This window comes from Diabrotica virgifera, chromosome 5 (assembly GCF_917563875.1).
Source record: "Diabrotica virgifera virgifera chromosome 5, PGI_DIABVI_V3a".
Classification (NCBI taxonomy): Eukaryota; Metazoa; Arthropoda; class Insecta; order Coleoptera; family Chrysomelidae; genus Diabrotica; species Diabrotica virgifera.
The window spans coordinates 56937178-57063854 of NC_065447.1; the positions used below are offsets into that span (position 1 = coordinate 56937178).

General features: G+C 33.5%; 1 protein-coding gene across 1 annotated transcript; it reads right to left on the bottom strand.

Moving 5' to 3' along the window:
* Window positions 1-1500: 1500 nt before the first annotated feature.
* Window positions 1501-120234, bottom strand: LOC114339025 (probable serine/threonine-protein kinase DDB_G0270146). Its single transcript, XM_028289654.2, has 8 exons — window positions 120035-120234; window positions 75387-76022; window positions 68941-69032; window positions 61098-61187; window positions 39037-39293; window positions 19501-19701; window positions 8013-8182; window positions 1501-1666 (listed from the first exon to the last, which is right to left on the bottom strand). Exons 2-8 carry the CDS (start codon window positions 75980-75982, stop codon window positions 1561-1563), a joined length of 1512 nt encoding a protein of 503 aa, XP_028145455.2. The 5' UTR covers window positions 75983-76022; window positions 120035-120234; the 3' UTR covers window positions 1501-1560.
* Window positions 120235-126677: the final 6443 nt, after the last annotated feature.

Sequence of the window (126677 nt, forward strand, 5' to 3'; positions counted from 1 at the left end):
ACAATCCTTTCAACAATAAAAATGTATGTAATATAATATTTGAGAGATAATGTGTCTAGACTCTCTGTGTCGTGTACTTATGTGTGTAATTTGAACACGAGATTAAAAATGACTCATAGTACACGCCGCAGAAACAACAGCCAGCTGTCTGTAGTATCTATTCCTTTTTATTTCAAACTGTCAGCATGGTTTAGGAAAGACTATTTAAAAAATTCTTTTATAAACAATGGTCTTTAGTATTGTGTGTCTGGTATTGTTCTGCTTACGTTTGGGTTTGGTGTTTTTTTTAGTAATTTTAATGAGTAGGTAATACTGTGCATATTTATAAATATATTTCATGTTATTTCAATTCTAACGGAGTTTATCTGTAAGTATACCGTATTTTATTAATTTTTACCATATTCTCCGGCTATCTCGTATTTTCGATAACCCGGATCGGTCGTGGTCCCGATTAATCCGAGTTATCGAGGTTCCACTGTATTATTCTAATCCCACATACCAAATTTCATGAGAAAATTCGCACTTTTAGTTTTTTCATTATTTGTAGTCAGGATCCTAAAAGTGCAGAGGAGGCTGCTGGCCGATCAGCCGCCCTTGCCCAATCTCCGGGCAGCGTGTGCGTTAAGCGATAATGCAGCTCTAAGGAGACCGGGTCTCCTTAAACACTGCTGGGCTGCGCGGAGCATTTGCAAGTGAGATATTCCGGCCAGCAGCCTCCGCTCCAATTTTAGGATCCTGACTACAAAATAATGAAAAAACTAGAAGTGCGAATTTTGTGATGAAATTTGGTATGTGGAGTTAAAACATTATTTGGAACAACTTGTTCAAATAACTTTTTCAGATATCTCTAACACGAAGCAAAAGAGCAAAGTAAACAAAACAGTGTAGCAGGTGTAAAAAATTTATGGGGAGGCTAAGCCTCCCTTGCCTCCTCTGACCAGCCGCCACTGCCTTCCACATTAATTTCAAGAGGTTTTGGGGCCAGTTAGAGATAGTGCAAACACTCCTGACCATGGAGCTGCGCGAAGGCGGAGTCCAAATTCACGGAAAGGCAGAAAGGTTCTATTGTAGCTACAGTGCGTTTCGCATGGAAGTGGGGACTAAACCAAATTTCGTCTACTGCGCCGTGGTCACGAGTGTTTTCACTATCTCTAACGAGTTTTAAGGAAGTTTTAACCTGAAGGAATAAGTTGAAGGTTTTTCTGGTAACGTTGTCACGTCGTGTCAAGTGAGTTAGCAGTTTGTGCGGATCCAGCATTTTAAGAGAGAGGGGGGGGGGGCGATTGGCTAAATTTATATAAAAATTAATGAATGTTTTTATAATCTTTATATATAATTAAAAAAAAATTAAATCACTTGGTTTGAGAGGAGGGCCGATCGTCCGCCACTGGGTCGTCTTGTGCATACGTGATAGTGATAATCTAAAATTAGTTTTCCAGTTAATCACCTTCACCTTACCCAATGTGTTGCTTCCGGTGAAATTAAAAAAAAAACTACAGATTAATACTATAAAAGCTTTATTGTAGTAGTATTAGTATGTGTGATATAATAAAAAGTGGTTTAAATTTCCATATTTTGAAGAAGTGCTTTTAATTGAGCAAAATCGTTCCTGGATCCTGGATTCTCGGCGAGCATAAAGTTATTTACAAATAACTCCAACCTTTCCCTAAAATATATAAAAAATATTATTACTTATAATTACACAAGAGCTCTAAAATTATCGATTTGTTTCCCGAGTGACACTCCGACAGAGGGCCGTAACTACGATGTTGGGGGCCCCGAGGCAAACGTGATCTACCAGGGGTCCTACCGGGGAGTTTGGGGTTTACCCCCCAGCGGAATGGGGGGCCCGGAAAAATGTTTGATATTTAACCCCTTGAAAACTCATTTTAATGCATTCCATGACTGAAGTTTCTTGTACCTACATATTGCTATTTTAGTTAACCTACACAAAAAATTTTGAAAACACCTTATTTTAAGCTAAATAATTTTGCAAGTACCATCAATATAACATCTTTTCTGTTTTCATAAAAAATATACTATGTATAATGTTAATTACATTGTTCGAATACAATTTGGTTCCTTTCACGTACCAAGATGTAGTCTGGGGTAAATTGGTTAAGACAAAGTAGCTGGGACCGGGGACCCCTATTCCGGCTGCATTATAGTTTTTATTTCGCCAACAGTAACAATTTATATCTTTACGAAAGGTTTCGGGGGCTCCAGCTTATTCCAGGCCTCCTCTTCTAATGACATTTTAGGTTTTATTACGCCGAAATAACTAATTTTCGAAGTAATAATTTAAATTTTTTATGTTAAGGTCTAGGGGACCCCTGCTTATCCTAGTTATCCTCCTCAACTTTATGTTGAGGTCTAGGGTACCACTGTAAGGTCTTTTTAAAATTGTGTCATTTGAAAATATTTCGTTGGAATCGGCTTTTAATACTAGAAGCACCAGAGCGGTCATTTTGACTGCTTTCTATTTTTGACACTCTGTTTTACTCATTCGTAGTTATTTTAGAAACTTGATAATTTATGACTTTTCCTAGATCTATTTGAAGATTATAATTTCTCTTTTACAGCTACTTAGCGGAATCACTTTTTAAGATATGCTAATGTCTACCTAGAAGCACCAGAGCAGTCATTTTGACTGCTTTCTCTTTTTGACTCTCTGTATTACTCATTCATACTTATTTTACAAAATTTATAATTTGGGACCCTAACATTTATTTGAGGATTATAATTTCTCTTTTACAGGTACTTTTACAGTATAATTACATTTTGAATATAGTTGATGTCTACCTAGAAAAGTGGGGTAGTAATGACAAGGTATTCTACTTTTTGTTCTACTTTTCTGGAACATTTTTACTTATTTTATGTATAAAATATACGTAAAGTATATTCTTTGCAAGTGTGTGCTCAATATGAATTTTGATTTTTCATTGGGATCTTTCTCTTTTCTGCTGTTATCACGTCTCGTCGATATTTGACTGAGCCTGAGCAATATCTATTGGAGTGGTTACAGAATTTGTCAGATAATGAATGTGAAGTAGAGTTATGTGATGAAAATGTATCCAATAATGAAGATGACGAGTATGCGCCTGATAAAGTTGATCAAGGACATTCATCGGGTAGCGATTCTGAAGATGAAGTTGAGATTGAGGAGATGCTCACTACTTCTGCTTCAACTTCGAATGCAGACTCCAATACCTCTTCAGGAATAATTACCCACCGGGTAAGAGGAATTCGCGGAAGCAGTTTAGAGAATTCCTCCATCGACACCATAGGATGAGAGTTACTTTACAATAGCGCTAGTACACCAGATTAGCAACTATATTATATTAGTAGCTTTACTAGCTTCTATTTATGTATTCACTTAGGAATATAATATTTTTGAGCATATTCTTCTTTTTGATGTGCCTGTCCGTGACAAATGTTGGCGACCATCATGGTAATTTTTACCTTATCCGCAGGATCTTCTTCTTCCTGGGCCCCGTTTTCCAAATATTTTTCCTCGCAGGATGGCTTGTAGGAGGGCATATCTGGATTCATTTCACATACTGTGTCCGAAGTATTGTAACTTTCGAGATTTGATGGTGGTCAGTACCTCTCGGTTCTTCTACATTCTTCTGAGGACCTCCTCATTTGTGATTCGGTCAGTCCACGTGATTTTAAGTATTCTCCAATATAGCCACATTTGGAATGCTTCCAATTTTCTGCACATATCTTTGTTCAAGGTCCACGATTCAACACCACAAAAAACAACAGCGAAGACGTAGCAGGTGAAAGTGAAAAACATGTGAAATTTTAGGTCTGGATCCCGCATATGAAAAAAAAGTTGATTAATAGCAAGCTGAAAATTTGTTAATAGCTTAAGGGTGTCTAGTCGGATAAACTTTGATATATGGGAATACTGAAACAGGGGCAGTTTTAATTGTGGAACAGGTTAAAAATTTGGAACGGCACACCACGAAAACGGCACATTTATTTTGTCCGACAGAATAGACTTAAACTCTCCTAACAGAGATTAAACTCTCATGCAAAAATCAGACTGCTATTTATCACCTGTCATAATTCCTGTCATTTGACATATTCTACATGTTCCACTCATTAAAACGCCCATTTGGTGATAAATAGCAGTCTGATTTTTGCATGAGAGTTTAATCTCTGTTCGGAGAGTTTAAGTCTGTTGTGTCGGACAAAATAAATGTGCCGTTTTCGTGGTCTGACCGTTCCAAATTTTTAACCTGTTCCACAATTAAAACTGCCCCTGTTCCAGTGTTCCCATATATCAAAGTTTATCCGACTAGACACCCTTAAGCTATTAACAAATTTTCAGCTTGCTATTAATCAACTTTTTTTTCATACGCGGGATTCAGACCTATTGTCATATACATGTAAGCTTTGTGGTGACACTGACATTGGCAATTTGTCATTATTTTCATATAAATGAATTGGCTTTAATTTTAAATGTTTTTAGAAATTCAACAGACGATTTAAGTTTTTATAATAATTGTAAAGCATGAACATTTATTTGTCGATTCTTTGTTTCTAGGTTAGTATTTTATCAGTTGATATTAGTTATGTGAAAATTAAATAAACTTGGTTTTAGACGAGAATCACATTGTGTTTTGCTTTGAGGAAAATCCAAAATCTTATAAATCGACAAATCGTATACATGTGCAAGAAATCAAATTATATATAGACAAGGCGAAAACGGCGGGTTCGAAGGGAAACATATTCCCATGAGATTTTTTTGCATAATCACATTCGTGAGACATCCCAGAATAAGGTTCAAGAAGTCGCCCACGTGAAAAGTGGGCCAATTTTTTTATAACAATTTTTTTTTAATCAAATTGCAAGAATCAATATTTTTGGCCCGAACAATTTTTTCTTTAATTTTTTGGACCATTCTGGACAAAAAAGGTTTCTTATAATTTTTCTCTAAAGTTGATCGTTTTCGACTTATCAATTTAAAATTGAAAAAAACGAAAAATGGCGATTTTCAAGGCTTAATAACTCGGTTAAAAGTTATTATTATGAAAGTCAATATATGACTAAATCAAAGTTTAAAGCCCCCCCTACAAGATCCTGAAGAAATTTTTGTCATTATTTTATTACTAAGCTGTTATTTTTAAATAATAATAATAGGCGCCATGCACGTGTGCGGCAGCTGTAAATGCTGAGTGCGAGAGAGAAGCCATTCCAGCAGTCCAATTGTGCATCTTACTCGCACTCACATTTACAGCCGGGCCAATACGATCTAACCGCTCATTGTTATTAATTAAAAATAACAGCTTAGTAGTAAATTAATGACACAGATTTCTTCAGGATCATGTAGCGGCGACTTTAAACTTTGATTTATTCACTTTTTGACTTTCATAATAATAATTTTTAACCGAGTTATTAAGTCTTAAAAATGGCCATTATCGCGTTTTTCAAATTTTAAATTGCTTATAACTCGAAAAAGATCAACTTTAGAGAAAAATTATAAGAGACCTTTTTTGTCCAGAATGGTCCAAAAAACCTAAAAAAAATAGTCCGGGCCAAAAATATTGATTTCTGCAATTGGATTAAAAAAAATTGTTAAAAAAAATTGGCCAACTATTCACGTGGGCGACTTCTTGAACCTTATTCTGGGATGTCTCACTAATGTGATTATGCAAAAATATCTCATGGGAATATTTTTCCCAACGAACCCGCCGTTTCCGCCTTGTCTAATACCTAGATAATGGAGAAATTACGATTTGAATTTAAATGAAAGGCTAAATCAGACGATTGTTAACAAAATAAGATGCAAAATGAATGAATCAAAAGGAAAGACAAATTGGTCGAAAATAGCAGAAGAATGCAGAAAGAGATATAACGAAACAAACCATTATGTAACAGGATTTTCTGCTAAATATTTGCTATCTGGTGAGTCTACAGACTTGTTGCCCCATGAACTAAAAGAAAAACATGTATTAACAAACAGTTTGGAAGAAGACAGGAAAATAGCACTCCAGAGGTCAATAAAATCACACGAATATAATAAATCCCTATTTGATAAGAACAGGTTGCAGTATGATTTTAAAAAAGGAGATAAGGTATTTGTTGATTATGGAAACAAATTAAATAAAAAGAAAATGGATGAAATTAGAATTGGTCCCTTTGAAATAGAAGAAAAAAATATCGGATTCAGTTTTTAAAATAAATACCGGTCGTGGAACAAGATAAATTGGATTGTATCATGTCACAAAGCTCATTCCCATGCTCACTGACTTTTAATTTTTGCGACTAAATTTTACGAAGAAAATTTGCACTTCTAAGGGGGGTGATCTAAGCTTTGTGGTGACACGGACATTGGCAATTTGTCATTATTTTCATATAAATGAATTGGCTTTAATTTTAAAAGTTTTTAGAAATTCAACAGACGATTTAAGTTTTTATAATAATTGTAAAGCATGAACATTTATTTGTCGATTCTTTGTTTTTAGGTTAGTATTTTATCAGTTGATATTAGTTATGTGAAAATTAAATAAACTTTGTATTTAGACGAGAATCACATTGTATTTTGCTTTGAGGAAAATCCAAAATCTTATAAATCGACAAATCGTATACATGTGCAAGAATTAAAATTGTATACCTAGACAATGGAGAAATTACGATTTGAATTTAAATAAAAGGCTAAATCAGACGATTGTTAACAAAATAAGATGCAAAATGAATGAATCAAAAGGAAAGACAAATTGGTCGAAAATAGCAGAAAATGTAGAAATAGGTATAACGAAACAAACCATTCTGTAACAGGATTTTCTCCTAAATATTTGCTATCTGGTGAGTCTACAGACTTGTTGTCCCATGAACTAAAAGAAAAACATGTATTAACAAACAGTTTGGAAGAAGACAGGAAAATAGCACTCCAAAGGTCAAGAAAATCACACGAATATAATAAATCCCTATTTGATAAGAACAGGTTGCAGTATGATTTTAAAAAAGGAGATAAGGTATTTGTTGACTATGGAAACAAATTAAATAAAAAGAAAATGGATGAAATTAGAATTGGTCCCTTTGAAATAGAAGAAAAAATATCGGATTCAGTTTTTAAAATAAATAGCGGTCGTGGAACAAGATCAATTGGATTGTATCATGTCACAAAGCTCATTCCCATGCTCACTGACTTTTAATTTTTGCGACTAAATTTTACGAAGAAAATTTGCACTTCGAAGGGGGGTGATGTAAACTTTGTGGTGACACTAACATTGGCAATTTGTCATTATTTTCATATAAATGAATTGGCTTCAATTTTAAAAGTTTTTAGAAATTCAACAGACGATTTAAGTTTTTATAATAATTGTAAAGCATGAACATTTATTTGTCGATTCTTTGTTTTTAGGTTAGTATTTTATCAGTTGATATTAGTTATGTGAAAATTGAATAAACTTTGTTTTTAGACGAGAATCACATTGTGTTTTGCTTTGAGGAAAATCCAAAATCTTATATACACATGTAAATAAAATTTGTGGTGGTCTTGTACAAGCCAAATTGAAAAATTTTGCTACTGCATAAATTGTGCTTAAATAATTAAATAATTTATTTAAATTAATTAAATATGTCTTTTATTATTATGTAGTTATTAACTTAGTATAGGTTTTTATCAAGTAAAAAAAATTCAAAAACGGCTGGCAATAGAAAATTCTAATACCCGTCATTTTGACCGCTGCGGTGCTTCTAGGTATGCAAAAATGCTGGTGCTTCTAGTGTTAAAATACATATTTTTATTTCCCTCGTTAAAATCTTTGCACGGCCAACCAAACGGGACCCCAGCGGGGCCCACCTTGACCGGGGGCCCCGGGGCACTGCCCCGGTTGCCCCAATGGTAGTTACGGCCCTGCCGACAGTGTTGATTTCCCGACCCGAAGGGGAAGGAACTTATATTTTTATGTCAAATTGTCACGAGGACAATAAATATAAATCGGTAACTTTAAGAGGTGGAGTGTAATTCAGTAAGTCTATTTCATGACTGTTCTTACGTGATGTCGTCATCTCGACATAAGCGATATGTCTCTCTCCGATTGATCAATATAATTTTAAAATAACATCCCATAATCCAAACATCAGTTTGGTATGTGTATGTGAATCTTTCCGTTCCACGCCATTCCGGAGCCTCAAACAAAGGATGGTCACGTCTGACACTCGACACCTAAAAATAAATTTAAAAAAATGGTAGATATGTTACAGTTCAAGTTGATTCTCAGTTAGAGTTGACTTTTCCTAGTTAGAGTCAACTCCAACTGAAACGAGCAGTAAAAGTTGATTTGAAAAATTTAATCAACTTTATCAACTTTTACTAGTTGAAGTTGACTCTTCCTAACTCTTGTTAGTAAAAGTAGATTATACAATTTATACGAGTATAATCCCTACCTTACTACTTATTAGTCCAGACTGTAACGTCGCCCCCGTTAGGTAAATTATTCTGATTCGATTTTTTTGCACAAACTTACTCAAACAAATACATCCTTATAACAAATACACAGTGCCAGGCGGTACCGCGGTCGAAAAATTGTTTAACCAATTTTTGTTAACCAAATTCACAAAAATAATTCTGATCTACTCTACCTCATATTATTATGTATAAGTTTTTATTGTGTGAAAATTGTAAATATAGATAGCAGTACATAAAGGGTTTAAAGTGTGTATGAAGTAATAATGTATTTTAAATGGGATTTACTTTTTCGCACTGTTTTTTAGCACACTTTCATATAATCAAATATCCTTAACTTTCGCCTTGTCATGGTGATGACATGTGAGCAATAAATTACAAAAAAAGTTTTGTGGTTTGACAGAAACTTGAATTTTTAAATGTCAAAGTTCTAAAAAATTGTAAAATAGGAATGTATTTCAGTGACGAAGAGTTGCAGTTTTTTTATTTCTTTTTTGGTAGATAAAATATTGTATCAAACTGTGCGTGAAGTACTTTTTGCGCACTTACGCGATGTATAGCACTCAGGCCGCTCGTGCTCTAAACATCGCGTGCGTGCGCAAAAAGAATGCTTCACGAACTGTTTTATAAATAACTAAGTATTTCACTCCGGACAAATTTTTTTAGATTATTTTGGTCATTCGGAGCAAAAAAGGTCTCTTGTCATTTTTCTCTAAAATTGATAGTTTTCGAGTTATACGCGATTTAAAATTTGAAAAATGCGAAATGACCATTTTAAGGCTTAATAACTCGATTAAAAAATATTATTATGAAAGTCAGAAAGTCACCTAATCAAAGTTTAAAGCCCCCCTACAAGATCCTGAAGAAATTTTTGTCATTTTATTACTAAGCGTTATTTTTAATTATCAACAATGAGCGCTAAAAGCGTATTGAGGCGGCCGTCAATGTGAGTGCGAGAAAGATCCTCAATTCCGACCGTCCAATGGTGCATCTCAGTCGCACTCACATTGACAGCCGCCTCAATACGCTCCTAGCGCTCATTGTTAATAATTAAAAATAACAGCTTAGTAATACAATAATGACAAATATTTCTTCAGTACCTTGTAGGGGGGTCGTTAAAATTTGATTTGGTGACTTTCTGACTTTCATAATAATAATTTTTAACTCAGTTATTAAGCCTTGAAAATGGTAATTTTCGCATTTTTCAAATTTTAAATCGCGTATAACTCGAGAACAATAAATTTTACAGAAAAATCACAAAAGACCTTTTTTGCTCCGAATGACCCAAATTAAAGATGTAAAAAAAATGTCCGCAGTGAATTTTTTTTGTGAATTTGTTTAAAAAAATTGTTTATTTTCGATTACGGTACCACCTCACATCCTGTAGATTCGTTATAAGGACCTCTTTTTGAGTAAGTTTGTGCAAAAAAATCGAACTGGAATAATTTACCTAACGGGGGCGACGATACAGCCTGGACTATAAATACATATCACGATTTGAACATAATATACAGTAACATTTAACTTCTAGAATCGGTTGTTCGTGTGAATCAACTTTTACTAAATGGCATTGGGAAGAGTATACTTTAACTAGTTGAAGTCTACTTTTACTAGTAAATGTTGAATAAAAATCTTCATTTTATATTTATAATCAACTTTTACTAAAACCAGCCGTTTGAGTCGACTCGAACTAGGAAAAGTCAACTCCAACTGGATAATCAACTTGAACTGTAACAGATACATATTACAGACAGATAAGGAAAAATTTTATGGTGGGTATTACAAAATTAGCGAGATAGACTAATAGAGATACTAGCGTTATTTTATTAGACAAACATCAAAATCATATATTATTATTTATCTGCCTAGTAGGCGAGCGGCAGCAAACCCTAAAATTATGTTATAATGACCACGGAAATCAACTTTCAAGTTGATGATCAATTTTGGTCACTCTTTATGTTTTCGAGGTCGCTGAATCCGAATATAAAGTTTATTTTTATCTAAAATTGGTCGAACATGTTCAAAAATCAAATGTTATGAAAAAATGCGAAAAATCAATTTAGATGATTTTTCAACTTTTAACTCGCTCTATATTTATTTGCTGTAAATATTTCCTTTCGAAAATTATATTGTATTATCTTTGAAGTATTTAGATAACAATGAGATTTTTTCGAGTTATTTAAACAAATTAAAAGCAGTTGTTAATTTTTAAACATTTTGTCATCAGATTTCGTTAGTTTCATGTTTACTTAAAAAAGTTGGGTGACAAAACATTAGTTTATAATTTTAGCCAATACAGCATTAAAGCATAAGCCATGAAGAAGTTTTCTGGAAAATTTCAAGTCAAAATATGCAGTAGGAAAAAAGTTATATGAGTTTATAGACGAGTGGCACTCCCCCAAAAAACGCTTATTACTCGAGATACTGACCGCCAGTCAGGTGTGGTAAATGGTTAATTTTAGTCATACTTTATGTTTCTGATAGAGCTGACAACGAAAATGAGGCTTATTTTGAATTTTAGGTGGGGGAACATTGTCAAAATCGCAATTTTACCCTAAAAATAAAAAAAAGACGAATTCACGTTTTTCTTAAAATTAAAAGTTGCACTATGTTTTTTTCTATAAAACATTTTGTTCTTTTTACTCTATATTTTAACATAAACTTGATCAAAAAGCTAAATTTCAAATTTTCTCACTCAAATTTTTACGATTAAACTTTGTAATTCAGGAATCTTCACGTTTTACTAAAAAATTCATAACTTTTATTAAAATAAGACTGAAAGATTGAAGCAGGTCCCATTGTCTTCAGAAAGGTGAGAAATATATACCTTAAAAATTTCAGAGAAAAATATTAAAATGGAACAGAGTGAGTTTAAACGCAAAAAAACATAATTTCATTTTTTTAGGGTAAAATTGCGATTTTGACAATGTTTCCCCACATGAAATTCAAAATAAAGCTTATTTTCATTTTTAGCACCATCAAAAACATGCAGTTTGACCAAAATTAGACATTCGCCACATCGTGGTCAGTACCTCGAGAAATAAGCGTTTTTTTTTTGGGGAGTGCCACTCGTCTATAAAGTCACACAACTTGTTCCCTACTGCATATTTTGACTTGAAATTTTCCAAAAAACTTCTTCAAGCATGGAAAACCACAGAAAGCACATATTATAGCTCCCTCAGAAACTTCAAGCCCGTTACCAGAGTATTTTAAAGCGAAAAAGAGAAATCAATTTATTGGCTTACTATAATATATGTAGATATAATATAGATACACCATACCAGGAAGGATCTGTTTTTAGGTGGATGTGAGAGGTGGCATTCGGATTTTTGCGGATAAAGATATGTGATAACTTCGTTAATAATAATTGACTTATGCTCCTTCGCAAATATGTCCGGAACATTAATAAAAAAAATAAAATATTTAAAGATTTCAAATGGTTTTTTTTCTATTTTCTTTGCTTATAACTTTAAAACGATTCATTTTGGAACAAAGTCGTATAGGAATAAAACAAAGATAATTAAATTTTCTATCAGATACGATTGGGGTTAAAAATGCTTGAATTTATCATCCTTGCTGCAAAATAGCAATCAATATAAAACAAGGGGGCAAAACAAGCCAGTCCTTATTCAATGTTTTTCCATCACTTAGGTTACACTTGGAACCTTCCTAATTCTCTTAGAAAATTTTTGTAATGTGCTAAAACCGTCCACCAAATTTCATTAAAATTTACTTACTAGATTTTGCATAATAATTTTGCAATCTAAACTTTTTTTTAAAAATTAAATTTTTTTTAAATATTGGACAACAAAAACTAAAATAGAACATACAAAGATTTGTCAATTTTTTTACATATAAAGAAGCACTCCACCTATCTAATGCACTTTACAGAATTGAAATCGGATTATTTAAGCAGCTTCAGCAATGTTTTAAAGGTATAAACAATTTTTTGGCTTATAAACAAATTAGTGCTGTGGCCAGGAGGGGATGCTACGGGCTCCTTTATTTAGATGGACTTACCCAAGTTTTTTTATGTATTTTGACCCGTAGAACATGAATTTTTTGGGTAACAGTTGATCCGGTTGTCGATAAGATTGTTATAAACAAAGAACTTAAGGAATTACATAACATCGATTTTCGCAAAACAACACATTTTTTTGTATTTCTTGGGTAATTCTAAGCAAAAAATGTTCTTACAAGTTTTTTTGCAGGATGCATAGTTTTCGAGATAAACGCGCTGGAACTTAAAAAAAATCGAAAAATTGCAATTTTTGAACGCGAATAACTTTTGATTAAAAAATAAGATAGCAATTCTGCTGACAGCATTTGAAAATTTAAGTCAAATAATACCGGTTTTAATTATTTGCATTGCTAAAAATTAATTTTTTTATTATTAAACAAAGCTATTTTTCTATAAGCCAAAGAATTGTTTATAATTTTAAAACATTGCTGAGGCCCCTTAAATAATCCGATTTTAATTCTGTAAAGTGTATTAGATAGATAGAGCACCTCTTTATATTTATGTAAAAAAATTAGCCAACTTCTAAATAGTCTACTTTTTGTTCAGAAAGATTTTAAAAAATTTGAACCATTTGAAACCATCAAAAGATGGCAAATTTATTATGCAAAATCTATTAGTTCGATTTTAATGAAATTTGTTAGACCATTTAAGTAAGTTATAAGAATTTTCTAAGCGAATTACTAAGGTTCTAAGTGCCACCAAAGTGGTTAAGAAACATTGAATAACAACAGGAGTATTTTGCCCCCTTATTTTGTATTTATTGCTATATTGCAGAAAAAGTAATACCCTAAGACATTTTTGACCAGTCTTATGTCATACAAAATTCAATTATAAAAAAAAAATATCTTTATTTTATTTCTGTACGACTTTGTTCCAAAACGAATCGTTTTAAAATTATTAAGCAAAGAAAGCAGAAAAAAATAGATGTTTTTCGAAATTTTTAAATATTTTAATTTTTTTATTAATGTTCCGGGCATATTTGAAAAGGAGCATAAGTCAATTATTATTACTGAAGGTGTCACCTAACTTTATCTGCAAAAATCCGAATGCCACCTCTCACATCCAAAATAGACGTTTTTTTACAGATTAGTCCTGGTCTATACCGCTTAGGTACTTCATTGTTAGAATTTAAACAAGATACAATTAGAGCACACCAAACTAAATATAGACAAGTTAAAGACAGAAGAAATGGCACAGAAATTAAAAAAAGACATCAATAATAATCTAGAAAGATGTTCAGCTGGACTAAAAGATAACAGCGGCAGCGTAGAACATCAGGAGCAGATTTTTAAAACAACGGCTATGGAGCCAAGTAAAAATAAAATTTTAAAAATAATAAAAGGATATTCTAGACAAACAACAAGATTCGATATACCAGAAGCAAATGGTCAGGACAGAGAAGATAGACATATTCATCACTATCAGTCATCGCTTGACAGATTTCATGTCCTTTACCGGATTATTGTTATTGGTGTTATTGTATATTAACCGAAGAAAGGAAACAAATTTATTACTGACTCATTGCTTTCCTTATCGCTAGATTCAGACTTCATTTAAAAAAGATACAAATAAAGCACACCTGCACAAAAGACTAATTACAGTCAGAAGAAATATCAAAGTAACTAAAACACGACATAGTCTAGGCGCCAGAGGGGTCACCGTGTCCTTTTCAATTCTGATGGACAAACTCAACGGTTTCTTATGGATTTTTGGCTGCTGATTACGAATTTCGAGGGTGGATTTCGATCCGAGTGGTCAAAAAATTGTTATAAACAATTTAATTGTTTATAAATTGTTTATAAGGCTCTAGCTTATAAACTAAAAGATATAAAAATTAATGTTTCAAATAAAATTTATTCGTTAATAAAAAACGAAGAAATAAACGTTTATCAAACTTAAATCCAATAGTTATAGTATTTTTCGAAGCTTTTTCTATCGTTACTCAGCTTCTACGAATGCAAATGAGCCTTAAAAGGTTTTATTTTAAAGCTTCATTAATAAACTTCCAATAAAAATTTGTTAAATTACTTTGTCTTAATTTGTTTTAAAATTATACACGTTTGAAGTTATAATTTTCTTAAAAATGTTACATTAATTTGTTTATAACGGTTTCAAGCAAAGTTAAGCTATAAACATTTATACTTTAATTAACAATAATGATATAAGAACTCGAAAGGAACAATTTGAGCTTTTGAAAATGTTCGTACGTTTCTTTTTGGCCAAGATATCGATATTTTAATGGCGCGCTATGAGGCGCAAGATCGGCTCACAGTCAAGTATTTTTCGACGCTTTATCGATCGTTACTAGGCTTCTACGCATGCAAATGAGCCAATATGTGATATCCATATAAAAATGGATCGAGTTTTTTTTACAGCATCATCATTGCATATAAAACGAGTATTTATATTGTGGCGGCATACACACAATTGACGTGTCTTGATGATGTTGCAAAACAACTAGATCCACTTTATATGGATATCATGTAGATAATAAGACTCTGAAGCCCCAGAAAGTTTTAGTTTTACTGCTTACAAGAACAGACTAAGGCTAAGGCTCCACGGGCAACAAATTTACGCTAGCAGTAGCCGTAAAACGAACTTAAAGTTCCGCGGAACGGAATAGGAATAGCCGAACTGAACCGACCACAGGACTTGTGCGTAGTCGGTTCAGTTCGGCTATTCCTATTCCGTTCCGCGGAACCTTAAGTTCACTTTACGGCTACTGCTAGCGTAAATTTGTCGCCCGTGGAGCCTTAGCCTTAGTACCACCATGTAACTTTAAAAATTGCTCTAATAGTCTGGGCTGATTATCGGAGATTAGGCAATTTTTGGGAAATGTTATTTACCAGCAATTTTATTGCTGGAATCGAAGCTTATGATTATATATATTAATAATATAGGTATACAAAGTCCGCAGATAGTGTGCTACTTTTTTTATTAACAAAATGGCGCCCCCAAATCGTGTTTTTTTCAATTTTTGCTCCATAACTCCGAACACTTTAACTTTACACCAAAAACACCCGAATAAAAATTCACCGAAATTGAATTCTGCATAAAGACATGTTTTTCCCGATCTGCTTCGATGAAAATTTTCCTCGGAAAATTGGAGTTTTCCCAAAAAAATCTTTAAATTTCAAATAAAGTTTTAGAGAAGTAATTATCTACCAATAATTAAATAACTCGGTGACATAAAAGCTTTCTTGGTTTAAATTATAGTTCCAGAAGCCGGTGAAAATTAAACGAGTATTTTAGCAACAATTTATTTGTTAATTAATAATTTACGGTCGCAATAATAACCAAAATATTTATGATACACTGATCAAACTTTGAAATTTTTTAAAGATGAGATGCCTATTTAATATTTTGTTGACAAAATATAAATTTTTAATTTTTTTGAATAATCTTTAAATGTTTTAAATAAAATAGTTGTAATTAACGTTTCTCAGAAAGTTTTTATTATATTCTAATTTTAAAAAATAGGTAAAATGTGTATTTCAAAGGTCTTGAAAATGAATGCTTTAAAACTTTGTTCCAACCATTTGCAAAAAAGTTATGAAACAACAAAATAAACATACGATTACTACGTTGTTTATAATTTTTTTTAATTCTTTTAAAGGCTAAAAGTGAGTTTAAAGTACAAGCTAATTACTTACAAAAAATGTCGATTATTAGTTTAATGGTTATATTTAAATTAAAGATTATAAATATTTTTTTTTGTAATTTACACGCGCGAAAGTAGACTAATACAGTATCGTAGCTATGTATTATGGGCCATTCCACGAACACACGCCTGTTTTGGATTACGTCGACAACGAATATTTTATTGTGCAACATAAGAAGTACGAAAGTAAATGGCGCTAATAATTATTCCAATAAACAACAATGTAATTTGCAATTTACTTTCTTTCTGGTTATTTTGCACAGTAAAATATTCGTTGTCGAAGTAATCCAAAACAGGCGAATGTTCGTGGAATAGGGTATATGTATTATACCCGTCCACATACACAACTCGCGCGAGTTTAAAGGGTGTCAGTCGCTTCGAGTGAACATCTCCGGCTCTGTATCAAGCCTACTTTGGCGCTAAAAATTACAAAAAAAAACATTTTTAATCTTCGATTAAAATATAACCATTGAACTTATGTTTGATATTTTTTAAGAGTAATTAGTTTGTACCATAAACTCACTTTTAAGCTTTGAAACAATTAAAACAAATTATAAATAATGGAGTAATCGTATGTTTAGTTTTCTCTTTCATAACTTTTTTGCAAATGGTTGGAAATTTTTTTAAAGCATTCATTTTCAAGACCTTTGAAATACACATTTTAAGTATTTTTTAAAATTATAATATAATAAACAATTTCTGAGAAATGTTAATTTGTTTATAATTATTTTTTTAAACATTTAAAGATTATGCAAAAAAATTAAAAATTAATATTTTGTCGACAAGATATTAAATAGGCATCACATCTTTATAATCTTTCTAAGTTTGAACAATGTCTCATGATTATTTTGGTTGTTATTGCGACTGTAAATTGTTAATTAACAATTGAATTGTTGCTAAAATATTCGTTTAATTTTCACCGGCTTCTGCAGTTATAATCTATACAAAGAAAGCTTTTATTTCACCAACTTATTTATTTATTGATATATTATTACTTGCCCAAAAAATTTATTGAAAATTCGAGATTTTGTTGGAAAGACCCACATTTTCCGAGGAAAATTTTTGTCGAAGCAAATCGGGAAAAACATGCCCCTATGTAGGATTACATTGGGTGAATTTTTATTTGAGTGTTTTTGGTGTAAAGTTAAAATCTTCGGAGTTATAGGCCAATAATTGAAAAAAACACGATTTGGGGGCGCCATTTTGTTAATAAAAAAAGTAGCACACTATCTGCGGACTTTGCATACCTATGTTATTAATATATAGGATTATAATATTTGATTCCAGCAATAAAATTGCTGATAAATAACCTTTCTTTGTAGTTTGCTAATTAGACCAGCGTATTATAACTATTTTTTTTTAATTTAAAGAGTATGCAAAAAAACGAAAAATTTATATTTTGTCAATAAAATATTAAATAAGCATCTCATCTTTATAATCTTTATAAGTTTGATGAATGTATCATGATTATTTTGGTTATTATTGCGATCGTAAATTGTTAATTAACAATTGAATTGTTGCTAAAATATTGGTTTAATGTTCACCGGCTTCTGGAATTACAATCTATACCAAGAAAGCTTTGATGTTACTAAGTTATTTAATTATTTATTAATAATTACTTACCTAAAACTTTATTTGAAAATTAGAGATTTTGTTGGGAAAACCCGCATTTTTCGAGGAAAATTTTCGTCGAAGCAAATCGGAAAAACACATCTCTATGTAGAATTTAATTGCGGTGAATTTTTATTTGGGTGTTTTTGTTGTAAAGTTGAAATCTTCGGAGTTATAGAGCAATAATTGAAAAAAATACGATTTGTCGGCGCCATTTTGTTTATAAAAAAAGTAGCACACTATCTGCGGACTTTGCATACCTATATTATTAATATATAGGGTCTTATAATTCGATTCCAGCAATAAAATTGCTGGTAAATAACTTTGCCATGAATTTTGCTAATTAGCCCAGAGTATAAGAACTTATGCAAATGTAAAAAAGCTGAGATTACCTGTATATCTCGATGCAGATGCGTGAAAGATAATGTTTGTAAAAATAGTTTTAAATAATATTAACTTACTTTTTAGTTGTATTTCTGAAATATTAGTTTTTAATGCGTTTCTTCTCATTTAGTACAAAAAATAGAAGACAAAGTAAATAGAATGAAATGTGATATGAGGTACAGTATGATGATTTAATTATAAGAATTATATGATAAAATTTTATTAGGATCTTCAAAAATGAAAAATGGAGGTAACGTATATATACATAGAAATTATAATTTGCATCGAGAAGTTAGCACTTGAACCTTTACGCGGTGAGCCGATCTTGCGCCTCACATCGCGTTATTAAAATATCGATATCTTGGCCAAAAATAAACTTATGAACATTTTTGTTAGCTCAAAACATTCCTTTTGAGTTTTTCTATCATTATTGTTAATAAAAGTATAAACATTTATAGCTCAAATTTGCTTGAAACCCTTATAAACAAATTAATGTACAACTTTTTAAAGAAAATTACAACTTCAAACGGGTATATCTTTCAAACAAATAAAGACAAAGTAATTTAACAAACTTTGTTTCGAAGCCTATTAATGAAGCTTTAAAATGAGACCTTCTAAGGCTCATTTTCATGCGTAGAAGCCGAGTTACGATCGATAAAGCTTCGAAAAATACTTATTTTGCAATCTGCAATTTGCATTGTGGACTAATTTTACAATATCTTGAGTTCTAATTATTGGATTTAAGTTTAGTAAACGTTTTTTTCTTCGTTTTTTATTAACGAGCAAATTGTTTTTGAAACATTATTTTTTATCTCTTTTAGTTTATGAGTCAGAGCCTTATAAACAATTTATAAATAATTAAATTGTTTATAACAATTTTTTGACCACTCAGATCGAAATCCACCCTCAAAATTCGTAATCAGCAGCCAAAAATCCATAAGAAACCGTTGAGTTTTTTCATCAGAATTGAAAATGACACGGTGACCTCTATTTGGCCCTAGACTAACATCAATGATGATCTAGAAGAGAGATATTCACCTAATAGCTAGACTAAATAGGCAAGGCAATGAAACAATAAAACGACCAAGTCTGAATCTGAATGAAACTTATTGCATTCGATTCATAACAGCCTTAGGAAACTTTGTGAACCAAAGTGATGGTAACAAATTGAAAATATTCGGGGGTGTTTTTTGTGCTCATTGAATACGAATCATGACGGCGATGATGTACGAGATACTTGGTGCCCTGGATGGGCCTCGATTCCTGGAGTTTTAGGGGTCGCTATCGTTAATCGGTATTAGTACAAGTGCAACATAAACAAATAAAAGAAATATGTGCCAAAATAAAACGAATCCGTAATAAATATGTAATGCTAAAATAGGTCAATCAAAAATTACCTACCAACGACTGAAATTTTCCATTGGAATTGCCCACATAAACAGCTTTACCAAATCCTCCTATTTTATATTCATTTTTATCGTTGCAAAGAAAATGCATCAGTTCTAAATCTCTATGTAAAATTTTTTGAGAATGAACATACTCCATACCTGTTGTTAGATCGATTAATATTTTTTTCAAGTTTTTTTTACTTAAATCAACAACCTGGAAATAAAAAAGAATAATTATTATAACCTACCGTTATACTCAGTATACAGTATGGTGCAAATGTCTGGAATAAATTCGATATTTCGTAAACTGTCAACTTTAAGGAAAAATCCCGAAACAGGTCGATTTTTTTAAATGAGACTAGGGGTCGTGGATAGCTCATTTGAAAGGATATTCAATTCTGTATCCAGTAATATAAATATTAAAATAATTGTTTATACAGTGTATTTAATTCAAAATACATTTTACTAATGTCAGAAAACAAAAAAAAAATGTTTATTTGACAAATAAGTAGGTATTGTTTTCGCTTAAATTCAATGTTCAAACCAGCTCCCGCCAACCACATGCCTCTTGGAAGTTTAATTATAATTTAAGCGAAAAGCAATGCTTATTTGTCAAATAAACATTTTTTTCTATTTTCTGACAGCAGTAAAATGTACTTTGAATGAAATAAATTACATATATTCTTCTTTTTTTACCAATTAATTTAATTTAAAAAATTTTTGGACACTGTGTATAAACAATTGTTAATATTATCTATATTACTGAATACTGAATTGAATACCCTTTTAAATGAGCTATCACACGACCCCTAGTCTTATTCAAAAAAAATCATCCATTACGTCATCACGTCCATATGGATGACGTCACTTGTATGAAATATATGCCAAAATATCGCAATTTAAACATAAAAATCGACGTGTTTCGGGATTTTTCTTAAAAGTCGCCGGTTTACGAAATATCGAATTTATTCCAGACATTTGCAATATACTGTATGGCTTAGATTATACATGGTTATAGATATTATGGTGATATATTGCTTAGGTTAGATTCTTAGATGATATATGGTGATATATTCGAGTGATATGGCCTTTGCAGAGACTAGTCGAGTGATATGGCCACACAGGGCCGTAACTACGATGTTGGGGCCCCGGGGCAAACGTGATCTGGGGGCCCCTCCAGCGTAATAAGGGGGGGGCGGAAAAATTCTGCTATTTAACCCCTTGGAAACTCATTTTAATGCATTTCATGACTGAAGTTTCTTGTACGTACATATTGCTATTTTAGTTGACCAACACAAAAAATTTTGAAATCACCTTATATTAAGTTAAATAATTTTGCAAGTACCATCTTATTATCTGTTTTATGCAAGTAGGTACATTGTTCGGCTACAATGTGGTTCCTTTCACGTACCAATATGTGGCCTGGGGTAAATTGACAATAAAGACAAAAAAGACAATATAGCTGGGACGGGGGACCATATTCCGGTTGCATTTTAGTTTTTATTTTGCCAAAATGACTAATTTTCTCAGTAACAATTTATATATTTACGAAAGGTCTCCGGGGCCTCAGCTTAGCCTAGGCCTTCTCTTCCAATGGCATTTTAGGTTTTATTACGCCAAAATAACTAATTTCCTAGGTAATAATTTAAACTTTTATGTTATGGTCTCAGGGGACCCAGCTTAGCCCCCTCCATTTTATGTTGAGCTCTAGGGTGCATCTGTAAGGTCTTTTTAAAATTGTGTCATTTAAAACTATTTCGTTGGGATCGGCTTTTAAAATACATATTTTTATTTTCCTCCTTAAAATCTATGCACGGCCAACCAAAGGAGGGCCCCCTTGGCCAAGGGTCCCGGGGCACCGCCACGGTTACCCCAATGGTAGTTATGGCCCTGGCCCCAATTGCCTATCTAGTTAGATATATCAAGGCAAATAGATTAAGATGGACAGGGCGTGTGATACGCACTAACAACAATCGCCTTATAAACAATAACGTGTTATTGACCAGAAAGACCAGATGGGAGGAGGTCTGTAGGACGGCGCAGAAAAAGGTAGAAAGATTCAGTCAGAGAAGATCTGGAGAAAATGGGAGACAATGTAAAATAGTGGCACAAAACCGAAAAATATGGAAGGCAATAGTAAACGCGGCAAAGGCTCACGGAGAGTTATAATGCAATTAACGATGATGATGATATACTTAGCGAGATAAGCATAAATAATAATTGCTTAATGTGTACGAGTTTTGTCAGTTCTCCTATGAGACCCAGCTCCCTACGAGTAAGCGATTTCTTCTGAGAATTCGTACTAGTAGAACCAAAAAATCCGCAGGAATATCTACCATGATGCAAAAACTGACACCTGGCCGTAGATATAGGTACAATGCACAGAGACGAAAATGTTCGGGCACCTTTAATGCTGGACATCGCGCAAGACAGTATGTAGGACGTTAGTTTCAGAATGTTTATAGTCCAGAAAGCCACTGCGCATCCGCTAGGAAAATATTCTAATTCGGATTTTTTGCACAATCTTACTCAAAAAGGACTCATTTTAACAAATTTGCATGTTGCCAGGACCAAACGGTGGTCAAAAATTTTTTAAATATTTTTTTTTTGTTTTTTTCCTAAAATTATTTTTTTTGCATGGAAAAAAGTTTTTTTATGTTTTTTGGATCATTCCAAACAGAAAAGGTCTTTAGTGACTTTTCTCTAAAAATGATAGTTTTTGACATATAAGCGATTAAAAATTGAAAAATTGCGAAATCGGCCATTTTTAACCCTCAAAAACTAGGTGAAAAACTGAAAATTTGAATATTACCTAGGTAGGTAGATATTCTTTAAACATCGATTGATGAAATCCCGAAGAGTTTTTTGCACTACAATATTCAAAACTCCTTTGTTTTTTAATTGCTAATCAAGCCTGCGCGACACTATTTTCCACCGACAGTATGGTGCAAATGAAAGGAATAAATTCGGTATTTCGTAAACCGGCGACTTTAATGAAAAATCTCGAAACAGGTCGATTTTTATTTTTAAGTTATGATATTATGGCATATATGGTATACTAGTGACGTCATCCGTCTGGGCGTGATGACGTAATCGATGATTTTTTTAAATGAGAATAGGGATCGTGTGGTAGCTCATTTGAAAGGTTCTTCAATTCTCTATTCAATAATGTAAACATTTACATAATTATTTATACAGTGTGTCCTTCTACTTCTTTTTTTGTCAAATAATTTAATTTAATAAAAAATTTTTGGACACCCTGTATTAATAATTATGTAAGTGTTTATATTACTGAATAGAGAATTGAATAACCTTTCAAATGAGCTAGCACATGACCCATATTCTCATTTAAAAAAATCATCGATTACGTCATCACGTCCAGATGAATGACGTCACTAGCATACCATATATGCCACAATATCATAACTTAAAAATAAAAATCGACCGGTTTCGGGATTTTTCCTTAAAGTCGCCGGTTTACGAAATAACGAATTTATTCCTTTCATTTGCACTATACTGTCGGTGGAAAATAGTGTCGCGCACGCTTGATTAGCAATTAAAAAACAAAGGAGTTTTGAATATTGTATTGCAAAAAACTCTTCGGGATTTCATCAATCGATGTTTAAAGAATATCTACCTATCTTGGCAACATTCAAATTTTCAGTTTTTCACCTAGGTTTTGAGGGTTAAAAACGGCCGATTTCGCAATTTTTCAATTTTTAATCGCTTATATGTCAAAAACCATACTTTTTAGAGAAAAGTCACTAAAGAGCTTTTCTGTTTGGAATGATCCAAAAAACATAAAAAAACTTTTTTCCATGCAAAAAAAATAATTTTAGGAAAAAAACAAAAAAAAACGTTTAAAAAATTTTTGACCAACTTTTGGTCCTGGCAACATGCAAATTTGTTAAAAGGAGCCCTTTTTGAGTAAGATTGTGCAAAAAATCCGAATTAGAATATTTTTCCTAGCGGATGCGCAGTGGCTTTCTGGACTATTAGAGATTCACTCTCACACAATAACAGCTCAATAAGCATAAAAGCGAGCCAAACAACACCAAGAGTTCCACACATTGATGGTGCTGCGATGGCATACTATTCGATCCTTAGGTAACCAACTTAATCTAATCTAATATTATAGACCACTCATCAGCGGTAAAAAACTGTACAACCGTGGAATTTTGAGAATCACCACCGATTTAATGAAAATTTGGATTTAGGCTCGGTTGATCCTCTTCTTCAAAATCTACCCTATGTCGAACCGGGCTATTGCGTGGGGCGAAAACAACCCCATCTAGGGATGAGCATTTTTTAATCAAAATAACTATGAAAGTAGATATATTTACCAATTCTGAGTAAATTTTGTTCTACAAAATTTTTTTGTAAAGTTGATATTTTCTAAGTTATTAGCGATTGAAACTAAATCAGTTTTTCATAAATAACTTACCAAAATTTAATTTTATATAAAAAATCATTAAGGGCAAAATTATAGCTAATAAAAAAACAAATAGATTTTCGTCAGAAAGACCTATATAAAAGCAACAGGGACTGAGTTATTGCTCTTTATTTTCGAAGAAAGTCGAAATGGAGAACTTTGAATCTCAAACTTTCAAATGAGCTACGATGAGTTTTTTGCATAAGAACCGACTGACTCATGACAAAAACAAAGTCGCTCCCTGCTTTTTTTTTGCTTGAAATGTAACAATTAAACCTTTGTCATTACAATCCTAATAGAAATGAATAGCTTCCCACTTGAAATTAACTTTACTCAGGTATAATTGATAGGATCCATGTGATTTGACAGGTTTGGAATGCTTAGTTTAGAAAAAATAGTTGATTAAATCGAAAATGACATTTTTAAAATTTTTAAAAAAAGTGGAGTTTTCTTAAATAAATCTAAAAGTATACATAATATGGAAAAATGTTTCAAATCTTAATTGTAGAATTCTTTTAACGAAAATTTTGATTTTTTTTTTAAATAAGAAATGATGGTTTTGCTTGTTTTCGATTCAGAGAGATGCACACCCGGCATCCGTCACATTCCGTTTTCACTCGTCTAGGAAAACGGAATGTGATCGTTTCCTTTTCGTTTTCTATATTCGTCGTCTGCCGTCTTATTAATTGAAAAAGTCACAGATTAAGGATGTACCAGAAAGAACTTTCAACACGAATAGTCTCAGATTTAAATAACTATTTACCATTTTTGGTGGATTCTGCATCTGAGACTCTTCAATTTGTTAAGAGATGTCGCTGTAAGGCTGTTTTCGCCTGAAACCTGCTCCTAGCCCTGCCTGGCCGGTACATACGGAGTGCGAGAATAAACCGGTTGGTTGTGTATGTTAGGACAACTAATAATGCTCGTTATTCAATATTTTTTATGACTTTTTAAATTTATGTTCTGCAAATAACTAAATCTACGACATATTATTTTCTTGTTTTTTAAATACGCAGGTATATTAGGATTTATTCAGTTAATGGTTTTCAAAACAAGCCTGCAACGAATGCATTTGTTTTTATTCCATAATATAATACAGAATCATTATTTTCTTTAAGCCGGTTTTTCAAATAAAATTTGCTACCGTCTATTATAAGAAGTCGTATTTTTTAGCGATTGTCTAGTTATTACGCGCATTTTTTATTTATGATTTAAAAAGTACATATTCGGTTTTAATGCTTCAAATTAATATAGTCGGGTTTAATGCTTCAAATTAATATAGTCGGTTTTAATGCTTCAAATTAATAAAGAATTGATTATTTTATTTGATCTCGTTAATGTTTTTAACTAAATTTACTACTAGTAACTTACATTTGTTTTATCGTTTAAGAATACATATTATGTGGTCTTATTTTTTTTTTTTTTATTGAAAATTTACCGCATCCACCAAGAGGTGATTAGCGGGAATACAGTGTAGGAGTACAGTTCCAATAACTTACAATCTATAATATAATTAATTCTATGAGTTTTAAATAATTATCGATATTATTATCTATAATTACAGTATGTATCTTAAATTAAGAATACAGTGTAGGTATAACTTCCAGTAATTTAGATTCTATAATATAGCCCTATACATTTTAAATAGTTTGCGATATTGTCATAGTAACCATCTGTGCCTAAAAGTTTGTTGATGTTGTTAGGAATATTGAATCTAATTCGTTCATTTGCAAAAAGTGGACAGTCAATTAAAAAATGTTTTACATTATTTATTTCGTCACAAATTTCACATTTAGGGGGATCGTCTCTTGTAAACAGGTGAGAGTGCGTGTATCTTGTGTGACCTATACGCAGACGTGTGATAACAGTTTGAAGTTTTCGGGTTCGTATTCTCGATAACCGCGGGTAAACATTATCCTTGATTGTTCTTAAAGATGTCTGTGAATATTTCCATTCTTGGTTCCATTTACACGTGATTAGATTTCTAAAGTACGATTTTATGTCACTCGCGAGATTTCGACACTCCGTTACCTCTGTTTCGACACTTTCCGACACTTTACGGGCGCACTGATCTGCTGCTTCGTTTCCATCGATACCAATATGAGATGGGATCCATATGAAGGTAATGCGTCTGGAATTTTCTTGAGCCTCTTCTAGTTCAGATTTTACCATTTTCTCTAGGGGGTTTTTAGGATACACATGATTTAAAGTTTGTAAAGCACCGAGTGAATCACTTAGGATCAAGCATTTTGGTATTTTGTTTTTGTTGACATGTTCAAGGGCTTTGAGTATTGCATAAAGTTCAGCAGAAAAATACTGAAATATTTGGGAAGTCTAAAATGATATTGGTTGTTAGGGGTTACATATGCAGCACCTACTCCTGTATTACATTTTGATGCATCTGTGTATATATTGTAGCAATTATCTCCATGTTTGGCTATGATTGAATTAAGGTTATTTTTAAAAACAGCTGGATTTGTTGAGTGCTTACTAAATGCAGTAAGATTATAATTTATTTGGGGGGTATCAGTTTTCCAAGGAGGGGGATGGTCCAAATTTATTAGGAATATATCTGGAAAGTTTGCTTCTAAATATCTTAGATAAAATCGAATTCTCTCATAGAAAGGTTTGTGTGAAATATGTCTATTTTGAGACGTATATTTATTATTGAATGTATTATCAAAAAGAGGTCTGTTTGGATTTGAAGCTATAGAAGTTGCATGAGTTAATGTTAAATAAATGCGACGGTGGAATAAAGAAGGTTCTCCGGTTTCACTATACAAACTCTCTACCGGCGTCGATCTAAATGCTCCCGAGGAAAGTCTTAATGCTGCGTTGTGTATACTATCTAAGGGTTTTAGTGTTGTTTCGGACGCAGATATGTACGCAATGGAGCCATAGTCTATTTTAGATCTAATTAAGGCTTTATATAGGCTAATTAGGGTATCATAATCAGAGCCCCAGTCCCTGTTAGATAATGTTCTTAATAAATTTAATCTTTTATTGCAAGATGCGACTAGTTGATTTATATGTTTTTTCCAGGTCAGTTTTTGATCCAACCACATTCCCATAAATTTTACGTCTGTTTTAAACATGTTAGTTGAGTTATAAAATTTCAGTATTGGTGTGCTGAAAGCGTGTTTATTGGTGAATACCATGCCCACTGTTTTGGAAACCGAAAATTTAAATCCCGTGCCATGGGACCATTCTTCTAGTTGGTGTAGAAAATTTTGTAATGATTTCGACATTAGAGAGGGGTTTTTGCCTTTGATGTAAACTACTAAATCATCTGCATAAATGCGAGCTTTCAGAGGTTTTTGCAAATTTTTAATTATATCATTTATAGCGATTAAGAATAGTGTTGGGCTAATTATTGATCCTTGAGGAGTCCCATTTTCTTCAATATATTCTTCTGAATATGAATTTTGAACCCTTACTCGAAATGTTCTGTACCGCAAAAAGTTTTTAATAAATTCTAGACAATTACCTCGGATATTCCATGAGTGCAGTCTTTTCAAAATATTATACCTCCAGCACGTGTTGAATGCTTTCTTTAAATCAAAAAATATTGCTAAACAATGTTGTCGAACTGCTAGAGTTTCCTGAATATCGCTTTCTAAGTCTAGAATATTATCTATGCCTGATCGGTTTTGTCTAAAACCATTTTGTTCAGGTATCAGTAGATTTGACTTTTCAAGTGTCCATGTGAGCCGTGCATTGACAATTTTTTCTAGTAATTTTCCCATAGAGCATGTCAAGCTTATGGGCCTGTAGGACTCGGGAGCTAGACGGGGACTTTGAGGTTTAAGAAATGGAAGCACAATAGCCTTAGTCCAAATTGTGGGGTACTGGCGTTGCTGCCATATGATGTTGAATATCTGTAGCATTACGATTATGGCTGAATTTGGAAGCTGTTTCAGAAAAATAGATGGTATATCATCTGGGCCAGGACTAGAATCCTTCAAATTTATAAGTGAGTCATTTAGTTCATGAAATGTTAGCGGGAGATTTAGAGGATTGTGGCTAATTTCGTATGGAAATGTATTATAATTTTCGAGTTGTATTTTGTTTTCAAGAAAAGTGGGGTCGAAGATTTCATTGGAAGATATTTTTTTATAATTCAGTGCCAATATATTGGAAATTTCTGTTGGTGATGTAATGATTTGGTTATTTACTTTCAGGCTGGATATTGAGGGTGATTGGTGGAAACCGGAAATTTTGCGTATTTTTTTCCAAACTTCACTTATTGGCGTAGAAATGTTTATATTGGAAACATATTTCATCCAACTGGCTTTTTTGGCCTGTTTAATTAATAGTTGAGTTTTGGACTTAAGTCTTTTGTACTCTATTTTGTTCTCTATATTTTTATGTTTTTTGTACCTGTTGAAAGCTTTTTTACTTGCCCGGATTGCTTCGCTACAGTCACGATTCCACCATGGTACGGGTAAATGCTTTTTTGGCGTTTTAGTTTTACCTATAAACTGTTCTGCACTTTGTAAAATGATATTATTGAAGTCATCTAGAGTATTATTGACGTTACTTTTTACAATAAAGTTCTGCATAGCTTTATCGATGTGGTTTTTAAATTCTGTCCAGTTTGCCGACTCTGTTTTCCATTTGGGTAGAAACTCATAAGGCGATTGTTGCCTAGAGAGATTTCTTATAAGAATGGGATGATGGTCGCTACTATATGTGTGTGATAAGACTTCCCATAAGAGTTGAGGTGACAACGCTGGGTCACAAAGACTTAGGTCAATTGCGGATGAATCTCCAGTCTGAATATTAAAACGTATAGGAGTCCCATCATTGAGTAAGTTAAGCTGTAAGTCAGACATTAACTTTTCCAGTAATTTACCTCTGGTATCAGTACGTACAGACCCCCAAATGCTATTGTGAGCATTGAAGTCACCAAGTATAATACGAGGAGTTGGAATTTGTTCGATAAGGTTATTTATATCGTCAAAAGTTAATATTGTACTTGATGGTAGGTAAATGTTACAAATGTAGAGTGTAGAGGGTGCTGAAAGTTTTATTACTACTGCTTCGAGGTTGGTTTTTACAGGAAATAGGCTTGCTACGTGTGATTTTTTTACCAAAGTGGCAACCCCACCAGAAGAATAATTACTATTACTTTTTCTGTCATTTCTAAAACAATTGAACTGCTTAGAATTGTAACTTGTGTTTGGACTAAGGTTAGTTTCTTGTAGGCAAATTATTTCTGGACAGTATTCTGATTGGATGATTTGAAGCATGGGTAAACGATGGAACAGTCCATCAATATTCCACTGTAATATAGAGTTGAAAATTAGGCATCGGAGGAAGATAATTCACTGTCAGTGATATCTTTACCTAGATAGTGATTCAATTTATTTTTAAGTCGGGTGAAGCGATGTTTCGTAGCTTTGTCTGATAGGTATGGGTAAGATATGGTTAATAGGTTTATTAAACCGGGGAGATCGGTTGGGTATTCCTGGATAATTTCTATAGGTGAATTGTTACCTTGGGTATTTTCAATTAGCATCATTAGCTGATCATAGTTTAATGGAAGTGTTGTGGAATTTTTATTCATGAAAAATTTAAGTGCGTCAGGAGTAGGTGCTGTGCGTTTAGGTTTTTTGGGCTTTTGGATGTTGGTTTGACGTGGTGTTTGAGGGAGAGCAAACGTTGGATTATTAGTATTCAGATTTTCGATGGGAGGGGATAACGTTTCGTCTATACTTCTTTTCACAGATGTACTGGATGATTCTCCTATGATTCCGAGTGAAGCTTGTTGATCCATTACTTCAGAGGTTTTTTCACATGGATTTTTAGTGGGAATGTTCTCTTCGGTGGGAATTATTTTGCTCGCTTCAGAAGTTGGCAGTAGGGTTTGGGGAGTAGAAGAAATTGAAGAAGGTTTTTGAATATTTATGTTGTTTGGATCACCGTCTTCAGCTTGATGTGACTGGGAACCATTATCGGTGGCGGAGTGGGAGATTAGCGTTGAAGTAGGGTTCTGTGAAGTTGAGTTTTGGGCTTGAGTGGGGGATAGTGTATTGTTGGTGTTTGGGCATTTGCTTGATATATGGCCTGTTTGCTTACATGCGTAGCATGTAAGATTATCTTGAGCTATGAAAATTCTGTAGGTGACGCTTTCGTAATTTATTAAAATAGAATCTGGAATCATGATACTATGTGGGCTGACAAATACTTGTCTTCTGAAGCTTTTTATGTGGTTGTATTCAGGTAAAGAAGCACCGATTCTTAAAAAGGTTATGGGGGAGACGAGGTTTAGGCCCATTTCTTTCAATTCTCGGATGAGAACATCGTGAGGGATGGTCGGGCAGACACTGGATAATACTAATCTTTCTGCTGGGGTTATAAGTGGTCTAGCTCGTACGGTTTCTCCTTGTACTTGTATAGAACCATATTTCTCCATAAAGTTATCTACGGTGAGTTTGCTACTTAGGTACATACATATTCTGTTATTGGATAAACGAGAAGAAAATAAAATATTTTTTGGATTTATTAAGGTGCCTAACGGAATCAAGTAATCTTGAATGGGGGCATTATTTATTGCACTAAATATTATTCCCTGTTCTTTCGTTGGAAAAAAATTCTGCTGAGAAGCTGCTGAGCTGTAAGATTTACTAATTGGAGAGACGTTCTGTATAGTAACATCGGCAGACATATCCATTAATTATTTTTACGCAGTCACATAAAAGTAATACCTCTCTGTGCCAGCAAAAAACAATACTGGTTGTTGTTTACTATTGATAAATTTTGGATTATTTCCGGTACATATAACCATATGAAAAACCAATTAAACCAGTTTAGGATGCGATTTTAGGTTTGACTAATATTATAATGTTAAAACTTACAGTCTTAAATGCTGTTGGTTCACTTTGATTTAAATTAACACTCATGTGGTCTTATTGTTTAGAATAATAGTGAATTTATTACTTTCATTTTAAGCGATTGCTTACATATTGAGTTGTATTTTTTATATCTACTACTGATCGGAAACTGTCTGCTACGTTTCTGGTCAATTTTCTACAATTTACAACAGATTTGTATTAAGCGATTGCTTACATATTGAGTTGTATTTATTTCTGTGCTAATGTATATCTACTACTGATCGGAAACTGTTTGTCTGCTACGTTTCTGGTCAATTTTCTACAATTTACAAAAGATTTCTATCTATTTCTATCTACTCGAATCTTGTATTGTACAACTGTGAAATTTATATCAGGTTTGTCTATTATTTGTGATTACTTATATATACTTCTAATTTGGTTGGTTCTGCTTGGGATCAATCATGTCCTTAACTAATTTACAAAATAAGCGAGGCCGTTGCAAGGCGCAATTAACTCGCATTGAAAAGTTTCTTCATGAACTGACTGGCTCTGAAGAAACATATTTACTAAATGTCAAGCTAAAAAATATTTTAAGTCATTATGATACGTATCAACAAATTCAATTAGAAATTGCTTCTTTATCTAACACTGAGGAAGATAGTGCTTCTTCGGAATGTCCAGCCGAGAGTAAAGTCGCTGACCGTTTTGAAACTTGTATTGCAAACCTTCAACTACTTATCGAAAATAAGAATAAAAAATCTGTTGCTGACACTAATGCATCAGACGCTGTCTCTAATGTGGTATTACCTAGGATAAATATAAAGCCTTTCTGTGGTTTAGCCCATGAGTGGCCCAGTTTCATAGACCTCTATACAGCCTTAGTTCTTAACAACAATAAGCTGCAATCGGACGGCGAAAAATTCTATTTTCTGAAAGGTCTATTGCGTGGACCTCCTTTGGAGATGATTGACTCCTTAAGCGTAACTAATCAAAATTTACAAATTGCTTTAAACATCCTTAAAAATGCATATGATGATAAATATAAATTACTCTATTCTCTGTATCAAACCTTGATGGAACAGAAAACCGTTTCGAAAAGCACTCCAGCAGAATTGCGCGAATTTCAAATATCTACTCGCAAAACTTTTGACTTGATTAATAACTTAAATTTAGACCCAAAAGTAAATTTTGAATCTTTAATAATATTTTTAATGGAACAGAAACTTGATTTCAATTCTCGCCGGGCTTTCGAAAGTGAAAGAAAGCCGGAAGATATTCCTACTGCAGAATATTTCTTCGACTTCTTGCAGAAGCGTCATTCTATGTTAGACAATCTAAATCTATTTGAACCAAATAATAAAGCTAAAACAAATCCAAAACAAAATGACTCCAGTAGAAATAAAGTCACACTTGCATCTACTGTACATTCGTCAAATAATTTTAATCCAAGTCATTCCAGGTCTGGAGCTAACAAACCAGGCTGTCTTCACTGTGCTAACTCTTCTCATTCAATTTATGGTTGTTCCAAATTTCTCTCGCTGTCACCTCAAGATAGGTATCAGTTTGTTAAGCAAAAGAAACTGTGTGGTAACTGTCTAAATAGTAATCATAATACCGCAGATTGCAAGTCACTGCGCAGGTGCGTTACGTGTGATAAGTCCCATCATAGCTATCTTCATTTTGATTCTCAAGGTCGATTGCCCAATAACTCAAGTAATCGAAATGATTCTAGAAGTTCCTCCTTTGCTGGTGCAAATAGGTCTCCATCTAATATAAATAATGGTTCTCAAAATCCACGTAATCAATCTAATTTTGTAAATACTGGTGCTCCTGAAGCAGATCAGTTTCTAGACTCTCCAGAGTCCATGATGTCACAATCACAAACTACATTGACTGCAACGTCAGTCAAAACTAACATTGTACTGCTACCCACGGCATTGGTGAAGGCCCATGCTTCTAATGGTAGGTCCATAATTGGACGAGCTCTGCTGGACTCAGCAAGTCAAATGAGCATTATTAATCGTTCCTTTGCTCAAAAATTTAATTTATGTTTCAAAAAACAAAATGCAAATATTTCCGGCTTAGGTAGTAATAATTGTACCTATAGCGGAGAAGTGGTAGATATTACCTTCAATTCTCAAATAGATCCTCATCTTATCTTTAATTTATCTTTTACGGTTATAGACAAAATAACCAATAACTTACCGCAATTTTCTATCTCTCCTTCTAACTTTAAAATTCCGGCACACGTGAAAATTGAGCTTGCCGATCCTTTATTTTTTGAATCCGGCCAAATAGATATTCTCATTGGCTGTGATTTATATCATTATTTACTTAAGTCGACCGTGATTCATACGGGTCCCAATTTGCCGTCTTTCATAGACACTCATCTCGAATACGTTATAGCAGGTCCTGTACCCCGTAAAAATGTTAATACTTCTAGTGAAAAGAGTTAATCTTCTACTTTTCTAACTGTATATAATGATCAATGTAATCAACAGTTGGAGCTTTACCGTACTATGGAAAAAGTTTGGGAGCTAGAAGAAATCCCTGATTGTAACACAAAGCATTCCAATGACGAATATGTGGAAACATATTTCAAGATACAACTGTTATCCTTCCTTCCGGGCGATATCAAGTAGATATGCCTTTCATTTCAAATCAAACTAAAAAATTAGGCCGGTCTTTTGGTATGGCCACTCAAAGATTCTCTTCTCTTGAGAAAAGGTTTAAAAATTATATAAAGCTCTTTGCAGAGTATCAAAGTGTAATTTCAGAATATCTTACACTCGGACACGCTAAAGTCATTCCTTTGTCTTTTTATCATAGTGTATCTAACGAATTTAAATATTTCATACCCCACAGGTCGGTAATACGAGAAGGAAGTGTGTCCACTAAACTCCGGGTCGTATTCGATTTCTCGGCTAAAACCGATTCTGGTGTGTCCCTTAATGACTTAACTTCAAAGGGATATCAAGTTCAGGACAACCTTTTTGACATTCTGTGTCGATTCAGATGCTACAAATATGTTATTTGTGCTGATATCAAGATGATGTATCGATTTATAGACATCAACCCAAAACATAGACATTTGCAAAATATTCTGTGGAGAGATACTCCAGATGAACCTTTCAAGTTTATTCAATTATCCTCTTTAAGTTTCGGGCAAAACTGTGCCCCCTTTCTAGCCACTCGTGTCTTAAAAGACATCGCTTTAAATAATCCTGAGTTTCCCAAAGCACAGCATGCTATCCTTCATCAAACCTACATGGATGATATTCTGACAGGAACTAATGACAAAAATGAATTAGAGATTTTTTATTACGAATTAAATGCTATGTTAGGAAAGCATGGTTTCCAACTTCATAAATGGCAATCTAACTCACAACAATTTTTAAAATCCGTCAATGAGTCTACTGATGCTCAGATGGAACGTACTTTTAATGATCCTTCAAACAAAATTCTGGGGCTGCAGTGGAATTCTACTCATGATCTTCTGCATATTAAAACTGGTAATTTCTTAAATGCATCCCCTCTAACAAAACGAAAAATATTAAGCATTATAGCTTCAACTTTCGATCCCCTTGGAATTGTGAATACTCTGACCGTCTTCGGTAAGTTATTAATGCAATCTGTGTGGAAGTCTCAAATAGGATGGGACGTTCCTATTTCGGATATATCTATAATTACTCAGTTTGAGAAATTTCTTACTTCATTGGCTGAAGTTAGTCAACTTCACGTACCTAGGCAATTGACTCAGTCCAAAGTTGTCTCGTCTTGCTCCCTCCACGGGGTTTGTGACGCTAGCCAAAAGGCCTACGGCGGTTGCATCTATTTAGTAGCTGTCTACTATGATGGCTCTAAATCGTCTATTTTGATTACTGCCAAATCGAGAGTTAACCCAATAAAAACTAAATTAACTATACCAAAATTAGAGCTGTGTGCAATGGAGCTGTTGTCTACATTAGCTCTTAGAATTTTTCAAATCCTTTCCATTTCTATTCAAATCCATTCTGTTCACTTATGGTCTGATTCCCAAGTGGCTCTCAGTTGGGTAAAATGATCCCCAGATGATTTTTCTCCTTTTGTTGCTCGTCGTGTGTTAACTATACACGAAAATAGTAAGGAATTTGCTTGGAGACATGTCAAATCACATTTAAACCCCGCCGATTTACTTTCTCGCGGAATATTTTCTTCTGACACCTGGCTTTCTTGGATAGAGGGCTCTCAATTTTTAATTGACCAAACAGAGTTTGACTCCTTAGATTCTTTCAAGCTTATTGACGACCTGCCCGAACGTAAGAAAGTCAATCTTGCTCTAGTCAACTCTGACTTAAATATTTGGGATAACGTATTTTCCCGCTTTTCAAACTTTAATACACTGCAGCGAGTTTTAGCTCAAATATTCCGATTCACAATGTTAGTTAGGAAAAAATCTAATAATCAAAGACACTTATCTGTGGAAAATCTCAGAATTGCCCATGATTTTATAATTAAACAAATCCAGCAGAAACACTTTGCTAAAGAAATACATTGTTTAAAGACAAACTCTCCCATTGTAAATAAACAACTACTCCCGTTGAATATTTTTATAGACAGTGATGGCTTACTTCGAGTAGGTGGCCGCCTGCAATTTTCTACCTTACCTTTTAATCAAAAATATCCCCTATTACTACCTCAGGATGATCACGTTGTCAATCTATTAATTATACGTGAACATCGTCGTCTAGGCCATAGCGGTGCTCAAAGTGTATTAGGCAATCTACGTCTTCAATACTGGCCGCTGAACGGTACTCGTCTTGTCAAAAGATTAATTAAATCTTGTGTAACCTGCTTTAGGTTCAATGCACAATTCGCATCCCAAATAATGGCCTCTTTACCCCTGGACCGAGTTCAAGAATCTCGTCCATTTGCCAAAGTAGGCTTAGACTTTGCTGGACCTATACTAATTAAGGCTTCCCGGTTAAAGAAAGCCCCCATTCAAAAGGCTTATATTTCTATATTTATATGCATGGTAACAAAAGCCATTCATATCGAATTAGTTAGCGATCTGTCTACAGAAGCTTTTATTGCCGCTCTGAAACGGTTCATTAGTCGTAGAGGTAACCCTCATACGATATATTCAGACAATGGATCCAATTTTATAGGCGCTCGTAACCAGTTGCGAGAACTTGCCTCCTTTCATAAATCCTCTGATAACATCGATAAAATTCAATCTTTTGTATCTGCTACTGAAATTGCTTGGAAGTTTATTCCACCCCGTTCGCCACACTGGGGCGGATTATGGGAAGCGGCTGTAAAAAGTGTCAAATCTCATCTCATTAAATCAATTGGTTCTACGGTTCTTACCTTTGAGGAACTCTCCACTGCTCTCAACCAAATTGAAGCTGTGTTGAATAGCAGACCATTATACCCACTCTCTAATGACCCTAACGACCTGACTTTTTTGACTCCAGGTCATTTTTTAATTGGAGGTCCCTTGACGGCTTATCCTGATCGTGATCTCTCGTCTATCCCAGAAAATAGGTTAACCTTCTGGAATCGTTGTACAAAAATAAAAGACGAATTCTGGAAAAGATGGAGCACCGACTATTTGCATAGACTGCAGCATAGACTTAAGTGGTGTAAACCATCTACTAATCTTCAAATTAATCAGCTTGTGTTAGTGAGAGCTGAAGACCGTCTACCCTTGAATTGGCCTCTTGCCAGAATCGTGGATTTAATAACTGGTAAGGATGGAAAAGTTCGCGCCGCTTGCGTAAAAACGCAGGATGGGTTGTATACTCGCAATATTATCAAACTTGCTCCTTTACCTTGTGAGCATTAGTTGTTTTAGTTTATTCATTCTCTTCCTGTTCTATTCTTCTTTCCTGACCTACTAAATACTTCTTGTCTTTGCTTAATTCTCCCCCCCCCCCCCCCCAGTATGTATAAATTTCCTATTTTTTACAGTGTACAAATATTTTCAATATTTCAACACATTATAACTATATTCGTCGTCTGCGGTCTTATTAATTGAAAAAGTCGCAGATTAAGGATGTACCAGAAAGAACTTTCAAGACGAATAGTCTCAGATTTAAATAACTATTTACCATTTTTGGTGGATTCTGCATCTGAGACTCTTCAATTTGATTTTTTTTTGTTTTTGAAGTTATACTTCTTTACGGGCGTAATGACGGTGAAATTTTATATGGGAAAACCTAGCGACCGGGCGCATGCGCATTATAACTTTGTTCTGATTGGATGTTCAAATGACATGACAAAAATTATCCAATATGGCAGCTGTGGCACAGCTGCGGGACTGTGTTTGGTTATAATGTATGCTTGTTGCGTTTTAAAATTTGTAGGAAGAGAAACAACAAACAAAAAGTTAGTTAATGGTTATACTGCCTTTTTAAATAGTTTTCATATTATATTTTTGGACTTATTTACATAGAAGAGATGATTGTTGCATGCCAATGTGAAAGCTCATCAAACTGTGCCTAGTATGAGTGCCGCAGATCTCGCTTATTCAAAGCTAAAGAATCTTTCACTGGTAAGTGTTTTATAAATAGTTGATCAAATTTTGTTATGATATTTGAACATAGCCACTTTGCACGACGCAAGTGATTGCGAAATGTATTAGTCGTTATACGGGCTCCGATACCTACCTTGAACCTACCAAAATACATAAGTAGTATGTAATACTTTTTTTTACATAATTTGATTACCATCAAAATTTATATCAATATTCACCTAATATATTGTCTTCTTACCCTATGTTTTGTTGTATTTTTTCAATTCTAAATCATTTCAATTCAAAATCAAAATAATTTGATTTACATAAGTTAAAAATGTCAAAAGGTTAATCTGTTTAGTTAGACGATCTTCGCACATAATGACAAGCTGCCTCTGTGGTGCAGTTTTAATGCGGGTGAATCCCAATACAACGCAAATACCAGCCGCGTGGTAAGTTGGTTCGAATCCCAATAGAAACTTTTATTTTTTTATTTTTTTTTATACATTTTATGATTGTAAGTATATTTATTATATAATTTTATTTTCAGAAAATACGTATTTAGTTAAAAATTTTTCCGACAATTAATGTTCAGAAATCATTTGTGGCATTTTTAATGTGTTTGTGTGTGTTTTATTTTTTTATTATTTTAATTTTTGGCACTGTTTTAATAAAAATGTTTGAGAAGTATTAAGTATAAATTAATTTAATATTTAAATAAAATATAAATAAAAAGTATATTAATTTCGTTTATAATCATATAATCATATAATAGAAGTATAACTTCTTAAGTGCGTACAAAGTACACACACATTCTTTTTTGTATAATGAATACTTATGTATATATAAGTTTATTTAAAAAAAATGTAATTTTTTTGTAAATTATAAAAATGCCATTTTCGATTTAATCAACTATTTTTTCTAAACTAAACATTCCAAACCGGTCAAATCACGGATCACGGTCATGGATCGTATCAATTATGCCTAAATAAAGTTAATTTCAAGTAGGAAACTATTAATTTCTATTAGGATTGTAATGACGAGGGATTAAATTGTTACATTTCTAAAAAAAAAGCAGGGAGCGACTTTATTTTTGTCAGAAGTCAGTCAGTTCTTATGCAAAAAAAAAACTTTTATTGGAGCTCATTTGATAGGTTTTGTAATGAACTTTAAAAAACGTTTCTTAAGTTTTCCCAAAAAATTGCACTACATTCAACTTATTTGAGATTGACTTCTCCATTTCGAGGTTCTTCGAAAATAACAACCCCTTGAAGAGCCATATCTCAGTCGTTATTGGGTTTACATAGTCCTTTCTCGCGAATGTTTTTATTTTTTTATTGGCTATAATTTTATTTTTAACGATTTTTTCTATAAAATTAAAATTTTGCAAGTTATTCATGAAAAACGGTTATAAAACGTGAGATTTTTCAATGAAAAATGCATAGTTTCAATCTTTAATAACTTGGAAAGGATCAAAAATTTATAGAACAAAATTTACTCCGAATTGGTCAATCTATTAACTTCCGTAGTTATTTTGATTGAAAAATTTTCATTTTCTAGATGGGGTTGTTTCACCCTCAGGGCAAGGACAAAGCACGCTTCGGCATAGGGTAGATTTTGACAAAAGTTATAAATATTTACTACCTACTTAAATTTAAATTTTCAAGGAAATCGACCTTGATTCTCAAAATTCCACGAGAAAATGGCTGTTGATTAAACTATAAATTTAGACAATGCTGAAGTCTCTGAAAAAAAAATAAAATAAATAGAAACTAACATACATACCCCCATCTTTAGGCCTCTAGCTAAATCAGAAAAGTTCATAAATTCTAAAATAATTCCTTTCTTATTACATACACCAGAGAAAAAAAAACCCAATGACTCTATTATGTTGGGATGCTTAAGTTTAGCCAGTACGGCAATTTCATTTATTATATATTCATGATGTATCGGATTAAGCTTCATAACTACTTCTCGTTTAACATTATTTTTGGACATTACTCCTCTCGCTATCCTTGATTCTCCAAACCAGTACTGTAATTCTAAAACATTTTCTTATATGTGTATGTGTATATTATTATTTTTATTATTACCTAAAATTTAAAGTTACATACTAAAAACTAAATTATGTAATGCATTTTTCTCATTTCACCACTTGTCAAATGCTCCATCCTTCTTTGGCTACTGTACCATACGTAACCACTTTTGGATGGTGCTAGAAAGGACACCAATGAATAAACTGTGTACGGCAACTAGATGGATGGTGGAGAACGAGACATGGGTTCGAAACTAGCTTTTGGAATGGGGAATGGGTCCAACAGAAGAAATCATCGGAGACAGGATAAAATATATTAGAATATAGAGAGAGAGAGAGAAATAGATAAAAAATAGATAGGGTAAAATAACCAAAGATAAGAAGATACGATAGAAAAAGGGCGCACCACTTGACTTTTTGGGGTAAAAAGTGGAAACTTAGGAACCTTAGAAAATGAAGAGAGGCAAGAAAAGACAATTAAGTCTTGAAAACACATATGAGAAAAGATATGAAAATATAATTATTGAGTAAATGTTGTCAACACACTACATAAATAAATTAAAAATATATTAAGGGGAATTAGTCCACTAAATTACCTATAAAACTTATATAGCCTGATTTTTCCTTCTGGTTGAAAATACAGTTAGCAAGCAGGGATTTTGGTTAAAATAGAGAAATAAAATTCATGAATAAAACAAAAACAATATATTCAACAACAATAAAAACAATTCAACAGAAGGTTGAATGCAAACAGGAAATAAAGAAACACTAAAATTTAACCTAAATATTGAATACACACACAAATAAAAAATTGCACCAACTTTTAGTGTAACAATATGATAAAAGAAATACCTTTACATATACAATATAAATATAGAAAATGCACAAAAAAGAGACTTAGAAAAAAGAGACTTAGAACAAAAACTGGAACAGTGGAGGCAAGCTCTGCAGGAAAAGGGTTTAAAACTTAGTAGGACAAAAACAGATTATTTGGAATGTTCATTTAAAGATGGAGTTACAACAAATAAAATGGTATTTTTGGATGGTGAACTGATTGTAAAAAGCAATGGTTTTAAGTACCTGAGATCAGTATTACAGAGTAATGGAGAAATAGATGGAGATGCATGTAGTAGAATTAGGGCTGGATGGATGAAGTGGAAAGAAGCGAGTGGTGTGTTGTGTGACAGAAAAATTCCAATTAAGCTGAAGATGTACGGAACTGAATATTGGGCAGTGAAAAAGAAACAGGAACAACGAATGCATGTGGCGGAAATGAGAATGCTAGATGGATGAGTGGAGTTACAAAGAAGGATAAAATTAGAAATGAGTACATTAGGAGAAGTCTAGGTGTGGCACCAATTAATGCCAAAATGAGAAAGCATAGGTTAAGATGGTTTGGGCATGTTCAACGTCGAGACGTTAATCACCCAAGACGAAGAATAGCTGAAGTGCAGATTCCTGGAAGGAGTAGGAGAGGAAGACCAAAAAAGACCTGGGGGGAGACGATAAGGCAGGACATGTTGGTAAAGGGGATCAACATTGATATGACCCAAGATAGAATTGTGTGGAGAAATGCAATTAGGGAAGCCGACCCCGCATAGGGATAAGGCAAAGAGAATGATGATATGAGATATGATGATGAATACAACATAGATATAGAAAATGCACCAAAAAATGATCAATAAAGACAGGCTGGTAATATTTAAAAAGTTCAATAAAGCAGATAAAAAATTTCCTCTTTAATGTATGGCTTATCTCGAGATAACGGGTATTGGAAATTTAATAATGTAGAGCAAAACACAAGTAACAAAAAATTTAAATTTAAACGAATAAAAATAGATTACAAAAATCTGTAGTACAAAAATTAAACCAAAAACCAATCCGTACTTGGTTTGAAAATAAATGTAATTGCACTGTTTGTACTTTATTAATGAATGTTCTTACTGAATGTTGAATGTTCGTAAATCAAAATAAATAGTGTAGTCAGCAACTGGCTTCAGTTCGCTTTAAATATAACCAGTTGTAATTATATACATAGTGCTTTGTAGAAAATGAGTTTCTGAACCGGTGCAGTTACAAATTAAAAAACATTTTTCCATCAAGAAAAAAAAATAATTTTAAAAGTTTTATACCGTAAATGTCCACGGACTATTCTAAATGTAAGTATTCACCACAAAAAATTTATTTTATATTTGGTAGTATTTAACAGCCGCTATATTTTACCGTCCTCGAATGAGGACGTTAGGCACAAATGTGTCCAATTCGCATATTGGCTTGGTTTCGGATCATTTCTACAATATTTTACGGCTACAAAACCTTCCAAAAATGGGAGCAAGCCTTGGAAGAAGTTAATAATGAGGAATATGAACAACTGGAGAATATTGATTTGTGTGTTTTGCCACCAAATTTTGATGAACTGACAGATACCGAAAAACTTGATGATTTTCTAGAATATCCAAGTTAAATGAAATTCCTGTAAATATAGAAACTTCTCTTAGTCTCATAATAAACCAGATAATAAAAGAACTTCTGATGAAGTTTTTGTGGACCATCCAAGTAATATGCTAATTTCTTAAAACCCAAGAGGGTAAAAACCGATTTTCAATCTACTACCACAACAGTAAATACTTATATCATTTGAAGTTGAAGAGGAGAAGAAAAACGTTAACGAAGCTCTGACGAAATTATCACCAAGTCAAATTTTTGAAAAATTACTGAAGAAATTATTACATTCATTTGTGACCAAGCAATTATTTTATACGCACAGCAAAAAAAATCTCTATTTTACAATATGTCCAAACGAAATTCAAACTTTTTTGCAATATTATATTATCTAATTGGTTATACAGTGAGCACGTAAAGGTTGGAATAAATTCATTTTCTCGAGAATGGATGATTTTGGAAAAAAATCCCGAAACAGGTCAATTTTTATTTTTAAATTACGACTTTTTGGCATATGTATCATACTAGTGACGTCACCCATCTGGGCGTGATAACGGCATCGATGATTTTTTTAAATGAGAATAGGGGTCGTGTGATAGCTCATTTGAAAGGTAATTCAATTCTCTATTCAGAAATATAAACATTAACATAATTATTATATACAAAAAAAATTTTTGGATTAAATTTATTGACATAAAAAGAAGAATGTATGTAATTTATTTTGTTCAAAATACATTTTACTACTCTCAGAAATCTGAAAAAAATGTTTATTTGAAAAATAATCATTGCTTTTCGCTTAAATTAAATGTTCAAACTGTCACGAGGCTGGTGGGTGACGGCTTTAATTTTGAATTTAAGCAAAAAACAATATTTATTTGCCAAATAAACATTTTTTCCTGTTTTCTGATAGCAGTAAAATGTATTTTGAATTAAATAAATTACCCACATTCTTCTTTTTATGTCAATAAATTTAATTCAAAAATTGTTTTTTGGACACCCTGTATAAATAATTATGTTAATATTTATATTACTGAATAGAGAATTGAATTACCTTTCAAGTGAGCTATCACACGACCCCTATTATTATTTAAAAAAATCATCGATGACGTCATCACGCCCACATGGGTGACGTCATTAGCCTGATATATATACCAGTAAGTCGTAATTTTAAAATAAAAATTGAAATGTTTTGGGATTATTTTCCAAAATCGTCCATTCTCGAGAAAATGAATTTATTCCAACCTTTACGTGCTCACTGAGATATCTGTATAACAGATTACCACGAGAAAGGTTATACTACTGGTCATTAGATGAGGACCTAGGAGTTTCCTGTGCTTATAACGTGATGAGCAGAGACAAGTACTTGGATTTAAAGAAAGTTTGGTCATCTAGCGGATAATGCCAAAATAGGTGATTTTAAAGATCGTATCTGAAACAAAAAATAAAACCACTACGGAAGGAACTGTATGAGAAAATTGAGTGCAAAAGTGTCCAGTAATGGAATCTAAGCTAATGAAGAAAATGGCAAGAGGTACATATGATTATAGATTCGACAAAACTAATGAAATTTTGTGTGCAAAATGGTATGACAATTGTGTTTGTTCTATGTTATCCAATTATGATATCACTGGACCACTAGGTCAAGTAAAACGGTAGTCCAAGTCCAAAGCATCAAAATCAAAAGAAAATGTAGTACAGCCAAAATTGTTTGCTTCCTACAATTCTTGAATGGGTGGAGCTGATGAGCATGATCAGTGCATATCATTATATCGAATAAGTATAAAAGGTAAGAAGTGGTTGTGGGTTTTATTTACGTACTTTCTTGATATGATCGTGACTAATGCCTTGAAACTTCATCAAATTTCTGCTGAAAATGTGGTGGATCAGTTAGAATTCCATCATCATATAGTACGTATTTATTTGAGAGATGCAGTCACTTCAAGAACACAAAGAAAAAGAAAAGCTGATTCCAGCACTGAAGTCACCCAAGGCTTTCATTTTCTGGGAAAACTGGAAAAACAGTTAAAGTGTTCTGTGTGTCATATGAAGGCAAGGTTAACATGCAAAAAGTGTGAAAAAACAATGTGTATGTGTAAAAATATTTTTAAAAATATCATACAAATACCTAACGTCCCCATTTGAGGACGCCAGTGTATTTCAAATTTTTTTTTTGTTTGATATAATGTAGATGCCCCCAGACATCACAATTTTGTATCGTTTACCATTTTTTCCCAGCTAGTTTCTTTTAGGCGTTAATGGGTTAAAAATATAAAGATCTTGTTGCTTTGTGCTCTAGTAAAGCTGTACCAGAGCAATATTGCAGTTTTATTTGAATCTTCCACACTCTCAACAACACAATATTCGGATGATGACTTTGAATAAAAGTTTGCTAGGGATTAATTTTGTTTTTTAAATAAAATAATATCAACGGTTTTATAATTTGTAAATGTTTATTTTGTAGTTAATAAATCTAATAGATAATATTTTATTTACTTCTTGTTAATATGTATGATTTGTGATTGTGAATGTTTAGACACTTTTTTGAGTAATAAAATAACGTTTTAAGTAAAATCAATAAAAAAACTAATAATAATCTCTTGATTTTGATATTTACTCATTAGTTACCATTTATATGCACCTAATCAAAGACACATACTTTGTTGAAATATCATTGTATACCACTTAAATGATATTCACCTAAAATTAAAAAAAAGTGGTATTGTAACTCGACCTAAATCAGGACCAGTAATATTAACAACAATGTGATACGTAAAAGCAAAAATCTGAGAAAAAGTTATAAAATATGGATTAAGAACATTACAAAAAATATAAAAGCTGTCGCAGTAAAAAAATAATCTCTTGTGGAAATTTCTTTAAATCGCTCTCCTTTAAACTTTAGAGGTGAGTTACAATGTTTTACATATCATGTAAATAATTATTATATATTATTATGTAGCCTATTTACTAACGCCAAGACTATAATGACTAAGAGGCAAAACTAAAAACAAAACTATGTGATCAGCATAACTCACGTGGTGCAGTATTTCTATGTCGACATTTAAGAGGCTACATCAGCCCGTCATCAATATTAATTCGAGAGATAGTGTAGCCGTACCGTTTTTCGAAAGTTTTTTGAACTTTTTGCAACGTGCATCGGCAGTACGGGACACAGCAGTACGGCAGAGGTGACTATTTATGTTGCAAAATCAGTTAGAAAATTCGACTTCTTGTTATGTATAGGTACATACCTAATCGATTTTAGTAGTTCCCATGTTACACAAAATCTAGGCGTGGGATCAAAAAGTTTATTTGCAGAAAGTGTATTTTTTTGTTCTTCTTAATGGCGGTACAGACTCATTCTCTTCTTCTTCTTCTTTCTTGTATGTAGGCTTTAAAGCCTGTTTCTTCTTCAATATTAGCCTCCTAAATTGTTTAAGTTATCGCATCATCTTTTTCTTGGTCTGCCAATACTTATTCGTCCATTTGGTGACTTATCTCGTGCTATTCGTACTATCCTATCCTCTGCCATTCTACTAATGTGTTCGTTCCACTCCTGTTTCCGTTTTGTCACCCATCCATTTATGTCTTCTATATTGCATGCTCTTCTTGTGTTTTCGCTTCTCTCCCTATCCGACAAACTTTTCCAACAGACTTTTCCCTGATATTCGTCGGAGTATTTTCATCTCTGTTGTTTCAAGTAGTCGTCTCGTTTTAGATGTGTCAGATCTTGTCTCCGTGTATGTCAATATAGGTCTAATTGCTGCTTTCTAGATTAATGCTTTTGTGTCTTGTCTTAGGTGTTTGTTCTTCCAGATTGTGTCATTAAGAGATCCCGCCGCTTTACTTGCTTTTAAGCTTTGTTGTCGTACTTCCTCTTTAACATCTCCGTAACTGGTTATATCTATTCCCAGATATCTAAACCTTGTTTCCTGCTTTATTATTTTCCCGTCAATTTCGATTTTACATCGTAGTGGGTATTTAGATGTTGTCATACATTTCGTTTTTTCTGCTGATATTATCATATTGTATTTCTTGGCTGTTGTATTGAAGATGTGTGTTAATCTTTGGAGATCGTCTTCTCTCTCGGCGATTATTGCGGCGTCGTCTGCATAACATAATATTTGGATTTCTTTATTCCCCATTCTGTAACCATGGCCTTTACGTATTGCTTCTATTATTTCGTCCATTATTATATTAAAGAGCAGTGGGCTTAATGAGTCACCTTGTCTGACTCCGCTTTGTACTGGTATAAACTGCGTTAGTTTTCCATTTATAAGACTAAGTTTTCACCCTAATGGCATATAACATATCCCACCAGAATGAAAACAATGGGAACCTTCTCTGGTTACACCTCCGAGGCTTCTACAATTTGCAAGCCATACGGATGCTGAGACTAAGGAAGATGAGGGAATTCTACAATTTACAATTCACGTCACATCTGCTCAGCGCGGTAAAGTTCCAACGAGACTGGTTCCCTTCATACTCCACACAGAGTAAATGTAAATCAAAAATGAATAACCATTTTCAATTTCGTTGCAAAACGAAAATACAGCCGAACCATATTCCAGTCCAATCAGAGAGTGCTGCAAGCACCTCTACCGGTTTCGAAACTTATTAGTCTCTCATCAGGAGGCACATATGCTGCTCTCCCTGATCCAACCAAAACAAACCCCAGCGTGCAGTCCCGAATTGCAACGAACGAAATGGCATAGATGCCCTAGCGGCAACTGCTAGCAAAAGACTAAGTTTTCACCCTAATGGCATATAACATATCCCACCAGAATGAAAACAATGGGAACCTTCTCTGGTTACACCTCCGAGGCTTCTACAATTTGCAAGCCATACGGATGCTGAGACTAAGGAAGATGAGGGAATTCTACAATTTACAATTCACGTCACATCTGCTCAGCGCGGTAAAGTTCCAACGAGACTGGTTCCCTTCATACTCCACACAGAGTAAATGTAAATCAAAAATGAATAACCATTTTCAATTTCGTTGCAAAACGAAAATACAGCCGAACCATATTCCAGTCCAATCAGAGAGTGCTGCAAGCACCTCTACCGGTTTCGAAACTTATTAGTCTCTCATCAGGAGGCACATATGTGGTTTTGGTTGGATCAGGGAGAGCAGCATATGTGCCTCCTGATGAGAGACTAATAAGTTTCGAAACCGGTAGAGGTGCTTGCAGCACTCTCTGATTGGACTGGAATATGGTTCGGCTGTATTTTCGTTTTGCAACGAAATTGAAAATGGTTATTCATTTTTGATTTACATTTACTCTGTGTGGAGTATGAAGGGAACCAGTCTCGTTGGAACTTTACCGCGCTGAGCAGATGTGACGTGAATTGTAAATTGTAGAATTCCCTCATCTTCCTTAGTCTCAGCATCCGTATGGCTTGCAAATTGTAGAAGCCTCGGAGGTGTAACCAGAGAAGGTTCCCATTGTTTTCATTCTGGTGGGATATGTTATATGCCATTAGGGTGAAAACTTAGTCTTTTGCTAGCAGTTGCCGCTAGGGCATCTATGCCATTTCGTTCGTTGCAATTCGGGACTGCACGCTGGGGTTTGTTTTGGTTGGATCAGGGAGAGCAGCATATGTGCCTCCTGATGAGAGACTAATAAGTTTCCAAACCGGTAGAGGTGCTTGCAGCACTCTCTGATTGGACTGGAATATGGTTCGGCTGTATTTTCGTTTTGCAACGAAATTGAAAATGGTTATTCATTTTTGTTTTCCATTTATCTTCGCCTGTATTCGATTATGAAAATAGATGTTTTCGATGGTTTGTATAATATTGATTGGTATGTTTCTTCTATACAGTAAATGTAAGACGTCTTCGACTTGGATGTGATCGAAAGCCTTTGTCAGGTCTATAAAACATAGATATGCTGGTTTATTGTACTCAATAGCCTTTTCTGTGATTTGTTACAAATAAGGCGTCTATGCAGGATCTTCCGGATCTGAATCCTTGTTCATCTGATAAAGTTGTTAGTTTTTTGATTTTGTTGGTTAGGACTTTTGTGGTTAGCTTAAGTGCGGTGTTCAGTAGATTTATCCCTCTATAATTGTTGGGGTCTTCTTTGTCTCCTTTCTTGAACATTGGTATCATTAAGCTGTTTCTCCATGTGTCTGGTATCTTGTAGTGCAATATTAGTTTTTGTATAAGTTTTGTCATCTCTAGGGTTATACGTATGTTCGTATTTTAGAAGCTCGTTGGTTATTCCGTCTGGTCCTGGTGACTTTCTGCTTTTGAGTGAATTTATGGCTATCTCTACTTCCTGAAAACTAATTTCTATTTCGTGTCTTAATTCAGGTAGGTTATTGTTTTGATTATTATTTTCCTTTCCTTTAAACAGTTACTTCAAGTATCTTTCCCATTCGTTTGCTGGTATGTTATTGTATTCCTTCAATTCTGCCATTTCTTTCCGTTGGTTTCTTATGAATCTCCATATTTTTTTTGTGCTCCGTAGTCGATTTCCATCCTTTTTGTAAACTGTTCCCAGTGTTCATTTTTTGTTCTTCTTACCAATTGCTTTGTTTCATTTCGTAGTCTTCTATAGGTGTCTCTGGATTCTGGAGTGTTTGATGTTTTATACTTCATGTAGGCCTCTGGCTTCTCTTTACATTTATCTTTTATTTCTTTTCTGAACCATGGTGTATTGTTGTTGTTTCTTTTGTTCATTATGACTTTTCGTTTTCCTAGAGCTTCTGTTGCTGCCTCTTCAATGTTGTTTTTAATTTTCTCCCAGCTCGCGTTTATATCTTCGATGTCGTCTATTTGTTTCAGCTGTATCTTCTGCGCTAGCCTCCTTTGGTACATTTCTCTTGTAGAATCGTTCCACAGTGATTCTGCATTGAAATTTTCGTCGGTGATTTCCTGTAGAAAATGTTTTGGTGTTATTTTCATTCTTATTTTTGCTAGGACTAGTTTGTGTTCACTCCCTGCGTCTGCTGAGTTTAAAGTTCGAATATCTAGAATCTGCTTTGGGTGGATTTTTCTATTAGTGACTATAAAATCAATCATAAATGTGTGCCCCCTGGAGTTTTCAAACGTATATTTATACTGAAGCTTATGGTCGAAAAATGTATTATTGATTCTCAGTTCGTTAAAAGCACAGAGATTAGCCATGAGTTCTCCATTTGCGTTGACATCGTTTTCATTGAATCTTTGTTTTACTCCTGGAACTATTTCATTTCCGATGCGTGCATTAAAATCACCCATAAGAATTAAGTGTTCTTCATGAGGTATGTCATCCATGAGGTATGTCATCCAGAACTGTTCGTAGAATGCCTCTCGTTCCTCCTTAGGTTTGCAATACTCGGGGCTATAGATAGATATAACATTTAATTTTTGGTAGTCCATTGTGATGTTCATAATGTATTATTCTTTCGGAGATGAAACGGCAGTTACTTATGTTGTCTTTAAATTTCTTATGGACAAGTATACCTACGCCTGCTCGTGCTCGTTCTTCTTTCTTCTTAGTTTCTTGGATTGTACAAATGTCTGTGTTTTTGTTTATCAGTTCTTCGATTATCTCTTGGTCTTTGTTGTTGAACGAAGTGATGTTCCATGTTGCTAATCTGATTGTGGGCTTCATTCAGACTCATTCTCCAATGCCATATTGTTGCCGTTTTTGGACGTCCTTGACATGAATCGTTTTCAAGACTTGTACGTTCTATAAGACCATGCTTCAGGAGCGTCATTTGAAATTTTGATAGGGGGGGGGGGCAAGCATTATATATACAATACATTATATATGCAAACCTAATACAAAATTGATCTATTTTTTGTAAATTTCAGTCATTTTCAGGGTCAGGGGGGCGCAAATGCCCCCCCGACCCTATCAAATGACGCCCCTGCCATGCTTTCTGCGTGGACTATTTTATGATCTCTAATCAACCAATCAACTAAAGTTTCTAGAAATTGAAAGTTAAGGACATAAAATATATCGTCGGTATACTGCGAAAACCAGGTAAATGACAAATTTTAAAATATTGAGTTAAGTATACCAAAATTCTCAGCTTTTTACGTTCTACATACAGGTAAAACTCAATAAATGATACAATTTACCATTCAGCAGATAATTTATATAGTCCAGAAAGCCACTGCGCATCCGCTAGGAAAAATATTCTAATTCGGATTTTTTGCACAATCTTACTCAAAAAGGACTCCTTTTAACAAATTTGCATGTTGCCAGGACCAAAAGGTGGTCAAAAATTTTTTAAACGTTTTTTTTTTGTTTTTTTCCTAAAATTATTTTTTTTGCATGGGAAAAAGTTTTTTTTAGATTTTTTGGATCATTCCAAACAGAAAAGGTCTTTAGTGACTTTTCTCTAAAAATGATAGTTTTTGACATATAAGCGATTAAAAATTGAAAAATTGCGAAATCGGCCATTTTTAACCCTCAAAAACTATGTGAAAAACTGAAAATTTTAATGTTGCCAAGGTAGGTAAATATTCTTTAAACATCGATTAATGAAATCCCGAAGAGTTTTTTGCAATACAATATTCAGAACTCCTTTGTTTTTTAATTGCTAATCAAGCGTGCGCGACACTATTTTCCACCGACAGTATGGTGCAAATGAAAGGAATAAATTCGTTATTTCGTAAACCGGCGACTTTAAGGAAAAATCCCGAAACAGGTCGATTTTTATTTTTAGGTTATGATATTGTGGCATATATGGTATACTAGCGACGTCATCCATCTGGGCGTGATGACGTTTTCGATGATTTTTTTAAATGAGAATAGAGGTGGTGTGCTAGCTCATTTGAAAGGTTATTCAATTCTCTATTCAGTAATATAAACATTTACATAATCATTTATACAGGGTGTCCAAAAATTTTTTATTAAATTAAATTATTTGACAAAAAAAGAAGTAGGACACCCTGTATAAATAATTATGTAAATGTTTGCATTACTGAATAGAGAATTGAAGAAACTTTCAAATGAGCTACCACACGACCCCTATTCTCATTTTAAAAAATCATCGATTACGTCATCACGCCCAGACGGATGACGTCACTAGTATACCATATATGCCACAATATCATAACTTAAAAATAAAAATCGACCTGTTTCAGCATTTTTCCTTAAAGTCGCCGGTTTACGAAATAACGAATTTATTCCTTTCATTTGCACCATACTGTCGGTGGAAAATAGTGTCGCGCACGCTTGATTAGCAATTAAAAAACAAAGGAGTTTTGAATATTGTATTGCAAAAAACTCTTCGGGATTTCATCAACCGATGTTTAAAGAATATCTACCTACCTTGGCAACATTAAAATTTTCAGTTTTTCACATAGTTTTTGAGGGTTAAAAATGGCCGATTTCGCAATTTTTCAATTTTTAATTGCTTATATGTCAAAAACTATCATTTTTAGAGAAAATCACTAAAGACCTTTTCTGTTTGGAATGATCCAAAAAACCTAAAAAAACTTTTTTCCATGCAAAAAAAATAATTTTAGGAAAAAAACAAAAAAAAACGTTTAAAAAATTTTTGACCACCTTTTGGTCCTGGCAACATGCAAATTTGTTAAAAGGAGTCCTTTTTGAGTAATATTGTGCAAAAAATCCGCATTAGAATATTTTTCCTAGCGGATGCGCAGTGGCTTTCTGGACTAATATAATAAACAAATAAGTTACACCTAACCAACTTTTCATTTTCAAATAAAACAATATATCGCTACTTACTTCCATAAAATCAAAGTTCTGTTGCATGTAAAACCAACTAAGCGCACATATATATTTGCCGGAAAACAATATATTTCTACTGCTGTATATCTACCATATTCAGTAAAAAGCTGATAAGTGTCTTTAATACAGTGTGATTTATTTTGATTTACAGGTAAAACTAGGTAAGTGATCGCACCTTGATCTTAAAGGCTATGCCCCCTCACCGATCAGCCCCGCTACTTATGTTTTCGATAAAGGATATAAAATTATGCACTCATGCAAATTTTTAGCTTCCCAGAGGTCCTAAAAAGTCTTAAATCGAGAAAAGAAGAATTTTTAGGTTTTATTTTTTTGTGAGCGCAATTTTACTTCAAAAATCTGAAAAAATTCAAGAGGTTATATCTTTCGAATAAAAAATAACCTAATTTTTTTCAGATTTTTGTACTGAAAAATGAGCCCAGGAAAAATTTTTTAAATTTTCAAAAAAATTTTAGGTTATGATAATATGATTTGACCAACTTTTAAATAGTATTTTTTTGAGTACTTTTTGCCGTTCTTTTAAATGGCAGAGGCGGAATTTTTAATATCTGAGCGGAAAGACCGAAAAAATCGAAACATCTCGGGACAGCCAATTTTAGGATTTAGGATCCTGACTATAACAGCTGAAAAGAAAACTAAAATTGTGAATTTTGTCATAAAATTTGATATGTGGGGTTATAATAATATTTGGAACAACTTTTCCAAATAACTTTTATCGATATCTGTAACGAGAAGCAAATCGAATCGCATATCGAAAATTCACCCCGTTTGTGGATTCGCAGTAGGCCGCGTTTAAAATTTAAAGTTCAGTTGACTATTTTAAAAATTGTGAACCATCACCCTGTATGACTGTGCAAAATTTTAAATCTGTATATATTTTTATGGCCGAAACATAGGGGTGTGTTCATCTTAAATGCGACACACTGTATCTTATCAATTTGATAATTTATTGCAACTAATATAGTCGTATTTTTTATAGATTCAAAATATACAATCAAAGTACTGACTAATTCGCTAATTTTATCATAAAAAGTTCAAATTCATTTTAGGATATATTAATAATGTGTATTAATAATTAATGTGTATTAATAATGTGTATATGTTACAGTTCAAGTTGATTCTCAGTTAGAGTTGACTCCAACTAGTTGGAGTCAACTCCAACTGAACCGAGCAGTAAAAGTTGATTTTAAAAATTGAAATTAACTTTTACTAGTTGGAGTTGACTCTTCCTGGATCGATTCAGTAAATGTTGATTATACGAGAATCTCAAGTGCATTTTTAATGAGTGTACGTTTCTTTGTTTTGACCGTTTCAACTACTTATTAGTATAGTCTGTAACGTCGCCCACGTTAGGTAAATTATTCTGAATCGATTTTTTGCACAAACTTACTCAAAGAAATATATAACAGTATAACAATCCTTATAACAAATACACAGGGTGTCATGCGGTACCGCGGCCGAAAAATTGTTTAACCGATTTCAGTAAAGTCAGTCAGTAAAGTGACACTTTATCGAACGAGTCTGATATTACGAGCAGAGGAACAGACCCGTTCGATAAAGAGTATTGAGGTGGTGCGTACAAAATTGTATCGTCAATCATAAAAAACATTAACACTTACTTACAACTTTGCGGAAATTTTTTTAATTTTAGACGAAATAAAAAATTCGTATGACAGTAATGACAGTAATCACAGATGACTTTTGCATGATGGCCGGTTTTGATGTTTAATCGATATTTTTATCAATATTGTATACCTACCTAATTACTAAATCTGTAAAGTTTTGATTTATTTTGTATGAATATAATTGCGAAACAGTACAGAATTTTAATTTTTGACATAAATTTTATCAATAATAAGATAAATTTTGTACAATATTTTTAATAATTAAAATAAATAAATTTTAATTTCACTCAAATAAATAATCGATTGCCTGCCATTGACCACTTACATTCAATCTCGGTTATTTTGATTAATTATCGCGGCAGGTAAAGTAACATTCTTCTTTCAATACAACAAAGTGTTACTTTACTGTCGAAAATGAGGGCAAATGAGTACAATAATGAATGATTTTAGTGACGTTTGGCGATAAACAAAGATTTTAAACAAATTCGCAAAAATACACACACCGGCAAAATTAGCCGAACACCTTAAAAATGGGACATGTTTGATGTCTCGAGTTTCCTAAACCACTGATCCGATTTGGATGATTCTTTTAGTATGTTATAGCCTTATTATTTAAGAATGTCGTTTTAATAATATTGTTGCTAGACAGGTAAATATCATTTTATACCGGGTGTACAAATCATGCTGTGTTTTTTCTTAAAGTTTGGAACACCCTGTGGAATATTCTAGCACATGTAAAATATTAAAATTAACACTCGATTGTAGATTTAGGCTTTCTTAACATTTTTCTTTTTGATTTATTTACTTATGTGTGATAATAAAAAAGTTATGTGCGTTAACAACTATCCATGTTTTTATAGAATAGAATAGAATAGAAATATGCTTTATTGTCACTGAAAATTATACAATTTTATGGACAAAGCTTAACATAGATTCACGAAAAAGATATACATAACAATAACAATAACAAATACAATTTTATAAAATTAGATAAATCGTCAATAAAAAAAATATATAAACAAGTTAAAAAAAAGTGAAGTAAAAAAACAATAAATCCTCATAGTAGGGGAGGAAAGTATACTAAATTTGCAGTTACTCGAGCTTTATGGGAGCCTATTGGATTGTGAAGAGTATGTGCTAAAATCGGAAAAAGGTTAAGTTAAATTTTCCATAAAGTGGGGGACTTTTCATTTTTTAATTTAATTTTCCATTTGAAACAATCATTTTTCTCCGATTATAGCGCTATCTATCCATAATTAGAAAAAATGTGTCGAATAAAAGTTGCTTATTTTTACGTGAAGAATCCAAATCTGCAATAAAAATTGGGGGCTCCTATTTGGGATTTTAAATTAAATCCCCCACCCCACCTCCGTGGGGGTTCGTGACACCCCACGGAGAGGGGAGGGGGTAAATTAAAAATTTTAAATACGAACCCTGCGATATTTCGCGAAATGAACATCAGATCGTAAAACTGCAAAATACACCTATTCAATATTTTTCAAAAATCTACCGAATGGCACCAAACACTATCCCGACGGAGGTGGGCTGGGGGGTTACTTTAAAATCTTAAATAGGAGACATCTGTATAAACTGCAAATTTAGCATACTTTCCTCCCCTACTATGAGGATTTATTGATAAAAAACATGGCTAGTTGTTAAAGCACATAACTTTTTTATTTTCCAACATAAGCAAATGAATCAAAAAAGAAAATGTTAAGAAAGCCTACAATCGAGTTTTAATTTTAAAATATTATATATACTAGAATATTCCACAGGGTGTACCGAACTTTAAGAAAAAAAGACAGTATGACTGTAACACCCGGTATAAAATGACATGTACCTGTCTAGCAACAATATTATTACACCGATATTCTTAACTAATAAGGGTATAACTTACTAAAAGAATCACTTAAATCGGACAACAGGTTTAGGAAATTCGAGACATCAAAACATGTCCCATTTTTAAGGTGTTCGGCTAATTTTGCCGGTGTGTGTAATTTTTTCACTTCGTACAATTTTTTTTTAGATCCGGTGGGCCTTTTTTTCTCTAAAATTGACTGTTGTCGAGTTATTAGCTACTTAAAATTTGAAAAACGCCAAAATAACCATTTTCGAGGTTAAATAACTCGGTTAAAGATAATTATTGTGAAAGTCGAGCGAGCGGCCGTGGAGTAACGGCATAATCGCTGGCCTCATACGCCAGTGCACGTGAGTTCGAGCCCCGCTAAAGACAAACCATTTTCATTTCCAATAATGACACGAGCCGTCTCACCGTGCCTCGGAGAGCACGTTAAGCCGTCGGTCCCCCTGGGCTAGTGTACATATACACTAGTTACTTGAAACAGGGTTAAAGATGTAATTGGCGCCGGAACTGTCCGAAAGGCAAAAATGCCATACGATATTATATATTATGAAAGTCAGAAACTAAAAAAATCAAAGATTAAAGCTACCTCTATAAGATCCTGAAGAAATTTTTGTCATTATTTCATTAATAAGAAATTATTTTTAATTATCAACAATGAGCGCTAACCGTGTATTGAGGGCGGCCGTCAATGTGAGTGCGAGTGAGATTCGCCATTGGACGGCTGGCATGGTGCATCTCTTTAGCACTCACCATTGACGGCAGCCTAATACGCACTTAGCGCTCATTGTTAATAATTAAAGATAAAGCTTAGTAATAAAATAGTGACAAAAATTTCTGCTGGATCTTGTAGAGGGGGCTATAAACTTTGATTTGTTCACTTTCTGACTTTCATAATAATGAATTTTAACCGAGTTATTAAGCCTTAAAAATGGCTATTTTCGCATTTTTCAAATTTTAAATCGCGTATAACTCGACAACAATCAATTTTAGCGAAAAATCACAAAATACCTTTTTTTGCTCAGAATAACCCAAATGATCTAAAACAGAATGATCGAAGTGAAAAAATTATTTTTGTGAATTTGTCTAAAAAGAATTGTTTAAACAATTTATCGATCAAGGTACTGTCTGGCACCCAGTAGATTTGTTATAAGGACCTCTTTTTGAGTAAGTTTGTGCAAAAAATTCGAATCGGAGTAATTTACCTAACGGGGGCGACGATACACCTAGACTAATTTGAACATATTCAGTAACATTTAATTTCTAGAATCGGCTGTTTGTGTGAATCAGAATCAACTTTTACTAAATGGCATTGGGAAGAGTATACTTTTCCTAGTTGGAGTCTACTTTTACTAGTAAAGGTTGAATATAAATCTTCATTTTATATTTATAGTCAACTTTTACTGAAACGAGCCGTTAGAGTTGACTCCAACTAGTTGGAGTCAACTCCAACTGGATAATCAACTTGAACTGTAACATATATACAATTATGTAATTATGTGTAATAATATAATATACAGAGAGAGTTTTATGTATGGAAACCCTCAATTATCTCCGAAATGGCTTGCACGATTTTTATGGATTGTGGTGGGTTGGGGTTTTCTAATGTGGCCCGCCGATATTATAGTAATACTTACATTGTTGTCAGATCTTCCGTTTTTCTGAAAATCTAATTAACTTTGTTATTTCAAATGGAACACCCTGTATATTTTTTGCATTTTGAAGTCCTTAAGAAATACTGATTATTTTCCATGTTTCATTCCCTATACCTAAAGGCCATAATTTCGGAGTTATTGCTACATTTATTTAAAAAAACTTTTTAAACAAATTATAAAAATCAATTTTTTTCGGCCTGCGTAGACATTATTTTACGTTTTTTGGACCATTGGGAACAGAAAAGTTCTCTTGTAATTTTTCTCTAAAGTTAATCGTTTTCGAGTTATAAATAATTTAAAACTGAAAAGAAATCGAATAATTACGATTTTCAAGGTTAAAGAACAAATCAAAAATATTATTTTTGAAACTGCCAAGTATAGAAATTCAAGCTAAAGCCTTACCTATTTTATCCAGTGGCGGCTGGTCAGAGGAGGCAAGGGAGGCTTAGCCTCCCCATAAATTTTTTACACACACTACACTGTTTTGTTTACTTTGTTATTTTGCTTCGCGTTAGAGATATCGCAAAAAGTTATTTGAACAAGTTGTTCCAAATAATATTCTAACCCCACATACCAAATTTCAGCACAAAATTCGCACTTTTAGTTTTTTCATTATTTGTAGTCGGGATCCTAAAATCGCAGAGGAGGCTGCTGGCCGGAAAATCTCACTTGCTAATGCTTTGCGTAGCCCAGCAGCGAGCGAAGGATGGTTTAAGGAGACCTGCATCGCTTAACGCACACGCTGCCCGGAGATCGGGCAAGTGAGATTTTACGGCCAGTAGCCTCCTCTGCGGATTTTAGGATCCTGACTACAAATAATGAAAAAACTAAAAGTGCGAATTTTGTGATGAAATTTGGTATGTGGAATTAGAATAATATTTGGAACAACTTGTTTAAATAACTTTTTCCGATATCTGTAATGCAAAGCAAAATATCGGTAATTTACCGTGTTTTTGGATTCGCAGAGTATAGTCCTGTCGCCAGGGGGGGTACAACGGCCTCCTTTATTCAGATGGACTTACCCAAGTTTTTTTCATGTATTTTGACCCGTAGAATACGAATTTTTTGGGTAACAGTTGATCCGGATGTCGATAATATTGTTATTGACCAAGAACTTGAGGAATTACATAACCGCGATCTCTCGCACAACAAAACATTTTTTGGTATTTTTTGGGTCATTCTAAGCAAAACATGTTTCTACAATTTTTTTCGTAGGATGCATAGTTTTAGAGATAAACGCGGTTGAACTTTCAAAAAATCAAAAAATTGCAATTTTTGAACCCGAATAACAGTCTGCTTACCGCATTTGAAAGTTTAAGTCAAATTATATCGGTTTTAATTATTTGCATTGCTAAAAATTTATTTTTTTATTGTTCAACAAAGCTATAAACACATAGTGTTTCCCGTGCCTTTACATGCGTTTTAACGCATGCTACGTGGAAATAGCCTCGATTGCACTAGTACCTATTCTACCTACTCGTTCGATTTTAAATGAGAAATCATAGAAAACATCACTCACGCACTAGGTGTTTGTAGCTTTGTTTAACAATAACACAATAAATTTTGAGCAATGCAAATAATCAAAACCGATATAATTTGACTTGAACTTTCAAAGGCGCTAAGCAGAATTGCTGTTTTATTTTTTAATCAAAAGTTATTCGGGTTTAAAAATTGCAGTTTTTCGATTTTTTGAAAGTTCAACCGCGTTTATCTCGAAAATTGAGCATCCTACGGGAAAACTTGTTAGAACATTTTTTACTTAGAATGACCCAAAACATACAAAAAAAATGTTTTGTTTTGCGAGAAATCTCTGTTATGTAATTCCTCAAGTTCTTGGTCAATAACAATCTTATCGACATCCGGATCAACTGTTACCCAAAAAATTCGTATTCTACGGGTCAAAATACATGAAAAAAACTTGGTTAAGTCCATCTGAATAAAGGAGGCCGTTGTACCCCCCCTGGCGACAGGACTAGTAAGCCGCTTTAAGAATTAAAAAAAAATTCAGTTGAGTACCTTAAACAATGTGAACCTTCAACCTGTATGGACTGCACAACTTCAAATCTGTATTTATTTTGATATCGATGGCTTAACTTGCAAATCGGCTAACTCCATTTTATCGGTAAGTAGTTTTAATGAAATAATATAACTTTTTGTGAGAAATATCATAGTTATAACATAATATGTTGAGGATGGAGTTGTCCATTATTAACGTAACTATTTACCATGTGAATTGAGGAGTTACCCAATATACCAATTCTGTGAATTTAAGAAGTTTTGTTGTGTTCCTGTAAAGTTTTAAAAAACGGAGTTAGCCGCTGTGCAAGTTAAGCCATCGATATGCATATTTACTTACTGAGATAGAATTGTTAACACATAAACGACACAAACTGGTAATACACTTTTACAATTATACTAACTATTTTTAAAATGATATGATATTATGAAATTATTAATTATGATGATATAAAATGTAAATAAAAAATGGTCAAAAAAATGGGGCCTTAAATTAGATTTTTTTGGATGATTTTTTTTGCTAGTGCAAATTTGTCTAGATATTTTACAGTTAGGTATAGCCTCCCCTATTGTAAACATCACGAGCCGCCACTGATTTTATCAGTTACCAATAAGTAATTTGAGCTTGTTTCATTATAAAATATTGTTTTTTAGTTGTTAATGCCCGATAATTTGTTAATGCCCGTCCTCTTATAAGCGCTTCATTAACATTTATCAAAAAGCAATGTTTTAGAATAAATCGTGCCAAAAAATTTTATAGCTAGCCCCTGGAAGAAGAGTTTGGGTACTCCGCAGTTTCAAAAATATTGTTTTTTATTTTTGTTTTTGAACCTTGAAAATCGTCATTATTCGATTTTTTTTAGTTTTAAATTGTTTATAACTCGAAAACGATTAACTTTAGAGAAAAGTTACAAAAGACCTTTTTTTGTTCCCAATGATCCAAAGAACGTAAAATAATGTCCACACGGGCCGAAAAAATTGATTTTTATAATTTCTTTAAATTTTTTTTTAAATAAATGTAGCAATAACTCACATGGCATTTAGGTATAGAGAATATAACATAAAAAATAATCAGTATATCTTAAGGACTTCGAAACGCAAAAAATATACAGGGTGTTCTATTTGAAATAAGAAAGTTCATTAGATTTCCAGAAAAACGGAAAATCTGACAACAATGTAATTATCACTGTAATATCGGCTGCATTAGAAAACCCCTACCCACCAAAACCTATGAAAAACGTGCAAGTCGTTTCCGAGATACTTGAGGGGTTTTATACATAAAACTCACTCTATTTATTATAATAATTAACAATCAATTTGAACTTTTTATGATAAAATTAGTGAATTAGTCAGTATTCTCATTGTATATTTTGAATCTATAAAAAATACGACTATATTAGTTATATAATTCGGTAATAAATTATCGAGTTGATAAGATACAGTGTGTCGCATTTAAGATGAAGACACCCCTATGTTTCGGCTATCAAAATATATACAGATTTGAAATTTTGCACAGTCATACAGGTTGATGGTTCACAATTTTTAAAATAGTCAACTGAACTTTAAATTTTAAACGCGGCCTACTGCGAATCCACAAACAGGGTGAATTTTCGATATGCGATTCTATTTGCTTCACGTTACAGATATCGATGTTATTTGGAAAAGTTGTTCCAAAAATTATTATAACCCCACATACCAAATTTTATGACAAAATTCACAATTTTATTTTTTTTCAGTTGTTGTAGTGTGGATCCTAAATCCTAAAATTGGCTGTCCCCAGATGCACCTGGAGACAGCCAAAAACGGTTTTTTTCGATTTTTTCGTTCTTTCCGCTCAGATATTAAAAATTCTGCCGCTGCCATTTAAAAGAACGGTAAAAAGTACACAAAAAATACTATTTAAAAGTTGGCCAAATCATATTATCATAACCTAAAAATTTTTTGAAAATTTCAAAAATTTTTCCTGGGCTCATTTTCATTACAAAAATCTCAAAAAAATTAGGTTGTTTTGTATTCAAAAGATACAACCTCTTGAATTTTTTCAGATTTTTTAAAGTAAAATTGCGCTCACAAAAAAATAAAACCTAAAAATTCTTCTTTTCTCGATTTAAGACGTTTTAGGACCTCAGGGAAGCTAAAAATTGCATAATTTTATATCCTTTATCGAAAACATAAGTAGCGGGGCTGATCGGTGAGGGGGCATTTTTGAGCATCTTATCCCGCTATAGCCTTTAGGTTTAATCAGCTAGGTCTCTTCACTTTTTCAAACTAATAATAAAATGTTATTTTTGATATATGCATCTTTCATTAGCATATCGAATATCAAACACAACTGGTCCGCCTAATTCAAAATAAAGCAATAAACTTTAAAAACGTTTTTTCTCGATTTCGGTATTTCTACATTTACCTGGTTTTCGCAGTATACCGACGATATGTAGTGTAAAAAATTTATAAAAATTTAATAAAACAATATAATATGTTTAAAAAAATAATATTTACCTTGATAGTTTCCTGTCCTTGGGCTCATATATAGATTACATTCTTTGTTATCCACTAAATATGAGGCTATTGGTATTAGTGACTCACAATCTAAAACAATAAATAAATCTGTAGGTAGTTATTAAACTCCTCGTCAAAAGTTAAGGATATAGAACAGCGTTTCCCAACCGGTGGGTCGCGGGCGGATTGCAGGTGGGTCGCGGCGTGGCTCTTATTGTATTATAACTGAATAACGTACATAATATATTATATTATGTACGTTATATTATATTATGTACGTTATATTATATTATGTACGTTATTCAGTTACAGTAAGAGCCACGCCGCGACCCACCTGCAATCCGCCCGCGACCCACCATCATTAATATCATCATGGGTGGGGGATGGGTCGCAAATATGAAAAAACATCAGAAGGTGGGTGTGGGTCGCCAGACATAAAAGGTTGGGAACCACTGATATAGAAAATTATGCTCGTTTTCATAGAATAGAATAGAATAGAATAGAAATATGCTTTATTGCCACTGAAAATTTTTACAATCTTATGGACAAAGCTTACATACAGTCAAAAGAAAAACATAATATAAATAACAAATAACAACTACAATTTACTAAAATTAGATAAATCGTCAATAATGTACAGTATAAAATATAAAAGCCAAGACAAAAACAATTTATTGCAAAATTTATATAAATTGCAAATTGAACATACAACAAATAAAATAAAATAGGTACAACATAAGGAACTGACAAATTTATGCTACTGCGTATGAAACCCAATTTTCTTAGTTATTCATTGAGAAAGTCTTATATTGAATAATATGGTCTTTTAGATAAATAGGCTTTTGTCATTTTACGGAACTTGGGGAAAGATGTTGCAGATTTAAGTTGTAACGGAAGATAATTGTACAGTTTCTTTGCGGAATATAATATAGATTTCTTTACTAACTCAGTGGATGGATTCGGTAAATAAATATCAAAGATTGAATTTCTGGTGGAGTAAAGATGATTGGGCCTTGATGGAAAGACATGAAGCTGTTTACGAATTAAACAAACCGTTTCTAGAATATATAAAGATGGAAGTGTTAAAATTTCGTGATCTCTGAAGTAACTTCTGCAATGTGTAGATCTTCTGAGGCCAAACACATATCTTATTGCCCTTTTTTGCAATCTAAAAATGACATCAAATTGAGCAGCTGTACTAGAACCCCAAAAAGGAAGACCATATCGAAGATGAGACTCGAAGAACGAAAAATATGTTATTTTAGAAGATGCTAAATTGAGTTCCCTTGAGACAGATCTTATTGCATAGCAAGCTGAGGCGAGTTTCTTACTTAACGTATCGATATGAAGGGACCATTTGAGGTTGCTGTCTAAAAAAATACCAAGAAATTTTACAGAATCATGGTACTGATCTGGCTGTTATTAAGAGGCAAAGGTTGAAGAGCTCCTTTATAGGATAATGCTACTGTTTTATTTACTTAAAAGAGAGTAAATTAGAGTCAGACCAGGTCTTTATCGTCAGTAGATCCGAAGTTATAGTTTCATGAAGAGATGCAATAGTTGAGTTGCTCCAAGTGATACTGGTATCATCAGCAAGAAGAAAAATTTTTTCATTGATTTTTAAATTAGTGATGTCATTTATAAAGATAAGGAACAGTAGAGGACCCAATACTGAACCTTGTGGTACTCCACATACAATGTTTTTGAGACTAGAGTCAGTATTATTTGCTCTAACTAGTTGTTGTTTCCTATTATTCAAGTAGGATTGGAACCAATTCAAAGAAATACCACGAATTCCATAGAAATTTAGTTTTGTAATCAAGATGTCGTGATTTACACAATCAAAAGCTTTGGCATAGTCGCAGAAAACAGTGGCAGTATAAAGATTATTGTTTAGTGCTTGGTAAACCTCATGCAGTACAGAAAACATGGCATCAGTGGTACATTTATTTGTTAAAAAGCCGAACTAATTTTGTGATAAAATGTTGTTATCAACGATAAAGGACATAAGTCGAGTTTTAATGAGTCTCTCAATAATTTTGGAGAGCACCGGTAGTAAGGCAATAGGTCTATAGTTGCAGGCATCAGATTCCAGATTTCATAGTTGATTTTTTCGTGAACAGATTAACGGATTCCGCTAAATTTTTTTTATTATTTTAGTTTTTTCTTTAGTATTTACACTTTACACAGTTGTGCAAAAGTTTACTCAAACTTCTTTTTTGTACTTATACGGGGTGGAAGAAAAGAAATGTGTTTCTTATGTTAAGTTTGAGACGCGCTGTAGGAAGGACGAGGTACAAATGTCAGTATTCATCAGAATCGTATTGTAGTATTATGTTTTGTGAACCATTTGTTTTTGAATGTCTCTGATATCTTTAGAAACAAATAATATAGACGGTTTTGTAATTAAATATACAGGGTGTAACAAAAATACAGGTCATAAATTTAATCACATATTCTAGGACCAAAAATAGTTCTAATGAACCTAACTTACCTTAGTACAAATATGCATATAAAAAAGTTACAGCCCTTTAAAGTTACAAAATGAAAATCGATTTTTTCCAATATATCGAAAACTATTAGATATTTTTTATTGAAAATGGACATGTGGTATTCTTATGGCAGTAGCATCTTAAGAAAAAATTATAGTGACATTTGGACACCCCATAAAAATTTTATGGGGGTTTTGTTCCTTTCAACCCCCCCAAACTTTTGTGTACGTTCCAAGTAAATTATTATGGTAGTACCATTAGTTAAACACAATGTTTTTAAAACTTTCTTGGCTCTTAGTACTTTTTCGAAAAGTCAGTTTTTATCAAGATATTTTGAATATTTGTCAAATCCACCACATATTTGTATATGGTTAAATACGATTATGGTGACTTGGTAATAATATGAAAATTTATGTATGATTTACATTTTTAGGTATATTTTGAACCATATTAAAAAAGAAGCCACATCTCGATAAAAGGTGCCTTCTCGAAAAAATACAAAGAGGCAAAAAAGTTTTAAAAACACTGTGTTTAACTAATGGCACTGCAATAATATTTTAATTGGAACGTACGCAAACATTTGGGGGTTTAAAAGAACAAAACCCCCATAAAATTTTTATGTAAACATATTAAAAAATAAGCCTTAAGTCGATAAAAACTGCCTTAACGAAAAAATACTAAGAGGCAAAAAAAGTTTTAAGAATATTGAATTTAACTAATGGTACCACAATAATAATTTAATTGAGACGTACACAAAAGTTTGGGGGGTTTAAGGGAACAAAACCCCATAAAATTTTTATGGGGTGCACAAATTTCACTATAGTTTTTCTTTAAGATGTTCCTGTCAAGAATGCCACATGTTCATTTTCAATAAAAAATCTCTAATGGCTTTCGATATATTCAAAAAAATCGATTTTCATTTTATAACTTCAAAGGGCTGTAACTTTTTTTATGTGCATATTTGTACTAAGGTAAGTTAGGTTCATTCGAACTATTTTTGGTCTCAGAATATGTGATTTCATTTATGACCTGTATTTTCGTTACACCCTGTATATGTGTTTTAACCGAAACAAAAGTTTGAGACACCTTGTAGGGAGCAGAAGGCACAAATATAGGTATACATCGATATTATGTTCTAGTCTAATATTATTTTGCGAATGTTTTATTTTTTTTAATTTCTCTGATTTTTAATAACAAAGAAACTACACGGTTTTATTCTTTAATATTGGAAAAAATTAGAAAAAATCATTTCTAATAGGTATAAAATTGTATTAAAATCCCTTTAAAGGGCTACATCACAACAAAACGTTTTCGATTTTATAAAAAATCATCATCAGTGTTAGATAAACTGGATGCTAGCTGAGCCACCAAAGAAAAATATTCTGTAATATGTTTTTTAACTGACGACAAGCGATACGTGAGGAGGCCATGTTTTAATATTCCACTAACATGACATTATTTCCTACATATAGTGCGAAAGGAACAGAGTGTTTAAAGAAAAAATCTGTGTAATGTACCTCTAGCTGTTTAAAGAGCCTCCACGTACACACCAAATTCGTACTTATTCTCAAGGAAATTCCATCCCAAAACATCACAGAGCCTCCATTAAACAATCTCGTCTCTGTTATGTTGCGCTGTGGATACGCTGGTCGACAAATAACTCTTATAGGTGTCGATAAGAATTGTTTACCTTATGTGCCTTTCTGTTTTTAAAGTTTTGCTAACTGTTAGTTTTATTGTTATTTTAGTTTTGTTTCCATTAAAACACATGTTAAAGAGTAAAACCACATCATCATCATCATCATTCTCTTTGCCTTATCCCTAAGCGGGGTCGGCTTCCCTAATTGCATTTCTCCACACAATTCTATCTTGGGTCATATCAATGTTAATCCCCTTTACCAACATGTCCTGCCTTATCGTCTCCCCCCAGGTCTTCTTTGGTCTTCCTCTCCTACTCCTTCTAGGAATCTGAACTTCAGCTATTCTTCGTATTGGGTGATTAACATCTCGACGTTGAACATGACCAAACCATCTTAACATATGCTCTCTCATTTTGGCATCAATTGGTGCCACACCTAGTCTTCCCCTAATATACTCATTTCTAACTTTACCCTTCTTTGTCACTCCACTCATCCATCTAAGCATTCTCATTTCCGCCACATGCATTCGTTGTTCCTCTTTCTTTTTCACTGCCCAACATTCAGTTCCGTACATCATAGCCGGTCTTATGGCTGTTTTATAGAATTTTCCCTTCAGTTTCATTGTAATTTTTCTGTCACACAACACACCACTCGCTTCTTTCCACTTCATCCATCCAGCCCTAATTCTACTGCATGTATCTCCATATATTTCTCCATTACTCTGTAATACCGATCCGAGGTACTTAAAACTATTGCTTTTTACAATCAGTTCACCATCCAAAGTTACCATTTTATTTGTAGTAACTCCATCTTTAAATGAACATTCCAAATACTCCGTTGTTGTCCTACTAAGTTTAAAACCTTTTTCCTCCAGAGCTTGCCTCCACTGTTCCAGTTTTTGTTCTAAGTCTCTTTCACTATTTCCTACTAACACGACATCATCAGCATACATTAAGCACCATGGAATGTTACTCTGTAGTTTCGCTGTTATCTGGTCCAAAACTAATGAGAATAAATACGGACTAAGCACAGAGCCTTGGTGCAATCCTACTTTTACATGAAATTTATCAGTCTGTCCCACAGACTTAAAAACCACATATCTTCTTAAAGAGTAAAACCAAATATCATCTTTATTTCTAAAGATATTAGGAACATTCAAAAAACAAAATGTTCACAAAACATAAGACTACTTCACTAGTATACATCGAAAACATACGTTTTCGTTGTATACTTTTTATCTCGTCCTGCCTACAGGGTGTCACAAACTTAACATAACAAAAACATTTCTTTTTTTCCACCCGGTATAAGTATAAAACATAAGTTTGAGTAAACTTCTACACAACAGTGTAAATACTAAAGAAAGATCTAAAATAATAAAAAAGAATTAGCGGAACCCATTAATCAATCTGTTCACGAAAAAATCAACTATGAAAATGAGCATAATTATCTATATCCCTATCTTTTGACGAGCAGTTTACTTTATACTCTTTAATTTTTTACTTCCTCGTAAGACATGTACATATTTATATATGTACAAATATTTTTTATAGGATGTAAACTACCAAATAAATAAATAAATGGTACTATCAGCACACATCGTTTTTATTCTGGTTATGAATAGGCTCACCATACGTCCCGGTTTGACCGGGACGGTCCCGGTTTGAGATCCCTGTCCCGGCGTCCCGGCCGGTTTGCATTAGCGTCCCGGTCAAACTTGAACAACACGGACACTCCAGCCATTGATCAAAAAATGCCATCTAAAGTGCTCGAAACACAACGCAAGTGCCATTGCAAGCTCATTTACCATAACATCCTTTTTCAAAAATGCCGAACCCGCAGAAAATGAACTTTCAATTGCTTCTAAAGAAGCTACTTTTGCATTCAGCAATACACTATATAAGTTTTAAAACATCTGATTGCCCCTTAAAATTAATATCGAAGCTGTTTGAGCCCAAATTCGGGTCTGCGCGTACAAAGTGCGAAGCGATCATCACAGGAGTGATCGCATCAATTGCAAGAGATGTACACAACGAGCTAAAAGAATGCAATTTTTTGAGCATTTCAACAGATAGGTTACATCAAACAGACATGATGTTAAATTGGCATCGATAGTTGTTAGGTACTTTGTACCTGACGGCTCGTCCACATAAGGGCGGTTTGCCAACTTCGACGTCGCGGTTTACCTGAAAAATCCAACCGCCGCGGTTCAACTGAGAGAGGTATATCTGTAAGGGCTTGTCCACATGAGGGCGGTTTGCCAACGTCGACTGCGCGGTTTACCTGTTTTACTTGATCTCACCCTAATGCCGCCTTTGAAGTTATCAAGGAAAACAGGGGGAAAACAGGTAAACCGCGCAGTCGACGTTGGCAAACCGTCCTCATATGGACACGTTACTAAAGAAGCCCTAAGGGCTTGTTCATATACCTACATAAAAGCGATTTGCCAACGTCGACTCCGCGATTTACCAGTTTAAACGCTGGTAAACTGGCGGTTGCATATTATGTACGATGTTGAGCGGTTGCATTTGTTTCTATGGGTGCGTTCGGACGACTATATCGGCTGGCTGTCAGTAGAAATCGGCTGAGTGGTTGCATCCAGCCGTGATAAGGAAAGCTTAGTAAATCTCTCAGCGGCTGACTTCCAGCGGTGACGTCTGACAGCTACTGCTGGCTCAGCTGTCCAGCCGCTGTGGTCGTCCGAACGCACCCTATGTTAAAACCCGCCGCGGTTGGTTTTTCAAGGTAAACCGCGACGTCAACGTTGGCAAACCGCCCTTATATGTACGAGGCCTAAAGTTACTAGATTTTCGATCTGTCGCCGGAGAAACGTCTAGACTAGAATCTTGGTCAATCACATCATGTCGATTGTCGACAATAAAAAACACGAAATAGAAGAGAAGGGAAGGTGGCTACTCTCTGTGGTGATAACTGTAAATACGAATTTCGGAGGGGTAAACAGGCGAGGCACCAACAACGTCTGTTCCAGACCCAGGGAAGGTCTCGGCATTGGTTGCAGCCTGGTTGCAGCGCACACATCGCTCACAATACAATCCAATATGCAGCTGATGGTCTTGCTGCCGAAATAGAGGCTATCGTTGTAAAAATATACAAATATTTTTGTATATATACCGTACGTGTTATAAACTTAAAGATATTTGTGAGACAGCTGACATCGAGTATAAAAAAATTGTGAAACTGGAAATACAAGATTTTTGTCTTTATTACCAGCTGTGGAAAAGATCCTGCTGCTAGACGAAGGCCTGAAATCTAATTTCCTTGCTCAAGTAAACTACCCTCTCGCATTGCAACAGTTTTTACAACAGAAATTGGACCATCAATGAATCATCACAATATTAAAATTATGCTATGATACGTTTGAGCGAAGAATGCTGAGATGTGAACAAGTAATAAATATCTTGTTCATAAAAAAGGAAGACCGAAATGAGCAAGAGAATTAAGCCCTTTGACCTAGTTTTGATTGAAGACAGATAAAATATTAAGGGGCATTCTTGGGGAAAATTGGCACGACAGACTCTCAAAGTGGTTGTAAATAAAGAGAAGTGAATGACGAAGAAGACTTCTGAAATTGGGGCAAGTCATGATAATGATGGAGCTCTATGTACCGTTGAATAGAAATTAATTTAAATCTAACAAATCACCAAAGTGTAGGTATATAGTAAATATTTTAGGTATCAAGAAGTAGGTACTTACCCATCAGAGCAGCTTTAATTTGCTTCATGTAATTTGCATTAGCACATTGATAATTATCGAGGAAGGACTCAAAAAGATCAATTTTGTTTTTGCTAAAAAAGTAATACATTCATATTTTTCGTGTTATGTACTTAAATAACATATTCATCACAAATTACAAAGACTAAATTATTAAAACTATAATTATTACATTTTAAAAGTCAAAACGGCAACAAGTGTATCTTATCAAAAACTGATGGTGTGTATCTATGTTTATAAAACATACACCTGTTGCCGTTTTTACTTATACATAGAAGTTTGTACGAGTACATGTATAGAAGTGTGTACGAGTCATAGTCTTTTCTATTTTAAAATAAAACAAGCTGCTATTTGAGTTGATTGTGATCGTGGGAAAATAATTAATATCTATAGTATTTTGTATTTCGAAGACCAAATCAAAATTCAAAAGTTTCACAGGAAGTGAAATCACGAAATATGAAATAGTTTTCAATCCTAATAGCATCATTATTAATATTTAAAAAATATTAAAATATTACTAAAAGATTTTTAAATTGAAAACTTATTGGTCCATTTTCTTGGTAACACCTCCATGGCTTCTAAAATTTGCAAGCCAGATGGATGCTGAAGCGAAGAAGACAAGAGGGAATTAAAAAAACTTACAATTCACGACCCCGTCTGTTCAGCTGGTAAATTCCAACAGAAAATGGACCTAAGTTACTCAAAAAAGTAATGACCAATATAAAAATAAAATAAAAATTCCATTTTTATTCAGTTGCAATGCGAAGGCAAAACAATCTTATTTTTCACTTAAAATACGGAGAGCAGTCCAGCCCTCTGAATCGACGATTTTCGACTCTTGTTGGAGTCTCATCGGAGAGAGCGTAGGCCTGCTGCCTGCTTACCTCAAGTGATCAATACCAAGAGTTTATCCCGCACACCGCAACTGAAGTGAATGGAGTAGGTGACTAGCGTCATCTGGCAATTGAAAGATGAAATAGTTTTCAATGCTAATAGCATCATTATTAATATTTAAAAAATATTAAAATATTACTAAAAGATTTTTAAATTGAAAACTTATTGGTCCATTTTCTTGGTAACACCTCCATGGCTTCTAAAATTTGCAAGCCAGAAAAAACTAACAATTCATTTTTGAATTCCCTCTTGTTTTCTTCGCTTCAGCATACATCTGGCTTGCAAATTTTAGAAGCCGTGGAGGTGTTACCAAGAAAATGGACCAATAAGTTTTCAATTTAAAAATCTTTTAGTAATATTTTAATATTTTTTAAATATGAATAATGATGCTATTAGCATTGAAAACTATTTCATCTTTCAATTGCCAGATGACGCTAGTCACCTACTCCATTCACTTCAGTTGCGGTGTGCGGGATAAACTCTTGGTATTGATCACTTGAGGTATGGAGAAGCAGGCAGCAGGCCTACTCTCTCTCTCCGATGAGACTCCAACAAGAGTCGAAAATCGTCGATTCAGAGGGCTGGACTGCTCTCCGTATTTTAAGTGAAAAATAAGATTGTTTTGCCTTCGCATTGCAACTGAATAAAAATGGAATTTTTATTTTATTTTTATTTTATTTTTATATTGGTCGTTACTTCTTTGAGTAAGTTAGGTCCATTTTCTGTTGGAATTTACCAGCTGAACAGACGGGGTCGTAAATTGTAAGTTTTTTGAATTCCCTCTTGTCTTCTTCGCTTCAGCATCCATCTGGCTTGCAAATTTTAGAAGCCATGGAGGTGTTACCAAGAAAATGGACCAATAAGTTTTCAATTTAAAAATCTTGTAGTAATATTTTAATATTTTTTAAATATTAATAATGATGCTGTTAGGATTGAAAACTATTTCATCTTTCAATTGCCAGATGACGCTAGTCACCTACTCCATTCACTTCAGTTGCGGTGTGCAGGATAAACTCTTGGTATTGATCACTTGAAGTATGGAGAAGCAGGCAGCAGGCCTACGCTCTCTCCGATGAGACTCCAACAAGAGTCGAAAATCGTCGATTCAGAGGGCTGGACTGCTCTCCGTATTTTAAGTGAAAAATAAGATTGTTTTGCCTTCGCATTGCAACTGAATAAAAATGGAATTTTTATTTTATTTTTATATTGGTCGTTACTTCTTTGAGTAACTTTAGGTCCATTTTCTGTTGGAATTTACCGGCTGAACAGACGGGGTCGTAAATTGTAAGTTTTTTGAATTCCCTCTTGTCTTCTTCGCTTCAGCATCCATCTGGCTTGCAAATTTTAGAAGCCATGGAGGTGTTACCAAGGAAATGGACCAATAAGTTTTCAATTTAAAAATCTTGAAGTAATATATTAATATTTTTTAAATATTAATAATGATGCTATTAGGATTGAAAACTATTTCATCTTTCAATTCCCAGATGACGCTAGTCACCTACTCTATTCACTTCAGTTGCGGTGTGCGGGATAAACTCTTGGTATTGATCACTTGAGGTATGGAGAAGCAGGCAGCAGGCCTACGCTCTCTCCGATGAGACTCCAACAAGAGTCGAAAATCGTCGATTCAGAGGGCTGAACTGCTCTCCGTATTTTAAGTGAAAAATAAGATTGTTTTGCCTTCGCATTGCAACTGAATAAAAATGGAATTTTTATTTTATTGAAATCACGAACTTTTTCCAATGTATCAGGTCATCATCATCATCCAACCGTCCTCTTCTAAAGTTGAACATAGGCCTCCCCTAATTTCTTCCAGTTCTCTCAGCCTTGACATTCCTACATCCAATTCCCAGTGACCCTTTTGACGTCGTCTGTCCATCCTTCAGGTGGTATATCTATCTAACACCGGATCTTTCCAGAATTGGCAGTTTTAAATGAATTCCACTAAATAATGTTATGTAGTTAAAATAATTTATCCATATTTTTTAACTTTAATAATAAATGTTATTAAGAATTTCTCATTAAAATGTTATACTTCATTAGGTGCGATTGGGAGTGAATGTAAATATGCGCCAATTTATCAAAAATTGTTGGTGCTACGCGCAGATACGTTATACGTTTACTCTGATTGGGCATTACAATGGCATGTCAAAAATTATCCAATATGACGGCCATGGTTAAAGAATATGCTGTTGTTATTTTTATTATTATGGTTGTTAAGCTGTGTTTTAAAAGTTGTGAAAACAGAGACAAAAGTGAGTTTATAGTTGTACTGACTTTTTAAATAGTTTTTATATACAGGGTGTCCCGAAAAGATTGGTCATAAATTATACCACAGATTCTGGGGTCAAAAAGAAGGTTGATTGAACCTCACTTACCTATATACAATAATGTACACAAAAAAAGTTACAGCCCTTTGAAGTTACAAAATGATAATCGATTTTTTTTTCATATATCGAAAACTCTCAGAGATTTTTATTGAAAATGGACATGTGGCCTTATTATGGCAGCAACATCTTAAAAAGAATTAAAGTGAAATTTGTGCAGCCCATAAAAATTTTCCCTTAAACCCCCCAAACTTTTGTGTACGTCCCAATTAAATTATTATTGTGGCACTATTAGTTAAACACAATATTTTTAAAACTTTTTTGCCTCTTAGTACTATTTCGATAAGCCAGTGTTTATCGAGATATTTTGAATATTTGTCGAATCCACCACATATTTGTATATGGTTAAATATGATTATAGAGACCTGTTAATAATCTGAAAATTTATTTATAATATACATTTTTAGGTATATTTTGAAGAAGACGCTACATCTCAATAAAAGGTGACTTATGAAAAAAAGACTAAGAGGCAAAAGGTTTAAAGACACTGTGTTTAACTAATGGAGCACAATAATAGCTTAATTGGAACGTAAACAAACATTTGGGGGGTTTAAAAGAACAAAACCCCCATAAAATTTGTACGTAAATATATTGAAAAGGAAGACACATCTCGATAAAAACTGGCTTATCTAAAAAATACTAGAAGACAAAAAAATTTTAAAAACGATGTGTTTAACTAATGGTACCACAATAATGAATTAATTGGAACGTACACAAAAGTTTGGGGGGTTTTAGGGAACAAAATCCCCATAAATTTTTTATGAGGTGAACAAATTTCACTATAATTTTGTTTTAAGATGTTCCTGCCATAAGAATGATATATATCCATTTTTAATAAAAAATCTCTAATAGTTTTCGATATATTGAAAAAAATCGATTTTCATTTTGTAACTTCAAACGGCTGTAACTTTTTTTAGGAGCACATTCGTACTAAGGTAAGTTAGGTTCAATCAAACTATTTTTGACCACAGAATGTGTGGTATAATTTATGACCAATCTTTTCGGTACACCCTGTATATTTTGTGACTTATTAATATGTATCGAAAAAAAGAATGTGTGTGTACGCACGTTAGAAGTTATACTTCTATTAAAATTGTGTAGAAAATCTGACTTTTTTTAGATTTTCTACGATTCCTAAGGAAAAAGCAAATGCTGGGACGCTCCAGTTCGTCAAAAATGACGGATACACATTATTTTTCGAGAATTTACCATTTTTAATGATTTTAAAATTTGACGAAAATACAGCAGAAACTCGAAAGGCCCATGAAAAACTTATAGTATAAATTTTTTGTCGGAAAACGACGTTTTTAGAGTTTATACGATTCCTTACGAGAAAAGCAATTGCAGGAACGCTCCATTTCATAAAAAAGGACGTATTAACGTTATTTTTAATTTTTGGTATTTTTTAAGTATTAAAATTAGTTTAATATTTAAATAAAGTACAATTAAAATGTTTAAAATAAATTTGTTTCGTTGAAATCATAAAAATAGAAGTATAACTTTTTACGTGAGTACAAAGTACACACTCTTTTTTTGTCTTTAAGCCTGTGTTGGCCATAAAGTACACTTTGTGCCAGTACGGGGTACGGGCATAAAGTAGGTATAGGTCAGTGATATGGGAGAGAGGGGATACGACATAAGGGATAATTTTGTATTTACTAAATGGGACCACTTGATTTGACACTTTTGTGCTACATCCAATATGGCGACGGGCAGGTTTTTATACGTTATATTTTATATATGGAATTTGTTATTAATTAGTCATTAGAATTATTAATTATTTATATATTTATATAATATAATATAATTTTATAATTATATATTTTATACAGAGCAGAATATACTACCAAAGAGTTGTTCCGCCATATTGGATGGAGCGTTTTTGCGAGTGAAACTGAGCCCATTTACTTCACCGTATGCCGCATCCCCTCCCTCCCACATCACTGGTATAGGTACACTTGCCGTCATATAAAGCTGGTACATTTTTTTCCCAATGTAAACTTGTGTTCAGATTGGACACAATGGTTCGTGAATCACTACGTTGTTGTCATCACATATAACGGAATTGCACTAAATCTAAATAAAAAATAACGTTCAAAAATAATGCATGTTGTCATCACAAATAACGGTATTGCACTAAATCTAAATAAAAAATAACGTTCAAAAATAATGCATAAAGTTTTTAGAGAGGTATTATTTTTATCATTAACAAAGAAAAATACCGTATGTAATTACGATGCGGTTACGTGGAAGAGCGCTTCTTAGCTGGTGTTTCTAGGAACATCATCTAAGAGCGAACGTCGCCTTTTGCTTTATTATAATTATTACTGTTTGTCTAGTTTGTATTTTTTTTTGAAAAAAAAGCAATAAAGTCATTATTATTATTATTATTATTAATTTTACGTAAATTAGCGCAAAGCTGCACTTTACGAGAAACCAATCACACCTCTCGATTTTAAATTAAACATAATAATTTAAAGTCATGTCTAGATTTAATATCTGTGATTATTTTTGATTTGAAATATTTTCATAATTATAATAAAATACGAATCAATGTATGGGTACTTACTTGAGATGAAGGAAAATTAGAAAATTAATAAGTGAATTTTTTAGGATGCATGTGACTGACTGATCAAGAATGCTCGATATAGGGCTTTTCATCGATTGTTATTTGTTTCGAGCTTCTGTCATGTGTCACATAACATTAATATATCTACGCCATACGTCTTTGGTTTGTATCATTGTAATATACCAATAACGTATGACGTAGATATATTAATATTATGTGACACATGACAGAAGCTCGAAACAAATGACTGTGAATGAAAAGCCCTATTGTCAAGCATTCCTGTACTGTAGGCTGTGACACAGCCCTGCTTTTTAGCTGGTTTAATATGTATAATATTTTCATTGAACTGGCAACGTTGCCCTAGAAATTAGAATGACATATTTGACAAGATCAACTTACACAACTTGGAAAAACACGATTTTCCGTTATAAGTATAAGAGTTGTACCTGTTTTTTATGACACGAAGTGTACTATCATGTAGCTGGTAGCTGAGCAATAAAAATACAATAATGGACTAGAATGACATAAAATAAATAATCTTTCAAATAAATGTAAACAAAAAATTATGTAATTCTTACCTATTTCCAACATTTTTGTTTGACATTATATTTAAAACAATTTCTAACAAACTTTTAAATTCCTTGTTGGATTTTGCATTCTTAATTACTTTTTCTACAGTATCCAAAGGCAAAATATTATTGTTTGGAAGAGAGGTCTTCTTAGTGTTAATGTTTGATTTCGTTTTAATATCGCTACCAGAGGCACCTTTATCATCTGTGGGTAAATATGTCCCCTTTTTAACATTACTACCAGAGGCACCTTTATCATCTGTGGCTAAATATGTCTCCTTTTCAATATTACTACCAGAGGCACTTTTATCATCTGTGGGTAAATATGTTTCCTTTTTCATATCACTACCAGAGGCACCTTTATCATCTGTGGGTAAATATGTCTCCTTTTTAATATTACTACCAGAGGCACTTTTATCATCTGTGTGTAAATATGTCCCCTTTTTCATATCACTACCAGAGGCACCTGTATCATCTGCGGGTAAATATGTCCCCTTTTTAGTATCACCACCAGAGGCACCTGTATTATCTGTGGGTAAATTTGCCCCCTTTTTAATATTTTTATTTGAAGGAAAAAGTTTGTCGGGATGCTTCAACCAAGACATAGTGTCAAAAATTTGCCTGTGCCAACTTGTAGATCCTTATCTGAAATAGAACTCGATATAAGAAAAGACATTTAAAAATAAATATTATAAATGTATTATTTAAATACAAAAGAAATTTTACGTGTCTATTGTAACTTGTATTAGCTGTGTTTGAAAATTTCATTTAGGGACCAGGTTAGACGAAAAAAGGCCTAACCTTGAAATTTTATTATTATAACCTTTAGAGGAGGTCAATAATAGTGTAAATTTAAAATCGCGAATAAATTCCGTCGTTGGGTTAGCCTCCATCTTGATTTTAAGGGGAAACCAAGATGGCGGTTTTTGCTCAATATCTCCACCATTTTCAACTTTTCGACAAAAACTAAAAAGACTAAAATGTTTGCAAATGCTTTTTTCTACAATTTATTTTTTACAATTTTTATTGCATTATTGAATTATGTACCTCGTGTATTATTAATTTTACGACATAATTGTACGTAAACAAAAATTGAGAGAATTATATTTTATACAATTTTTATCTTACACTTTTTTGCTAAAATTAATATTTGAGGTCGTACGTATGCGGTAAAGGCGCAAGCGTAAGATCTTGCGGAAAATGGTCATATTATAGGAATTGTTTTTGTTCAATATCTTGGCCATATTAAACTTTTTGACAATATGGTAAGAAGTATTTATAATTTAAGTATGGTGTAATAACCTATAATTTCCACCTTGCAAATTTTTCGTGCGGTCGATATTTTCCGAGAAATTGTGACTAAAAACATCTACACACGCCCGGACCTGACCACCTGACGGTCGGACTCGGACATTGTTGAAAATGGCCGAGATATTGAACAAAAACAATTGCTATAAAACCAATCAGATCTTACGCTCGCGCTGTACTACTTAAAATACCGTAGTACGCAAAAAACCTTAGACCGTAAATATAGTATGTACTACAGTAGGTACGTACCTTAAATATTGATTTTAGCAAAACTGTGAAGCAATACCTATACCTATATACCCGTGGAAAAAAATTATGGGGCAAAAACAAAATTGCGTTCTTTTAAACTTTTAAAAAAATATTTCTGAGTTTAAAAGGTAATTTTTTTTTTTTCCCTGGAAGCCGTCTGTTGTGAACCGGTTGTACTGCAGCCACTTGGCTTATTGTACATCTTCCATTGTTTATGAAACCCATTCCAGAATTCTGGAACCCTGTACCAGCTTGTACAGGTCTAGTGGGTGGGTGCCATATAATTTTGGAGTCATTTCGATGTCTCCGAAAAGTGTTTGCCGCCTCCGATCCAATGCCTCACAGTCATGCAAAATATGGTTGACTGTTTCAGGTTCTCTGTTACAGAGTCTGCAGCTCAAGTCTCCATGAAACAGCCCCATTGTATGCAGGTGACCCTTAACTGGCGCATGTCCAGTGAGGAAACCTGTTATGACTCTGAGCTGATTCCTGCTTGTTTTCAGCAGTAACTCAGCTCTACTAGCACATGTCCGTCCGATATACATCTTGCCATGTGTTTGACCGGGTACACTCTCCCAGTGTGAGTTGTGTTGGCTTCGGATCCAGGCTTTTTTTCGTTCGCGGACGGTGCTTTTTGGCACTCCCACGGCCGGCTCTGGACCCAGGTATTTTGTAGCTGATGCTCTCTTGGCAAGTGCATCAGCTCTTTCATTGCCGTATATGCCCCGATGACCTGGAACCCATACCAGTATAACACTGTTATGTTGTGCCAGTCTATCAAGTTCTTGTCGACATTCCCACACCAGCCTAGAGTTCACCTTAGGGCTTATAAGAGCCCCAATGGCTGCTTGGCTATCTGTGCATATGTTAACCCGCTGCAGTTCGAATGCCCTCAGGTTGTTTTCTCTTGCACACTGCAAGATTGCAAAAATCTCTGTCTGAAATACGGAGGTACATTCTCCCAGTGGAATAGAAATGTTGAAATTTCCACCACTATAGAATATTCCTGCGCCCGAACCGTCTGCAGTTTTAGACCCGTCCGTATACCAGGTGCAACCCTGCAGTCTGGGTCGAGAGTTTCCTCTGTCCCATTCGTCTCGTGGGCAAATGTCCACTTGAAAAGGTACTTCAGGCATATATCTTGATGTCATATGGTCAGAAATCATCATCCATTCGGCATCATTAATTTCATTCGTTATTTTACTATGTCCTGATTTAACTGGTACGTTGCTCAGGTTTTCTCGCAGTCTATAATAGCCCATTCTCGCCTCACCTCTTATTGTTATATGTAAAGGAGGGAGATCCAGTAGTGCCTCCATAGCTGCCGTAGGTGTGCCCCTCATAGCCCCCGTGATCCCGAGACAAGCAAGTCTTTGCACCTTGCTTAATTTGATGATGGCACTTTTTTGCTGCACTTTTGGCCACCATACCACTGATGCATATGTAATTGTGGGTTTTACTACCATGTTATAAGTCCAATATACCATGTCTGGTCTCAAACCCCACATTTTTCCATGAGTACGTCTGGCTACCATTAACGTAGATACCGCTCTCTTCGTTATTCTTTCTATCTGCTGATTCCAAGTAAGTCTTGAGTCTAATATTATCCCGAGATACTTTACTTCACTCACCAGATTTAAATGTATACCATTTAGACTTAGAGGACCCAATTCCTCTGAATTCCTTCTTTTAGTAAATTTCATGATTTTGGACTTTAGAGGACTGATGTTAAGCCCTACATTTGAAGTCCATTCTGTAACTACTAAGAGAGCCTGTTGCATTCGATCTCTGACTGTACCATTAAATTTTCCGTGGGCTAAGATGACTAGGTCATCCGCATAGCCCAGGACGTGATGCCTATCGTTGTCGAGTCTAGCTATCAGGCCATCCATGACCAGATTCCACAATAGAGGAGATAAGACTCCCCCCTGTGGGCAGCCTCTGGCTACCTGAGCTGACACTGTATCCCCTAGCATCGTAGCATATATCACACGGCTTCTCAGCATGCAGTCTATCCATCTACAGCTTGTTTCGTCTATTCCTTTTAGACGGATCGCCCTTGTGATCGCTTCGTAAGAGGTGTTGTCAAATGCTCCCTCAATATCGAGAAATGCACCCAACATCACCTCTTGGTTTTCTAGAACGTACTCCACTCTCTGTACAAGATGGTGCAGTGCCGTTTCTGTGGAGACTCCCGCTCGATATGCATATTGTCCCCGATGTATCGGACTTTCAACCAATACACCATCCCTGATATGCCTATCGAGCAGTTTTTCTAAGGTCTTCAGTACGAATGACATCAGACTATCAGACTTAATGGCCGCAGAGACTTGGCCCTTTCCTGTCCGATTTTGCCAGGTTTGGGTATAAAAGCCACCCTTATCAGCCTCCATGCTTTTGGTATGTACCCCAGCCCTAAACTAGCCTGCAGTATCTTACACAATTTTTTGAAAAGAAGGTCGTTTCCCTTCTGTAGAAGTATTGGATAAATCCCGTCCGGACCCGGTGATTTATATGGCTCGAATGAGTTTATTGCCCATTTGATTTTGTCCTGGTTTATAACTTCTTTTGCCACATGCCAGTTTTCCCTAGAACCATAATTCATGATATCCAGTCCGGTTTGCCATGTGTCTAGTGGTATCAGTTTTGTCTCAGACTCAGGAAAGTGCACCCTGAAAAGCTCTTTCAGGGTGTCTTCACCATTCTGAGTGTATTCACCTGACTCTTTTTGGAGCGAGGGAATACTTATCTGAGGATCCTTTGAGAGAACTTTATGGAGCCTTGCCAGTTCTGAAGTCCCTTCTATCTCTTCACAATGCCTTCTCCACGATTCTCTTTTTGCCCTTCTCAGTTCCTTATTGTAGTCAGTCAGAGCTTTGCGATAATCGCCCCACTCGCCTGACCTTTTGGCGAAATTAAATTTTCGTCTAACCTCTGTCCTTTGATTTGCAAGATTAAAAGGTAATATTTCGATAGTAAATTTAATCCGAAACAATTTTTCTGTCGACGTGTTTGTACCAAAAGTACATACATAGAATTCACTCTAATGCACCCTGTTCCTAGGGACTAATTCACATCCTTTCTCAAAACGCACCCCTTTAAATGGTAGCACTCCGCGGTTTTTTCATATTTAGAGGTTCGTTGACCATATGAAATAATAAATTTTAGTTAACGTTGTCACAGCATAATAAACGCAACAGCAGTGACACACTAGAAGGCGGGAAAAGTTCGCGCACTATTACTGCGCAGATCGTCGGCCATTTTGTGCGTAGTTGCCGATTTGTACATAATTATCAGATTTACTTAACTTTTATGACATTCTGATAATAAATATTTTTAACATAATTTTATACGTATGCCTGTGGGAATTATGTCAATAATTGGGACAAAACACAAAATATTGACGATGAATGGCGATTGTATTAATCTTTTGTAGAAATTTCAGAAAATATTCAAAAATAATCTCTTACGGGTAATACAGTTTTCTTAGATATCGTTGTCTGTCGACGTTTAAATGCGATGTGTCAGCAAATATTAAATTAGTGTTAGCAAAAGTGAAGGAGTAAAAGAATGTTACTCCTTTCAAACAGACAAACTATGTTAAATTATTTTAATCACATAAAGTCTTCATTTTCACAAGATGAGGATGAGGAAATATTATTTGAAAGCGTTCCAGATGTAGTTTTATTATAGTATAATATATTACAAATAATTTTGTTACAAGTATTTTTGAATTAACAAGTTAAATAAAATAACTTTTTGAAGTTATACTTCTTTACCGGCGATAGAGGGTGATTTTTTTATATGTTAAAACCTATCAGCCCGGCGCATGCGCATTATAACTTTGTTCTGATTGGATGTTCAAATGACATGTCAAAAATTATCCGATATGGCAGCTGTGGTTTGGAGGTAAAGGTAAAGGTAAACAAATGTATAATATATTAGTTTTATTGTTGTGAGGACAGAAACAAAAAAGTTTATAATATTGTAGTGACTTTTAAATAGTTTTTAAAAGCAACAGGTACGTAATAATTGTTAATGTATCATGGGTATAAACCTACCTATTTGATCTGCCAAAATACATAGTATGTAATACTTTTATTTATATAATTTGATTACCATCAAAATTTCTATCAATATTCACCTAATATATTGTTTTTTTACTCTATGTTTTGTTGTATTTTTTCAATTCTAAATCATTTCAATTCAAAATTAAAATAATTTGATCAATTTTCAAAATATCAAAATATCACAAGTTTAATCCGTTTAGTTAGTCGATCTTCGTAAATAATGACACATAGTGTCCGTGGCTAAGCGGAGAAGGCGAATGAATTCCAATACCAACCGCTCTTATCAGCGCTGGTTCGAGTCCCAATAGAAACTTTCTTTTTTGTTTTTTTAATACATTTTATGATTGTAAGTATATTTATTATATAATTGTATTTTCAGAAAATACGTATTTAGTTAAAAAAATTTTCGACAATTAATGTTCAGACATCATTTGTGGCTTGTTTAATGTGTTTGTGTGTGTTTTATTCTTTTATTATTTTAATTTTTGGCACTGTTCTAATAAAAATGTTTGAGAAGTAGTAAGTATAAATTAGTTTAATATTTAAACAAAATATAAATAAAAAGTATATTAATTTCGTTTAAATCATATAATAGAAGTATAACTTCTTACGTGCGTACAAAGTACACACACATTCTTTTTTCTTAATGTATTTTTATTACCCTTAGAGACTACCAACATCAAAAATTTTAACATAATTTTTGCAAAATCTGATTATTTTAGCAGTGGCTTAATATAATTTCATATAGTGACATCGGCAACACTGACGAACGAACACATCACATCACCACTGAGATGTACTACGCTAAAAATGGCGACTCTGTACTTTTCAACTTCAAAGGCGGCATCGGGGAGTGTCCTTGCTGGTTTTGTTTATTATGCTGTGACGTTGTAGTTCCTTTCTAAAGTACATAATCAATAGCCTATGACCTTTTCAGTACCTTTCAATAGTTGCTCACTTCAACTACAAGTGATATTTTTGAAACAAATTTATTTACCGGTTTTTATATGTTTAATAAGATGATTGATGTCCTGACAGACCCGCCCGTCAACTTGTTTTACTTTTGGAAGTTTAGATTCATATGCTTATAATGCAGTTTTTTTTTTCGATTTTTGACCTGAAATATAATCTTGAAGTATGCAAGATTTAGGAATAAAATATGACAAAAGAAAATATGGAAAGGGGAGCATTGAACCGTCATTTAGCTCTACTAGGCCCATTAAAGGTGGCCACCAATAAAAGAGGAAATTGCAAATACTTTAAAAGACGGAAAATTTTTGCATATTTTTTCTGTCCTGGTTGTAGGTCTTGATCCCGCGTATGAAAAAAAGTTGATTAATAGAAAACTGAAAATTTGTTAATAGCTTAAGGGTGTCTAGTCGGACAAACTTTGATATATAGGAACACTGGAACAAGGCAACTTTTAATTGTGAAACAGGTTAAAAATTTGAAACGACAAGACCACGAAAATGTCACATGTATTTTGTCCGACAGAACTTCCAATTGATTTGTTACCCTTTCATTAAACTCTCATGCAAAAATCAGGCTGCTATTTATCACCAAATGGGAATTATAATGAGTGGAACACGTAGAATATGACAAATGACATGAGAGTTTAATGAAAGGGTAACAAATCAATTGGAAGTTCTGTCGGACAAAATACATGTGACGTTTTCGTGGTCTGACCGTTCCAAATTTTTAACCTGTTCCACAATTAAAACTTCCCCTGTTCCAGTGTTCCCATATATCAAAGTTTGTCCGACTAGACACCTTTAAGCTATTAACAAATTTTCAGCTTGCTATTAATCAACTTTTTTTTCATACGCGGGATACAGACCTATTGTGTATGAAGTATGTTGTAACATGCTGATCTGACTGCACACATAAACAAGTTAAGGTAAAATTCAAACTTTTGTATTTTGTACAAAGAATTTTTTCTATTTTTTGATATAACCAAATTGGTGCAGCTTAATATTTTTATTTTAATAAAACATATATTTATGTAGTAATTTTGGAACAAAATTATTTACTTATCAGTGCTAATAAAAGTTAAACAAAGTAGAAAATGTACGGTTTTAGATTAATTGCTACATATTTTGAAAAATAAAACAAAACGGAGATACAATGACACAAAGTCAATAAGTATTAGACAGGTAAACTGACAAAATACTTAAAAACATTATGTAAATGTTATCTGAAATTTGCATGTCATTTAAAATTTTGGTCCTGATAGACCCCACCCGTCCACTGGTGAGATTTTTAAACCACCCGTTCACTTAAGCAAGATGGTATAATATAGTTAAAATTGTCTATTATTATATAAGAAAAAGTTTACAATTCTACATCCCCTCTATTTTACAAAAAGGGAGTCCCCCTTCTCGGTGGTGAAAAATATACATTCAAAATAAGTCCGGAATTGGTTAAAATGACTAATTCTGAGCAAATTTTGTTCTATAGAGCTTTTTCATCAAGTCAATACTTTTCGAGTTATTTGCGAGTGCATATTCATTTTTAACAAAGAAAAACATGTTTTTGGACGATCTTTCGCAAATAACTCAAAAAGTAAGTATTCTATCGAAAAAATATTCATAACAAAAATATAGCTTATAAAAAACTGAAAAAAATGGTGTATGCATAAAGTATGTAGACCCAGTAGAAGCAGAGTTGTAGCTAACCAAAAGTAGGTTCTTTTTCGTCAAATTCCAAATCGAATATTTCAACGTGAAATAACCAAAAAACGGAGCACTATTCGGGGAAAATACATTACAACTTTTTGAAAGTATTTAAAAAAGGTTTATTTTTGGTTTTTAAAAGAACTTTCTACATTAAAAGTAAGTGACTTACGCTCAAAACATTGTTGGTCCTGTTTATTTTTTGGTAAAAGAATCGCGAATATCATCCCCTACTTAGCATCCCAAATAAAATTAATCGTTACCGCTTCACAAGTTACTTTGCTTAAGTATTCTTTATATTATGATCTGTAAGTTTCATCGGTTCAAAGTGCTTAGTTTTGAAAAGGCGGTAGTTAAAATTGCTTGAACGAGTCACTAATAACGAGTTTATGCAAATTTTGGACAGCCATAGCATAACCAATTTTTGTCTAACAGGAAAACAAGAAATCCAAAATATTCAGAAAAGCAAAACAATTATTTTATTCCTCCTTTAGATTTTTAGTATTACTAATCATTTTTAACTAAACTTTAAAAAAAATTGTAATTTTTGTAATTGTAATTTTTGAAAAAAAAATTAATTTTTTTCAAGATTTTTTTTTATTTTAGAACCATTTTTTTTCAAAAAAGAGCGATTTGAACTAATGAAACTTATAGATCATATAAACAATACATACGTAAAGTAACCTGCGAAGCGGAAACGATTAATTTTATTTGGATGCTAATTAGGGGTGATTTTCGCGATTCTTTTTACTTATAATATATAAAATAAAAAAATAAATGGGACCAACAATATTTTGAGCGTTTTCCCCGAAAAGTGCTCAGTTTTTTGGTTATTTCACGTTGAAATATTCGATTTGAAATTTGAAAAAAAAAGAAGTTACTTTTCATTAGCTACAACTCTGCTTCTACTGGGTTTTCAGACTTCATGCATACACCTTTTTTTTTCACTTTTTTATAAGCTGTATTTTTGTTAAGAATATTTTTCGACAAAATACTTACTTTTTGAGTTATTTGCGAAAAAACGTCCAAAAAAATGTTTTTGTTTGTTAAAAATGAACATATTCACTCGCAAATAGCAACTCGAAAAGTATTAACTTTGTGAAATGATTCTATAGAACAAAAGTTGCTTAGAATTAGTCATTTTATCCAATTCCGGACTTATTTTATTTTGAATGTATATTTTTCACCCCCGAGAAGGGGGTATACCCCTCCATTTCTGTAAAATGGAGGGGATGTAGAATTGTAAACTTTTTCTTAAATAATAATAGACAATGTCAACTACCTATTCCCAAATTTTCATCATTTCTTTATTTTTTTTTGGGTCAGATTGTTCTTTGATCGGGCTATAGACCCGACGAGTGAAGTACCTACAAACGGGCACACATTTGGAGAATAGGCAATCTGTAGAGGATTCATAAAAACGAAAGGAAAAAAGGGAGAAAGGCGCATAACGCCACCCCTACGTGAGCGGCATCACCGCAGAAAGGCCTCTTGGATGCCGCATTTCCCAGGACATCCAAGATAAAAAAAACAAGTGAAGTAACATCCAACTTTATTTCTGGGATTGGGGAGCAATACGGTGGTAGCTTGGGGGGATAGGGTAGTGAGGTACCGTCTCCTTGAGTCGTGACCTCTTTGATCTTCGAACATGAGAACACCTTACTCCTGGGAATCTCATGTCCCTTGCAGCTGGGATTTACTTTGTTTTATACCGAATTTCATATTTTAGGAAGCACTTTAACGATATGCCTATAAATCGTCCCTACCATTTCCAACTATCGAATGTGAAAAATCGGGATTTTCATATTCGATTCTCGTTATTTTAGCTTGATTAGGAGCGCGGGAAATATGCTGTTTCAACTATCGAATATGAACATTTTTCAATTTGGTTGACTGCAAACTGACGAAAATGGTATATTCGATACTTTTGTTTTGTATAAATTATATAGCTAAAGGTATATTTTTACAACGCTAAATGTAGAATGTGTCACAACCGTTATTCAATAATTATAAACTGTAAACTGTCGAAAATGCTAAACTGCTGAGACGAACAAAATGCACGTGTTTATAATTTGTGCGAATTTTGTTTCAGTATCGCTTTCAAGAAATTCTTTCTGAGACAGTTTATGATTTCATTTTAACGGATTTTCATTACATATTTGATTGTACCTACAGTTATTCGCTATTAAGTATACATTCGCTACTTTGAAACATCGGACCGAAACCACCGAAACAAATCTTTGATTGATACAAAAAGCAAATAGTATGATAAAATTGATCCAAATAATGGCATAACACATACATCCAAAGTGAAAGTTATCCTCCAACACCAAATTGTTCTATATTATGGTCCACATAATGTTCAGGTCACACCATTTGGAGCGTCGGGTTTGGGGGGGGGGGGGGGAAGGGGGAGAAATCGGTAAATTCGTAGTTTTTTAAGTTTTTCGTCAATATTTCTAAAACTATCAGGTTTAGCATGAACCACCTTCTAAACAAAAATGTTCTACATTAAATTTGAAATAAAAAAGGTCCCATGTAATCCTTCTAAGATGAACGGTTCCAAAGTTACGGAGGTAGTATAGGGTAATTGGTCCAAAAAATGCCTAACCCAGACATCCAAAGTAAAAGTTTTCCTCCAACACCAAATTGTTCTATATGGTCCACATATTGTTCAGTAAAAAGTTACATCATTTTGATGCCCGGTTTGGGGGGGAGATGGAAGAGAAGTCGGTAAATTAGTAGTTTTTTTTTACTTTATTAATACTTAATTAATAGTTCTAATATTATTCTTTAGCGTAAACAATGTTCTATAAAAAAATGTTCTACATAAAATTTAAAACCAAAAAGGTCCGATACATAATTGTTATAAAATCAACGGTTCTAGAGTTACGGAGGGTGAAAAGTGGAGGTTTTCGATACTTTTATATTATTTGGACAATTGATGATGATTTTGGGTGGTGAGGTTGACGTTTCTTCAAAGGCTTATCACTAACATACCATCGGCCACTGAAATAGCAAATTTTATTTACAAAAAAATTTCTTTCATCAGTAATAATATAAATTGCCCAATAAATATAAAAAGAATCGAAAACCTCCACTTTTCACCCTCCGTAACTCTGGAACCGTTGATTTTATAACAATTATGTATTGGTCCTTTTTTGTTTTAAATTTCATGTAGAAAATTTGAGTACAGAACATAATTTACGCTAAAGCATAGTTTTAGAAATATTGACGAATAAAACAACTACTAATTTACCGACTTCTCCCCCATCTCCCCCAAAACCGGACGCTCAAATTGGTGTAACCTTTTACTGAACAATATGTGGACCATATAGAACAATTTTGTGTTGGAGGAAAACTTTTACTTTGGATGTCTGGGTTAGGCCTTTTTTTTGGACAAATTATACTATACTACCTCCGTAACTTTGGAACCGTTCATTTTAGAAGGATTATGCATAGGGCCTTTTTTATTTCAAATTTTATGTAGAATATTTTTGTATATAAGGTTGTTCATGCTAAACTGCATAGTTTTAGAAATATTGACAAAAAACGTAAAAAACTACGAATTTACCGATTTCTCACGCTCAACGCTCAAAATGGTGCGACTTTTTTCTAAACATTATGTGGACCATATAGAACAATTTGGTGTTGGAGGATAACTTTCACTTTGGATGTCTGGGTTTGGGTCTAGTTATACCATACTAAAAGTAACGAATGCGATTTTTTGGAAAGAAAAAAATGATAAGCAGTTCAAATTTGTTTCTAATCCTAACAAGGATTAAACATTACATACAAAAAATATAAAAATTTTCCAAATTGTCAATGCGCTGATTTAGGAGTCTCTAAAAAGAGTTATTTTGCTCTCCTTAAAAGCACCTGAAAAGTACCACTTTTCACATTCGATAGTTGGAAATGATAGGGACGAAATGTTTGCGAGTTGAACCCGCTGCTGATGCGCCCCGCTGCAATATTTTTAGACCGATCAATGAAAAACGGTTTTTTATAGTATATATGTTACAGTTCAAGTTGATTATCCAGTTGGATAGATTATCCGGCTGGTTTCAGTAAAAGTTGATTATAAATATAAAATGAAGACTTATATTCAACATTTACTATTAGTAAAAGTAAACTCCAACTAGGAAAAGTATACTCTTCCCAATGCCATTTAGTAAAAGTTGATTCTGATTCACAAAAACAGCCGATTCTAGAAATTAAATGTTACTGAATATGTTCAAATTAGTCTAGGCTGTATCGTCGCCCCCGTTAGGTAAATTACTCCGATTCGAATTTTTTGCACAAACTTACTCAAAAAGAGGTCCTTTTATAACAAATCTACTGGGTGCCAGGCAATATTACCTTGATCGGTAAATTGTTTAAAAACAATTTTTTTAGACAAATTCACAAAAATAATTTTTTTACTTCGAACAGTTTTTTTTTAGATCATTTGGGTTATTCTGAGCAAAAATAGTTATTTTTCTACAACCACTATTCAAAGTGCACTTTTCTGCACGGTTTTATGTTAGCAAACTTGATATTTTCTCACAGTATAAGATATTTGACATTAGTGTGCAGAAAAGTGACGTTTCTGTGCCGCAAAGTGACGTTTCTGTGCCGCAAAGTTCTTTTCTGCACAGTTGACTACCTCATTCTGAGTAACGTTATATTCTGTTTACATCCGTGGACTACCGCATTCTGAGTAACGTTATATTCTGTTTACATCCGTGGTTAAACTTTAGACAAATATATAACCTATAAGACAATTATTATATTTAACTATAGCATAGAAACTAAATTATGGATGTTACAACTGTTTTATTTTACAATTTTATTCTTATTAAACATTTTATAATTATCAAATAACCAATAAGGATTTAGCAACCTGTGCAAGAGACGTCGAATGAAGTAGGTTTTGTGTAAATCCGTGACTGCATAAATATAATGTCAATAATGTGTAATAATTGTTTAAATTTAAACAAATTAAGGCAGTGCATTAATTTTTTAACTGATTTCTGTGAAATTTATTTAGGTATAAGGAATTTAAATTGATTAGTAGGTATTAATTAAATACAGTTTAAAATTTATCACATAGGTACGTATTATAATTAATCGTCGTTTGGAAATTGTGATTTTTATTTTTAGGAAAAACTGTGCTTGTAGAAAAAGTATAGTGTGAAACACGTGCAGAAAGATAATTTCTCACTCGTTTGAATTGCGGCACTCGCTTGCGCTCGTACCGCAACTTTTCAAACTCGTGAGAAATTAGTATCTTTCTGCACTTGTTGCACAATATACTATTTCCTAACAAGTGCAGAAAGTCATACTTTTCCGCACGCGACTGCAGTTTGCCGAACGACGCGAAGCGGGAGTTCGGCAAGCAGTCGAGTGCGGAAAAGAGACTTTCTGCAAGCGTTAGGAACAATATTTTTTCTACGAGTCTTTAAAAAATGACCAAATCTTAATCAAATAATTTAATTAATATGAAAATACATACACAAATTAATTCTTTGACAAGGTTGTCAAAACCAAACTTTCAGCATAATTGGTTAGCATGACGACGATCTTGGTTTCCATGACGACGATTCAAAACCACTGTTATTGTCTACTGATTTGACTTTGAATGTTATGTCAAAATTATTTTATTTCGTCGAATTCTCGCATTAATTTCATTAAAACATGAACACAATAAGATATATTTGAAATAAATTAGTAAATAATATCTAAAGACTTGTTTATTGTATGTATTATAATTACTTTAAAGCCATATTAACATATATAAATTAACACGCGTGCGGAAAAGTAAAACGCGTGCCGAAAAGTAAAACTTTCTAAACTAAAACGCGTTCGCGAAAGTAGACATTTTTGCACGCTCGTAGAAAAAAGGTATTTTGTGATTTTTCTCTAAAATTGATTGTTCTCGAGTTATACGCGATTTAAAATTTGAAAAATACGAAAATAGCCATTTTCAAGGCACTCGGTTAAAACCCATTATTATGAAAGTCAGAAAGTGACCAAATCAAAGTTTATAGCCCCCTCTACAAGATCCAGCAGAAATTTTTGTCACTATTTTATTACTAAGCTTTATCTTTAATTATTAACAATGAGCACTAAGTGCGTATTAGGCGGCCGTCAATGGTGAGTGCTAAAGAGATGCACCATTCCAGCCGTCCAATGGTGAATCTCACTCGCACTCACATTGACGGCCGCCTCAATACACGCTTAGCGCTCATTGTTGATAATTAAAAATAATATCTTATTAATGAAATATTGACAAAAATTTCTTCAGGATCTCATAGAGGTAGCTTTAATCTTTGATTTTTTTTAGTTTCTGACTTTCATAATATATAATATCGTATGGCATTTTTGCCTTTCGGACAGTTCCGGCGCCAATTACATCTTTAACCCTGTTTCAAGTAACTAGTGTCGACGTACACTAGCCCAGGGGGACCGACGGCTTAACGTGCTCTCCGAGGCACGGTGAGACGGCTCGTGTCATCATTGGAAATGAAAATGGTTTGTCTTTAGCAGGGCTCGAACCCACGTGCACTGGCGTATGAGGCCAGCGATTATTCCGTTACTCCACGGCCGCTCGCTCGACTTTCACAATAATTATCTTTAACCGAGTTATTAAACCTTGAAAATGGTTATTTTGGCGTTTTTCAAATTTTAAGTCGCTAATAACTCGACAACAGCCAATTTTAGAGAAAAAAAGCCCAAAGGATCTAAAAAAAAATTGTATGAAGTGAAAAAAATTTATTTTTGTGAATTTGTTTAAAATCATTGTTTATCGCCAAACGTCACTAAAATAATTCATTATTGTACTCATTTGCCCTCATTTTCTGCAGTAAAGTAACACTTTGTTGTATTGAAAGAAGAATGTTACTTTACCTGCCGCGATAATTAATCAAATTAACCGAGATTGAATGTAAGTGGTCAATAGCAGCAATCGATTATTTATTTGAGTGAAATTAAAATTTATTTACTTTAATTATTTAAAATATTTTACAAAATTTATCTTATTATTAATAAAATTTATGTCAAAAAGTAAAATTCTGTCGTGTTTCGCAATTATATTCATACAAAATAAATCAAAACTTTACAGATTTAGTAATTAGGTAGCGTTTCCCAACCGGTGGGCCGCGACCCACTAGTGGGTCGCGGGCAGATTTCAGGTGGGTCGCGGCGTGGCTCACAGTAGCCGAGTGACGTACAGAGTACAGAATAGCGTATCATCATGGGTTAGACATGGGTCGCGAATATGAAAAAACATCAGAAGGTGGGTCGCCAGACATAAAAGTTTGGGAACCACTGGGTAGGTATACAATATTGATAACTATCCATTAAGCATCAAAACCGGCCATCATGCAAAAGTCATCTGTCATTACTGTCATTACTGTCATTCGAATTTTTTATTTCGTCTAAAATTAAAAAAAAAATCCTCAAAGTTAGTGTTAATGTTTTTTATGATTGACGATACAATTTTGCACGCACCACCTCAATACTCTTTATCGAACGCGTCTGTTCCTCTGCTCGTAATATCAGACTCGTTCGATAAAGAGTCACTTCACTGACTGACTTTACTGAAATTGGTTAAACAATTTTTCGACCGCGGTACCGCGTGACACCCTGTGTATTTGTTATAAGGCTTGTTATACGGATGTATTTGTTTGAGTAAGTTTGTGCAAAAAATCGAATCAGAATAATTTACCTAACGGAGGCGACGTTACAGACTATACTAATAAGTAGTTGAAACGGTCCAAACAAAGAAACGCACCCTCATCAAAAATGCACTTGAGATTCTCGTATAATCAACATTTACTGAATCGATCCAGGAAGAGTCAACTCCTTTTTAAAATCAACTTTTACTGCTCGTTTCAGTTGGAGTTGACTCCAACTAGTTGGAGTCAACTCTAACTGAGAATCAACTTGGACTGTAACATATATACTATATACTAGTATATACTATGTACGGGTATAGGTACTGCCCGCACATCAAATTGTAGCTTTCATTATTTATATTACATTAAGTCAATAATAATCAAAATTTTGCTGTTAAGAATTCATTCCAGCAGTTCCACTTTCATTAATCTTTAATATCTAAACAAAATTTCCCATATCCCAAGTGTTTTGAAGTTGACAAAATATGAACATATTTATAGTCGAGAAAATGAAACTGAAAAAATGGCAAAACCTCGCAATTTTTTCGTCCAGCATCGATTTGTACAGAAATTTGGGATTAGGCTCAATTCACCCTCTAGTTCATTTTCTATATTGAGCCGTTGTACGCTTTTGGTTTTTTAGGGGTGAAAACTACCCCTAAAAAAACTACTTGTAAAAAAGTATAAAACAACATTTTAAACTTTAATATTGTCAACATTTGGTTCTTATTAGTTACAAAATGATTGTTTTATGCTTTAAGATATACCATCGTAATATTTTAACCCTCAAAACCACCCTTGTTGGAGCTATATATACAAAATTAATTATCCTAAAAGAATAATTTCGGCTTGCATCGATATACATAAAAATTTTACATTAGGATCATCTCACCCTGTACTTCATATTCTATAACATGCTCAAGGGCGTCGATTATTTTTAGGGGTGTAAACTACCCCTTATTTTCGAAAATTATATAAAAACATTGTAAACTATAATATGGGTAAAATTTGGTTTTGATTGGCTAACAATAATGATTGTTTTATGCTTTAGGATATAATATTATAATATTTCAACCCTTAAAAACCACCCTGAAGAACATTACAATTTTTATAAATAGATAATTAAATAGATCTATACAGAAAAAAAGTAGAATTAAAGAATTACAAAAACATTTTACACAAAAATACGAATTTACAAATAATGTAGAAGTACAAACACAACTAGTTTTTACGTCATCTTCCAGTATACGAACCAGTTCTGTGGTATTATACATGCATTGAAAATGTTCCATAAGCGGACTATTCGAATATTTCGAAAAAAAAAAGTTCGTTTTATGAACATAGCTCCTTCATTTTTAGCGATAAAAAGTTTTTTCAAAAACGATTTTGTAGGATTTTTGAAGAACTATAAGACTGTGTAAATTAAATTCCGTTAGATCCCTTACTTTTTAATTGAGGTGGGTTTAAATTGCTCGAATAAGGGGGTGTTTGGTCGTAAATAGAGGTTTTAAACAGCTATATCTCGCTAACTATTCACTGTAACGATAATCTATGTAAAATATTAATTTAGTTATTAAAAAAAATACAATTTAGTAATCTATAATTTTTTTCGTATCTCCAGTATTTTCGGAGATATTTGGAAGTAAAAGGTGAAAAATACGGAATTGCAAAAAATAAATTTTTCTTTAAACTCCAATTTTTCTAAAATTAGGCCTTTTAACTAAGTCAAACTTCTTGGGTTTATTGACAATACAAATATACAATGAATTACAGAAAGGTAAAGACCAATTTTTAATTAGGAGGGTAGTTAGGGGGTTATTTTCACTGATTTTTTTGTAGAGAAAAGCAGGTACCGACTTTTTTTGATCATAAGTCGCTCAGTTTTCATGATAAGAGTGTTTTATTATTATTATTTGAAAGGTTTTATTGTATTCTTCAAAAAGAATAATAAGTTTTCCTTGAAAACTGCAAAGTTTTCCCGTTATTTGGCTTTGAATATTTCAAATTATGCATTTGACGAGAAAAGCTCACCTTTAACATGCCGTATCTCGGTTTGTGTTATTCAAGATATTATAGAAAAAGAATTTAGTTTGCGTTACTAAAAGATACAATTTTGTTATCGGCAGTTTTTTTTGATTAAATGCATACTTTTCGAGGTATTCTCAAAAAACCCTCTAATAAAGTCGATTTTTTCGACGGAAAACTGTTACTTTCAAGCGCGAATAACTCAAAAAATATTAGTTTTACGAAGAAAATGTAAAAAACATTTTTTTCTTGGAATTACTTTTTACATCGATTTACATGGTTAAAATGTAATAAAAAATTCACACCCCCGAGATGGGGTAGCAACCACCCCCAAGGTTTTAGCGTACAGAGGCATGATATAGAAAATGATCCTTGGACTATTCTCTACCTTCTGTGAAAATTTCAAGTAAATCCATGCTGAACGAAAAAATTGGGAGCCAAAATGCTTCATTTCCTCCACTATTATTTATTTTAAGCAGAACAAAATAAGAGAATAATATGCTGACTATAATGTCTCTTCAGAGATAAAAAATACATAGTAGGTGCCGTTGAGTCATCGTTTATTGTGAATTGTGATCCATGATAATTTGCTTTGCTTCTCAATAGTTTTCAATGTTTATTGAAAGTTTCGAGTGTATTTTCATGCTGTTATAATCGGAAGATTATTTGAAAGACTTGTTATTTTTATCAATTTTAAAATATTTTTATGTCGCCATTTGAATATATATTTAATTTCATATGATAGGATTGCATGAGGATTCCTCTCATGAGCATGAGGATCATACAACAAAAAAAATTCCAAAGTGATTAGAACAGTAGTTGTTGGTACAGTTTCTTAAAACAAAAAATAAGGTATGTGGTATGTGCAGGTAATAAGGTCATGTAACGGGTAACGATATATAACTTAACGGTATAAAAATTGGGTATAAGGTATTAATGAAACCATGGAAGAAAATAAAAAAAACTCAGGAGTAAAAATGTACATTTAACAAAGGAGTGGACAAATCATTACATAAAATTATAAGAAGATATAGAAAAGAACAAAGAGAAAAATATTGAAAGTTATATGACATATAGAAAAATATTGAAAACATACGATAACATGCTCGGGAAATAACTGTGGCAAACAATGAGAAGAATGCACGTTAGAGAGAAAAGTTGCAGAAGATAAAAGAAAAATTAAAAAAAAATGAAATAAGATAATTTTATCAACAGGTAAAAAAGTAGAATAAGGTTACCAAAGCAAAACAAGCTACATAAAGACCATAGAAGGAGAGCCGAAAAAAGTTATGAAAGAAGGGAAAATGTATTTTGAAATTTTACTATACAGTGATGACGAAGATCAGGGATAGGACGAAGACAGAACAGAGGAAGCAGATATAAGAATAGCCGAACCAACCAAAGACGAAGGGCAAAGAGTTGTAAGCAAATTGAAAAACAATAAAGTCCATATCAAAATGAAATAAGTGCAGAAATGCTGAAAGCAGGGGGAAGAAAACTACTGGAAAAGGTGTATGAATTGATAGAACTTATATGGAAAGAAGAAAAGATGCCTGAAGAGTGGGCCAGAGCCTGGATAATCCCATTACAAAAAAAAGGTATGGCCAAAATGAACTAAAGCACAGGATAGCTAAAGGTAACCGAAAGGTCGGCAGTTTAAAAAAATTATTAAAATCAAATTATGTATCAAGAAAGACGAAAATCAGAATATACCAAACTGTAATATGCTTTTTCTCATGAGGATCTTTCAGTTTGTCACAGTTTTTCGATTTCGTTCTAAGGCATTAAATTGTATGTGACAGAAAAAAACGCACGTCGGTGATTACATTCCGTCGGTGACATTTATAACATTTATTCTAGTTGTCAATAGATGGCGCCATAATTGAAAATAAAATAATTTGCGAATTATTTAATATATCTACGAATATAATCTGAACAACTTAAAAGATTATACAATAGGGTGGTGCGGAAAAAGTCAAGTTGATAATCCAGTATCGCTATAGTGCGGAAAAGTTGCGATTGATAATTACAAGAAAAACAAAACAAAAATTATTCAAATCGGAATTTATCTTCCGATCCCCCAACGGGCCTAAAGATTATGAAAAAATGAAATTTTACCTTTTTGTCGGAAATTTTTATTTATTCTCCATCCACATTTTATTTATCGCTATAGTAAAATTGATTTACAGTTTGCATGGTTGAGTAATAAAAATAATAGTTTTACGCACTTAACGAATATCTTCCGATCCCGCAAGGTCAATCAAAATCTATAAAAATTGGAAATTGTTGATGATTTTGATAAATTAAAAAACATTTAGTTATCTCATTTTTCTGTTACATTGTGAAGCTCTTCGCTTGTTTATATATTGTATAATAATATTTAAACGACCCAGAACTCACAACAAGAAGGTGGTTGCACTTTTTACTCCACCCACACCCTTCTCTCCATACAACCAATGAGTGTGTGGTTTTTACATTATTTACATAGTACATTTCTTTTTCATTTGTTTGTATCCAGCTTTTAAACGTCAACTTTGAATTTTGATTTGGTGGTAAAATCTGGCAGCATGGACCTTGATTTAAGTGTTGCCTTGATGAATCCATCTCTTGATTGGGTCCCACATACATTAGACGATATTTCCGTGACCAACTCTACGTACCGCTAGACAGCTTGCGTATGACAGGGTTGGTTTTGTACATTCCAGTCTGGCGTGTTGCCTGATATAATGTAGGAACTTATATCTTCATTTGACACTTCGAAGAAGTGGTGGAGAAAATGGTTTTTCAACAGTCTGCAATAGTTTTGCAACATTATATTCCAGTCTATTATTTGGCTTTATCTTGGCTTTAGTCTATCCGGCTTTTAACACTCTCCTTAGCCCTAGCTCTCTAATGTGTTTCCTTTCTCCCTACTACTTGAAATTTTGAAGCACGGGACTAAACTGAAATAATAGACTGGAATATAATGCTGCAAAACTATTGCAGACTGTTGAAAAACCATTTTCTCCACCACTTCTTCGAAGTGTCAAATGAAGATATAAGTTCTTGCATTACATCGGGCGACATACCAGACTAGAATGTACAAAACTATCCCTGACATACGCAAGCTGATGAGAGGTGCCTAAAGTTGGTCACGGAAGCATCGTCTAATGCAGGGGAGGCCAACCCGTCGATCGCGACCCCTAGGTCAGTCGATCGATGGCAAGAAAAAATTATCTACCTACCTATCTATTCCAGTCCTAAATATTACAAAAATTCCTAGTCAGTAGATCCCAGAGAATTAGAAAGGCAGACAGTAGATCTCGAGTCCGATTAAGTTGGTCACCCCTGGTCTAATGTATGTGGGCCCCAATCAAGAGATGGATTCATAAGGGCAACACTTAAATCATGGTCCATGCTGCCAGATTCTACCACCAAATCACAATACAAAGTTGACGTTTAAAAGCTGGATACAAGCATGAAAAAGAAATTAACTATGTAAATAATGTAAAAATCACACTCATTGGTTGGTTGGAGAGAAGAGTGTGTGTGGAGCTAGAAGTGCAACCACCTCCTCGTTGTGAGTTCTGGGTTGTTTAAGTATTGTCATACAATATATAAACAAGCGACAAAACTTCACAATGTAGGAGAAAAATGAGATAACTAAATGTTTTCTAATTTGTCAAAATCATCGAAAATTTCAAATATTTATAGATTTTGATTGACCTTGCGGGATCGGAAGATATTCGTTAGATGCGTAAAACTGTTGTTTTTATTACTTAACCATGCAAACTGTAAATAAATTTTACTATAGCGATAAATAAAACGTACATGGAGGGTACATAAAAATTTCCGAAGAAAAGGTAAAATTTCATTTTTTTCATAATCTTTAGGCCCGTTGCGGGATCGGAAGATAAAGTCCGATTTTAATAATTTTTGTTTTGTTTTTCTTGCAGTGGCGGCTCGTCAGAGGAGGCAAGGGAGGCTCAGCCTCCCCATAAATTTTTTACACACTCTACACTGTTTTGTTTATCATGAATCGCGAAAACAACAATCACTCTCACTATTATACAACGTGTAAATTCCATATTATCACTAATTATCCATACGTACGGAGCATTAGCATTAGAACGCATGATCGCGTCTCAGTTTTATTACATATTAGTGTAGGCAGGACCCTGGGTTATCCCGAGATGCAAGCACGGAGCCGAGAAGCCCGCAGTCTCCGTTGCTAATGCTCCGTGCAGCGCAGCAGGCGTTTAAGGAGACCCGGTCTCCTAACAGTGGCATCTACGGTGCCATCACACGCTGCCCGGAGATATACCAAGGGAGGCAGAGTAGCTTCTCGGCTCCGTTGCGTGGTTGCGTGCGTCTCGGGGCAACGAATTTTAGGGTCCTGACTAAAAATAATGAAAAATCTAAAAGTGCTAATTTTGTTATGAAATTTGGTATGTGGGGTTATAATAATATTTGGAACAACTTGTTCAAATAACTTTTTCCGATATCTCTAACTCAAAGCAAAATATCGGTAATTTATCGTGTTTTTGAATTCGCAGTAGGCCGCGTTTAGAATTAAAAAAAATTCAGTTGAGTATCTTAAAAAATTTGAAGCTTCATTATGTATGGACTGCAAAACTTCAAATCTGTATTTATTTTGATATGGATAGGTATCGATTTACAAATAGATGGAATTGTTCACAACTAAACGACACAAACTTTGGTATTAAACTTTTACAATTAAGCTAACTATTTTTAAAATGATATGATATCATGAAATTATGAATTAGGATGATATTATGAAATGTAAATAAAAAATGGTCAAAAAATGGGGCCTTAAATTACATTTCTTGGCGCATTTTTTTGCTAATGCAAATTTGTCTAGATATTTTAGTTAGGTATAGCCTTCCCTATTGTAAAAATCACGAGCCGCCACTGTTTTCTTGTAATTACCAATCGCAACTTTTCCGCACTATGGCGATACGGGATTATCAATTTGACTTTTTTCGCACCACCCTACTATACAAATCAAAGAAAATACCATTTTATAAATGCAATAAAGACAATTGATTTGTTTTTATGCCAAATTGCAAATAAAATTTGACAACTGTCAGATTTAACTAAAATTTCATGCACTGAAAATTCTCATGAAAAGAAGCATACGAGCAACAGTCACCTACGGATGTGAGACATGTGTACTAAACAAAACTGAAGACGAAATGATACAGAGGTGCGAAAGCAAGGTACTGAGGACTATTTTCGTGGGAAAAATACGGCAGACGGTTGGCAAAGAAGAACTAATCAAAAATTAAGGATGCTTTACAAGGAACCAACTATAACAAGATACACAATGGCACAAATAATCAGGTGGGCAGGTCATGTCGAGAGGATGGATAGGTCAAGAATGCCAAAGAAGATACTATTAAGAAGACTAGTTGGGACAATGGACGAGGTAGACCAAGAAAAAGATGGCACGAAACGTTTCAAGAAGATATAGGATCGATGGAAATTACAGATTGGAAAGAGAAAGCGAAAAATAGGATACAGTTGAGAAACAGTGCAGCAATTTTTACATAGAGATTAAATCAAATTATATAATATATATAAGACATTAGTATATATTGTCATTTGTATTATGTAAAATTGTAATTGTTAAGTTGTAAAGCTCTAGGCCTACAAGGCCTATAGATCATATTAAATAAATAAATGGAAGAAAATAAAAAAAATCAGAAGTAAAAATATACAAATAACAAAAGAGTGGACAAATCATTACACACGATAACATGCTCGGGAAATAACTGAGGGAAACAATGAAAAGAATGCACGTTAGAGAGAAATGGATGAATATAACACCTTCTTCTTCCGGTTCTTGACCTGAAGAATAAGTTGCAACAAGCCACATCTCTATTCACTCCTTATAACATGGTCAAGATATTATTCTAGTGTGCGCTATTTGATTATATTAATAAGCTCGCCTTTCTTCCTTGCCCAATCTACCTAGGACCTAAACATTAACCACAAGATTTACCCATGAATTTCTTAACCCGGGAGCAGTCGCGTCGTGACAAAAAATCTCACGTTTTATCCTTTTCCGTGATAACTTGATAAACAATTTTGCAACATTGGTTTCCACTCGTAAGTGCCTCAAGGAGGATCATAGTAATGCGTGGAATTTTTTTTTTTTTTTTGTGGAGTTTATGGCTTTGGTGAGAACCAATTAGCTTTCAAATTGTTAGAAATAGATATTTTTAACATAACAAGTAAATAAAAATAATATAAAATAGAAATTAGTTTTAAATTCGTATTTAAATTTTTATTGTGAGATTTTTTCTCTACGCGCGACTACGTACGTGACAGATGTGAGCGCGACTGCTGCTGGGTTAAAATGGGTCTATCTCACCACATCTAGAATACCTCGAGTTTTCTTAAATAACCTTCGGAAAGTGTCCAGGCCTCTACTCCGTATAATAAAGTAAAAAATAGATAAGCATCTGATCTGATGATAGAGAATCTATCAGGGGATTTGAAAAGATAGTATAGAAAATGTGGAACAATGGGCATACCGGTACAAAAGAATATATACCTATTGTTGAAACTTTATTATATAATCCAAATTCTAATCTTTGCTTTATTACGCCCCTAAAATTATGTCACATTTAATACACGATTTTGGCCTTCTTAAAAAATCTATCCCAAAAAATGAGTGACAATTCCTAAATAAAATATTTGTCAATGTTACATATTAAAAAAGAACGATAGCTTTTTCAATTATAATAGTTCATAATTAAGTCCAAATTAATATTTGTGACTTTTTTGTACAATATTAATTCTCGATGTGTCTGGCGTAAAAGCTAAACTTAGCTTTAGTAAGTGTAGTCTTTTTAAATAAACCAATTAGGAAAAAGAAGTAATTTATTCTACAACCAAGAGACGGAGAAAACGGTTTGGGAATTAATACCAAAGCGATACTTCTTCATTTGGCCTACATCGAGCCGGATTTTTGACCAGCATAAAACTTATGGAAAGTTCTTCAAGATTATTCGCCGACACAACAGCAAAAGGATATACTGGGTGAGATAAGTCCATTTATATACCCTTTGTTTCATTATTCTATTTGGCTATCAGTTATTCAAAGACATTAAAATCATTAAATTCTGTGATTCAAAGACATTTTCGTGTTCCAATATCTTTAATAAAAATGGATGAGTTCAAAAAATACAGAAAAATTGCTAAGTCTTCTCTTACTCGTATGTATAACTGGTTTATAGCCAAAAAAGACGTAGAATTAGATGTTACCCAGTTCGAGACGCGATTAAGTAGACTTCATTTAATATTTCATGATTATGAAAAAGCACAAAATGAAATCGAATTCCTTGCATCAAATACAGGCAAAGAAGAAAAAGATAGAGAGTTTACAGAAAATCAATATTTCAAACTTGTAAGCGATTTGACCGCTTGTGTTAATAAATTAAAAGCTGCACCTTCTCAGATAACATCTAGTTCATCCAGTGAGGGTTCTTGTAGTGCTCCAATAGCAGTTCGTCTTCCGGATATAAAAATTTCACAATTCTCAGGTCATATTAGAGACTTTCAATCGTTCATCGAGCTCTTCGATGCGCTCATAGTGAAAAATGAGACATTAACAGATGTCCAAAAACTTGTGTACTTGAAGAGTTATTTAAAAGGTGAAAGCCTTCAACTTATAGATTCATTACCGATAATTAATGAAAATTTTGTAATCGCGTTAAATATTTTAAAGAAGAGATACGAAAACAAATTCGCCATAATAAATTCTTATTTGCAAGCAATTTTTGATTGTAATAATATTTCTAAATGTAAGTCAGACACATTAAGAGAATTAATCACTACAATTCAAAAGAATATTTTGTCACTAAAAAATTTGAATTTAACTTCCGAAAATTTATTTGACTTAACACTTATATTCATTCTAAAAAAGAAGTTAGATTTTCAATCGGCTAAGGCATATGAATCTGAGAGGAATCACGATGAAATACCTACTTTAAATCATTTCTTAAAATTCTTAGAAAAACGTGCAGTAATTCTGGAAAATGTTGAAATTTCTAGTCCTAAAACTACCAGAAAAAATTTCTCATCTCATTCAACAATGCATGAGGCAACTTCAAATCGCCAATTTCAATTAATTTGTATCTACTGTAACAAGGAGGGCCATAAAATTTACACTTGCTCTGAGTTTAAAGATATATCTCATTCCGCCAAATTGCAATTTATTAGGGCAAAGAATTTATGTATAAATTGTTTTGGTAAACACAATTTGAAAGAGTGTAAATCCTCTAAAAAATGTTCTTTTTGCTCCAAGTCACACAATTCGTTAATGCACATAAAAATCGGCGAAAATCAACATTCTCCGCCAATGACTAGTAGTAAGCGTCATTCACATTCTCTATATAATAATGGTTCAAATTCTCAACCTAATAGCTACGCAGGTAACCATAGCTCTCTAATCTCATCTAATAGTTCTTATTTAGATAATACTGCTCATGTTCAAAATGGTAATAATTCATCTTCTCATCTCGATAGTAATTTAAATCTTCAAACTCGTTCTCTGGATATCCAACCAGTACAGGAAAATTCAGGAATAACAAATTTTCAAGGTCCTTCGAGAAATTTTACGGAAAATAACCCTACCGCAAATAATCATTCAGCGAATCACTCTGTTCAGTCAGTAAAAAATAGTCATATTCTTCTGGGTACTGCAAAAGTAACCTTACTTGGTAAAAACGCTAATTTCTGCATAGCGAAAATTCTTTTGGACACAGGATCCCAAAATTCATTTATCGTAGAGAAGCTTGTGAACAAGTTACAATTAGATACGTATAACAAGTCAGTACATATATCAGGAATAGGAGGGAGTGGCTCGACTTGTACTAAAATGTCAGATATAACCATATTTTCCAATTATGATCGTCGACGAAGTTTTCATTTTTCAGTAGTTTTATTACCCGAGATTACTTGTGCTCTCCCTCAATCAAAAATACTAGTGAAAAAATTAAATATTCCGGAACAATTCTTTCTAGCAGACGACGAATTTTTTAAGCCTTCTGAAATTGACATTCTAATTGGTTTGGATCTTTATTACGATATTATTTTACCTAACTTCGTCAGACTTGGCAAAAATCTTCCAGTCTTACAAGAGTCTCACTTAGGTTTCGTGGTAGCTGGTACAATTCCTGATCATTTTACTGTATCCAATATGTCTGTTACAGATAGTAGTTCAGAAGTTTTAACTGAATCTAATTCATTTCTTTCCACATTACAAATAGACAGTCGTTTGAAAAAATTCTGGGAAATCGAGGAAATTCCCAATAAATTCTATCTTTCAGAAGCTGATGAGGCATCTGAAAACCTATTCCGTTCTACAACCAAAATTTTACAAAATGGTAGATTTCAAGTAAGTTTGCCGCTGAAATCACCTTCAGAAAATCTAAAGTTAGGAAATTCTTATTACATGGCCAGAGAGCGTTTCATTTCTTTAGAAAATAAATTTAAAACTAATTGCAACTTTTATCAAGACTATAAAAAAGTTATTGATGAATTAATTGAACTTAAACATGCTCATTATGTACCCCTAACTCTGCTAAATGCCAAATCTGAAAATAAATATTTTATTCCGCACTTAGGTGTAGTTAGAGAATCCAGTTTAACAACGCGTTTGCGCGTTGTCATGGACGCCAGCGCCAAAAGTTCCTCAGGGTATTCCTTAAACGACGTGTGTTTAAAGGGATATCAGGTCCAGCCAGAATTGTATGACATTCTATGTAGATTTAGACTTTTTCCTTTTGTATTCACGGTAGATATTAAAAAAATGTTCCGACAGGTCCTCGTGAACCCGGAACAAACTTTTCTTCAAAACATTTTATGGCGAGAAAACCCTGATGAAGACTTTAAATGTATCCAACTCGATGTTGTAGTTTTTGGAACCAATTCAGCCCCGTTCTTGGCAACAAGGGTTCTTAAAGAAATTGCTTGTCTAAACTATTTAGAATTTCCTCTTGCGTCTGATGCAATTCTGAATCAATTCTATATGGACGATGGCCTTTGTGGTTCATATAATCACAACGAACTTTTCAATTTATACTCTCAATTAAATACCATCTTAAATAAGCATGGGTTTGAGTTGCATAAATATTGTTCAAATAGTGATTATTTTCTTAAAAATATTTCCAAAGACATTTCGGAAAATCAAAAAGCTGATTATGACATAAACATAGATGAAGTCCCAAGTAAAGTTCTTGGGCTAAAGTGGAGTACAGCAGAAGATACTCTTTGTATTTCCGTGCCTCAAGAAATCGTGCAGGGTCCAGTTACCAAAAGAAAAATACTTTCTATCTTAGCTCAATGTTATGATCCGTTAGGCTTGATAAATCCTGTTATAGTAAAAGGTAAGATACTGATGCAAAAATTATGGTTCAAAAAGTTTCATTGGGACACCGTAATAAACGACGCTTGCATTCTTAAAGATTGGCACAATTTTATTGAACATATCCCCTTGCTTTCACAACAAAAAATAGCTAGACAATATTTTCGTCCGAAAACTATTAGCAAAATAGAAATTCATGGCTTTTCTGATGCAAGCATAGAGGCTTATGGTGCTTGCATTTATTTTCGAGTTCTTTATTCTGACAATGATATTTCTTCTTCTTTAGTATCTTCAAAATCTAGAGTCGCCCCCCTTAAATCAATTACCATTCCAAGGTTAGAACTTTGCGCTATGCTCTTGCTGGCGAAACTTGTAAACAAAATTCTACAAGTCTTCGAAAATAAATTAGAGTATGACTCAATAAATTTGTGGACCGATTCTCAGGTCGCTTTATGTTGGTGCAGGGCACACCCTAGTAAATGGTCAGTGTTCGTATCGCATAGAGTTGCTCAAATTCAAGAACTGACGCAAAATTGTCAGTGGCGATACGTTAAATCAGCTGAAAACAGTGCTGACATTCTATCACGCGGTTTATCAGCCCAAGAAATTCTGGACAACAAGTTGTGGTGGTCCGGTCCTGCTTTTCTTCTTAATCATTCTTTAGAATTCTCTGATGAACCCCCAATAGCTGATCAGCTAATTACAGAGCACAGAAAAACTCGTTCCAATATACTCACAAACGTCAACTCAAAACCTCCTTGGGAACAATTATTTCAAAAATTTTCTTCTTTTTCTCGATTACGTCGTACTATCGCATATGTACTCAGATTTGTCAGTTGTTTAAAAGGAAACAAACAATCTGATTCCCTCACTGTTGAAGAATTGGACCAAGCTCTATATTTTATAGTTCGGCAAGTTCAGCTAACCAATTTTTCTAAAGAAATTTCCGAACTTTCTGCAAACCAGCAACTATCAAATAAACAATTATTATCTTTAAATCCATTTCTCGATGAATTATCAATGCTGAGGATCGGCGGACGGCTTTGTAACGCCTCCATTCCCTACCAACAGAAACATCCCTTGCTTTTGCCACCCCATAATCATACGACCTCCCTCATACTAGAGTACGAACATAGGCGGCTCGGGCATGCTGGTGCTCAAACCGTTCTGAGCAATATTCGTTTACGTTTTTGGCCCCTTAATGGGCTCAGAGAGATCAAAAAAATCATTCGAAATTGCAATATGTGTTTTCGATTCAATAATCAAGTCTGCCAACAGATTATGGCAAGTTTGCCCTCTGATCGTGTAAATGTTTCTAGACCATTTCAGAAAGTTGGAATTGATTTCGGAGGATTCTTTCAAATAAAATCCTCAAGGCTTCGTAAATCTCCACTCATAAAATCATACATTGCGGTTTTTGTTTGCATGGTCACCAAGGCAGTTCACATAGAGCTAGTTCTTGGACTGTCTACTGACTCCTTTCTGAACGCTTTAAAACGGTTTGTCTCGAGAAGAGGAAATCCGTCAGTGATCTATAGTGACAACGCCACCTATTTTTTAGGTGCAAAAAATGTCCTACATGAGTTGTATCAATTTTTCAAAACTAATAATAATGTAAATATTATCTGTGACTTTCTTTCACAAAATGAGACCAAGTGGAAATTCATTCCACCTCGATCTCCGCATTGGGGTGGAATCTGGGAATGCGCCATCAAAAGCGCAAAATTTCATATCAAGAGATTGGTGGGTAATGCTTTGTTCACTTCAGAAGAGTTTAACACTATTCTTTGTCAAATCGAGGCAATACTAAATTCTCGGCCCTTAGGTCCAGTTTCTAATGACCCTACAGATTTAACCTGCCTTACACCGGGACACTTTCTGATAGGGTCTCCTCTCACCGCTTATCCTGAAAAGGATCTTTCACATTTAAACGAACATAGACTTTCCACCTTCCAGCAGATTTCTAAAATTCAACAAGTTTTTTGGAAACGTTGGTCGGTTGATTACTTAAATCGCCTTCAGAACCGGCCTAAATGGGCTGAAGAATATTCTAACCTGCAAGTAAATAAACTAGTTTTACTCAAGGAAAATAATGTACCTCCAATGATGTGGCCGTTGGCGCGCATCATTGAAGTATATCCTGGTAAGGATGGCAAAGTCCGTGTGGTTAAGCTCCGTACGGCTTCCGGAGAGTTTATCCGATCCATTTCAAAGCTTTCTTTATTACCAAATCAAACTCAACCTTAAAACGACCAACATGCTTATTTCTAGTTTTGTTACATTCTTCCTAACACTTTGTTTTTTCTGTTTCTGTTACTGTGTAATTTAGTTGAAGCAGGGATGCTTCAACGCGGGGGAGAATGTTGAAACTTTATTATATAATCCAAATTCTAATCTTTGCTTTATTACGCCCCTAAAATTATGTCACATTTAATACACGATTTTGGCCTTCTTAAAAAATCTATCCCAAAAAATGAGTGACAATTCCTAAATAAAATATTTGTCAATGTTACATATTAAAAAAGAACGATAGCTTTTTCAATTATAATAGTTCATAATTAAGTCCAAATTAATATTTGTGACTTTTTTGTACAATATTAATTCTCGATGTGTCTGGCGTAAAAGCTAAACTTAGCTTTAGTAAGTGTAGTCTTTTTAAATAAACCAATTAGGAACAAGAAGTAATTTATTCTACAACCAAGAGACGGAGAAAACGGTTTGGGAATTAATACCAAAGCGATACTTCTTCACCTATTATATTCTTTACTTTTCGCCGATGACCAAGTCATTATTGCACGAGACAGGGAAGACATGAAATACGTATATGATAAGAAAATTAAAGGAAGAGTATGAGCTACAAAAACAACAGACGCTGTTGAAAAAATCGCGTCGTTAAAGTGGAACTGATCAGGACACGACGCCAGATTATCAGACAACCGATAGATAACACATATTGTCGAGTGGAGGCCAAAACAAGAAGCACTACGGAGCAGATGGAGGACGCCCACCAACCAGATATACCGACGATCTGAAGCGTTTGTTAGTAACTGGATGCAAACCGCACTAGACAGAGACAGATGTAAAATGGAAAAAGCTGAGAGATACCTATGTCCCGCAGTGGACGCGTACAGGTTGATGATGATGAGCTACTCTTCCACTAAAACAGTCAATGGAATGATATCGAACAACACTCTAATCAAAGAAAACAAAAAAAAAGGATCTTTCAGAGCATAATTCTATAGAAGCGGAAGTATGGCCAGTGACTGTTCAACTGGCTGATAGCAGCCAGTTGAACAAGCAGGTTTCAGAAAAGGCTTTAGTACCATAGATCATCTCCTTAACTGATTAAATAAAATAAATAAAAAAAAAGATCATCTCCTCACTATGAAAATATAGAGGAGGCGAACGAATACAACCTAGATTTATGTTTGGCCTTTGTAGACTATGAAAAAGCGTTCCTTAGTGTCGAGATATGTGCGATAGAAAAAGCTCTAAATAACAGCAAAATGTACTTCAGACACAGGCAACTCATTATATAACATCTATAAAACAGCAACTATGATAGTCGAATGGGAAAACAAAACAAACAAAACTAATCCCATAGCAATCCGTAAAGTCGTAAGACAAGGAGATGTAATATTCCCAAAACTCTTCAATTTAGCTCTGGAAAACGTCTTTAAAGAACTGGAATGGGAAGACATGGGTATCAGCATAAACAGAACGAAACCCAATCATCTCAGATATTGCGATGATGTTGTTCTTATTACAACCAACCAAGAAGGACTAGCCACAATGCTGACTCAACTAGCACAAGCATCAGAGAAGATATAATTAAAAATGAAACTGAGTAAAACAAAAATCATGACAAATACAAATGACAGAATATCTATTGAGGTTGTTGACGAATATATACCTGGGTCAAATATTCAAAGCTAATAAAGAGGACCAAACAATTGCAGTACAAATAAGAATCATGTTGGCGTGGGCAGCGTTTGGAAAGTTAAGATGGATTCTAAAAGCACAAAGATACAACAGTACCTAAAAACCCGTGAATTTGACCAGTGCATCCTTCCTGTTCTCACGTATGGCTCAGATACCTAGACACTAACAAAGGCCAACATCAACAAAATAGAAATAACTGAGAGAAGAATGGAAAGATCCACGTTGAGAATAAAACTGCAAGATAGAAAATCAATCAAATGGATAAGAGAGAAAACCAAAGTAAAAAATGTAACTGAACATATAACAGCGTTAAAGTGGAGATTTGCGGGCCACAATGCGAGACAGGAAGATAAAAGATGGAATGCTGAAATACAAAACTGGAGACCGTGGACAGGAAGAAGAGGAAGAGGAAGACCTCAGATGCGATGGAAGGACGATATTGTAAAAGCTGCAGGAACTCACTGGAAGAGAGCTAGCAGTCAAGGACGGACAGACAGATATGGAAAGATTTGGGAAAGGCCTATGTCCAAAGTTGGATAGACATGGGCTAAAGAAGCTGAGATGGCCAATGACAACATGAAACGAAACAACATACGAATGAAAGAAAATAAGAACAGTTGATTTGGACTTTATGAGATGTATACAAATCACTAGAGAGGATATAATAAGTACAGAGGAAATGTGGAACAGAAGTAGAATGCTCGATTACAAAAAGTTGGAAAACAGAGCCCTGCAGTGGACAGGGCATATACAAAGAATGACAGAGCACAGATGGCCGACAGGAATATTGGACTGAGAGAGGAAGACCTGCTGTGAGATGGAAAACGTACATAGGAATTACTATGATAAGCGGTAGTGGTAGCAATAGCTACCATACAAGTTTAAAGTTAATTTTAGAACGGCAGTCAAGCGAAATTGAGCATTACGTACTTCACTTGATCTCTAAAAGTATCTCTGGTAGGAATGCATACCACGTCAACGACGAACGCACGCGAAAATCAGATATCATGATTTAGCCGGTATGTATTTATAGCTACCAGTACGCATTTCCGGAAGACATGTGGTTTGTACGTTTCAGTCTAATTTTTAGATAAAGATAATAATTAAAACATGCATCAAGTACAACATAGCACCAGAGAAGACTTTTGATTCTGTGGAGTTTGAAACAGAACTGGGAGCACGCAAGCAAAGCCGCCTAGATTACAAGTATACGTCACTAATCAAAAACATTTTTATGAGAACGCTAATATAGGGCGTTTTATCGATTGTCATTTGTTTCGAGCTTCTGTCATGTGTCACATAATATTAATATATCTACGTCATAAGTCTTTGGTTTGTATCAATGTTTGTACCAATAACGTACGACGTAGATATATTAATATTATGTGACAAATGACAGAAGCTCGAAACAAATGACTGTGAATGAAAAGCCCTATACATAAAGTATCAAGTACAGTCCGTCTAATTTACTTACCGTTGCATGTCATTATTTACGGTAGAGATCTAAGTTGACATTGTTGCCCAATTACAAACAATTCTTGAATTCATTTTAAATCAAATACATCACACAATTTTTACGGAAGTGGATTATACAGCAAAACAAATTAATATTCAATGTAAATAAATAAAAACTTTAGAAATAGAAAACAAGAATTATTAAGTTATAATCTTACGTTAAAGTACATAATAAAAACAGTAAATATAATGAAACAAATACTTATAGTAAAGAATATAAACAAATATAAAGTGTCATCACCGCAACTGCCAAATAAATGTTACCAATTTATGCAAAAATATCACCTTCATTCGATTATAGTTACAGTGTATTCCGAACAAATGTGCTTCATAAAAACGCTTTATGATCCATTTATACAAATTAGATGAAACATTTTATTTTGTATTTCTTTTTAACATTAATAGAAATCTTCAAATATTATTTCTACGCGTATATAATAAAATATGCCTAGTGGCTGTAACGCTAGTGTACTCGGCAAAGTGATTCTAAAAAAGAACACCTACCGCCTAAAGATTTCGTGTTGGTATCATGTGACGTCTCGGGCTATGACGCGGATGACGTGCAATGGTAAGTAAATTAGATGGAATATATACTGTATATATGACACACAATGACGAAGAAACACAAAATCAGCTTGTAATCAGCTTATAGGTCGAGATGTAAAACAAGAAGACAATATTATTAAACGAAAATTGTTCGCGGCAACTCAAGCGTCAATTTAAAACCACTCAGTGGCACGATATAGGCATCAATATCAATTTATAGATGAAGAAAGTTGAAATAATCTAACAGCGGCGTAACAGGGGCCCCCGCAGCATGAAGCTTGCGGGGGGCACCAATATGTCAGGGCCCCATCTTGTTGTCTAATATATGTAAAAATGTGTTATTGTTATATTATTTTACGCATACATACGCAACATTTTTTAAGCAGTGTAGTATTGAAAATGAAGGTGCGCATCAGATAGATATTAGGTCAATAAAATTGTAGACATATTCGCTGATAGTAGTACACGAAGAAAGTTGTTCGTCTTATAGAATAATACCTACTATGTAATAATGTAATAATTTATTAATTTTTGTTCTATTTTATTCGATACCAATAAAGATGAAAAACGTAAGTGGTCATAAGTAGTGCACTAATACACTAATTGCCCAGTAAATGACCGTTTAGGAGTGTAATTATGAGCGTCACGACGGATTTGCTTGAAAATTTGAATGTAGGTTCTACTAAAGCGGCCCACAAATTGCGTTATTGTTCGACAAGCAAGTCTGTTCGAACAAAAATGACGCAAAATGGAAGTGTGTGGGTTGAAAACTGTCGTTGTTGCTCTCTTGCAAAAATGATGGAATAATCATTTCTGCTCGAACAGACTTGCTAGTCGACCAAAACTATCAAGCAAGAACACAATTTATGGGCCGCTTTACCCTCCACTTCAAAATTGAACTTGTGCCGTTGGTTGCTTTTCCTTGGGGAGTGAAATTCACCCCTTCTCGGGGGTGAAAACATACATCCTTTAAAATAAGTCTGGAAATGGATAAACTTTAAGCAACCTTTGTTCTATAGAGTTTCTTTTTCTAAGTCAATAATTTTTGAGTTATTTGCTCGATTAAGGCTGTTTTCGCAAATAACTCAAAAAGTAGGTAAGTATTTTATCAAAAAGTTATCGAAAATATATTTTTAGCAAAAATGTAGCAAATAAAAAAACAAAAAAAATGGTGTATTCATGAAGTCTATCGACACAGTAAAAGAAAAGTTGCAGCTCATGAAAAATTTTTCTATTGGTCCAATTCCAAATCAAATATTTCAACGTGAAATAACCAAAAAAAAATGAAGCACTTTTCGGGGAAAATTAGATAAATTTTTTTTAAATGTTAAAGAAAGGTTTATTTTATTTTTTATAGAAGTTTCTAGCATCAAAACTAAGCAAGCTACGATCAAAATAAAGTTGACCCCTTTTTTTTGGTAAAAGAAGTCGTGAAAATCTCCCCCTATCTAGCACTCCAAATAAAATTAATCTTTAACGCTTTACCATTTACTTTATACATGTATTGTTTGTATGATCTGTAAATTTAACCGGTTCAAAATTCTTACTTTTTAAAAAATTTGAATTTATAGCAAAAAAGTTTTTTTTATTTTGGAAAAATGCACTTTTTTCAAAATAACTTAAAAAGTATTAGTCATACGAAAATTTTTAAAGGGTAACGAAATGTAGGTTTTGCTTTTATAAATATTTTGGTTTTATTTTGTTTTTCTGTAAGACAAAAATTGGCTGTTCAAAATTTGCATACAGTCGTGATTAGTGACTCGTTCAAGTCGTGTCAACTAGAGCCCTATAAAAAATAAGCACTTTGAACCGGTGAAACTTACAAGTCATGTAAAAAAGTTTAAGTAATTTGTAAAGCGGTAATGATTAATTTCATTTGGGGTGCTATAAAGAGGGGCAGATTTTTACAACTTTTTTTTGCCAAAAAAGGGGGTCAACTGTATTTTGAGCGTAACTCGCTTAGTTTTGATGCTAGAAACTTTTATAAAAAAATAAAAATAAAGCTTTTTAAACACTTTAAAAGTTTTAATGAGTTTTTCCCGAAAAGTGCTTCATTTTTTGGTTATTTCTTATAATATATTTTCTATATTTTGGTTACGTTCTTAAAATAAGAGCAATTTTTCATGAGCTACCTACTTTGCATTTACTGGGTCAGTAGACTTCATTTTTTCATTTTTAAAAAGCTACATTTTTTCTAAGAATATTTTTCGATAAATACTTACTTTTTAAGTTATTTGCGAAAAACAGCCTGAAAACGTGTTTTTTTTTTGTTAAACAATAAACATTTTCACTCGCAATTAACTCGAAAAGTATTGACCTAACCACTTCGATGGTAACACTGAAAATTACATGGTCTATACCTACTGACTGGTATATAACACATGTAAGTTTTTGTTACACAAGTCGCATTTAGTAACTTTTTAAAGGGGGTCCCATTTCCAATTCTGCGGGGGTGGGCCCGACGGAGTTTGGTACGCCACTGTAATCTAATGTTTGCAGATGACGTTGTAAATACCTATTAATCGCGGACAACAACAATATACAGTTTTTATAATATATTTGCTTAGAAATCTTTCTGAGAAAGCAGCATTAAAAGTAAGCTTTGAGAAAACTCAACTAATGACAAATCTTGTAATGAGCGGAAATAATATATCTATTGACAATAATACTATACACACAGACACACTTACAAAAATGTCTGAAAGATAAGATCAAAATCAACAGAGACAATCATACACATGAAATGTCGCTGAGTTTCCCCGGTAGCGCTCTCTCATAGCGCTACAAAACGATAAAAATAGACATTTATCTAGACAAACACAAATTATGAACCGAACTGTTATTGTAAACTGATTACTGAATGAATACCTACACATAATTAATACTAAAAGTAATAATGCTTTTTTATTTTATTCACTATAATTATAATATTTAATAGATAAGTTCCTGAGACTGGATAACTGCTTACACAAGAGGCCATTAATAAAAAGAAGTTTATCTGAAATTTAAAGGTTACCCCTGTTTTTATTGGTTGTGAGTTGTACTTTTCTTGTAAAATTGTTGAAGTTAAATGCACCAAACTGCCACTAAGAGCGCTGGCGAAAACTATTTAATCCCCTCTACTCATCTGCTCACAGCGAGAATAAACACTTATTAAAAAACACTTCATAAATATGGCGGCTAATGCAACCACGGAATTCAGTCGAGATTTTAAATTTACCAATACTATTGATCTCTGCTAAAGGATAGAATTATAAAATTTGGGGCAGCTCGGAAACAAAATTCAATTCAATAATTATGCTTCCCCCACCACTTTTTACTATTTTTATATTTAAAATTGTTAAAAATAAATTGTACGAAATTTTATTTTGAACAATTTTAGTTGAAAATGGCGTAGATATTGAACAAAAACAATTGCTATAAAATCAATCCGGTCTTACGCTCGCGTCATTACCGCATACGTACTACCTTAAATATTAATTTTAGCAAAAAAATGAAAGAGACTAAAATTGTGTAGAATTTAATTCTCTTCATTTTTGTATAGGTACATATTTGTTGTAAAACGAATAATAAATGAGATAATTCAATAATTCAATAATTATGCTCCAACTCTCACTATTTTCCCCTCATAACTCGGAAAATATCGACCGCACGAAAAAAATTATAATTAATGAAATGATAGAAAATCGCATTTTCAACAATTTCAGTTTCTACACTTTTTGTCAAAAAATTAAAAATGGCGGAGATATTGAGCAAAAACGGTTCTCGTTTAAAATCAAGATGGCGGCTAACGCAACGGTGGAATTCAGTCGAGATTTTAAATTTATACTAATATTGACCCTCCCTAAAGACTAGAAAAATAAAATTTGGGGCAGCTCCTAATGCAAGGTTAGGCCTGTTATTTGTCTAACCCGACTGGACTAATATATTCTAAAAAATGCAATTCTCATGTGTTGCAACCGAAAGGTTTAAACTAACGTGTTTTGCCCATACAAACTTATGGAGCAAAGACTTTAACACTGGCACAAAAATCCGCAAATAAACTCACGAGTTACACAAGAAGTCATGTAACGTGGCACTGCTGGAAGTGAGCCTTCGAGGACACATAACATACCAAATCAGCAAAATTTTAGGAGTTCAGAAAAAATTGTTAAAGGGCCTAGCCGGGTAAGATGGTGAAAAGTGCCCCCAACCCAATTTAAATTCCATATAGGCCACTTTTTAGCACATATAGAGGAACTCACTTTCTGAAATTTTTAGCCCCCTATGTGGTCACGTGACCCCCCTAGAGGCTAATTAGGCTTTTTATGTTTTTATTTTTTCTCTCAGCCGCATCAAGAGCTAGCCAAAAACTTTATTTAAAAAAGTTGTAAGTTTCAAAAAGGTCTAGATGAAAAAATTTTTTTTTATTTTTTTGGCGGGAAATTCGAATTTTTAGAACAATTTTAAACTTTTAAATACCTCTGAAAAAAAAACTAAGACACTCGTTTTTACGAAAATTAATTATAATGTGTATTTTTGAATAATCTTTCACCCTTAATTTTTTCAGATTTTTAAAATTGGTGAAACGTACCTTTAAAAATAAAAAACCGCATTTTTTCGGTTTTTTTTTTCGTTTTTTGATACAATTTTATACATATTTTTCAAAAAATTTAACACCGTCACTAGAATAGGTAAAAAACTGAAAAATAATTGGGGTTTGCTTAATAAAAATTTTTTGTAACGATATCCATTTTCAAGATACAGGGCGTTGAAGAAAACAAAATTTTACATACTTTTTACGATTTTGCCGAAACTACTGGCAACATTGTAATAAAACTTGGCGGGTTTTAAGAGGTAGTGATTGTGCATGTTTTGACATACAACTAAGGATTTGATATTCATCATTGGCGCGCATAGGGGTAATGGTCTGAACTTTTCAAAGAAAAAAAGATAGTACGCCACTGACATATTTCAAATTAACAATCATTTTTGAATTCCTCGTTCAATTTTCAATAAAAAATCTATCTTCTCATTTTTTCATACGACGCGCTGTTTTGCTGCAAAAAATAAAATATCTTAACGCTTCCAAAGTATTCGAATTAATTTTGATAATAATGGATGTTATTATGTAGATGTAGAAAGTACTAGAAGTTCGAATACTTTGTAAGGGTTAAGATCTTTTATTTTTTGAATAAAAATGGCGCGTCCGATGAAAAAATAAGAAGATACATTTTTTGTCACAAATTGAACGAGAAATTCAAAAACTATTGTTAATTTGAAATATGTCAGTGGCGTACTACCTTTATTCTTTAAAAAGTTCAGACCATTACCCCTATGCGCGCCAATGATGAATATCAAATCCTTAATTGTATGTCAAAACATGCACAATAACTACCTCTTAAATCCCGCCAAGTTTTATTACAATGTTGCCAGTAGTTTCAGCAAAATCGTAAAAAATGTGTAAAATTTTATTTTCTTCAACGCCCTGTATCTTGAAAATCGATGGCGTTACAAAAAATTTTTATTAAGCAAACCCCAATTATTTTTCAGGTTTTACCTATTCTAGTGACAGTGTTACCTTTTTTGAAAAATATGTATAAAATTGTATCAAAAAACGAAAAAAAAAACCGAAAAAAACGCGGTTTTTTATTTTTAAAGGTACGTTTCACCAATTTTAAAAATCTGAAAAAATTCAGCGTGAAAGATTGTGCAAAAATACATATTATAATTGATTTTCGTAAAAACGAGTGTCTTAGTTTTTTTTTCAGAGTTATTTAAATGTTTAAAATTGTTCTAAAAATTCGAATTTCCAGCCAAAAAATAAAAAAAAAATTTTTTTCGTATAGATCTTCTTGAAACTTACAACTTTTTTAAATAAAGTTTTTGGCTAGCTCTTGATGCGGCTGAGATAAAAAATAAAAACATAAAATGCCTAATTAGGCTCTAGGGGGGTCACGTGACCACCTAGGGGGCTAAAAATTTCAGAAAGTGAGTTCCTCTATATGTGCTAAAAAGTGGCCCATATGGAATTTATATCGAGCTGGGGGCACTTTTCACCATCTTACCCGGCTAGGCCCTTTCTTTGTAAAAGGTATATTTATAAAAAATCCCTAAAATCACGATAAGTGGAATTCGACGGGGCACTTGCTTAGAATACAAGATGGACTGTGGAAAAGACGAATCATGGAATGGAGGCCCAGAAACTAGAAAAGAAGCAGATGACGACCATCGACTAGATCAGTGGTTCCCAACCTTTTATGTCTGGCGACCCATCTTCGGATGTTTTTTCATATTCGCGACCCATCCCTCACCCATGATAATACGCTATTCTGTACTCTGTACGTCACTCAGCTACTGTAAGAGCCACGCCGCGACCCACCTGAAATCTGTCCGCGACTCACTAGTGGGTCGCGACCCACCAGTTGGGAAACGCTGGACTAGATGGACGACGTAAAAAGAGTAGCGGGAACCTGGCTACAAGCGGCCCAGTGTAGAGAAAACTGAAAAGAACTGAGGGAGGCCTATGTTCAGCAGTGGATACGACTTTCTGATTGATGATGACATATTATTTGCAATTTTAGGACAACCGCTTGTTGTCCACAATCTAAAGGTTGTGCAGAATAAAAATGGCACGAACAAACGAAATTTCGGGTCTCTGTTTGCTCTGTAGGGCGCATCTTTGGAAACGATGATTCACTGATTCTACCATTTTCATATCCTAATATTTGATTAACTTTATTATTAACAACAACTTCCAAAAAATGTAACTACATATACATTGTGGGCCAAAGAAAACAGTCCACCTCGATATTTGGCAGTATTTATTAGATTTTAAGGAAATGAAGAAACATGTCGATTTTTGATCTAAGGTAGACACATTTTTACGGTACATAAGTAGTGTTCGCGCAGTACAAATCGAGCATACCCAGAGTAAGTTCGGGATTAGTTTCCAATGCGCAGGCGTCAACGTAAACTTATCCTGGACATGCTCAGGATTTTTCGCTCCGCGAACAATTTTCGGATTCGCAATGTAATGACGGGTTGCATACATTAAGGTTAGAGAAGGAAGCTTTTTGTTGTCTCTTTCTTATTTCGAAATAACGCTGTGTCTAGGTACACGCTAACGTGTACGCAATTAAAAAAGTTAGGTACACGCGAATTAAACTTCATTAAGCCAGTGACGTCATTATTTAGCGTGCGCAGTGACTTTATATTTTGGTACACGCTATTTTGATATGTTTGGTGTTTGTTGTTTGTTTGATAAAAAATATTTTTATTAAGGGAAGGGGAAGGGAAGCAAAACTATTCAGATATTTCAAACTTAATTGTAATAAAACAATATGCATGTATATAAAAGTATATTATATTCAGGTTAGCAAAATAAATATTACTTAACACGATATATACAAAATACTGTTAAAATAATTATACCAGTTTATATTGGTGTTTATTTTTGCTGTGGTGTTTATTTTTATTTATACAGGGAGTTGCACTTGTTACGATTTTAATAGAAAATTGGTTATAACTTTGTAAATACCCTGTATAACATAATAAACCTTTATATTTTTGTGATGTGGAAGTTAAGAAGATTTCAAACATAAAATAAAATATAGGGTGTTCCATTTAAAAAACATAACTTTGGTCTGCCACTATATTATCCAACTCCGCTGTAACATTCTAACTAATTTTAGTAATTTTGTAATATGAAGCTTAAAGTTTGCTAAACATTTTGTTACTAACTTTTATTGCTATCTATTACTCTAGCGGATCTACTGAGTTTTATCACACTAACCAATTGCCCCGTATATTTTATCTTATTACTTCTGCTACCCTTAAATTAAGGGCCTTAATCACGAATTTTTGTCTCTTATCTTTTTCATACTGTTTTAAAATGTTGTTAAACTAATTAAAAGAACTAAATAATTGTCCACACTCCATAGTTAATTAAAAAAAAAACACTAAACAAGTAAAAAAATAAGGAAACTCTTTATAAATCAATATAAACATAGGCGATTATGTGTAAACATAACGCGATTAGACAAATTCTAACCACACTCTGACACTCACAATACTTACAGATACTTTACCACAGCATACACGCGGCTCAAATTAGCGTGTACCAAAAAACCCAGTCATAGTACACGCTAAATAATGACGTCACTGACTTAATGACGTTTAAGCGTGTACCTAACTTTTTTATTTGCGTACACGTTAGCGTGTATCTAGACACAGCGTCGAAATAAATGTCAAAAAAAATGCAAATGCAACAAATTTGTATGTCAACAAAGAGAAAAAGAAAAAGAAAAGAGAATAAAGGCAACAGGCAAAGGATTAACTTTCTATTCAATAATTCAATGCCTTTCTTAGAAGGTAGAAATTTGATAGTCTTTCTTTATTATTTCCACAATATAATGTGGTTATTTCCACTCTGAAATCCAGCTTACATTTTTGTAGAGTAAAAGATTGTTGATATGTAGATATAAAAATTACCTTTAACTTCATGAGGGTTGAACATTATCTGAAGGAAGGAATAATTTAGTAAAACAATCATTTCCAATTTTGATATCTATGTATTGAATTTAATGGGTTGTGGCATTGTATTATGGTTTATTACACCACAAAAATAATGAAATATAACAAGACACAAGAAATAGTTTCAGAATAAGTTTGATGTATTGTTTATGTTTTATTATATTCAATAAGAGACTAATTTAACTCATAAATTAAACTGAAAAATAAACCACAAGAATATGTAGGTACTTATAAGTTCATTTAGATAGAAGAAATTAAGTAAAAACAGACTACAATTTATTGTAATACATACTACCGTAATAGATAATTATCGAATATCGAATGAAAATAATACTTGAAAAGGTACCTACTTATTTATAAACATACGAAATGGAAAACATTGACAAAAACAACAAAAAAGCTTTAATATAAAAAATATTAAAATTTGTTTGAAGAATATTTAAATGACACAACACTTTACATAATTTCAAAACTTTAAAAACCAGAATCTACATCTACAAGTTGTTTAACAAAACAATATTTTAGGTTAAGAATTGGAAGGAGTAAGAACAGAATGTCAAGAAATTCTTCCCAAATATTTTGTGCGCCTGTGCGAACTTAAAATCCGAAACAAAATCCTCGAACGTCGAGAGCGTACCCCGGGCATGTTCAGGATCTTTTTTCTGTACTGCGCGAACACCGAATTAAAAATCCGGAGGGTGTTCAGAGGGAAAGATTTGGACTCCGCGAACGCCCAATTTTGTAATGCGCAGGCGTTCTCCCTCTGGGTATACCCAGGACGTACTGCGCGATCAAAGCTATACATTTGTCAATCCCCTCCTTTCCACTTTCCCCACCCCTTATTTTTAAATAGGAAATAGGCTCGGAAATAGGGGTCATGTGCTAGTTCATTTGAAAGGTTATTCAATTCTCTATTCAGTTATATTAACATTGACATAATTATTTGTACAGGGTGTCCAAGAAAAATTATTTTGAATTAAATTAATTGACACAAAAAGAAGAATGTATGTTCTTTATTTAACTCAAAACACATTCTATTGCTGACAGAAAACAGAAAAGAATGTTAATTTGATAAATAAACATTATTTGTTGCTTAAATTCAATACTCAACCTACCAAGATGCAGACGGGTGGCAGATTAAACAGATGAAATTAAGCGAAAAGCAACGTTTATTTATCAAAAAAACATTTTTTTCTGTTTTGTGATAGCAGTAGAATGTATTTTGAATTAAATAAATTACATAAATTATTCTTTTTGTGTCAATTAATTTAATTAAAATATTTTTTTCTTGGACACCCTGTATTAATCATTATATTAATGTTTATATTAGTGAATAGCGAATTGAATATCCTTTCAAACACCACCCCTATTCCATATTTAAAAATAAGGGATGGGGAAGTGGAACGGAGGGAGTTGATAAATGACAGATGTATGTACCGTAAAAATGTGTCCCCCTTAACTCAAAAATCGACCTGTGTCGGCATGTCCTTAAAATCTAATAACTACTGCCAACTATCGATGTGGACTGTTATTTCTTTGGCCCACTCTGTATACAAAAACATATTGTATATATGTATTTTATTAACATTAATCAATTAGTTTATCTAAACTAAACTATTAAAACAAATGGGTTCAATTGTTTGACAAGCATTCAGGAAATAATCAAAATGATCATGCAACCTTTTTGCTATATTCAGTAAAAATGTGAGGTTTCAAAAAATTGTTAATAATATGTATATTTCATTAATAAGGATGAAAAAAAAACATAGAATCTTATAAATACCTTAATTTATCTCCTTATCTGCTTTTAAAACGATATAGTGAACATACAACTACCAATACTCACGTACTCACTTGTCTCACTCTCACTTATGACTTTACTCTTACTCTTTACTTTATGAAAAACAACGCCTATAATAATATTATACCCCTATGGAAACAATCAACCAAAGTTAAAAGCTAAGCTAAAATAAAATACATTTTTACATTTACAATAACAACCTGTACAATATTTATATCAAAGTAACGAAGTCGGTGCGCCATCTATGGGTATAGTTGGTAAAATTAAGTAGTTGCAATTTAAAAGGTAATGAGCACGTTGACCGTACCCGTTCTCAGTTTCAGCCAATTACTATTATTTTTATCAAGTTCAATAGCTCACTAACAGATGGACGCATTGGCAGACATTGTTATATTGAATTTACTCATTTACTGGATTATCTAGTTTGTAGTACCTAATTAAATAACATTATGTATTCATGTATTATGTACCTAGTTTATTTATTGAAAAAATATAATTTTGGTGTACACAAGTGGCAATTATTTTCTCCTTTTCTTCTATGGTAGGCGGGAATTTTTGCAGTTACTCGAGCGCGTCAGATTATCACATGGGGAGAAACCTTGTTTAGTCGGTTTGCTAAACTCAAACACAACCGGCTAGTGATTTTAGTAGGTAATTTTTTTGTTTTTGGCTAATTTTGCCAAAGTTGACAAAATTACTAACTATTTAGTAATTTAACTATTTAGTAATTATTATTTTTTTTGCCAATTTTACCAAATTGGCAAAATTACTTACTTACTTTAATCCTCTTTCCATGTTAACCCATTGTCTTCTAGCTCTCTGGTAATATTTCTTTTCCAGGATGTCATTGGTCTGCCTTGTTTTCTTTTTCCAGTTGGTTGGTAATCCAGGGCTTGTTTGGTTATATCATCTTCATTTTTCCTTAATGTGTGTCCAATAAACTTCCATTTGCGTCTGTTTATCGTTTTGGCTATCGGCTCTTGATTAGTTTTTCTCCAAAGTTCCTTGTTACTTATCCGATTTGGCCAATATATTTGCAATATTCGTCTAAGGCATCTATTTACAAATGTTTGAACCTTTTGTATAATCTTTTTCTCTATTTTCCAAGTTTCTGCTGCATATAGCAAAATACTCTTTACATTTGTATTAAATATCCTGATTTTGGTTTTGGTTGTTAATCTATTGGACTCCCATGTTTTCTTCAGCATATAGAACGCATTTTGGGCTTTAGTTATCCTTCCATTAATTTCCTCTTCTATTCCACCGCTAGCGCCAATTATGCTTCCCAGATAGCAAAACTTCTGTACAGTTTCTACTTCTTCTCCTTCAATGAATATACCCATTTCTCTTTCCGTATTTATCTTCATAAGTTTGGTTTTTCTTGTGTTAATCTCTAGTCCTATTTTTCTTGCTTCTTTTGTCACCTTTTCTGTTTTTTTCTGCATATGTTGTCTTTTTTCGGACACCAGACATATATCATCTGCAAAGTCTAGATCTTCAAGCTGACCGAAAGCATTCCATCTAATTCCTGTTTTATTTTTCGTTGCCTTCTTCATGACCCAGTCAATTAAGATCAGAAATATGGTTGGAGATATAATACACCCCTGTCTGACTCCACTGTCTATGTTGATTGGTTCTGTGAGTTTCCCATTGTGCATGATTTGTGCGGTATAGCTTTCATAGAACATTTTGATAATTCTTATATATTTTAATGGAATTCCATATCTCTTTAATATTTCCCACATTTTTTCTCTGTTAATCCGGTCAAAGGCTTGTCTAAAGTCAATGAAATTTATATAGATTTTGCTCTGCCATTCTATTGTTTGTTCTACAATGTTTCTTAATGTGTTAATATGATCTGTGCATGCTTTATTACTTCTGAAGCCCGCTTGGTTTGGTCTTAACAACTGGTCTATAGTTTCTTTCATTCTTTCTAGTATCATCCTTGTCATGACTTTACTCACTGTAGAAAGTAGTGTTATTGCTCTCCAATTGTTGCAATTCGTTTGATCTCCCTTCTTGGGTATCTTTACAATTATACCTTTTTTCCAATCATCAGGTATTCTCTCCTCCTGCCATATTCTGTTTATTAGTACATACAGGATTTCTTCCGATGTTTCTCTATCTGCTTTCAGTAGTTCTGTGGTAATGTTATCTATTCCAGCTGCTTTCCCTCTTTTCAGCTGTTGTATTGCTTTACTTACTTCTTTTTTTGTGAATTCCGATTCGGTGAAGTTTAGTTCTTCCTTTATTTCTTCATTTTCCATTTCGTGTTCTATTGTTCTGTTGGCATATACTTCTCTAAAATGTTCGATCCATCTCTCAACTATTTCCTTTTCATTCTTCAATATTTTCCCGTTCTTGTCTTTTACATGCTCAACGTTCGTTTTTCCGCGCGAGCTTAGTTTTTTCGTCGTTTTATATAGAGTTCCCATGTCGTTGTTTTTTGCTGCTGTTTCTGCTTTTATTAACAGTTCTTCGTTATATTGTCTTTTGTCGTTTCTCGCACTTTTTTTAACTTCTTTATCTTTCTCTCTATATTCTCTCTTCATTTGTTCCCTATCTCTTAGATCATTTTTTAGCATTTTACATTTAAGTAGTTTCCTTTCGTTTATTTTTTCCCACGTGCTTCTCGATAGCCATGGTTTATTACTTCTTTTTTGTATTCCTATCGTTTCTTTTGCTGCTTGTGTATATACATACTTGCATTTATACCACAGCTCTTCTTTCGTGGCATTTTCTGTGTTGTTAGTTTTATTATATAATTCTCTTAACTTGGTCTTATATTCTTCAGTACTTTCATCTCCGTCTTTGAGCCAGTGAACGTTATATCTTTCTCGTTGTTCCATTGGCGTTTTCTTACTTCTGGCTAGTTTGAGTTTGATTTTGGCTCTAATCAACATGTGGTCGGACCCTATTAATTATAATTGGCAAAATTACTTACTAAAATCACTAGCCAGTTTTGTCTGAGTTTAGCGAACCGACTATACCCTGCAAATGTAAGGGGAGTGCGTTAAGGGGGATCCGAAAAAAAATCTATTCTTACAAAAACTCGAAATCGTCAGATTAAGATAAGGTAAGTTACGTACATGCAAAACAGTGTATATTTAAAAAATCTGACGATTTGAGCGGGGCGTAAGGAAATGGGTGTGTCATAAAGTTTGACAAAAAAAAGCGAATACTTGTCGAAATGAACGTCAGATCGAAAAATTAAAAAATAGGGGAACACGGGGAGGAATGGCACCTCTAATTTTGATGCCTTGGCTAGTCAACAAGTTTTTATTGAAAATGAAAACAAACTGCAGAAATTAATTAATCAATTATTCTAAAAAACAATAAATAGAATAAAACTTTAGAAAAAATCAAGATAGTTGACAATTTTACTTGATACGAAAAGTAGTTTACTTTTCCCGTTCCGCCCCGTATGCGGGGCAGAACGGGATTTAATTTTTTAATAGGTTATAATGAACACAGTCATAAGATAAGCATGGAAAAAAGTATAATTAGTGGGAAATAGCTTTTATTAATATTACGCCTAACATAATTTTTAATTTACACATAATTCACAGATAAAACTGATTCATCATCCTCACTATCTATGTCTGCACAAGAATTATGTGCCCAACTGTAGCACGATGAGTATGCTACCCATCCTTCATTGGAAGTTGAATAAAAGTCTTGGCAGTATAAACACTGGGCATCATCTTCAGTGTCACTGGAATCAGAGTCTCTTGTCTTGTCTTTCAGACCTTTATTTAACAACACCCTCTTCTTTTTAGCCACCTTCTCTTTAGTGGCTTTACTTCCGTCTTTACTGAAGCTGACTTTTCTTTTTATTCGCTCTACTTTTTTAGTCGCCTTAGTTTTTGTTTCTTCCTTGGCCTTTTTCAACTCTTCAAAGTATGGCGATAAAGTCAGAATTTCTGTTTTTCCTTTTTTTTTCGAGAAGTTCTTTTCTTATTCTGTTCCACTTTCGGTATCGGTAGAACATGTTGAGGAGAAGCAGTCGGAAATGACGTTAGGTTACTTGTAGCTGAAGGAATTTGAACAGGATCTGGCATCCATGAACACTGAGGAAGAATGGGTAGCTGTTCACCGTTAGATGCTGGTATTTTAGAGTTTGTTCCGATGAGTTCAGTAGTGGCATCATTTTGACTAATTTGTTCCTCCTCAACTACTTCATCTGTCGTTGACAAATCATTGGCATTACTGGGCTCCAAATTATCATATCTTTCTATTTGAATATCAGTTGGTGCAGATGGAAGGAAATCATCTTCAGTAAATGCATTAACATCTAGAGGCCAAATTCCTGTTTTCTTGAAGCCGTTCAGTGCTGTTTTTATTGTAGCTGACTATTTGTTAATGCGAAATTCCGGACTATCCCGCTTTTTCTTGACATATCGAGCCAATGTTGATTTTGGTACACCATATTGAGACGAGGCTTTGTCTAAACTTATATTACCGTCAATTACTGCGGATATTGCCTGTTCCATAGAATCCATAGGCCAACTTTGTCTCTCTGTTTTTCTAACATAGTTCCGCACCATCTGTAACACGAAAACTTGAAGGTAGTTTTTTCTTAAGCAACAAAAGATAAAGCGGGGCGGAATGAGACATGTCTCATTCTGCCCCGAAGTTCGTTATTTTGAATTTCAAAGTTTTGTGAGGTTATATAGCAATATTTTAAAGAACTATGGGGGTTTACAGCAAGCTAAAATGTCTATTTCAATAGTACGTAATGCCGAATAAGCAATAAGAAAAATTTAGTCACTTACCTTCAAATCTGAAATGGACAGAAAATGCAACAAAACAACTGAAATTCACAAATACGTTATAAATACATACCACCTTCGCTTCGCAGTGAACAATGGCGACTTCTACCAGTTACAGAACTACTACTCATCGGAGCGTAGCTTACTACCAAACATCGTAGATGGCAGCATAATACGCACGTCAAAAAATACAAATCTCATTCTGCCCCGTCAGTCCATTCCGCCCCGTATTCCCCTACGTGTGTTCAATATTTTTCAAAAATCTATAGAATTATACCAAACACGACTCCCGATGGAGAGGTTTGGGGGGTAAATTTAAATACGAACCCCGCGATATTTCGCGAAATGAACATCAGATCGAAAAACTGAAAAATAGACGTACACTCAATATTTTTGAAAAATCTATCGAATGACACCAAACACGAACCCCCACGCAGGTGGGGTGGGGAGTTACTTTAAAATATTAAATAGGAGCCCCCATTTTTTATTGCAGATTTGGATTCCTTACGTAAAAATAAGTAACTTTTATTCGAGACATTTTTTCGGAATATGGATAGATGGCGCTATAATCGGAAAAAACGATTGTTGGAAATAGAAAGTTAAATTAAAAAATGAAAAGTATCCCACTTTATGGAAAACTTAACTTTTTTGGTATTAGGACCTACTCTTCACAACCCAATAGTCCACATAACGCTCGAGTAACTGCAAATGTAGCATACTTTCCTCCCCTACTACGTCAAAAATTGAATGCATTCCCGAAATTTGAATAGAACTAAAAACATAGTTTAGGTTTAGGGAGTGCTTTATGATGAAAGAGTCCCTATCATAAATGAAATATTTTGAAAGGATAGAATAGTTGGTTGTACCTACATTTAAAAATATTCGCAGCCATTTCGCGCCAATGTGTTTCAAATGCATTCATTTTTTTCGAATCCTGAGACAACTAATAAGTATTTTTGAAAAATTTAAACGCAGAATGAAAGATTATTACCGAGGGTCGAAAGTCCCTGAAAACTTCTATAATGTTTATTTTAATAAGTTACAGGAGTGAAAAAAAGGGAAAATATAGGGATTTTTAATATCAAATATTTCATTCAAAAGAAACCTTTTGTTTATCCTAAGAGACTTTCGGCCCTCGGTAATAATGTAATCCTTCATGCTGCGTTAAAGGTTTTAAAAAATATTTATTAGTTTTCTAATAATTCGAAAAAAAAATAATGCATTTAAATAGCTTTGGACAAAGATTTTGCGCCTAATACCCCCTTAATTTAATTTGAAATCTAGAACATACCTACTGTTTGTCTTATTATATCGTCTTCTTCTTCTTTTTGTGTAGACATGACTCTGTATGTTTTTTCAGTGCGCCTCCGGTAAGTTGTCATTCCATTGTTTGTCGTGGTCTTCCTATCGGGGAACCATTTCTAGCCGTCCTTACTACTCTATTTCGTCGGCTTACTGCCAAAACCAACTAACTCCACTTTTTAAAGTTTTGGGAAATCTACCATTTATACTTTAATTTGAAATGAAATATCGTCTGAATTTAAATAATGATTTAATAATTGAAAAACATGACAAAATTTTTTTTCAGTTATTAAATAATTTTTCAGGCGATTTTCAATTTCAAATTTCAAATTAAAGTTTAAAAGGTAGATTTTTTTTATTTTATAATGGCTATGGCTTAGCAAATTATCCAGAGTATTTATTTTTTTTAAATGGTATTACAATATTAATTTTTAATTTAATGTCTAAGCCTACTTATAATCTAAATTTACAGGGTGTTATAATATATTAATAAATACATTTTTCAATTTTGTGTGATATGTTTACAATTTTTAATTTTATTATCTAAGCCT

What these genes read in the sequence shown, in the direction of transcription:
- LOC114339025 (XM_028289654.2), bottom strand. Translation starts at nt 75,982, where the DNA reads ATGTCTTGGTTGAAGCATCCCGACAAACTTTTTCCTTCAAATAAAAAT. An exon ending in AATTAAAGCTGCTCTGATGG is followed by an intron (nt 61,188 to 68,940) that starts GTAAGTACCTAC and finishes TTATTGTTTTAG; the next exon opens with ATTGTGAGTCACTAATACCA. An exon ending in ATGGAAAATTTCAGTCGTTG is followed by an intron (nt 8,183 to 19,500) that starts GTAGGTAATTTT and finishes ATTTATTTTTAG; the next exon opens with GTGTCGAGTGTCAGACGTGA.